The 122,197-nt window shown below is 42.8% G+C and overlaps 9 protein-coding genes and 1 non-coding gene across 16 annotated transcripts in view; 5 read left to right on the top strand and 5 right to left on the bottom strand.

The window, feature by feature from the left end:
• The first annotated feature begins 3,615 nt into the window (after positions 1-3,615).
• Positions 3,616-18,076, top strand: LOC128437927 (junction-mediating and -regulatory protein). Of its 2 annotated transcripts, XM_053420219.1 has the most exons (11): positions 3,616-4,936; positions 7,671-7,844; positions 11,200-11,350; positions 12,002-12,171; positions 12,261-12,426; positions 12,860-12,898; positions 13,301-13,470; positions 14,186-14,269; positions 14,351-14,446; positions 14,533-15,049; positions 15,139-18,076. In XM_053420219.1, the coding sequence occupies exons 1-11, from the start codon at positions 4,136-4,138 to the stop codon at positions 15,444-15,446; spliced, it is 2,676 nt and encodes an 891-aa protein (XP_053276194.1). In that variant the 5' UTR covers positions 3,616-4,135; the 3' UTR covers positions 15,447-18,076. The 2 variants fall into 2 exon arrangements, with proteins under 2 accessions (XP_053276194.1, XP_053276195.1); XM_053420220.1 differs by lacking the exon at positions 12,860-12,898.
• On the bottom strand, positions 9,768-9,839 carry trnaq-cug (transfer RNA glutamine (anticodon CUG)). Its single transcript has one exon. It is a non-coding gene; the product is annotated as a tRNA-Gln (tRNA).
• An 840-nt stretch (positions 18,077-18,916) lies between the features above and the next one.
• On the bottom strand, positions 18,917-40,067 carry homer1b (homer scaffold protein 1b). 2 transcript variants are annotated; one of them, XM_053420222.1, is made up of 9 exons: positions 39,914-40,067; positions 34,027-34,183; positions 31,894-32,025; positions 30,307-30,396; positions 27,617-27,765; positions 22,636-22,792; positions 22,301-22,411; positions 22,132-22,212; positions 18,917-21,448 (listed from the first exon to the last, which is right to left on the bottom strand). In XM_053420222.1, the coding sequence occupies exons 1-9, from the start codon at positions 39,931-39,933 to the stop codon at positions 21,257-21,259; spliced, it is 1,089 nt and encodes a 362-aa protein (XP_053276197.1). In that variant the 5' UTR covers positions 39,934-40,067; the 3' UTR covers positions 18,917-21,256. The 2 variants fall into 2 exon arrangements, with proteins under 2 accessions (XP_053276197.1, XP_053276196.1); XM_053420221.1 differs by lacking the exon at positions 39,914-40,067 and having other exon boundaries at positions 34,027-34,563.
• A 2,024-nt stretch (positions 40,068-42,091) lies between these two features.
• Positions 42,092-48,955, top strand: tent2 (terminal nucleotidyltransferase 2). Its single transcript, XM_053421035.1, has 15 exons — positions 42,092-42,163; positions 42,450-42,646; positions 43,636-43,743; positions 43,890-44,136; positions 44,253-44,367; positions 44,449-44,534; positions 44,638-44,695; positions 44,953-45,019; positions 45,113-45,189; positions 45,313-45,441; positions 45,541-45,584; positions 46,214-46,350; positions 47,317-47,408; positions 47,523-47,602; positions 47,718-48,955. Exons 2-15 carry the CDS (start codon positions 42,528-42,530, stop codon positions 47,805-47,807), a joined length of 1,449 nt encoding a protein of 482 aa, XP_053277010.1. The 5' UTR covers positions 42,092-42,163; positions 42,450-42,527; the 3' UTR covers positions 47,808-48,955.
• Positions 48,956-49,826: 871 nt separating this feature from the next.
• On the top strand, positions 49,827-63,817 carry cmya5 (cardiomyopathy associated 5). The gene is made up of 13 exons (XM_053421043.1): positions 49,827-49,942; positions 50,811-51,450; positions 51,617-54,718; positions 57,793-57,888; positions 58,064-58,286; positions 58,624-58,776; positions 58,866-59,000; positions 59,439-59,585; positions 59,710-59,851; positions 60,511-60,644; positions 60,728-60,845; positions 61,307-61,483; positions 61,560-63,817. The coding sequence occupies exons 1-13, from the start codon at positions 49,827-49,829 to the stop codon at positions 61,810-61,812; spliced, it is 5,436 nt and encodes a 1,811-aa protein (XP_053277018.1). The 3' UTR covers positions 61,813-63,817.
• Positions 63,818-64,941: 1,124 nt separating this feature from the next.
• Positions 64,942-70,362, bottom strand: mtx3 (metaxin 3). 2 transcript variants are annotated; one of them, XM_053420438.1, is made up of 9 exons: positions 70,260-70,362; positions 68,962-69,031; positions 68,677-68,753; positions 68,495-68,587; positions 68,222-68,404; positions 68,052-68,128; positions 67,532-67,689; positions 67,183-67,271; positions 64,942-67,014 (listed from the first exon to the last, which is right to left on the bottom strand). In XM_053420438.1, the coding sequence occupies exons 1-9, from the start codon at positions 70,338-70,340 to the stop codon at positions 66,919-66,921; spliced, it is 924 nt and encodes a 307-aa protein (XP_053276413.1). In that variant the 5' UTR covers positions 70,341-70,362; the 3' UTR covers positions 64,942-66,918. The 2 variants fall into 2 exon arrangements, with proteins under 2 accessions (XP_053276413.1, XP_053276414.1); XM_053420439.1 differs by lacking the exon at positions 67,183-67,271.
• A 2,553-nt stretch (positions 70,363-72,915) lies between these two features.
• On the top strand, positions 72,916-82,034 carry thbs4a (thrombospondin 4a). 2 transcript variants are annotated; one of them, XM_053420647.1, is made up of 23 exons: positions 72,916-73,179; positions 73,929-74,126; positions 74,237-74,484; positions 74,668-74,770; positions 74,935-75,026; positions 75,846-75,897; positions 75,989-76,191; positions 76,296-76,433; positions 76,537-76,617; positions 76,717-76,869; positions 76,988-77,092; positions 77,177-77,284; positions 77,370-77,529; positions 78,354-78,472; positions 78,822-78,874; positions 78,977-79,061; positions 79,173-79,269; positions 79,357-79,535; positions 79,735-79,783; positions 79,887-80,083; positions 80,174-80,346; positions 80,596-80,735; positions 80,826-82,034. In XM_053420647.1, exons 1-23 carry the CDS (start codon positions 73,098-73,100, stop codon positions 80,861-80,863), a joined length of 2,853 nt encoding a protein of 950 aa, XP_053276622.1. In that variant the 5' UTR covers positions 72,916-73,097; the 3' UTR covers positions 80,864-82,034. The 2 variants fall into 2 exon arrangements, with proteins under 2 accessions (XP_053276622.1, XP_053276619.1); XM_053420644.1 differs by having other exon boundaries at positions 76,988-77,284.
• Positions 82,030-105,564, bottom strand: serinc5 (serine incorporator 5). Its single transcript, XM_053420648.1, has 12 exons — positions 105,380-105,564; positions 94,072-94,236; positions 90,752-90,930; positions 89,240-89,322; positions 88,860-88,953; positions 88,069-88,280; positions 87,648-87,740; positions 86,729-86,855; positions 86,185-86,254; positions 85,935-85,971; positions 85,307-85,451; positions 82,030-83,813 (listed from the first exon to the last, which is right to left on the bottom strand). The coding sequence occupies exons 1-12, from the start codon at positions 105,404-105,406 to the stop codon at positions 83,669-83,671; spliced, it is 1,377 nt and encodes a 458-aa protein (XP_053276623.1). The 5' UTR covers positions 105,407-105,564; the 3' UTR covers positions 82,030-83,668.
• Positions 105,565-107,566: 2,002 nt separating this feature from the next.
• Positions 107,567-112,972, bottom strand: cdk7 (cyclin-dependent kinase 7). 2 transcript variants are annotated; one of them, XM_053420494.1, is made up of 12 exons: positions 112,838-112,972; positions 112,546-112,605; positions 112,421-112,454; positions 112,255-112,322; positions 112,036-112,104; positions 110,792-110,902; positions 110,163-110,281; positions 109,879-109,978; positions 109,696-109,782; positions 109,449-109,598; positions 108,818-108,956; positions 107,567-108,031 (listed from the first exon to the last, which is right to left on the bottom strand). In XM_053420494.1, exons 1-12 carry the CDS (start codon positions 112,901-112,903, stop codon positions 108,003-108,005), a joined length of 1,032 nt encoding a protein of 343 aa, XP_053276469.1. In that variant the 5' UTR covers positions 112,904-112,972; the 3' UTR covers positions 107,567-108,002. The 2 variants fall into 2 exon arrangements, 1 of the variants encoding a protein (XP_053276469.1); XR_008338286.1 differs by lacking the exon at positions 107,567-108,031 and having other exon boundaries at positions 109,692-109,782.
• Positions 112,973-121,448: 8,476 nt separating this feature from the next.
• The window catches only part of setbp1 (SET binding protein 1), a 35,377-nt gene continuing 34,628 nt past the window's right edge, over positions 121,449-122,197 (top strand). The window contains exon 1 of one of the 2 annotated variants that reach the window (XM_053420391.1): positions 121,449-121,936. The gene's annotated coding sequence lies outside the window, so the exon portion shown is untranslated. Of the gene's footprint in view, positions 121,937-121,981 lie in introns of those variants that run through there. The other variant, XM_053420390.1, reaches the window with a different exon arrangement.

The raw sequence follows: 122,197 nt of genomic DNA, 5'->3' as shown, positions 1-122,197 counted from the left end.
TTTATGAACATATATAACTGCAACAGTCAAATAATGCTTAATTAAAAATGGAACATTTAAACAAAATGTAAGTCTTCAATTTCAACGGAACCAATTTGATTTATAGAACTGTTAAACTGTTCATTTATGCTTCTTTATATATATATTTTTTAACTTTTTTTAATACTAAATATTCTTTGAATAAAATAATTAACTTTTGATAAATTGGGAGGTCATATTGTTTATATAGAATTTACAATACTGACATAGAAGTCTCAGTAAAACAAGCTGTGCAGCTGTTCATGGTCTTAGAGGAATCTGCTTTAGAGACCAAATGTAACTAAAGTTGGGAAAAACATCATACATTTTGTAGCAGTGAAAAAAAATGGGGATTTGCTGGCGTGTATAATAAGGATTGTTGGGTCTGGAGAAGGAAAGTACTGGTATGGATTTCAGCCACAGCCGAGGAGCTGAACGCAGAAAGGAAAAACTTGTGTAAAGCTTCCAAAATCTACTGTAAACAATTGAAACACCAGTTGTGTTGGCATATCACTACAGAATCATGCCACAAAACTACAAAACATTTTCCCTTCATTGGATAAATAAACACAGACTCTGTTGTTGTTTACTTGTTCCTCCTTGTTCTTATGACCCCCTCTCCTCTCCTGGAGAGCCAACAGGGCAGTGTTTATTTACACCAGGTATAATATTACAGATCAAGATGCTCCCTATAGATTTCTCTATAGAGGAAGATGGTCATATTTATGTATTTTTTATTCCCTCGTAATGTGATGGTAACACGGATTAACTGCATTTCCCCATGTTTTCATATGGGGAAATGAAGTTTATAACAGCAGCCAACACTAAATTCTCTTTAGGCTAGAATTCAGTAAGCTGGTCTAAATGTTTACACAGAATTTATTTGTCACAGATGAAGACAAAGAACATTCAAGTGAATGTTCGTTGAATGTAGAGTTTGGTTGTGCTATTTGCCTCTCGGCTCCTCACAATAACAACAGCCTCTCTCTCTCCTCTTCAGCATTCTTAGCCAGATCATCGTGAGTCAGTATTTCATGAGAAACTTTGATTGAATTTGTTTAAGAGTTTGAGAGGGGCACCGGGTGTCTACTCAGGAATGCAAACACAGTGTGCCAGGGGTCGGGGTCAGGGTCAAGGCTCATCGCAGCAGCTGCAATCTCTGTTGGAACCCATAAAGCCTTTCTCTTAGTGTCATCAGATGTGATGCACCCTCCTGTCCTCTTAACCTACGGTGGCCCTGAAAGCTCAACGAACGGCAACTTAAGAAAACACATGCAAGTTGACAAAACACCTGCAAAAAGAGAAAAGCGCTGCAAATACCGGAACGAGCTGCAAATAGAGAAACGCGCAGCAAATACCGTAACGCGTTGCAAAAACCCAAACGCGCAGCAAGAAGCCAAACGCGCAGCAAGAAGCCAAACGCGCAGCAAGAAGAGGCCACAACACAACGGAAGTGTTTCCAGGGGACAGCTAAAAGTGATGGACACTGCTGCCACAAAAACGTCCAATACACCATAGAAATTCGGTTCCACGCAGGGTTCGGCCAACCGCGGCTCTTCGGCCCCTCTGCAGTGGCTGTACAGTACAATGTTGTGCATATGTTTAGCGAACGCTGAACTTAACGAATCAGTTTTCATATTATTAACGTGAACGTAACGATGAACGTGAGTGAACGTCACGTACATTTTTTAAATCATCACCGTATCAGGCCATCATGAAATACCAGGAGCGGGCGAGTGTGTGTGTGTGTGTGTGTGTGTGTGTGTGTGTGTGTGTGTAGCGAGTGCTCCGGTCCCGGGCATAGACTGTATATAGGTCCCGGGTCCCGGGGCTCCGACCCCGCCCACTCGCTTTTTTGATAGTAAAGGTTTCGTACCCCTGCACACTATGGACAATATATTGCCTCACAAACAGGGGCTTGCTTGTTAGCGCTGTTTATTCAGTTTAACAGGAGAAGACGACATGTCTCTAGATCGGATCATCTTCCGTGATCAGAGCTCACTGTGGCTCTCTCCGAGTGAGTGGGCGGGGTCGGAGCGCCGGGGGACACACGTACACACACACACAAACACACACACACACACACACACACACACACACACACACTCGCCCGCTCCTGGTATTTCATGATGGCCTGATACGGTGATGATTTAAAAAATGTACGTGACGTTCACTCACGTTCATTGTTACGTTCACGTTAATAATATGAAAACTGATTTGTTAAGTTCAGCGTTCGCTAAACATATGCACAACATTGTACTGTACAGCCACTGCAGAGGGCTGAAGAGCCGCGGGTGGCCGAACCCTGTGTGGAACCGAATTTCTATGGTGTATTGGACGTTTTTGTGGCAGCAGTGTCCATCACTTTTAGCTGTCCCCTGGAAACACTTCCGTTGTGTTGTGGCCTCTTCTTGCTGCGCGTTTGGCTTCTTGCTGCGCGTTTGGCTTCTTGCTGCGCGTTTGGGTTTTTGCAACGCGTTACGGTATTTGCTGCGCGTTTCTCTATTTGCAGCTCGTTCCGGTATTTGCAGCGCTTTTCTCTTTTTGCAGGTGTTTTGTCAACTTGCATGTGTTTTCTTAAGTTGCCGTTCGTTGAGCTTTCAGGGCCACCGTACTTAACAGTGCAGCCAACGTCTTTAAACAAGGACAACTCAACTGCTCTCTCTCACACCTTCTGTGACAACTCAACCAGAAGACTAAATTAATCTTTATATTTAAATCAAAGATTTGTACAGCATTTTTCCAAAGTTTACCACATTACTTTAGTAATGAGTGGAAGCAGTTTAACTCATAACTGTTCATATCATTAATGTTCCACAAGCAGAAATTGTACGGATTGTGTTTCACTGACTGTTTAGTTTGTAATATTTCCTTTTATGTATTTTTATAGGGCTACTATTGTAATGATATCAGATTATGTATCTATTATAATCACAATTTTTTATTATACATTTATCTGATAGCGCTTGGATACAACAAGGCTGTTTCTTCTCTCCTTTATGTCTGTACCATAAAACTATACGAATAGATTATGTGATTAATGAGCGCTTTCAGTGGTCTGTGCTATGCTGTACTGTGCTGGGGAGGAGAGGGGGTCAAATCAACCTTTTTTATTAGATAAGTCCTACACAATTATACATGAATAAATAGAAGTGTATTTTAAAAAGGAGGGACATTGTTATGTATTTATTTATTCTTTGTAAACACTGCTCTTGACACTGCAGCTACAGGCCATCGATCCATGACGTCAGCACGTCCTCACGTGCCCTGCTGAAGTTGATGGTGCTTTCAAGTACCCTCAGGACAAAGTAGAGCTTCCCCGATCTGTCTTCTCTGCCATGTTGCGTATTAAGCGGCAGCAGAAAAGTAAGACGCTTGTCAAAAACACCACTACTTATTCTGCTGTAGTCACAAAGTGTGTGAGTATGAGCTATATGCAAGAATGTATGATAAAAGAACATCATATATATTATTTGTTTCGTTTTGATTGATAACCTACAGAATCGTTCCCTTGTTTGGCGAATTCCTACGTTTTGAAAACATGGGAATTCAGATATTTCTCACAGCACATGAAAGCGACATCTTAACTTATGGCGAACGATGAAGAAAACACGTTGTTGTGAGTTTGGAGACGATGTAAACATTAACACACTACTAACACGTTCCCATTGACCACAATACCGCTGGTGCGTGGACGGTGCTGCGTTCGAGACCCGTCGTCACTCTGTTATGATGATGATGATGATGATGATGATGAAGATGAGGAGGAGGAGGGTCTGGAGCTGACTGAGCGGGGACCGAGGATGAGCGCCACCGCCGCCAGCTGGTAAACAAATACATGTTGTGTGTGTCGGAGGAGACATGAGACATAGCAGCGACATTAGGGGGTGAAGACAGGCAGGGTAAGTGAGGGCAGGTGGGGCAGAGATGGGAGACGACGGCGCACTGCTCCAAATTCATCCGCTTGAGCGAAGGAGGAGGAGGGCAGCGCTCCGGGCACAATATCCTCCGAGAGGAACCGTGGTTCGGTAATTCAAGCAGCTGTAAACACCGCCTCACTGCGCCGCATCCCAAACAAGCGGCTCGTACCGTCTCCGGTTCATCGCTTTAAGCAGACATGTCCTTCACGATGGAGGATAACTTGGAGTCGGGCTGGGTAGCCGTCCGCCCCAACGCGTTTGAGGAGAAGGAGAAGCATAAATTCGTCTTCATCGTGGCCTGGAACGAAGTGGAGGGTAAATTTGCGGTTACGTGTCACAACAGAACGGTGCAGAGGAGAAGCTTCGGCAGGGACCCGCTGCTGCTGGTGGAGGCGACTGGTCAAGATGGAGACAAAACAAAATGGCCCGAAAGTCCTGTCAGGGATAAAGGGTCCAGCAGGAGCCCGGCGGGTAGAGGAGCCGGAGGGGCTGCGGTAAAAGCCAAGTCTTCGATCGCGACTAAAGCAAGTCCTGTCAAAATCCAGACTGTGGTCAAATGTGCAGCATCTCCCGTCGGCCCCGATCCTGGGTCCCCCTCTCTGGACAGCCTGGACCTGGAGGAGCTGGACGCTCTGAGCCGGGAGGACTGCAGCTGGGCCGGGCTCTTCTCCTTCCAGGACCTCCGGGCCGTTCACCAGCAGCTGTGCTCGGTCAACTCGGACCTGGAGCCCTGCCTGCCGGTGTTTCCCGAGGAGCCGGTCGGGATGTGGACAGTGCTCTTCGGCCCAGCGGAGGTATCCGAGGCCGAAATGGATGAGCTGTGCTACAGGCTGCAGGTGTACCTGGGCTACGCGCTCGACACGTGTGGGTGGAGGATCCTCTCGCAGGTTCTGTTCACGGAAAACGACGACCCAGACGAGTACTACGAGAGCCTGAGCGAGCTGCGTCAGTCCGGGTACGAGGAGGCGCTCAGCCGTGCAACAAAACATCTGCAGGAGGTGAGAGATTCCCTGATCCTCCCACAGCACCTCCCTGAATACACCACCTGCCTATTTCACATCTGCACAACGCATCCACATGTAGCGGTACACAGCAGCATCCGAGCATAAACACTGGCTTCCTGTTGTAGAGGCCAAACCAGCTGGTCTCCTGGAATCTGTGTCAGACCATAAAGATGATGAGGAAATGTGATGCACAAGGCATTAATCTGAGGAGGACGGCTGCATCCCATTAAGTGCAAAACAGTAGAGCACAGGTTAAGAGAAGGCATGTGATACTGTATTGAGGTTCTCCATAAGTCACACAACCACAAAACTTTAGTAAACTTGAGTACAAACTAAAGAAACACAAAGATTGTGTATTTGAATCATCACTTTTATTATGCTTCATCTTATCTGCGAAATGTATATAATCCAGCACACTCAGTCCTTGCATGGGACCTCTTTTCAGGCTTTGCACGATAACTTGGTTTGCATCACACATTAGATACATACAGCATGGAGATAATCGAGAGCTGTGAGAAGAGGAAGTTACACTGTGAAACTAGCTGTAAGACAATCTACCCTCTGTAGACTTCGGCAAGGCAAAAAATATACATGCGTCCTTTAACACTCCCACACTGACCAGATAGTTGACAGGGACAAGGTTGAGGTTTTTCTTGGATCTCTATGAAAGATTTCCTGAAAATCAGTGGAGGAACCAGCCCAACATGTCAATGCGAGAAAGAAAGAATGTTTTAAAACCCTCATGCACACAAACAAAAAGTCAAGTGCAACAACAACATTTGTGAGCAGCACTGCTCACAGGTTTCTTCCATGACTTTACTAACTATTAACATTTAGGTGCAGTGTTTCAGAATGTAGTCAGCATTTTTTAAAGGATTATTTCTTATTTTAAGAGGATTTAAAGTTACACACAGTATTCAAATGTTTATTGAATCACTTACGATATCATTCAATGTTATTAATCAGGTTTTGTCCTTATTACAATCCATTAATATGACTCATATGGTTATGAATGAGTTACATGTATTTGATTCAATTAAGTCTTCAATTTATAAAATTTCCTTTTTTTCACAATTATGTGAAACGTGTATGTAAATAATATAATCGAACATAGTTGTTCTCTGTATTTATCTCTGATTGGACACAGTGATTACAGACAGAGGCCTGCTCAACACCAGCAGCAGCAGCAGCTAGTGATTGATGAACTGCTCCTAGGATAAACAGACACTGTATTGATACGCTCTGGCCCTCACATTTTCCCACTTATCAATGAGGGTAGATTAATGCATCCCTGACTCACACAGCCAGACAGCGGAGGAGCCCCTTTGAGAGAGCAAGGGAGAGGGAGTGTTAATGGAGGTTTTCTATTATTAGCATCACACTCCTGGCAATGACGGTAAATGGTACATCAACATTTCCCATGTTTACCCGGGTTTAGAAAATACATCTAGGACTGCACATGTAGGAAAGTAAAAAAAAGATTTATTTTAGGCGTGCACTGTTCATGTCTCATGCTTTTATCTCCAGTAAAATTGACGATTGCAACAGACTTTTAACAGGACTTCCTTAAAAAGACATTCATGCACCTACAACTCATTCAAAATTTAGAGGTAAGAGTTCTGACCAAAACCAAAAGAACAGGCCACATCGCCCCTGTTCTGAAATCTCTACACTGGTAAGTAAGGAGAGAGAGACTTAATGTCTATTTACTCTGATTGTTTATATGATTTCCGGCCAATGAGTTTCCTCTCTGCTGTGTTTATGGCACTGAAAAGAAGCTGTGAGCAGTCATTCCACCCAGTCAGTCCCACACCCAGTGCCATTAGCACACACACACACACACACACACACACACACACACACACACACACACACACACTGACAGACATATCCACACACACAAACACACACACACACACACACACACACACACACACACACACACACACACACTAGAAAAAAGAAACAAAAACCAGACACAGGAGGTGTTGGCCTACTGTCATTACTGGAAAAAAACCAAAACTGAATGACGTTGTGTTTATCCTGAGGATGAAGGAGGAGCTCCTGAGCTCTACTGTCTGCAGTGGCAGCAGCAGTGCTCTGTAATTCATTTAACACAGTCACAGTTTGTTGTTTCTTAAGAAAACTATCTCTCTCCCCCTCTCCCCCTCTCTATCTATCTATCTATCTATCTATCTATCTATCTATCTATCTATCTATCTATCTATCTATCTCTATCTATCTCTATTTCTATCTCTCAAACACACACACTCACACACATCCTCCTACTCAATTTGCGGGCTGAGTTAATGGCTATTTCAGTGCTTCGACTGTAGCCCTACAGGATTGTTCAGTCTGGCAAAAATGTGTGTGCGTATCGATCGTATTCCCAGCAGCAGAAAGGACTCTGCTCATTGAGTGCACTCAGATACACTCCTATTATTCACTGTTACACAAAGCATCCCAATCGTCTGATAGAGATTTGCAGGCTTCCATTTAGTGCTGAGTTACACTAAAAGACGTATTTAAATTGGTTCACCTGACTTTTACTTAGTGATAGCTGTTACTCTGCAATACAGACACAAATCTGCTGAATACATGACAGCTACTTGAAGCATGTTTTTCAACTACACAGAATGAAAATATTTTAAAAGGGAATGTAGAAATGGGCTTGAACTTGGTTCTAAGGAAACAAACGTATTTGAATCTATTTATTTGCGTGTTGCAGCTGCTGGAGAAGCACAGGACCATGGACAGCATGGTGGAGCTGTTGGAGCTCTATGAGAAAGAAGACCTGGCCTATGGAGGTCTACTGGATGCCTCCACAGAGCTGTACCAGTATCTGCTGCAGCCTTTCAGAGACATGAGGGAACTGGCGATGCTACGCAGACAGCAGATCAAGGTAACCCTCCGCAGCTGTTTGAGTGAATATATGCACATTGAACATATGCAACAAATAATTTAAAAGTCTGCACCACAAGAGACAGACACACTCTCAGCATTTTTAATCCATTGATTCTTATGTCTGGGCCCAAATCCTGTAGCGACCCAGTAATTTGTTGGGATTTTACCAAGCCTCTTGATGCTCCACTGACAAGAACACTGTATACAAGACATTTAACTAGGAGAAAATGACAAAGACCAATATGAGCACGTTTTTTCCCTGTGCCTTCGGGTAGTTTGCTCTAGATCTCTGATTCAGATGCTATAATTAAATTGCATACGTGAGAAGCTGACCACTGTACAGATGGGCCTCAGTTCAGAGATTAATTTCAGTATGTCTCTGAAGACACAGACATAAAATAAAATATGAAATACAATGTGTGCTCACTGAAAATTCTCTTAAACTAGGTTCCGCTCTTTGCGTGTGCATCACTGTTCATGTATGTGCATGTCTGACTGTGATGTGTCATGAAAAATGTGCTAGTTTTATGCTCATTAAAGCAAAGGGAGGGGATGAGATGTATCTAATTGCAAAGAGAAGACAGAGGCTTGTGAGTGGATCAACAGCGGAAAGGCTTTGTTCAATCACTGCACTGCTGATGGCACATTTATATTTAGCTCCCTGACTCACACACAGAACATCAGTAATAAAAACACTTCAGTATCATATTACCACACGACATCCGTCAACAATGAGCACATATGGCCTTTTCCAACCTCAGCTGTGAACAGACTTCCTGTCAGTTCTTTTTCCTTTGCCACAATATCTGAAGCACTTCTTGCACGTGCCATGTGGATGTTGAGTTATGTGCTGTGAGCCGCATGGATCTCCTGTTCCCCGACGTTTCGCAGAGACATGAATAAATGATATTGTGTGCAGTCCTATAGGTTTACAGCAGGCACAGGCTGATGCTGACCCACTGGGATCAGCAGCCGTGTAGCAGACTTTGAAAGATGGAGAGTGAAATTAAAGACCTCTAGAGTTTAGGTGTGGCTGAATGAAGTCCGGAACCTTTTAGCGGAAGACTGAAATGTAAGCGTGCTGTGATGTATCTCAATGAGCTGAGTGACATCTTTTTACAGAGGGGGGGAATAAACCCACTTTATTCCTGTGCAATTTTACATCCTATCGGCTTAGTATGAACTATGGAAATAAAGAACAACAAGGAACATCACATCATAAAAAGCTGTATATAGTATAATTGATAAAAAAGTTAAAGAAAAGTTTGTGTTGTCAATCAAATGACACTGGAATCTGTAATCAGACGAATAAAAGCAGTATAATCCGGGTTGCCTTCGAATTAAACATAAAAAACATTTGAAGCAAATTAAACCATTTAACCTAATTGATCAAACATTGAAATATGCCTCAATCATTTAACACGAAGTCGGCAGAGCACCCTAATGCACACAGGTTATCTTACTGGTTTTAGATGATGTGCTGGGTTGGTCGTTGAGCTGTGAAGTATAAACTGCCGTTTGCCAAGTTTACAGTGGACTTTGTGGTGATTGCATTTCTAAAATGCCGTCACACTAAGGACTTCTGTCAAATTATGCTACTAGTTTGAATCAGACTCCATGAGGTGTTGAGTAAACATCAAAGTTCAAAGTAGCTTGATAGTGTAGGTGGTAATTATTTTGGTAGTGTGTCCCTCCTCTCACCAAAAATAATGGAGAATAATATTGATTTGCCAAACTTGATTCTTAGTTTTGGCTGCGCTTTCTTTAAAATCACTATCTCAGTAGTTCAAAGTTCTTGCCACAGTTGACTCCCTGCTTCCACACTTGTAAGGTATGAAATGAGTTCAGGTATTTTGTGTGTAAACATGTTTGAATAAATGATCCCTGGGAGGCTTTGTAAGAATAACATCCTGAAAAAGTCAGGTCCCACCGAGATTTGAACTCGGATCGCTGGATTCAGAGTCCAGAGTGCTAACCATTACACCATGGCACCATCTATCTGGGTGGTAGGGGGAGAGTGGATCGGCTCTTGTGGGTCTATTTATAGCGAGTAGTCAAATTTCCTTCCGTCACTTCTACAAGTTGTCATTTATGTTTCTAAACTCAATTTCTCATTTCATAATCAAGTTAACAAAAAGACAATAGTGCAAATGAGAGAATTCGAAGTTCTTAAAAAGTTTTTTTAAGTTGGTATTTGAAATTTGAAGCCAGGCTGAAATTTGAGCCTGGCTCACTGGCTCAAGCATACCGAGTACTAACTATAACACCGCAGAAACATGTTTTTTAATCCAATAGCCAAACACTTGTTCAAATATTTACAGTTAAAGTAAAGTTGTGGTGTCAAATGATGAATTAAAAAAAGAAGTTGAATCAACAGGAGAGTGAGAGTAAAGGTTAATATCCTTTAAATGTTCTTTTCACCTTTTGCGTAGATGAAATGTTGATAACACACAAAACACATTGAGTTTTTTGACGAGGTTTGTATGTTGCTGAGAGCAGCTTGAGCTACTAACTGAGTCGTAGCATCTTAATATCATAACCATCCTCTATTCTTATGCAGTAACTGTAGAGATTACCTATATGTTTTCAAGTTAGATTTTAAATAGTCGGTTGATGCAACACTAACTTGAGTTGCACCACTGAATATGAATACAACAGTTCTTAAATTAAACATTGATAATGGGGGGAAAAATCCGAGGAGTTCGCACAGGACGAAGTTGCAGTGGAAAATGATACTGGTGCACTGCTGGGTCGTGCAGCGTGAGCCCAGGTATAGAGAGGTAACTCAGGGTCACACAGAGATGCTGTGTAACTCAGTAACCCATAGTGCTTATTTTCCTTCTTGTGTTACACTGCTCTTGTTTTCCCCTCTGACATTTGGTCATTTAAATTCCAGATTTTTGTCTTTAAACTCAATATTTTTAATCGGCCTTGCTCCGTCTGTGATAGTTTTGTCTGTATGGGGATAAAGGAATGTCAGATGCTCTCAAAATGGTCCTAAAATTCAGTTAAATCAAAATATAAAATTTTAAAATAGGCTTTAAGTGGTTGTTTAAGTCTTTATATATATAATTTTGTCATATAAGGAAAAATTAACAATAGTTTTAAGCAATTCAATATTGATAAGGTGTTGATATTTTTGTAAGTTGGTTTAAAATGGATTTGTTGTTAACCTTATGACATCGATGCTGATATTTGAAAAAGTAGGAAAAAACTGTGTTTGTAAAAGTGTGTTCAAATTCGTTCCTTATTTAATTCAGACAACATTTCTCCGCAACATGTGAAGGTATAAGGATAAGTCTTTTATCTAATCATTCCCTTACTGAGGACCGTCATTGTCTCTCTCTCGACAGATCTCCATCGACAATGACTACTTGGGCCTAAGGCGGATAGAAGCGCTAAAGAAGGAGGACTGTGACTGGCAGAAGAAAGCTCAGGAGGCAGTGCTTAACATCCAGGAGTTTACAGTCAAGTACTTTGAGATCACTGCCAGAGCCAAGAAAGGTATGGCACACTTTCATTGTCACTGCCAATGTCGAGTCAATAAAGCAGCAGAGGAATGACTTTGAATGATCACACACACACACACACACACACATACATACACACACACATACACACACACACACACACACACACACACACACACACACAGAGACAACATACAGCGTTAGCATTGGGCTGCTATTGACCTGTGTTTGGATTTGAGCGCCAGGGCTAATGTGATTTGGAAGTAATGAGACAGCGCACACAGCCATGCTTTGACAGGGACCGGAGGAAACAAGGACATCCTATTGATCAAACAGCTCTGCCAGCACTTCCTCTCTGTGCGGGGTTTCTCCACAGTAGGCCCCTGCTTATCCCATTTTTTCTCCAATGCTGATTAGTCCATCGGTTATATGAATCTCTTTAGATCAAAAATCTATTAAGTGAGGGGCTTCAAAAGCAGGATGTTGTAGTGCTCAAATGTGGCCAATAGATGTCTCTCTCTGCATAACTGTAATAAACCTTTACTCTGTGAGACTCAAGTCGTCACATTAAAAGGAACTAAATCATAAGTGACATGTTGACTCCCTGACATGAGCATATGTGACATTTAATGGTGTGAAGTGTAACTCAGTTACCTCTACTTAGTTTTTGAGTTTGTGTGTGCAGGGGTGTTTGAGCGTATGAAAGTGGACCAGCGTAAGTTTGGCAAATCCTCGTGGACGGCAGCGGTGGAGCGCATGGAGAGAATGCGCTACTCTGCCGCCAAGGAAACCCTGCAGCTCCAGAGAGCCAGGGAGATCAGCCTGGAGCAGAGGAAACACACCCTGCGAGACGAGGTGTGGTAGTGACGCTGCACAGCATCCAAATCACATGCACAGACACAAACACACTCACAGACATTGTGTCCTTTGATCTGTCCTCTCAGATGCAGAGTCTGTGCAGCAGTGAGGATGCAATGGTCCTCTTGGACCACATGGAGACACAGTACTATGAGCTCCAGCTGCAACTGTATGACATCCAGGCAGATATACTACAGTGTGAAGAGCTGCTCCTCACCGCACAGCTCGACAGCATTCGCAGACAAATGTCAGGTACAAACTGATTCTGGCTGAATTTACGAGCTGCTTTTGGATAAAAGTTCTCAGGATAAGCTGCTTGTGATGCATAATAACATTTTCTAGACCATTGGTTCCATAACTAGAGGTCGGGACACCCTGGGGGGTCACAAGACAACAGAGGGATAGTCACGTAATAATTTTCAAAAATATTATTAAATTGGAAACAATTAGCCATATTTGTTAGAAAAGATCAACTTTTTTAGCCATGAAAATAAAAGAAATCTCGTCAGCTTCCTGATTTTATTAGCCCCCACATGACACCTGAGGTGATTGACAGATAAGTGATAGCAACACTTGCAGCAAGTTCATATACAACACAGCAAACATTGTGACATTTGCAAGTAGGTCGTTTTTTTATTTGCAAAATACCTGAAATCAAACTTTTGTCTGCTCCAACCACTTCCAGGGCTAACGGGGGTCATAAGTCTCAGGCAGGGGCAGAAAGGTTTGGAAATCTCTGTTCTTGAGAATGTTGAGAAGACACAAAATTGTACAAACTATTCTATATTGCTGGCTGTGCGTAAACCTGTTACAAGACTAATCCATTTATCCTTCTTTCTTTCGATATTTAATCTAGAATTCTAAAATCATAAAATGAAAACAAAATATTTGTTATTTGGCATTTGTTTATTTATCCGATACCAAAAAACAAATACCAATTTGTTGCTTGAATCAAAAATAGGAAATTAAAAAAGCTGTTTTTTTATACATAATTTGTCAGACGTGCGTGTCTTGAAACGAATGATACATGGATCAAGACTGTCTGGATTTTTACCGCGGTGTCACATGAAAGATCTGTAACTTTGTGTCTGGCTAAATCTTTATTCTTGTGTCCATGTGCTTTCAGAGCGTCAGGAAGAAGTGGTGTACTATGACACCTTTGAATGTGCTGATGAAATTACAGAGGATGATACTGCAGAGAAGGAAGAGCTGCACAGACTTCAGGTCAGCACTCGACAGCTGGAGGCCAGAAGGGGGCGCATCACTGCCAAGCGCTCCTATCTGAAGAACAAGAGGGTGAGTATCCTTCACTCACACTTGTGTTCAATCCTAAAATTGAAACCTGGGTTCTACATATGGTAAGTGCATAGTATTCAATACAGAGTATAGAACTAAAATATCACTCAGTAGAGCTCCTTCCTCCGCCGAGAATCAACAGTCTCCTTTAATTAAAACAAGCCACTTTAATCAGCGACACATTGTTTGCAATTAGAGGTTTCTAGCCCTATTTACTTTGCAATACACCGGCTAGAAAAGCTTATACCTCTATGAAACCATTTAAATCCACAAGATCTAGAACAAACAAATGCAGATGAAAACATAACCTCCTTGGCCGAGGTAATAAAGTGTGTTCATGCTGTAAAAGTGACACTTGAAACTTTGTCCTGTTGTATCAAGAAACAGCTAAAAATATGAACTTTCAATTTGAATATGGGCTGCCTCTCTTCCTTCTTTGCTGTTGGTTGTATTGTCCACAAATAATAAGATAGCGTTTACTTAATCAATTCAATTGTTGTTGTTATGCACTGTAACTATTCTTGACAATTTTGGATTGGGTTGTGAGATTACCCAAAAGGTGGACATGTAAAGTAAACTGCTGTTATCTTAAATGTCCACTATCTATCAAAACAGTCAATGTTGCATACAACAGAATTATAAAGGAAGCAGTTGTTCCATTGATGGACGTGTGTATGAAAATGTGTGTTTGTTTTTTCCACTCGTCTGTCTGCAGGAGATCTGTGTATCCAGCCACACTCAGAAACAGCAGAATCATCAAACTGTCCACAAAGACTCTAAAGCTCACAAGGTCTTACAGGTAGATGTGTTTCTTATGTCTGTATCTGTGCGGTGTTATCAGTAACTCCCTCCGTCTCAAAGTCATTGAATTCATTTCCAGCTGAAAAAGGAAGAAGAGGAAGATGAGGAGAGGAAGAATAGTAGAGTAAGTCAGGAGAGGCAGAGAACTCTGGACAGACTACGCACTTTCAAACAGGTTTGGTTCTCTTATTTTCTGTAAGTGTCACTGAACGTTTCCTCCTATTTTTTTTACTGATGCCCTTATCTCTGCGTCTTCTCCAGCGGTACCCAGGTCAGGTGATTCTGAAGTCCACTCGACTACGTGTGGCCCACACCAGAAGAAGAGAGCGAGGACGGACCGTGGAGCTGAGCAGCGTGAGGGAGGAGTGCGTCCAGCCGCAGGGCCAGCCGCTGTGTCTCAGCACCAGTGTGCAGACGGAACCCAGCTCCACGCTCACCACTCAGCCCGTCACAGCCCTCACGGCGTCCCTCCCTCCGCTGCCTGTGCCCGTTCCTGCAGAGTCCTCCTGCTCCCCCTGCTCGCTGTCCTCCCTGCTAGCCTCCCCTATCACCCCTCCACCTCCACCACCCCCTCCACCTCCCCCGCCAACAAGGGAGGGGCATTCGCCTTCGGAGAGCCCAGGCTGGCACGGGCCAAAGGCTGAGGGGAAGGGTGCAACAGAGGCGCTTTCTCTCTCCCCGCTCGGCCCGTTCCTCCCTCGCTTCTTTGACAGCAGCCAACTGATGAATGCCCGTAAAAAGCTGAGGAAAACTCCAGAGTTTGACGCCAACAGAAGAGGTAAAGGACCATGTAATAAAAGTCTCTCGGGAGCGTTTTAGATTATCTAGCTGCACTCACTGTATGTCTTCTCTTCCATCTGCTTGCAGTTAGCTCACCCATGGACGAGGTGCTGGCCTCCCTGAAGAGAGGAAGCTTCCACCTGAGGAAGGTTGACCAGCGATCTCTGCCCCCCTCCAAGGATGACGACGAGACAAACAGCATCCTGGCTCAGATTCGTAAGGGCGTCCAACTGAGACGTGTCCCCCATAAAGAGAGAAAGGACAAGGGAGAGCTCCCGGCCTCCACTGACCCCCTGACCAGGAGCATTCATGAGGCGCTGCGCCGCATCAAGGAGGCCTCACCGGATTCTGACTCGGATGATGATGGGCTCGCCTACCCTGACTGGGAAAGCTAAAGGGCTTGAGGCTCAGGCACAACAAATAACACTCACACACAAACACAAATGCCTGCACCCTCTGACATTGCATGAACTGTACTGTACTGCATTGTAGAGAGCTGCGCTGTACTGCAAACACACACACACATATACATCACTCACTCACTCACACAGCCCAGTCGCACATGTACAGTTCCCTGTGACTATGCCAGGACCCTTACTCAAACTGAATACCACTAAATGCTCCAAAGGAGGATGGTCGACCTGTTGGTTTTTCACACTGCATTCACCTCCATGAAAGACATGATCTGTCTGTTTTTTCCACTGTATGTCACTGTTTTCATTCCTGTAATCACACTCTAACAATGCCATGTTTTATTTTTTACTTTTGTCCTATGTTAGGTTGTTAAGCCCTGCACTGACCCTCTGTGGCCATTTTAACATTCAGAAATAGCACATTACACATTTTACATTGACACACTGTACTTACAGTTACTTGTAATACTGTAAACCTCATATCTTATCTTTACCAGTTGCCCCGAAGCATCAGAAATGAGAAACTGTAACAAAAAATGATATGTGGGTATGTTTGCTGATTTGAGGTCATGAGGGAAAACCTAAAAGAAGATTACACAGAAATTTAAACTGGTGTCGGGATTTACTGCCCAGATTGAAAACCATGGCACCATCAGGCATCACTTCTCCCCTGTTTTTGCTCATCCAGTGTATTATGACTGATCACACTGAGCTAAACAGCTGGTTTTTCCCTGTCACATGAGAGTGTGGTGGTGTCAGTCAGTGTAAAGACCCCTGCCTGTCTAATCTGACACTGTGCAAATACTGTAAATCCTTTAGTGTGTCACACCAGATTCGTGACCATCCCCCACCCTTGGCTTCTCTCTGGGTGAGGGAGGATGTATAGATCCATCTGTTCGACCCGCTCTGTATGGCCAGGCTGGTGAAACATGGACATATGCAGAGTCACCTATTTGTTTGTCACATCCGACAACATCTCTGACCTGCAGCGGGTCCCCTAGAGCAGGAGAGCTGAAAGAGAGTTTCTTCACCGAAGTGGAGGTCACGGTTACTGTCAGTAATGGTGTGGGCAGACTTGGTCGGTGGTTCCCAAACGTACGTGGGACAGTCATGGCTGAGCCGTGAGAGCGGTCACGCTGGTTTGAATGATGGATGGCATGTGGGAGGCTGGATTGTCTTGGAGCTGCAGGGAGCCACCGTGGGCTGTGGAGCAGGCGGTCTTGATTGATGTGGTCTCCTGCCATCTTATTTACTTTCTCTCCTCTTCTCTGTTGCATCTTCCCTAATTTCTTCCTCTGCACTCAGTGGGCAGAGCCGCACAGTGGGAGGTCTGTTACTCACAGTGCTTGAGGTGAAAACACGCTCACGCACACACGCATTGGATTCGTGCACTAAACTCACAGCCAACGTGAGCAAAAGTGAGTGTGCAGCCTTTACTGATATTTTTAAAATGGTTTGATGATATATGATACACATTCTGAATCACTTTATCTGTACAGAAACAACATTTTTTGTTGTTTGTTTTAAACACTGGTGAAACATTATCTCTGTTGTAGTTGAGGAGGCTTAAAAGTACTGAACATGCAGATATAGACCGAAAAAAGTTGCATTGAAGGGATAGTATGAGTGGACCAGTGAGATGCTTAGCGACAAAGGAAAGGGGCACACGCATATTTTAACATGAAGCAAAAACATGTGACATAAACTAAGCTCAGAGTCGGAGCAGCCTCAGCTTGGATGCAAAGATTTGCCTTTTTTCTTTCTCTCGTGCTTGTGTTGAGATGAATCATGAGGCCGATGATGTAAAACAGAAAAGTTATGAAGGTATATGTGACATTACACAGATGGAAAATATCTCAGTGCTAGAGGGGGGGTTATTATTTTCCCCGTCAGGGCAAGTCCGAGGCACTTTTAAATGTCTTATGTCACTGTCAGCACAAATGTTCTTCCATGGTAACCTCATCATGTACCGTAGCATGAGACAGAGATCTAACCCTGAACTTAAACCTAACCCAGAACACAGCTGGCTGGATGTCACCAGAACAGTTTCCCAAAAGATGTTGCTGCTCAAAACATTGGCCAACAATGTGCTGAAAACTTAAGGGAAACTGAGTTGAGAAAGTGACACCTCCGCCATGACCTGACTATCACCTGGGTCACCTTATAAACACACTGTCTTCTGTTTTAAACAGACCTTTAGCTATTAATAACCTTCACAAAGCTTGTTTGTCGGCTAACTGTAATTTTTCATCACTTTCTTTCTTTTTATTTTGCTTTATTCCAAAGTATTTCCAGCCAAATTTGTTTGCTTCTATACATTTCCTATGTGGTCCTGTTATCCTCTCTATATATACAATGTATGACCCTCTGTGTGTATAAGCAGTCACTTGACAAGTGCAATATCAGTATAAAGAAATGCACAAAAAGGGATGAAACAACTTAATGGGGGATAATGTGTTCAGATTACTTATTGCAGGTTTCGGTTGTTTTTACACAGATACTGTTCATTAAAGAAACCCTTCGGCCTTTAGTCCTATCACCTTCATTTATTCAGTTCTTTTTTTACAACATCACCCCTGCATTTGAATAAAACCTTGTGAAGATTGCCTCTATCACTGTCGACTGATTGAGTTAATAATGTGTTTTTAATTGAAAAGAAAAGAAACAACAAAAAGTGATTTGTACACCTTGAATTCTGCGGTCAACGTATTTGAATACAAAACATAGCATTACTTTGTCCACAGGGGTGTGTTGCTCAGCTCAGGCAAATTCAACACAACAAAAGGCTCGGCTGAAGCACCACCAGGCGTGTCTCCTGATCGGCCTCCATCAGCATTTGCTTTTTATTCCAGAGCGTGGTATTTCAGTTTGAGAGCAGCCCTTGACTTTGTTTCGTGATGCTTTTTCCCAAAACCCTGCGCTCACACTCAAATAGCCCCATAACACTCGCTCTGCTTGTGCTCAAATTGTGTCCTTACACTCAGATATTTTGCTATTTGGATTTCCTGTGCTCCAGCTGCAGCTCTTTTCCTCACACTTGCTGCGTCTCTGCTCCTTTGTTCTCGGCCTGTTTTGTGAAACAAATCTGTCAAAATTCAAAAAAAACTTTTATTTCGAGAGAGAACCGTACAGGCAGTTACCTAACCGGGTTCATGCACTCCCGTTCTATTGGTTGGGGAATTTTGACAGACTTGTTGTGCAGAATAAAGAATCCAAGACCTGAGCTACCAAAGATCTGAGTGCCAATGCAGTTTGAGCGCAAATGAAACCAAATGCAGGGGCTACTTGAGTTCGGGTCTTGAGCTAAAGCATCACAATATCTGAATAGGTAATCAATTATTCCTGCTTTCAAACTGAAAGACCATGCCATTGAATAAGATAAAAATAAATAAAAATAAACAGTAAAATCCTTTCACCTGCATACACACAAGTCTCACCAATCTACGAACATCTTCAGCCTGAGGTACCTCTTTAATATCATGAGTTCAAAATTACTTTAAATAGTCAAAAATATTGCCAGTCTTTTCATACCTCTAAATACAATAATCATAATAATCATAATCATAATCATAATACCTACATTTAAATACCATAAGTTACAAAACAGGAGAATGAAAAGCTTCTTATCCACTACTGTACAAAGGCATTCATTTAACAACAGCATTAATAGTAAGGTTTTCCATCTCTGACATTTGACTGTCAAAGTTCAACCAGGAAGAGAAAAAAAAACTAGGTAACATCTCCCTTTACATGGGTCTTATTCCAGTGTATTAACCTGCTGTGTCACTAACTACACTAATGCTTTACGTATAGAGTTCTGCTGTGCTATAGGACTTAATGATTCAATCTCTGGGTATATAGTGGAGTTATAATAGTGTAATAACACAGTGTAAACAGGGTGCTCAGTTGAAAGGCAGGATGAGCAGCATTTCACATGAGCATATAGCGTTATAGAATTTCTCGTGATTTTTTTTTTAAAGATGCAGTTTTGGATTTTACTCTTACTGGAGCCGCTTTATATGTGGATATTTTTTTTACAGAACATTTAACACTGCGTTTACATTGTGTTGCTATGCCATTTTAAACATATATTGAGGAGGGTTACTCTACTATACTATGCGATACTTTTCCATTGGTTAATACACAACAATAAGCCGCGGCAGGGTGTTACTGCATTTGTGTGATTCGTCCATTCATTTACAATGCCATCATGAGTAGAAAGTTGTCCTATATAGTTCTATAATTATATCATCAGTGTTATATTCTATGTATAAAACAAAACAAATAGAAACTGCGTACAGTTCTTAGTGTTCACCCGGTGAGGAGTGAATATCTGTAGCCTGCTTCAGGGTGGAGATTTACGAACATGTCGATGACGCTCTGTAAGCCCTTCACGACGCTCTACTTCGACAGGGCTGCCACACAGGTTCGCGGTCAACGGTTGTACACTTTCTGTCGGACTTGGGGGCGATCAACTGAGCTGCATTTGACCTTTATCTGCATGAGTCCACTGAGTAGAGTACCTGATAGAATGAGATAGAGGTGTCTTATAGAGCCTGTTTGGTATTGCTCAGTGTGTGTGTGTGTGTACGGCCTTGATGTCCAAAAACAAAACAAAAGAACAGGGTCTTCCTCTCACTACACAAAACACACACACACAAATTATATACAAACACGTGTCCACTTGCGTGCGCTTTGAAGGCACACGTTATGTTGTAAGGTCAGGCCTTGTTCAGAAACACACACCACACTGAGCTTGGCAGGAAGATAGGTCACTTGTCTGAGATGGTGGAAGCAGTCTGGATACAGGAATTCTCACATCAAATCTAGCAAAGGGCGCGTGCCCATTCAAATTTCTGTGTGGCACGAGCGATGCCTCTGGAAGATTGAACACTATCCATCATGTTGGGTTTTTCTTTTGAAATAGGCCGTGGATACATAGCAGTCTTTCATTTCCACTCAAGAAGCATAAAGCAAGCTCTGTTTCTGAGAGAGCCTTGTGTGTCCAGGCTGGTACACAGAGCCATCCTTTAATTCTGTTTCCAGTGAAACTCCGCTGGCAGCCCGAGCTCAAACGTGGGACTCTCTGTGTTCAGCACTTCTCTGTACAGTAAGTCACTTTGGATCAAAGCATCTGCTAGTTAGAGGACAATATTTTCGGGGGGATTTGGCAGCTTTGGCGCAGTTCTCGCAGAGTGTTAACGGCAATTATTTCCACATGACTTTCAACATTCCCCTTGTGGGGGGGCAGTTTAGCGATGGTGTGTGTCTGTTTGTGTGTGTGTGTGTGTGTGTGTGCGTGTGTGCATGTGTATAAGAGAGAGATGTTGTCATGCTGCAATCTGTGGTGCAGCTCTCCCAGACAAACAGCAGATGGCACTGAGGCACAGTTCTCAAGTTAACTCTTAGTGAGAGTGAGTTGGTGTGCATGTATATGTGTGTGATTGTGTGTGTGTTTGTGTGGGGGGGGGCTGGCATCTCACCGAAAGGATAAATTCAACCAAGGTTACGCCTACACCAGCCAATCAGAAGGCCAAGATGAGGTAGTCCCTGTATGGTCTTGAACGACAGGAGTGCCTGTGGTTGGTTGGAGCTCGGTGCCTGCAAGGTTAAAAACCGGGAGTTAGCTGCCCTTTTATGAGCAAAATCAGAATCAGGGCAGTGCAGGGTCTCAGTCTTAGTGTGTGTCGGGTGTAGGAGAATTGGGGCATGGTGCGGTGGGATTGATGCAGTTGAGTTTGGGGTGTCAATTATCATATGGCTCTGTCTGTGTAGATCGGGCAGCCCTGTCTCTAGCTGGCCTCCTCTATGAGCCGGGCCAAGGTGTCTCTGAGCTCCGTCAGCTCAAAGATCTTGCCGTCCAGCATCTCCAGCAGCGTCCGCAGGCTCTTTCTGAAATTCTCCTGCTCCTCCTGGTTCTCCTCCAGCCGCTGCTCTGCACCCGCCAGCTGCTCCTCCAGCACCCGACTGCGCAGATCGGTTTCCTGGAGAAACAGAGGCAGTGGCTATGAGATATTTATGTTATTAGGTGGGTAATGTGAGGCCTACCTACTGTGATGGAGGTTTTCTGGAGGCTGGTGAAAGGAGAACTCAGGCAGCAGCTGATGTCTTATGCAGAAGAGTTTAATGTAGACGTGATGCATCAAGGAAACCAGAAGGTGGAACAATATACCTATGCTAACAGAGTCACATGAGCAATTGTCCCCGCCAAGTCTAAAGAAGTCCCACATACAGGAAAAAGCTCAGCCACTATGGCAGGCCGTTATGTCAACTGACAGCAGCAGATCTCTATGCCATGATCTCCTCCTATGTTTTCAATTGGCACAGCTCATGTTATGCACTCTGCTTCTCTGCAAGCCACTTCTCAACCCACCTCCACTCCAGCACCTCCTTTGTATACTGAATCTGACCTAATCAATGTCATTTTTTGTTATTGATGCCTCCTCTGTTCTTTTAGCTGCCGCTCTCCCTGCTTCACTTTCCACGAAATGCTCATGTCAGGGTAGGGAGGTGTGCTCTCCCCACCTTAAGCTTTCCTCATGTGCAATGTGAAATGGCATTTAAGTCCTAGGGCAGATTCATACCACCAAATAAAGGTTATTGTAATTACTGAAATCAAATTATTTTTTGACAAATGTGGTCCCATCTTTAGTTTCATTTCACTCACCTCAAGTTTCTGGGTAAGGGTGTCTTTCTGCTCCATCAGGTCATTCATGTTTTCCAATTCTTCTTTTAACTTTTCCATTTCCTGTATGACAGTAAATAGATGATAAGGATGTGAAACATGCACATACACACACACACACACAAACAAACGAAAACCTACACACACACACCTCTTCTTTATCCCTTAGCGTATTCTCCAGTTCCTCTATGGTTTGGTTGAGTTCAGTCTTCTGGGATTTGATCGCTGGGCTTTGGCTGCTCTGGCACTCGAGCTCCGTCACCTAAAAGGAGGAAATGGACATTGTGAAGTGACGCATCTTTAATTTCCAGAGGAACTCTTTTTACTCCCCCTCTTGCTTACACCCATTTCTCCTCTTTCTTTCATGACTCCCATCCTCTCATCTAGACTTCACACAATCTTTTCCAAACGATCCCTCCTGTTTGCTTTGAAAAGAAAAGTATCACACATGAAAGCAAGCAGGCACTCCCGCGCCCCTTCCCTCACCCGTTTGTGTAGTCTCTCAGCCTCCTCCTGGTAGGCGGCCAGTTGTTGTTTCCACTGTTTGACGTTGGCTGTGGACTCCAGCAGCGCTGCCGTTAGTTTGGCATTATTCCCCTTTAGGGCATCCAGCTCAGCCTCCCAATGTTTAGTCATGGCGGGGCTGCAGAACACAGAGAGATGTCAGGTTACCACAACAGTAGCATAAAATAAGTATAATAGTTTCATGTCGAATGTAAACTGTGTAAATGTGTACATTTGTGATGTCTGATCTGAATTGACAACATCAAGTGGTGACTGTGAAGGTACATTTTTAACAAGACCTCACACAAATATTGTATTTGAACTACTCTCATTTGTAAGTATCCATCCATCCATCCATCCATCCAGACAAACGCTTTGTGTTAACAGTCTTGAACCATTCAGTAATATGTCCATCCTTCCGTCCATCCATCCTCCAACACTGAAAGTTGACGGAGGCTGCAGCGGGCACTCAGACAGGAGGGTGGCACTTCCCGGACGGAAGCTGTGAAAGCAGCCGTCTGCCACATGAGTTGTAATCTGAGATTATATCCTCAGACTGGCTGGAGCCTAATCTGGTCCAGCTACTCTCAGATGGGGAAATTAGATGAGAGATAAGGAAGAAGTGATTGAATTTCCAGATGGATGTGTGGCATGTGTGCGGGAAAAAAGGCTGGAGGGGGGAAAAAATCTGTGTTGAAGTGTAAAATTTGATATATGTATGTATGAAGGAGAAATGCTTCCACTGTGCATCTCCCCTGTTAGATCTGAGCATTGCAGGCATTGATTTAGCTTTATATAAAGCCCGCTCTGACTCTCACATAATGTCTGACCTGGGCAAGTGTATTACTCAGAGATCTACATGTTGTCGAGTACTGACATGGAGTCAAGTACCTTTGAAAAAGAGCTCCTACTCCCACATGCCTCACAGTAATCCCTCACAGTGGTGCAAACACGTCCACAGGAAAACACAAAAAACAAGCTGAGCTCGTTCAAGGAGTGATGAGTTTATGTGTTTGACCCAGAAGAGTGTTTTCACTTTTGTTCTGCCCCCTCATGGAACCTACACATGTATACGCTCAAACACTGCAGCCATTCTCCACTATGCCATAACACCCACTCTGTGGAGTGTAAAAGAGAGAAAGCCCAGATCTAATTCACTCAGGACTCCCACGGCGCCTTCAGCTCTTACACAACAGCCACCCCCTCTGTGAGTGCAAGTGTGTCTGCGTGTGTGACGCATGGGAGGGAAACGACACTTCATCCTACACATGCACACACACTCACACATGTACACACATGGAGGGATGCTGTCACCAAGGCATGCAACCCCGCCAATGTATAAACCCCACACAGCAGCTCAGAGAGCAGGAGAGCAGGAGAGACGTCAAGATGTGCAGATCGAGACGGACGGAGAAAACAAGTGAGAGCGACGGAGGGAGAATTAGAGGAGAGGAAAGAGTTCAAGAAGTTTTGACACTGGCGTTCGTCTCCATTAAATGAGGCTTGCTGAGAGGTTTCAGGACGGCACGAACACGATACTGGGTGAGCAGAGCAGAGGGTGTGTGAGACGTGGAGGGTAAGTTAGCTGCTGCTGTGTCGCTGAACTTCTCTTGTAAAGATGATGTGATAATTGAGACAACAATCATTTATCATGAGGATTTATTAGCTATGGATTATTTTCAGTTGCTGTTTATGATCTAATTTGTTCAATTTATAGCCATTTGGGAGCAAAGCATGCGATGTTGAACTTAGGGAGAAATAAGTTCTTGTTTGTACCGGGATGAAATTATTTAACACTTTTTGCACCATGCTTGAATAAAATGAATTCAAAACTTTAAAGTCTCAGACTGTAAAAACCAAAAGTTTCAAATAAAATGCAGAAGATTACAAAAGTTATGTGTTTTCAGCTGTTTGTATCTGATTAATGTAACTTCTGTCTTTTTTAAATTTGTTTTATTTTATTCTAATGCTGTATATACTGTACACCCTGCTAATTCACATTCAATGAATAAAACATCAACAGTTTTTTAAGTGTCTTTTACTTTTTCACAATGACAAAGATACTTCTCCTCCCAGGCTCAATAAAATTCAAACAAACACACAGAGCATCAACTTGTATGACACAAAAGATTTTCTACAGTTTTCCGTGTCTCTACCGTGTTGCTGACCACCGCGCGCTATCAGGGAGGTTCTTTCTCATCATGGAGCCCTTCAAGAGGCAGGGAGGCAGAGCAGTTGCCATGGCAGCACCGGAGGAATGGAGGATGCAGGCGGCATCCTGACGCATGACATCGGCATCATCCCCGTTCACACAAGCCCAGAGCGAATCCGCCAACAGATGCCTACATCCTCCACCACTAGAAGACCATTCACACGCAGCCAAGCCAGCCCCAACTAAAGGTCTTATCACATTCTGACAACGATTCAAAACGAGTGCACTGCAGACCTGCCAAACACGCCCACATCCTGCGATACACAATCCCCTCTCACAGCCCTGCATACAGCTCTCTCTCCTCCTCTGCCCTCTGCACCCACTCATACCTGCCCACACAGCAGCGTTTAGTACACGTTATGGGGATAAGTCCTCAGCTAATTCCAAACACATGACAGAGAGACAAACTGAGACCGTCATGTAGAGAAAAAACACCTGATTTCTGTTTTCAGGGGCATTTCTACATGTGTGTCTGAAGATGTGTACAAATAAACACAAAAAAAATATACTACAAAATGTTTTATTCTTTTCTTCTGGCCATCAACCAACATGCTTACATACTGTTAAACAAAAAGTCACCAAATACAGTTAGAAGATGATGAAACCATAGTAAAAGCAGAAATGATAAAATATCTGGATGGTCGTTGCATATGTCTCTCAAAAAATGTGAGACTGAGGTTTGCTTGTAACATCCATACTTGCCATTGCAAATGCCGAGAGTCGACCCTCTCCCACGCATGCAGCATTAATAGACATATCAGCAGCAAGGCTGCAGCAGGCAGTGGGTGTCCTCTCTACAGCCTGCTCTCTCTGCACAGATCTCTGTAGCCTCACAGAGTTTGTGATGTAGCGGTGGGGATTTCTAGGCATTTGCACTTCAGTCAATCTCTATGGGTCTCTAAAATGATCTTTAAATATTGAAGATGGGAAGGTTCTCCACTCAAACACCAAGAGTTAGCCAAATAAGAAAGATAATACATTAAGCGATTGATTGATATCTTTAATTATTAAGAACCGCAGTAAAGAGAAATGATCAAAGTGGCACAAGTTACAAAGATTTTACAAAAGAAGATTTGTAAAATTTGAAAATAGGTTTACAGTCAACTACAAGAGACAGGAGATAAAACATTCCCTTTCCTGAGAAAAAACATCACCTAATTTACTGAAACGACTCAAACTTAATGTCCAGGCCCTACAGTGTGTGTGTGTGTGTGTGTGTGTGTGTGTGTGTGTGTGTGATGTGTAATGTGTGGGTATGCTGTGAGCAATGTGAGTCAGAAACTGGAAAGGGGAAGAACAAGCGAAAGACAGGGGCTTTGTATAAAGTCTGTACATAAGATTCCTAAACATCTAGTGACACACACACATACACACCCACACACGCACACACACACGCACACTGTGTGTCTGGTGTCTGTCTGTCTTGGTCTTTCTCTGCCACCCACTATCCACAGTGTGTTATATAAGTATTACATAAACGCATCATTGACCTTTTTCAGTGATGAACCTCACAGCCACACCTCTTCAGAAATCCATTATGCACAGATAAAAAAATTTACATTGCACTTTGACCCCCTTATCTTACATAATTTAGTGTATGTAATGTTTCTGTTCTTCTGTTTGTGAAGCACCTTTAAAAAGTTCTATATAAATGAAAATAATCAAGTTTATTATTATTATTATTATTGTTATTTACTGTATGTGAAGTTCCAGTATTGACAGTCACAAGTTACAGGAATCATCCATTTCCAGATTCATTGTGCAAACAGGACACATAGACACAAGGAATGTATACAACAGTAGTGCCGCATGCATATAGAGGTCACATACTCTATAATGCATAAAACATCATAAAAGTCAAAAGTTTTGAATTCACAATTTTATAAGATATCGTTGCATTGCAGTTGGCAAACATGACAAATAAGTGAGTTTAAAAGCCGGCTCAGATTCAACAAATTATTCCTCCTTCCTGAGAAACACTTAGTTTCATGTCTTGCTGGTCCATGAGAAGTGACGCATTGTGAGTGTCACAAGAAATAGTCCTGTAATGTCATTGCGCCCATATCCCTCCTCAGCGGAGCTTCTATCATCTAGAAAAACCAGGCAGAGCTGCAGGTTTTGCATAACTCTCCCACTCACTGACCTGCGACCAGGCTTTTGTTTTTTTCGTGGAACGTTTGCGGCTGAACATATTTGTCTATGTTATGTCATATTATTATTGTCATATGCTTTGTGAAGTTGTGATGTGGAAGTTGTTAGGACTTGTAATGACATCCCTATCAGAAAGAGCAGACCCGACAAGTCTTAAACTGCCCCCTGGAGAGGAAAAACACGAGAGAGCAGCGGTGAATAGAGGGAGTCCACAACCATGCTGACATGCAACAAACACACACACACACGCACACACACACACACACACACACACACACACACACACACACACACACACACACACACACACACACACACACACACACACACACACACACACACACACACACACACCCACACACACACACACACACAGACACACACACACACACACACACACGTCCAGGCAACGTGAGAGGTGTGCCCCTCTGTACCTCACACATATGGAAAAACTGAGAGAAACTATTATATATCTATTATATCTTCTATTCTAAAAGTGTGTGGTGGGGGTGATATTTGACAGCAAATGCTGTAACATTTCTATTGTAATCACCATGACAACACGGAACTGGGACCACGGCACCATGCTGTGGGATGTACCTGTGTGTGAAGGCCAGTGCGTTCTGTGACGGCTCTGGGCGACTGTCTGAGTTGGGAGTCGAGTCGCAGATGTCATCCGTGCCGTTGATGGTTTCCATGGGCGGGGTCAGTGGGGTCAAAGGTGACGAGAGCTCACCAGCCGGAGACTCCTGCACGTGACACAGAGGTGTTTTTGAAATTTGAAAAATCCTAATCCTTGTATCACTATTCAGATTTACACAAGACAGGATTCAAATGTGAAATCCATTTACAAAATATATATCCAACTAATCTATGTACAAATTCTTCAACGTTAAACCAGAATCTATGATACACTTTTTACCATAGCATCCATTCAAGTATAATTTGGACTCGATTGAAATATTATACATTGTGTGAATTCAATCATAGTAGTACAATTTATTGCACATTTTAAAGATGAGAACCATAACTTTGATTTCATTTAAAACATAGGGATTCTTTTCCTCAAATTTCAAGGGATTTCCATGTCGTTTCAAAGAAAATATGAAGACTCTGAAACGTATAGAAAATAAAACTAGGGAAATCTGCAATGATTTTTTATTGAGCAATAAAAAACGGTTTTAGCTTTTGTAAATTTAGGTCATATTTTATTTTTTGACATGATATATGTATGTTCTACTGCTTTATTTAAGTATAATGTCATATTATCTTTTTTTTGTGTGGAGCACATATCTGCAATGTTTGTATTTATAAAACCTTCGAAAGAAAATTTTTAAAGATATAGATATTTTAAAAGCTCAACAATTTAGGAGTCACGTTGGCAACTTCAGTAAATAGATATATGTGTGAAAAAGTGATCATTAAACCTCCAGTCAGTTCACGAAAGCTTCTAAATCTGCTACATTAGATTCTTCTCAGTCGAGTCTGGTTTCTGATCCAGAGCAACAGCATCAGGCGAACAGGAAATGGAGCATTTACCAAATCAGGAACAGTCATTTGTTTTTACACAGAATAAGAACAGTGTTGTAGTTAGTATGAATAATGACCGGCGCTATTGTCTGGAGTGACACAGATTTTAACTAGTGATTCACTTGTGGATTGTTTTTCATAATTAATTGAGATTTTAGTTTATTTTAAAATGATTAAAACACAAAATGAAATAGAGAAACACTAAAATCCTCCGTTTGAGACATTAATCAAAGCTGTTCTTGCTCAGAATTATCACCGAGGGACTTTACCTACAATTACACAATAAATTATGATTAACTCACAGGTAATAATACAAAATGTATAATAATTATGGCGACAAGATAAAAATAAGAATCTCATACATAAATAATCTTCTGTGTGTGTGTCTCACACAGTGATAGAGCTCTTACAGCTGTGGTTCCACATGCCTATAGGCCGTTAAATAGCTTACTATGACAGTGGGAAATTGCAGATTAATGCTTATCTTTATATCCCATACAAGCACAGAATTATACGAGAGACAAATCATTTAGCTGCTGCGCGTACATAAAACAAAGCTGTTACAACTCTGGGCCCAGGCATAATGCAGCAGCACAATGACACTGCCTCTACGACTCTAATGGACAAGCAGGAAGTGCGAGATAAGAGAAAGATTATGGCGGGCGCTACATTTTGCACTCAACCTTCATTAATATACCATTTAATGTCTTTTCCGGACACATTTTCCTCTGGGGTCTGGCCCACTGGGACCAGCATATAGAATTAAGCTTCGTGTTTTCTCGTCTCGTTTCATCGGAACAATTCCTCTCTTTCGTCTCTTTTTTTAGAGAAGAGAAAGATAAGATGGGGAGATTAGAAAGAGCCAGCAGGCATGTGGGTGAAACATTGACTTTCAGTGGTGAAACAGAGCAGACAGCTTCAGTGCTCTGCTGCAGGCTTATAGCAGGGAGGCTGCACAATGCAACGCCAGTCCCTCCTCTTCCAGCCCCATGCGAGCTGCGCTGGCCAGCGTGCACACGTGCAGCCTTCGACCCCCGACGAGAGCAAAGCTGTCCACTTGGCTTCATTAAAAAACATCCTCCCATGGGGAAGCACAAAGGTACTGTAGCATTTCAGCCCACGTGGGCCGCCGCATTGATAGCACAAGTAATAGGCCGCAGCGCGGTGGGGGGTGGCTCCTGTTGCCTCGATAATGAACAGAGGAGGACACGAAGCCTGTTAGCAGCCTTTAAATTAAAGAAGAGATTTCTCTTGGGATTCTCCTCTGAAACAAGCTAATTTCCTCTCAGACACATCTACATGCCCTAAAACACTTCATTATTAGCTACCCTACAGAAACAAACAGCAAACATACAGCTAATTATGTTCTCCGAACTATGGTGAGCTCACAGACAGCTTTGTTACATCCACCAAGGAAGATATGTTTTCTCTACAGTTAATTTGTTCATTGGTTGGTTTGTATATCGGTTCGTTTGTAAGCAAGATTACACAAAAACAGATTTCCATGGGACAGGGGGGAAGGAAAAATTCATTTAATTTTGGAATGGAACCGGATAAACAGGCAGATCCGGGTAATTACTTCAGTTAACTTTGCATGATTGTCATATTAAGAAGGTGGGTATCAATGGCTGTGGAGTAGATTAAGATAATTTACATATATTTTCATAGGGAGATGGCTTATTCTCACAGTACGGTATGAAATAGGGGAAGTAACCCACAACTACAACCAACGGGGTTAGGGTATTGTGTAGTGAACGTACCTGAGAAGGAGACGTGGCCATGTCCTTCTCTTGACTCTTCTCTTTAGCGAGCCGCGCCGCTTCTTTATACTCCGCAAACTTCTCTGCAAACTGGTCACAGAGGACAGATATCAGTATGGACTTTAATTCAAATGAGGTTTAATCTGTTCAGTAAAGCCATATGTTCACACACACACACACACACACACACACACACACACACACACACACACACACACACACACACACACACATGCAGATCAGTGTGTAATAGGTCAACTGTGTGGCTAGGCAAAGGACGGAGAGAATCTGTTGCCAATAACGACCCACAGTTGAACTTCGAAAAGATGGCCCCTACCCATAATGCCCAAGCAGAAATGTGAGCTAACTAGGTCACCGTTAGTAACCTCTCTATCAGAGACATATACACCCACACACACACACACACACACACATGAACAAAGCAGACTGTGCCACTCTGCCGTTTCCTCGTATAGTTTCCTTTAATGAGTAAAGTGGCCGGTGGCTGAAGTTGATCTGTGGGGTTATTTTTGTCGGGTGCAAAGATACGTCCAGTGAGCTTGGAGAGGTAAGGTGAGCTCAGCTGAGGGGCTTTGGGCAAATATAAACATCCCTGATGTCCCTTCAGGGTGTGGTTCGTCGCCAACTATACACTCCCACAGTTTTAGAGAGTTATCCAGTACATACAGATGAAGAGAGTTGAGTGGTGAGGAGATTTGACAGCTCTAATGGAGCCAGTCCTGTGTCTGCCATGCTGTGAGCTGCAATCAGTAACTCAATATCATTTCACTTCAGTGCAATATAATAGGTCTGGTACAGGGAAATAAACCCAGTAGTTCTCAGTGTAAGTGTTTCAGGAGTGTGACGATGATGCAAGCTTCAATTTAAACTTTAAATATGATTACCAGGCACTTATACAGTTTGTTTATAAACACAAGATAATATATATATATAATGCACAAGATCACGAGACAATTCTCATTAAAGGACTGAACCAGTATGAACCAATATGTAAAATTGGTGGATTGTCCCTTTAAATCTGAAGCATCACTGGCTCCACCCTTCATGTCCAGTGTATAATATGAAATCTGTTTTTAAGTGTGTATGGGTGTGTGTTTGTGTGTGTGTGTGAAATGTGTGGGGATGCTGTGAGCCTCCTCAGTTCACGACAGAGCTTAATCATACTGCAGAGGAGAGAATCCAACACCTACTCAGAAAAAACACACAGACACACACACACACACACACACACACACACACACACACACACACACACACACACACACACACACACACACACACACACAAACACATATATTAATACTTTCATAAACACACACATGCACACATGGAAAAAAAACCATTACGGCAAACTGCCACGCAGATTCTATACTTTGACAGAAACTATAGCAACTACAGTAAAATAAAAGTTAACACGTCTTCCTCTCGGAGTCAGGGAGAAGCAGAAAAGAGAAGCAACCATGATTAATGCTTAGAGGTGTGTGTGTGTGTGTGTGTGTGTGTGTGTGTGTGTGTGTGTGTGTGTGTGTGTGTGTGTGTGTATGTGTGTGTGTGTGCATGTGGCACCTTGGCTAGATGATGCTCAGTGGAGAATCCCAGGCCGTAGACGGTGTTTGCCCGACTGTCCGCCCACTGGCCAAACTTCTGTGAGGTCTTTGTGAACGTCATGTTGGGACTGATGGTGCTGTTGATTATTGCCTGCAAGACAGAGACAAGCCACTTAACATGTATTCTGTTAACTGTATTATTGCAGTGCACACATGTATGTGTGTGTGTGCGACAATTAATCGATAACTAACTTCTTTATTTGAAAAAAGTTGATGATAACTCTCTGCTCGGTTATTTAAGAAGAAATATTGCTAACTGGATCATTTTGAATTTGCACTAAATCTTAGACAAAGCAAGGTCTCTGAATTCATCACCAGGGGCTTCTGGGTAATTGCGTTGAGAATTTTACAAAATTGTCTGTGGTTTTATAGACTGTAACAAATAGCACTGTGAGTGTTGTGCTTCTATGCATGTTTGGAGGGGGAGGCCTGAGAGAACAGTAATTATATAGCTTCTGGTCTACGTCAGGCTCACGCCCACCAACACAATAACATCCATGTTTGTGAAGGGAACAGAGGGCGGCTGAGTGTGACTTTGAAAGCCTTGAGTTGCAGAGTCGGTGATGCAGCATCATTACGACACAACAAACTTTAAAGAGATACACATAGAGGGTAGAGTGGCTGGTAACTCTACCAGCAACTCCGAAACTGGAAAAGGAAATGGCTGACATAGAAAAAGTAAAACTTCCGGCTCGGGCAAATACTAAATAGATCACCAATCTGTTATCGGCACATAAACAATTAAATCAAGTAATGATGGAAAGTATATATTCACGTCTGGTTCTCGATTTCCTCATTGCAAAAGATGAGGTTGTGGAAAAGTCGCCGGGTATTGAGATCCTTTAATTTCCATAAACAAAAACCCTTTCACATAAGTGAACTCCCTTTGTTAGGTAACACAAGTAGAGAACAAATGAATGGCTAATCAATTAGCAGTGTTGTGTAATGGCTGATATTCTGGCTGGCATCAATACGCGACAATGACTTTGAGCAGAGTAGCAGTCAGAGAGTATGTGTGGAATTCAGGGATCAAGTGTCTATTGAGCGCAACGGTTCTGGTTCCAGATGTAAATTTGTCATTCATTTTCTTCATTGGCGTTTCAGAAAATCCTTATATAAAACAGGTCGAACAGCTACTACATGCAGCGTGATCATAAATCATTTGATTCGGAGCAAAACTAAACATTGGAAAACAAAGAAGGAACTACGTGTCCCATGTACCATTGCAAATGATCCCTCTCCAAACACTTCCTCTTGAATTTAACCTTGTTAATGCTGTGTTGCAAAAGACTGAGCGATCCGGGCGTTGCGTAGCCAACACGATTTTAAATGATGCAATAAACATTACCATGGTAACAGCGAGCTCCCTCAATCAGAGGCGTCACTATTACACCCGAGGATTGTGGGTAGTGCACTACTTTTCCTTAACATCGTGAATAAGACATACAATAGATATCATATGTACTCCTGGCTTCTACAGGTTCATAGAACATTGTTTCCCGTAGCCTGGGGTAAGTCTACCTTGGATAGTTACAATATTATGGCTGTAAAGTGAAACTATTAAGATGAACTCTTATCTGGCTGCACACTTTGCAGCCTTCTTTAGTTTTTTTTTCATTCTACCACACATCCTTTTCACTCTGTCATCTGTTTCTCTCATTTACCCCCCCCCCCCCCGTCTCCAAAGCTGGCGGGCAGAGTGCATTTGTGTGACTGGTCCGTCCCAGTATAAAATCTTCCATCACACCATGCCCAGCAGAAATATCCTTCCTGGATCTCTAACAAGAATAACCTGAGACATTAGGACATACATGCACAAATACAGTATATGCACGCAGGCACAGGATGAAACACGAGTCGTCCTGTCTTGGGCTGCAACACTGACCTCTTTTGAGATGTGTTTGCAAATTATTAACACCATTAACACTCTCTAAAATCTCCTGGAATGATTTTTGATGTGTGATGAGGTGATTATATAGAAACATCTGGAACATCTTAATAAAACCATGCCAGCTGGTGGAAATTTGAAAATAACACAAAGTGTGTGTGTGTGTGAAAGGTGAACTGTAAAAAAATGGAATCAACTGCTCACCTTGGTGCCGTCCAGGCTAATGATGCGATAAACGTTGCGTGTGCTGTCGTAGAAGTAGGAGACCGTGACAGCATGCTTGCTGGTGGGCAGCCAGTTCTTCTTGGTGTTGGGGTCGATCTGGAAGACGTGGGCCCTCGTGCTGTAGATGGGCTGCTCCCTGAAGGGGGCGAAGAAAAAGTGGTGAACCTCTTTGTGCCTCAGCACCAACGTCTCACCAAACCCGCCGCCGTGACCGCCGCCGCCATCGGACCTCCTGTGGCCCAAAGGGGAGTCAGATCGCCCTGGCAACCGGATTTCCAACTCGCAATCCTCCATAGTTACACCACGGGAAGAGAGGCTGTCAAAGGACCACTGCTCCCACTCATAGTCTTGTATACAAGGACAACAAGCTGGATGAACCCTTGAACTACAGCAGAGTTCACACATACATGTTAAATCGACACGTCCGCTCACACATTATCTCTCAAATCTACACACTCAGTGCGCGCAGCTCTCCCGCAGAAAGTCCTTCGCCCTGTGTAAGGCAGCTTCGACTCTCACTGCTCTGATATGGGAATGCCTGCAGCTCTGAGCGAGGGTCACACTCGGTGGCACAGGGGGGAAACGAAAGGGTTCAAGGCTAAATATAAACAGTGGGCCATGGTTAACAACCACAGACACACCCCACAGAGCTGCACTTGCAGACACACACACACACACACACACACACACACACACACAATGCATAAACATCCTTGCGATGAACCTATGAATATGTATAAATGCAAATATGTGAGTATATGTGTGAAGAGAAGAAGATCAAATCTCCATGACGGGTTCAGACGAGTTGACTTGCTTCCAAATTGACCTTTGTGTGATACTTAAACCTGAGTTTAGACTCACCCCGATATGTGTTTGTTGGGGATTGTATAAGAGTCATCTTCGTTTTCTTGTTTTTTTATTGACTAACCAATCACCCGTCACTCACACGTAACCTTCACTCCCTCGCTCTTTTGTCCATTTATCCCTTCCTCTGTGGTTTTCTCCTCCTGTGCCCTCATATATTCCAGTATTGTAGGAGCTTCTTGGGTAATATCTACAGTCAGTACACACACACACAAACACACACACACACACACATACACACTCAAAGCACGGGGTGCAGAGGGAGATATTCTGGGCTGGCAGTGCTGGCAGAGCAGGAGATAGAGAAGTGCTTACACTGCACTGAGGGGGTGATGGGGGACATCAAAAGGCTTGCTGTATAAATTAATATTAAAATTCAGCAGCAGCACCCCTCCTGAGTGTGATTAACCAAGACTGGGAAAGAAAGAAAAACATGGAGACAGGGAGAGAGAGAGAGAGACAGAAAGAGGGAAGTTATAGGCAGGAAGAGACAGAATGATTTGGAATTTGAGGAGTATGGGAAGGCAGAGAGTGAATCTGGGATGATTAATGCCGTCCCACAAAGCCGCTTGTGGAGTGCTGTTTGTGAATTATCATAATCATCGACAGCAGCGTAAGTGGCAGAACTGTGAGTCATTTCAACTCTCTCCCGGCACACATCACACAACCACGGCCTGACTGTACGATCTGTGCAATAGCCGCTTGGCAACCGGCGTCGCTCTTCATTGCATAATTTGATGGAGTTGTGGTAAAATGTTGAGCTTCTCGTGTGTGTGTGCACCAAACACAACAGCGTTTTTGTGCTTTGATTTTTACACGAACACCTGAGCCAAACACTTTAGTTCTAAAATGAAAACCATCAATTGTCAAATAGGCAATATCTACTCCTACAAGTGAACAGTCAAAACACACTGCAATATAAAAGGAACTCCTTCCATAACGAAATGATGAATGCTGCTTTCTTACAAATTTTGAATAAAATGTGTATTGTGTGTATTTTTCTCATTAAAAGCAAGTTTTTATAATGTGAAACGTCAACAAGACTCTGCAAGTACAATGCAATCCAAAAGGGGTCAACTCAGACCATGTTGATCTTCTCACAATAAAACAATGATGTCTAGCCCTAGCATGTGGGAGAAGAGAGGAAGATATCAAAGCTATCTAACTTCTATCAGTGCATGAAGGAGGCGTGAAGAGTAGGAATTTGAAAACTATCGCTGCCCGCTGCATTAAGAGGAGGACACAGAGGAAATGGAAGCCGGAAACCAGTGTAAGAAAAGTGGTGGTTTTAGTTGGGAGCAAATGAGAGGTAATGGAGAAAGTGTGGAGGAGGAAGAGGAAAAAGAGGAGGAGGAGGAGGAGGAGGTGTTAAGTATGCAGAGTGTACTGCGTCACACAAGGGCAGGTGATGGAACGTGAATGTTAAAACAGAGAGAGAGAAAGAGAGAGAGGGCAGGCAGAATCAGAGAGAGTGATGAAGTGAGAGAAGGAGGGAGGGATGAGGAGGAGGAACGTGGAGGAGGTGATGAATGTAGGAGAAGATTGAGCGTTGATGAATCCACCCATCTTCTCACAGGAGAAGATGAAGGAAGTGGGAAGCTCTAAACTGAGAGGTGCACACAATTAGATGAACTGTGGCTGTGTGCTGCTCAGATCTATACGCTCAGAAAGGTACAATGTCAAACAGCTATTGGTCATATTAGAAAGTCTAATGTAAGGTAAGATTAGGAAAGGTAAGGTAAGGTAATGTAAGGTAACATAATGTTATGCTATGTAACTCTTACATTACATAATTTAACATTACGCTACCTTGCTTTACCTTATGTTATGTTATGCTTCTTATATTATGCTGAGATCTATACGCTCAGAAAGGTACAATGTCAAACAGCTAAGGGTCTTAGGGACTGCGCACCATCCGGCACACATAATAATATAATTGAATGTCTTATAATATAAAGTTACAAAACGTAATGTAACGTAACATATAGTAGCAAATCCCATTCCTGGGCCTCAACATCGGCTCATGGTCTGCTGCGACTTCACAGTATTAAGTGTAACGTAACACATAACGTAACATAACGCAATGTAAGGTTATATTATTTTACATTTCATTTTCTTTTCTTATCCTAACATCAAGCAATTTAAAACTATCCACTATTTTTATTTACTTATATAACATGAAATTATTTGTTTCTAAGAAAACTGAGATATTTTTTTTAATGCTCCTTTAATGTTTTATTATAATTGTGGTCGACAGCTTTTAGTTTGAGTTCATCAGCGAAGCAATAAGGAATTGATTCTAGCTTCTAAAATGACACTTGGGGTAATTTATGGAAAGGTCACTTCAGGTGGACTGATATAAAGACAGACTGGCTGATGTGTGATGTGAATTAAAGGGTCAGTACACAGAACATTCTCACATACTTCTTGTGGTATCCAGTGATTTGATATGCCCAGACTTTGAGATAGTTCTGCTCCCACATATCTTGTCAGAAACAATGTCCACATTTGTCTGGGTGTAGTAGCTCTAATTGTGAATAGTTTTTAACAAATAAAAAATGTCCGGGATGTTAATGGACTTTGTAAAATTGTATAGATAAAGAGGTCAAATCTACGAAAACTTGTACTATGTTGAGCTTTGGTGCTCACCTCAACTCTACTTATGTTAACACTGATATTGATCTGTGAACAAGTCTCTACAGCTGCCTACAGGGCATTCACACAAACAAACACACACAGACCTACACACCGGAGGTTCCAACAAGTGTTGTATATAGCACCTCCTGGGTTTCATGGGTTTGTTGCACAGATGTGAATACTTGGCTATGAGTCATCCAGCTAGACACGCACACACACACACACACACACACACACACACACACACACACACACACACACACACACATTTTACTTTCTACTTCAGTGTGTCCCCCTTGACTATGCCGCTGCCCCTCTTTCTACAGATGCTGCCGCTGAAACTGAGGCGTAATGAAACATCTCAGGAGATCTCACTTTCCCGCGCCACCTCCAAATCTACTCCTCCACTCTCTTGAAATTGTCCTTCCTGTCTTTTTCTTGAACTCAACGGCAACAGGTTTGACAACCAGTAGACCTTATTTAAGGTAGAGAGGAGTAATTAATGAGAAAGCTCCCTGTTGCCCCAATCTACAGGGATGACCTAAAATGTGCCTGTAAACCACACTCACACTCTCTTTCTCACACACCCACACACTCGAGCAAAGACAGGGAGAGAAACTGAATCCGTCTGAGCCCTGATTGTATTTGCCAGAGGAAGTGAGAGCGCACCAGAGAGAGTGTTGATAGGCATCTCCTGTTCTCATCCCATAACACTAATGTTCTCCTCCATGTCGCTACCATTAGACCTGTAAGCGGTTTGGTATTGAGCCACGAGGCCATGTGTGAAATATGACTCGATCTGTGTGTTAGTGCCATTCCTGCCAGACAGGCAGCAAGACAGCAGGCCTGCACATACCCACTTCATGTTCGCTCTAATCTCACCTGCACCTGCACATGTTCACACTTCAGCCTTGTGCTTTGAATCACAGTCTATATTTATTTATATATTATATATATATTATTTACTATTTACTTTTTGTTGCTCATTGTTGTTGTTTTTGTTTCTTACTATTTTATTTATTTTTTTTGCTCTTTCTTTTTTCTCTTGTTGCACTGTACCTGCGCTGCTGTTGTAAACCCTCAAATTTCCCCACTGTGGGACTATTAAAGGAATCTATCTATCTATTTCAGTCCGCTGTGGATCAATTGAGTCACTGAGTCAGTTGCATAACAGTAAGTTAGTCACCAGTGTGGCGGAGCTCAGTGGAGAGCTGGGGCTGAGTGGGAGATTGCTGAATGATGTGTGCTGCCCACATTGTAGGAGGGCAGAGTGGGCGCCTGAGAGGCCTCCAGTGTATTGTAAATAGTTAATGCAGGAGTTTCGGCTGATGCCTTGAAATCGCACCATGCCTGTGCCATATTGTTAACCTCCCGCTGTGCAATTAATCACAATGAACTGCAGGAGACAGCTGTTAATGAACGGCAGGCTTGGTGGGGGGAATGGGCCGCTGAGCTCAGGGTTAGGGGACATGCAAATGAGCAGCGCCGCGCACCGGGCTAGATACTTCACTGATGGGTGTCTGTTTGTTGAGGATGTGTACGGCAGCGGTCACCCTGCTGCCATAGAGACAGGAAGCCACTTTCTGTCGCTGGAGCCTTGTGCAGCACTGTAGCTATATTGCCATTTACCTGCTTTTGACAATATGGTTGGCAGACCTTCCCTATTGAGCAGGACAAGGATCCTACAGAAGATCCGACCACAGTTTCTCTACTTGAGAATATTTGAGGAGGAGAATGCTGGTGTTACAAATGCCTATTTTCAGAATTACATAACTGTCTATAATGTAGGTGGGGAGTAAACAGTGGGACAGAGAGGCCTAGAAAAAAAAGCATCTTTATCCATTCTCTTATTGTTTTACAAGGCAGCAAAATAAATATGGAGCAGTGATGAATTCAGATTGTAAATTCAAATTTGAACTTTCCTATACAGGTGACCTGGAGTGTCTCACTGCAGATCTGGACGGTAAAAGTTTGATGATGGAACTTCTCCACCTGCATTTGTCTTCATCCTGAGGTGGGCTTCTATTTTACCCATCAGATTTCATCTTATTGTGAGGGTAGAGAAACAAGTTCCTTCATGATACACATCAGAATCGGCTGTTTCCCTGTGCCGCACATGAAGGCCATGACAAGATCATTACTAAGCCACACGCCCGGCAAATATGTGAAACCGCCACAAGCCCTCGTGTTAAGGCGGCCTGTTTTTTTACGCATATGCACCCGCGTTATTATATTGTTATGCATGTTGTGGTTTCCAAGTTCATATGGTGTTAGGCGGCCGCATGCAGCTGATGTGAATACAGAGAGGATGAGGTGGCGAATGGATCTCACAGTCAAGCGTTTGTGGGATAACAATCACACTTACCCCATTGTTATGGTTGACATGGAGAGCGACACTTGACCACTGATCCTTCTCACTGGCAATAATAAGAAAAGACAAAATGAATGTCTCGGATTGGCTGCTGCTGCGTATGAAGGTCTTCTCTCTCTCTGTTCTACACGACAGCCTCCCCTCTATCGGTGCGTCTTCAGGAATTTGATGACAGCCGCTCCATTCGCCGCTGTCCGCCGGTCACCGCGTGAATTCACACATACATGTCGTTGTGCACATGGCACGGAAATCTCAGCTTCTTCTTCTGCCTCTTCTTCGCCGGTGCTGGGGGTCGTTTGGTGATGATGGAGCAGCAGCAGGAGCAGCAGCAGCAGCAGCAGAGAGGCTGTGGGAGACCCAGCGCAAGGATCCGATGGAGACTCGACGTGCGCCCTGCTGTAGCCGCGTGAATGCCAGATCCCGGTCGCTGGAAGGGTGGAAGAGCCCTGCTGCCTGAGCTGGGAAAAGACAACCCTCATTTAGGCAGCAGATAACGCACAGACAGCATCCCACTGTCCACCTCTCTTTCCGTCTCCCGCCCTCCCTCCCTCCCTCATTACCGTAGGTTCACAGGCTACACCCCCACTCTCGCCCAGACTACAGCTATTTCAAAGCTCTCCCCCACATTCAGCATCACCAGTGCGCTCCTATAATAAAAATTGATGCAGCTCTTTGGATATAAAGCGATCGGTTGTGCCTCTGCAAAAGCCAATCGATTCATGTATTAATGAGCCCCTTATCAATGCTGTTTTAATGTTCGCATGACTTACATTCTACTGCAGCTTCTATGTGCTGTGTTTCCCTCTCTCAGTGCTGTATTGATCTAATAGGCCCCTATGTGCAGCACCCCCTCCCCCCCCCCCCCCCCCAAAAAAAGCCGCTCCACATCTGGCCGCTTCCCTCCCACTCAGATCAGTGTCAGTATCGAACTGCCTACGTCACGACACCGTCCTCCGCAGTGACGTCACTCGGCGCTCAAGGGACCGATGCCATTTGATGTTTGAGGTTGTTTCATGAGAAGTTTAATGGGGAGTTGTGCGCCCACTCACCCACGGGCTTGAAGACAATGTTATTCTATAAAGCTGCAAAATGAGATTTCATACTTTGCTCTGCAGCTCAAAGTAAGGCGTCTGTTATTACGTGCAGTGAATGTGTAACCGGTGTGTCTTTAAAGGAATAGTTCATCCAGAAATGAAAATTCCCTCATAATCTAAGTTGTGTGGACTCAAACACTTCATCCGCCCCTCCATCGCCATAGTGGTGAGTGGATAATGATTATCCCTTTAAGTATGACACAGCTCAATAATAAAGGGACAAACTAATTATCCATTTCATGCTCCAAGAGTTATTTGGGCTATTATCTGTCAATAATTGTTTTTGACAGCCTTTGAATTGACACAGTATATTTTACAGTTCTCTCAAAAGTCACTAATTTATGCACCATTTATAAGCATGTATCATATGTGCATATATGATTTCTGATCATCATCTGGGAATGTAGTTTGAAATTATTAGTCTGAGGTTGACCTTTTGTTAGTTTATTCTTTTTACTTGTCTATGCTTCTATTCAATGGTTTGCCAAATTTCTGGGAAATATCAGTCCATTTAGGAATTGATCAGTTGATCATGTTGATCACACAAAGAACTCCAAGAACTCACAACAGCATAAAGTAACATTAAACACAATACAAACGTAACTGATGACATGAAAATCTCTCTAATTTACTGTACAGGTGTATATTTGTGTGTCTGTGTACAATAACGATCGTCTGCCACAGCATTCTTATCTTGTCACTGAAACACAGTGGTTAATAAGTGAACCGCCGTCCTGAATAAATTTAAAAAAAGAAACAGGTCTGTATTGTTTATAACATTAAAAAGCTTAGTTGAATTTGAACCACTCAGCTCGAGAGAGAGAGAGAGAGAGAGAGAGTGAATTGATGAAGCCTGAAGCAGCCATAGTGATGTTACTGGTGATCTGACTTATCTGATTCACCTCATTCAGAGGAAAGTCATTTGGGTATCAAACAGGGAACAACGAGAACACAGAAACAATCTGTAGCTGCGGCGCAGAGGAGCCAAACCCTTTTGTTCGCTTTGTTGTGTTTTGGGTTGATGTTCCCTTTAACGGGCGCAGTTCTGCGTTCCCTTTAAGCAGGGATTGATGACGTCACGGCATCAATGCGGAAGTATGGACGCTCGAAAGTAGCTGCTGGAGTTTGTTGACGTTTGACATGAAATTTGGTGAGTGACAGAACGTGGGTTCTGTTATGAGGGAACACTTTGAGACATTTCATCACAGGTGTACTCTTCATGTAAACCTACAGAGAAATAGTATTAATATCAAGCTAACATGGTTGAAGATGTTTGAATTAGCTAGCGAGACGCTACTTTACACGAGCTAACTTTGCTAACTTGCTACACAGCCTGGAGGAAGGTTTGGTTTCCTCTTAACTTTTAATGGGTTTTTCGTCGCTTTAATGTGAAGTAATTCCGTATGTGTGTGTGTGTGTCACCTTCCATCGTTTAGTGCTGCTCGACTGTTGACGAGGTGCCATTGTTTCCCTCTCAGCGGAGTTGATGCTGGATCTCCGCGAAGAGCCGCAGCATGTTCCCCCGCGGCGCTGCTCCGAGGGGCCGCTCAGCCCACAGCCACGGCCCGTACCCCCCAGCTCCAGTGACCAGATACTATGATTACAACATCCAGAGGCCGGCAGCAGCCAACAGGTGAGTCCGTGTGTGCTGGAGATCAGCAGCATCGGTAACCAGCAGTAAAGACATGGTAAAGACTCTCTGGCATTTAATCTGAGACACAGACATTGGGTTTTGCTATTTTTAAATCCCTTTAGTTTACAGTTGTTGAGGAAGCCTTTGGATATGCTTGATATTGGCTTTTATTTATGACCAGTCAAACTTTATTGGATTTTATCCATTCTATTGTTAATTGTTTTATTCCTGCTCATGGTTCTTTGCCCAAGCATCCTATACTATTATTAAGAAAAGGGTCTTATAATTAAATTAATATTATTTTAAAATTATTATTATTTTCTGAAATGTATTGGTAGCTGATCTATTATTAAATCATCTTTTTGAAAAGATTATTCTTTAATTATGTCCCCTTAATGTGAAATTGTCATTTAGAAGGCCCTATAATCAACAGTTCATTGTCTGTAGCCCGGCTGATGCTGGCCAATTCCCAAGAGGCAGTTGCCATAGAAACCAAGGTCTTGGCACAGACCCTACATATCAAGTAGAGGATGTGATAGACTCCGGGGGAGGAGGTTACTGCCTTAACAGCCAGTGTCTTAAGGTAAAATAGTTACACAAATCGTTTGGAGAAGGACAGATATACAACTTAATTTAGGTAAAACAGTCGTCACACGTTTATATGGATGTAGCATGGTTCCATGGTACCTAGTAAGTATGAGATAGGATACTGATAAATACATGAAGGAATACTACAGAATGAACGAATAGCACAGTATCTACTGTCATCTCTATTCTCCCGACCAAGCTTCAAAATTTCCATCATAGTTGAAAGCCTTTGATGCCAGAATGTCCAGTCGTGTGTCTCAGTGTCAGAGATAAGCTTGTTGTAAACTGGAGTTTGTTATTCTGGGAGATGATTTAACTATGTCTTCATCGCAGTTTGATGTGCCAAGAGGCTCGTGCAGACAGATTCTTGTACAGTAAAACATGCTTTTATCTTTTTGTAGCTTTAATGTTCCTGGTCTAGAGAGATTACCCACATATGAATGGAAACCCCCACCACCTACCTCTCAGGTCGCCCCTCTGTACACAGCACCCCAGAGCAACAGGCGCAAGTAAGTCATTTTCTTATTCATTCTCTCTCATGCTGAATAACCCTCCCTCTCATTCTTTTAATTCTTTAAACTTTCATCCATCATATCAAAGTTTACCTTTTAATAAGTCTTGTCACGTGCTTTCCTCATATGTGTCTTTCTTCCAGGAGGCAGTTCGAGGAATACAGCCCCCATGTCGTGAAACGCCAACGCCTGGACTCCTCTACCCACCCAAAGACAGGGTCCACGTCAGTTCGGGTCCCTCCCCGTCCTTGTCGTCCAGACCAAGTGTTTGCTGGGTCCTCGCAATCGTCCTTCTCTGGTTTTCATCCCAGCCCACACCCCAATCCCTGGCCTCAGGTGCCTCCTGTCCCAGAAAACCCCATCCGCCTGCAGAACTATACCAAGGACAAGGTACTGCCCTTGGCTACTATTCAGATGGTCTCAATCTGCAGCTAACATATATCAAGTTTGACTGTGTTTGTACGTGCAGGTGTGCTTTGGTTTAGTTGATGTGTTTGTGCCCTCAGCTGAGCACTCAGATGATGGAGCTGTTTGAGGCATGTCAGCAGCAACTTTCAGATCTGACCTGGAAGGAGATGTGCAGAGCTCGGCTGCAGCAAGACATACAGCGAGTCTATGCAGGTGTGTTAAACTATAATACGTCACTCTCTGCTCAGGTTTGCTGTTGTGATCTTTTGTAATTTAACGTGTTTCTGCCTGTAGCACGACTTTACTTGACTGGATCTTCCATGAGTGGATTTGGCTGCCGCAGCAGTGATGCTGATCTGTGTCTGGTCCTTCAGGTTCAAGTAAGTATCTCTGACTCTCTGAAGCAAATGTCATAGTATATGTCTAAAATGTACAGTCATATCTACTTTCACTTGGACACCTACACATTGTTTCTTGTTTCAGAAAAGACCTGATGCTATTAATATGCTCTCTGTACTGCAAAGGCTGTTTAAAACACTCCGTGAGTAATAAGTAATAATGCAAATATCCAATAAGTTTGAATAAGATGTATAATATAAGCTTTGAACATGGAAACAATGTAATGCTATCTTACTACCATCTTACTTCTTATTCAGCTTTGCCTCTTTTCTCCTCTGTCTCTGTATTCTCTGCAGCCTCCACTAGGTGGAGCCTTTAATACAGTTTTAAAAGGAGGTTCACGTTTGAATTGGAAACTGAAACTAAAATGAATCTAATGACGCTTGTTTTGATTTTCAGCTTATGTAGAAAGGACCCAGCTAATCCGAGCCAAAGTGCCAATCCTCAGGTTCAAAGAAAAAGACAGGTAGAAGCAAAAGAGTTAAACATTTGAAGCTTTACTACATCAAATCAGAAAGTAGTCTTAATGTGAATCTGTCACTATGCCTCCCTTTTTTAGTAATCTGGAGTTTGATCTAAATATCAACAACCTAACGGGCATCAGAAACACATTCCTTCTGAGGAGTTACGCTTATGGTGGGTACGAGTAAAATTTCAGTTTCTGTGACAGTAACTATTCATCGTCTTTTTCCATGTCAGCTGTAGGAGAGAAGGTTTGTTGTTTTGACCTGCTGTGTTTGTTTGTGTTGTCTCTCACAGCTGATCTCAGGATAAAGCCCTTGATTCTCGTCATCAAGAAGTGGGCACGGCATCACCAAATCAATGATGCCAGCAAAGGAACATTAAGCAGCTACACACTGGTGCTAATGATCCTGCACTACCTGCAAAGTCAGTACAATCACACACGCAGAAAAATCTGTTGTTGTTTCCTCTGTACCTTTGATTGGAGTGAATCTCATCATGTATGTGATGTTGCTTTCGTTACAGCTCTTAATGAACCTGTCCTTCCTTCTCTGCAGAGGGACCACCCAGTGAGTGTGTTCATTGCTTATGTAATGTAAATCTTTCTCGCAGAATCATAACTGTATTTTTTTTTTAAACCCTCCCGAGCTGGAAACTTAAATATGAAAAGTCAACAGTATATACTCAATTATATGTAAACTTCTGGCTATTGTCTGCAATGGGAATGGTTACAATAGGCCTTGACTCTGATCGGCCACGATGAAAATGTGACAGCCAGGTGAACGTGCTGATCTGGAGAGGCCTTGAGAAAAAAACTGAACGGCAAACTCCTCTACTGGCAGTGGGAAAAGAGTCCATCACCCTTTTATGTGTTTGTTCTCACCTAAAAATAAAACTGCTTATACCTGCTTATTTCGTGAGAAGATGCACAATGTCAGGAACTTCACGAAATAAAATCTTTGCAGACAATTCTTTTTATGATTTAAAATAGACCAAATATCACAAAGAAAACAATTATTTAATGACGAAAAGCAGCTGTGGACAAAACTCAAGTCCTTTATAACTGTTATATTTTATGTTATTAACTCCACTTTGACAGGTTATCATCCACATTTAAAATGGTTGTAAATGATTTCACACCTCCCTAATGTGCAGTGTCACCCAGTTATGAGCATTTGTCCTGTGCCTTGATTTTCAGGAGTGTTTCAATCCCTGCATGGACATCGACATGGTTCCAGAGGCACCCAAACACATCCCCCCCTTCATCTCTAGAAACCAGTCTTCTCTAGGAGACCTGCTTCTGGGCTTCCTTAAATACTATGCCACAAACTTCAGGTATCTCCCTTGAACATCACATTAATGAGTCTCATGTTTCAGATGCACCCACGGTTCCCTTTGCCTGCTCATTGTCTCGCTCCCATTTCTTGTCTCCTGTCGCCAACATGTTCTCCCTCTTCAGTCCCCCTATCTTTCCTCTCCTTCCTCTATCCTGCATCCTCTACTCTGGTGTCATGTTTCTTGGTGAGAGGCAGGAGCAGGTGGGACCTTTGGCCTTACACAGCACTTACACGACATACCACGGTCACTGTGTTTGCAGTATGTGTGTTACCACGTCATGCCGCAGTCAAGACGTTGAACTAGAACTCACCACAAAAACATGCACTTATTTTTCCATTTTACAGAATCAAACACTCAAACAGCTCAAACCGCAGTGCGGTGATTCTAGTTTTCCCTTGCTGTTACTCCTGGGAAAGAAAGAATCGTAACAAAACCATTTGTAACAACAACTCAAATCCATAAACTAAACAATTATACCCGAGAAGACTGAACTACGTGACAGTGAATGTTTAATTGGATCCTATTTTATTCACAATACAAAATGTCTCTGAATGCATCAAATTCAAGGTACAATGAAGATCCATCATTTAAAACTCAAAAATAGAAAGACAGACAATAGACAGGCATAAACTGTTGAAGAGAAAAAACTTTTTCATCAACTTTCTTTCATTAACTTTATGGCAAAGTAAGAATGAAAAGCCTTTGTTCAATGTTTGTAAAATGATGATCATGTAACAAAAAGTAAAAAGAGCTACAGGATATTATAATTGTCTCTCAGGAAGTCTCTGTTTTCATCCTGAACTGAGTATAACAGGTGCCTAGAATCTAAATAACTTTTGCCTGTTGGCATTGAAATGTGCATGTTTTGTAGCTGATTAACTACAACCTGCAAAGTCACTTTTGAGGACCTTGTTCATTGTGTTAAATTCCAGTGCTAAATTTCTTCCCTTTTCCGTCTTGCAGGTGGGACAGGCATGTGATCTCTGTTAGAGAGGCCAGAGCTTTTCCCAAGAACAACTCCAAAGAGTGGAGAAACAAATACATATGTGTGGAAGGTAAACATTTCAGTGGATGTAAAACGCTGCTGCCACATCAACTTAATAATAACTGTAGCCTCAGTGTAAGAAACTCATATTTAATCTGATCGATGGTGTTTTGTTGTGTTTCAGAGCCATTTGAAAGAAATAACGTTGCCAGAGCTGTCCATGAGAAGATCAAGTTTGACACCATCAAAGATCAGTTTGCAGAGGTACATGCTAGTCCAGATAAATGTGCTCTTTATTTTGTTTCCTTCCCATTAGCCGCTGTGGTCTAACTATAAGTTCTTCATAATCCTCCTGTTTCTCATCTCTCTGTCTGCTCAGTCATTTCGGATCCTCCGTGAGAGGAAGGACCTGGACTCGATCCTCCCAGTCAGCTTTGTCATTAATAGAGAGTCTGCAGGCAGGAGATGAGGGATTCCTCTAATTAGACGAGCTGAGCGGAGTCCTCTACCTCAACCCGACCCTTTGCCCAGAAACGATGAAAGACCTTCGGGATGTGCTGAGCGAGGAGCCGTGCTGCCTCCGCACCTCACAGCCCAAAACGTTTCTGGGACGCTGAAAGTTCTGGCTGCTTTCATATCGGACACGTACAGTCTGTCCTGTGGTATCACCTTTTGAATATACTACACTGTCAAATGTTTTGCCGTCTTTCTTAAATTTGTGTTTCATAATAATCCAGAAAACAAGAGTGTAAATAATTTACAATATTTGTGGAGTGACACCAGAGAGCTCTGGAGTCGAAACCTAAACTGGTGACAGAGATGCACTGAAGCAGGAGGATAATTGTTCATGTTACATGAGATGGTTATTGCTGCTACACCACTAGTCCCAATGCACATGGAATTCCTGGGATGAAGCTAAGTTTGTTAACAAAGATGAGAAGATGCAAAAACCAATTGCAAACAGCTCATGTCTGAAGTGAGCTTTAATGGAATCAACTGCGTTCAGGTTTATAAAAAACTTATTTTAGTGGTCACAGCCGTACTGCATCGTGTCATCAGAAATCTTGTTTCTGACGTATATATGTAAAATATACAGTATGAATTATCCTCTTGGGATCAACTTGTAACATCACAGCCTTATTCTTGGTCAGTTTCTAAGTGATTTTGGGCTTAAACACAAAATTCGCTTTTTCTACCGCTACATTAAGGATCCTCTCTTTTTTAAATCATCACCTACTTTCTGTTTCTGAGCTTTTTAAAAGTGTTGTTTAGGTTTGAATGATTTTGAGGAGATCATCGAGGGCTGCAATGATGCCTCACTCTGGATTTTTCCACTCCTTTATCACTGAACCGGATGTTTTTGGATTTTTTTTTAATTAGTGGTAACAAACATACTGTGACCTTATAGATCTAAGATCTGCTTGATTTATTCGGACAAGTTCAGATTTGTTATTCGTTAATTTTCAGTTCACTCAATACTCACGTTATTTACCGAATTCACTCTTGAGTGACTCAGTTTTTTTTTGTTGTCCATAGCTTATATTGTTCCTCAGCTCTTTTTGTACATTACTGACTTCCAAATGTTTGTTTAAAAAAAATAAAAATTCTGAACATTTATGATTATGTCACTTCACATGTTTGACCTCTATGAGGCATCCGGTTTTCCAGTTGTCCATCCACCCATTCTTGTGAACACGATAACTTAAGAATGCTTTGAGGGAACTTCTTCAACTTTGATGCTAACCTTTCCGTGGACTCAAAGATGAACCGATTTGAAGTTAAAGGTTAAGCTCACTGTGACTTATAAAAACTTATTTGCCTTTTGATCACTTGATCTTAAGAACGTCTCAAGAGAATTCTTTTAAATTTGGCATAAATCTTCACTTAAACTCTTCGGTCATCACTCATCGGTTTTTGTGACTTCTGCATCATGCAAGCAGAGCAAGGGGGGTAGATGTTTGCATATGGGGGGGGGGGGGGGGGGGGGGGGGGGCGTGAGCGTGGACCTCTTTAGCGTTGCCACCAGCAGCAGGGGGGACCATGCAGGGGGGGTTACTGTTTCAGCACATATCCTATATTTAACTTGGGGGATTTTGATCTTAAAGGCACATACCCTCAGTCAGCTGTTGGACATTGGCAAACCCCTAGAGCTACATGATGGCAATTCTCTCAGATCTATAACAATATTGCATAACAGGTTTAAAATCTGACTACTTGGATTTGGTGTGTTATTGCGCTTAACTCAACAGCAAGTGAAATGGACCCACTCTCTATCTCCACTCCCCTCTGTTCATTCCCCCACTCACGTCTATTTCTGTCCCTCGCTGAGTCAGATGGACAGCTCCCAACTTAGAATGACACAAACAGGCAGAGCAACTCTCCCCAATTCAGAGAAGCTGAAAACATCAAGACGGCAGTGAAAAAGGAAACATCCAGAAAAACAGCTTTGGGAACTGCAGAGTGGAAGAGCCGGGAGGACGTTAACAAGATGGAGGAGTGTGAGAGTCTGGATCCGGAGATGACAGAGCTGCAGGAGCTTCAGTCTGAAACCTCCGAGGCCGTCAGTCAGGACGATGAGGACGAGTTAGAGGAGCTGCAGAACAGGTGCTTCACTCACTTATCTTGACTTTACACGCAGAATAATCTCAATTGTGGATCCGTTTGGGTGAAATTGTATAATTTCTGCTGGGAGATGCATGAATGGAGTCTGTGAGTGGAAGAACCACTTGTTTGTAGCCTTGTCTTATCTCCTTATAGAGAATGAGACCCATGCTAGACAAAGAGTGCATTACTTACTTAATATGACCATCTGTGATTCAGTTCAGAGCAGGAAATGTGAATGTGGCATGGCAGGTAGCTCTATTTGACTATTTGATATATTCACCATCCCATATCACACATCTCATTTATCGTGTTTCATTCTCAGTGCTGGAGCTATCCGTGACATGTCTTAAATAGTAGAAGACACCGATATGTTGGATGTATCTGTGAAGTCCAGGCATCTCTTCTCTTATATTACATGAGTGACGCTTTGGGATGTCACCTTGCTGTAGCCCCCCTCCATGAACCAAACTGTATTCATAGCGGGAGGAACAGCTCGCGACACATTTCATCCTTATTTTTCAGCTCATCCCTCACATTGGCAGCCTGGGCCTGAACACCTCGTCTAATGCTGGAGATTGACACGTCAAGTTATCGTCTTTAGAAAAGATTAGCGGGCATTCTGGTGTTGTCAGATTGGATTTTTCTGAATCGCCTCAGTGCTGCAAAACATTAATTAGGGCAGATGCTGCTCAGATATGTTTTGATTTGATTCATTGGTTTGTTCTCTGCTTGCATTTCCAAGAGGCTTGCCAGGAGGATCTCCTCTTGCACTCAGAGTGTTAAGTCATCCCCCTTCCTCCTCCAGTGAATGGCACAAACAGCCTGATCTCTCTTTCCTCTGACTCTGTTCCATTTCTCCCTCCTTCAGTCTGCGAGAGGTTGTCCAGGACCAGTCGGTGAAGCCCAAACTGCAGTGCCTGATGGTGGATCCATCGTTCTCCATGGTGACAGTGCAGAGTGAGGACAGTGGTATCGTTTGGGAGACAGCCTCCAGCCGCTGCTCTACTCCCTGGGCCTCCGAGACAAGCTCCAATTCTGAAGCCTACAGCATGGATGGCTCTGGAGCCGCGGGGAAGATCACCATCGTCTTCGATGAGGAGCGAATAGTCCGCAGGAGGATTAGGTCTGGAGGAAGGAGCAGCAGACTGGGGGACAGGCTTAGCCGACCTGGCAGCTCGAGATCCGCCTCAGTGTTGGGAGTGGAGCGACCGGAGATGATGGAGGTCTCTCTCCCCAACGTCAAAGAGGAGAAAACGGAAACAGAGCCAGACCTGGAAGAAATCAAAAACAAAGACCAGCAACTGTTTAGTTTGATTTCTGAGGGTTATGAGATCCTCAACATCAGGGTCCCCTCCAAACTTCCTACTGTGGATGAGGAGGAGAGCACGGAGCTGCACGACAATTTGTCTTATCTGGACCAGACTCCACAGATCAGGTCCCGAAATCCCCATGACTGGACACCAAGTCATGTCCTGCCAGAGGAGAGGGAAGTACTGGATCACCAAGAGGTACGTATCTGATTGATTTGAACAATTATTATGATGGGATATTTAATTTCTAACGCTAGTCCTTTCATTTACGTAAATTAATTTTTCCTATAAGATGCCTGTTTATTTGGAGATTTAAACATCACTATGTCCTGATTTGCTTATTTCTCCTCATCCCTCGGAACAGGACTCGTCTCAGCCATCTGCAGACACAGAAGCCGGACACACACCCACTCAGAAAGAGAGCACCAGTGACTTTGACTACTTTGAGAATTTTACCCTCTTGGATCATGCAGTTCCTGGAGAACAAGTTCCAGAGCTGCAGCAGAAGGAACAACAGCCTCCAGTGACACCCCAGGATGAGGAGCAAACACCTGCTAAGGAGATGGTCACAGACAGCCCCTCTGCATCAGAAGACTCTTTTGTCTTTGTAACAGATGTGGATATGGTTGAAGAACACCTGGATGAGGTCTTCTACGGAGAAGGATCTCCTGCTGATGCACCGCAGCGGAAGGACGATGACGAGGCAGACGGAGGAATTAGGATGAGGATGAGGCGAGAGAGCCAGAGAACAATGAAGGAGGGCGGTTCAGTGTTGTTTGGGAGCGAAGAGACAACGCTCACACCCATCTATATTTCCCCTGGACCCCCGAAGATCATCGACCTCATCCTTCTGGAGGAGCCCACCGCCATGTCCTTCATGTACTCTGACCTCTACGAGGACGCTGTAGGCCAGCGGCAGAGGAGTGACGAGGAATACTCAGAGGCGGAGAGCGTCACGTCTGAGAAGTCTTACAAGAGACGTTTCTCGGATTCAGACGAGGCAGACGGCTACCTGGAGAAGTTTATTTTGAAGGATGAAACTTCCACAGTGGAGGCCCAACCTGAGTCTGTGAAGGATATGAAGGAGGGGAGGATGATGTTTTCACATACTAAGTTTGAGATGACAGGGTGTCTAACAAGGATGGTTGAAGAAGCAGAAATAGACAAGACAGAGGAACCGAAGATACAGGAGGTCAGAGCTGGAGACAGCAGAGGTGATGTGCAATCAGCAACTTTTGAGGAGGAAATAGAAGGAGAGAAACTCTCAATGCTGACTGGAGAGCTGGATGGGGAAGAGGCCCCTGAAGAATCAGTTCAGGGGTTTAAACTGACAGAGGATAAGGAAATGAAACATGAGGTAAAAAAAGACCAGGCCGAGCCCCAGACTAGCAGCACTAATGAACCACTCCCTGATATTCAAGAGGTGGAGAAGGAAGTAGAGCAAAAAGAAAGAGAGAGTGAGGAGCATCAGAGAGAAGAGCACAAACAAAGTGAGCAGAGATTGACTGAAACCAAGCAACCATATCAGACACAAGAAGTGGTGGGGGAAATGCCTGAAGGGCTTGTGAAGGCCAAAGATGAGACAGCACCAGAAGAATCAGTTCAGGGGTTTAAACTGAGTGAGGTTAAGGAAATGAAACATGAGGTAAAAAGAGACCAGGCCGAGCCCCAGACTAGCAGCAGTAATGAACCACTTCCTGATATTCAAGAGGTGGAGAAGGTAGTAGAGCAAAAAGAAAGCGAGAGTCAGGAGCATCAGAGAGAAGAGCACAAACAAAGTGAACAAATCTTGACTGAAACCAAGCAACCATATCAGACACAAGAGGAGGTGGAAAAAATGCCTGAAGGGCTTGTGAAGGCCAAAGATGACACAGCACCTGAGAGCAACGAAGTGCCACAGACGGACGATCAATCAGAAATCCAAACAGAAGCCAGTGAAAATAACTTATCTGAAGAGGCAGCTGCTGACACCAAGATGGAGGATGCTGATGAGAAAACAACGACTGAGGCCAAACCAGAGGTCGTGGTCGAAGAGGAAGTTATCACCTCGACCACCTCAGGTGAAATGAGGACATCAGTTGAAACGTCACCGTGTGAGCAAACAAAAGACATTCCTGAGGATGTTGGACCTGTCGAAGTCATCACCGACTGCAATAGTGCAGTGCAAGCAGTTGTGGAGGTAACTGAAAAAGCAGTGAATGAAAAAGAGATCCAAACCAAGGTTCAGATTGATCTTCAGGAGGCAACACATGATAATACAGCAGATGTTCCAATGGCAACGCTGGAGGCTGCAGCTAAGAGTCAGTCACCGGAATTTGTCACTGAAGCTCATCAGGAATCAGATGTTAAAGCCGAGATTTCAAGCGAAGTCGCCGAACCCGTGATGCCAGACGAAATCGAGACGGATTCAAACGAAAAACATCGTGAAATGGTTGAAGCCCTGCAGCAGCAACCAGAGGAATCAATGACTGAAGTCAAAGCTAAAACACCCACAGACGACACTGGGACTGTAGTTCAAGACATGGTGAGTGTAGGTGACGAGTTGATCCTCCTCGTCCCCAAAGGACAAGCTGTAGAGATGGACATTGACATCAGTCAGTGGTCAGACAAGACCCCAAGTGATGAAAAAGCTGTCCCTGAACCTGATAGTGTATATGAGCATCTTGTAGCATCTGAAGATATACCAATGCTAATCAAAGAAACAAAGACAGAGACTCAGTTGGAATTAGAACCAGAAGTTCATGAAAAGGTAGAAGAACCTCTTGAAAATGACTTAGACAGAGCGTACTCACCACCTGCTCCTGAGGAGGAGGTCCACACAGAGGAGAAGAAGACGGAGGAGGACGTAGATGAAGACGAGGGTGTCTTTTCTCCTCTTAGGACATTTACTCCCCTGGAGGATTTATCTGGGCTTCAGGGAGAGGATATACCACCAGAAGAACCAGATGTTGAACTGAAGGCCGAGGTGAACGAAGCGGCAGATGCCCCAGAAGCAATCATTATAATCCAGGATGTAGCTCCAGATGTTGATCTGCAAAGAGAGGATACAGAGCAAAGGATGGAGCAAGATGAAGTGGATGAAGAGGCTCCAGAAGCTCCTGTGGAGGAGTTGGAATATGAGATGATTTCTAAACAGGATGCAGAGGAGATGCCTGAATCGGAAACACAAAGAGATGCAGAGGAATCCAGGCCTGAGTCTGGCCAGAGCAAAGAGGAGAGGAGAGGTGTAGAGATGGAGATGGAGGAGGCAGAGGAGAAAGTGTCCCCAGAAGAAGAGCTGATCGAGGCTGACTATGACATCATCGATGCTGAGGAGGAGAATCAGGCCCGACTGGCTGCTGAGCTGCAGGAGATGGACTGGTTCTGTCTCACCTGTGGATGTCTGCTGCCAGAGGACGAATGTGAGTCAGGGAAACATCAGAGCCATGAGGGGATGTCGGTCGACAAAGCATATGAGGAAGTCAAGGTAGTGTACAAAGCACATATTGCCTATGTTGTGATCTGTATGTTTTAAATGTACAGCTTTACATGTTTGCAAAGGGCAACTTCACTGAAATTACACATGGAAATCAGATCACTTGTAATGGCAAGTCCTTACTTTGGGTTCATAATAAGTTTCTAACAAAAGATTATGTTCAGTTACACTATGGGAAATCAAGCAGCAGTTTCCATAACTTACGGCAGTTATCACATAGCAGGTCATCATCATACACTTTACCAGAATTATTACACACGGTTATGATAGTCATGCTCTTTACTGGAATTGGTTGGATCATCATATAATAAACTGGTCCTAAATTAGTTGTCTATAACTTTTCCACTCATGCTGGCAAGGTTGTGTTTCCCTCAGGCTGTGGCCAAGCACATTGAATTGTTGTGATGTAATGCTCCACTTTGATCTGTGGAAAGGTCCAGTGTGTCATCATCAGGGGGAGACTGAGATTTGATCTGTTCCCTCACCCACACCAACAAACAAACACATACACACACTGTTCTTGTTGTGGAGTTCCTCAGGATCAGCACAGGGTCAGCCACATTTGTATTTAAAATATTTTAATACACCTTCTAGCAATCTAAAAATGTTTTATTACCCACAGTTTTCAAAAAGCTTTAATTAGAGAAAGCTCATCAGTTTGATGCTACATTCATCAGGAGAGAAAATATTCAGTTTTGAAATATTTTTCTTCATATGAAGATGTATTAGAAAACATATCATAAACAATCACAGTAAAATATTTGGCATCTAAATGATGGGAAAGCTGGACCAAACTGAGAAATTAGGGATGCACCGAATATTCGGCCGAATATTGCAAAAAAGGCCACATTCGGCCACATTCGGTATCCGGTAAAATGAGTGAAAAACAAGGCCGAATATTAGCGGCGCGTTTTAATGACGCAAGCAAACAGCGTCTAGTGACGCGATAAACGTAAACAAAGATGTCCGCGAAGAACTATAAATCAAAAAGGGTCCGTCCGATCCGTCCGTCCGTCATTCCGAAACGGACTCGGAGAAGCATACTGAGGCCATGATTTATAGTTTTACGAGCCTTTTTGTTGTGAAAACAATTCACCGCCAGAACAGTAGATGGCGAAACGAAAGTCGAGCTTAGACAAGCCTACCTCATGAGGTATATAGAATAAGTCCACGCTGGTTTATTTACGTCCTCCCGGCTCCTCACACACAGTGAACGATGGCAACTAACAGAAAAAGGATGTTGATGACGCGACAGTTTTTGCTGAATAAAGTGACACCCAGCGGGTCAAAATGCTTTTGTTATTGTGTCTTAACGCAGCGGTTCCCCGGTCTTGTTTCCAAACTGCGTTGCTAATTCAACAGCTGCAACAGCTTGAAGCTACACGGAGGCAGCTAGCTCCCCCCAGCTTCCACACACAGTCAGCAGGGACACCCGATACTAACTACTACCAAGTGTTTGCTTCTAACCTGACGGTGTTTGAGAAACAGTGTCATGACAGCCGTGGGATTAAAGTCAGCGGGTTTTTGCGCTGTTCCCACCGCAGTTAGCATGGTGGCTAGCCCGCTAGCCCCGTTATCAAAGTTCGTTATAACCGTATGTGACCGTACACACATGCTGTAAGTGCTCTAACCAGCCACCGTCAGCCGGACAACGCCGCTTGCTTAACACACTTGTCACATTAATCATAGAGTCGTAGTTGTGATTTTGGTTTATTGTGATGTAGGGAATGGAACAGGAAGTTTCCATTCCGAAATGCTGGCGTTAGCGGACCAATCACAGCCAAGTGCTATCCGTGGGCTGTCCGTCATTTCGACGTGTAAAATGAGAGCTGCACGAAAAGCTCTCCGAGGAGCCTCGGAGAGGCACGGAGAGGGCGTTCCACGTTGGAGAGGGCGGTCCTATCTGTCCGTGTCCGTCAAAACGGAGAAGCATACATTGGCCTTAAGTAGACCTATGGCTTGATACAGGCACAGTTGTTTTGTTTTAATGTTTTTGTCTGTAAAGCAATTTGGGTTGTCTTGTCTCAGATGTCAGTTTCTTTCTGATGACAAATCTGTTCTGGTCAGGGATATGTTATGTACCTGTAAGTGTTTGATGTTACAAGCACACTTGCTATTTACCTCAGCCTTTACATTATTGTTTACATTATAGCCTACTGTTACTTAGTAGACTTGTGCCAACTTTTGCACTTTTTTGCACAACATGTCAGAAATGTTAAATAAACATTTACTTTCTTTGAAAATCATGTCTATGTATTTTATTTTTGCAAATTAAAAAAAATAAATAATGAAAAACTTAACAACCACATTCGGTATTCGGTATTCGGTATTCGGCCAAGCGTTTGATTATTATTCGGCACAAATTCTCTATTCGGTGCATCCCTACTGAGAATGATCAGATGTCAGCTTCAGATGAAATCTGAACCTGGTCTAGTGCCTGTGTGATGTTGTATTTATAAGAAACACTGACAGCCTGTAAACTGTAAATAAGAAGCAGATCAAGGCTGTGATACAAGTCCCACCTCACTCAGACACTACACCGAGTGGAACATCCATGGTGACAAGTTTACCAAGACAACTTAGCAAACCTGTCTCCAGTCCAGTTCTCTGAGCTGTACACCCCGACACGTCCTCAGCTCCTGTACACACACACACACACACACACACACAACTGTTCCTCACAGTCTTAGTAGTGAGCAGTCGGCTTTACGAGGATCAGAGAGCGATCTGCTGAATCCTCCATGATGATTCCCCTTAAAGCTGCTGGAGGCAACTTTTTGACCTAAAGATTAACCTGTGTCATCAGTCGAAATAACAACAGTAAGAAGGAGACTCCATCTCCCAGACATCAGTCAGATTGCCTTTGTAAAATACATGTTTCAGAAGCAAATGATGGGATGAATTTAATCACTAGTAGTACTACAGAGGCAGTTTAAGTTTGGTGCAGCTTTCAAAACTAAAGCTCTCTCTCTCTATCTTTATATATATATATATATATATATATATATACACATGTACATATATATATATGCCTGGTGATTTACGTATAAATGTTTGTATAACAGGAGAAGCTGAGTGACTGGATCTCAGAGCTGCAGGGTCGGTCAGAGAACATTGAGGACTTGGTGTCTGAACTGGAGCTGGCCTACAACTCTGTAGAGGTGAGGCATGTTCACTTAATGTCACACACATTTAATTTTCCCTTGCTCTAAAATGTTTGCATGATCAGATTCATATTTATTGTTCAGCATGACTTCTCAGCAGTACATCATTTTACCAGAGAACGATTGTTAAATCACAGTGTCTCTGTGTCTTGGTCACTCTCCTCGCCACCAGGACCAGTGTGTGGATGGCGAGGTGGCGATGCAGGCACAGAACGAGGAGATGATGGCTCTGGTGATGGAGCAGTACAACAACATGTCCGTCAGCATGGAGGAGGAGAAGAAGGCCAAGCTGGAGCAGTTGTACGACCAGATAGTCTCCTTCCAGGAGAGCATTGACACCACCAAGGCCACGCTGGAGACCACTGCCAGAGAGGCCGAGACCGATGCACGGGTGAGTCCTGAAGATTGATTAGATCATTGGTGTTGTGATTGGACAAAGATTGGTGATCAGTGTTTGAGTCACACTTCTGATGAACCCCTCTTCGATCTGTTCTCCTATTAGTCTCCTGAGGACATTCGTGCAAGGTACTGTCCTTGAATGGAGTGTGAGCTAGTGTGGTTTTCATAACAACTAAATAATGTCGCTGGATACTGATAACCAGTGCAGCATGCTGCTTGACCAGCAGGGATATAACATTACTGATTGAATTCTGGGTGTAGATTTTGATTCCACAAACCAAGCTCGACCTATAGCAAAGACGGCTTTTGACATTTGTTTGTTGTTGTAGCCAGAAGTTAAACGTTGTGGTCGTGTGTTTAGGCTCGAGGCAGCTCTAGACTCAGCCATGTCACTGGAGCTGGGTCCCAAGGGACTACTGGTGTTCGAGGACTACGCCAAGGGCAACACCTCCAGCTCACACGTCGAACATCGCAAGGGAATCCCAGGTCTGTCTTAAACAGACATCTCTTTACAGATACATGTGAATCCACATGAAGTCTAGTGTCATGCATGTGTGTTTTGTTCTGCGCCTCAGTGCCTCAGAGGCCCACGCTGCAGCCCCAGGAGCCAGGCTCAGCCACCAGCACCAGTGTCACCGTTTACTGGAAGGTCAACCCTGGAGATATCATAGACTGCTTCCAGGTCTACTGCATGGAGGATCCACATGGAGGTAAACACTGTTATTTGACTGACATTTGTATAGTTTTCATTTTGTGTGTGTGTTTAAAAAATATGTATTTTACTGTCTTAATGTTGTTCTTTTATCTGGCGTATGGTCTGGCTTCTGGGACTGGCTAACTTTGTACTTACAATTATTTTGTGAAGCACGTTGTTACTCAGGTGTTATAGAAATATAATTGTTTTTATTTTTATTATTATTATTTAACCTGGTAATTAGTGGGAAAACTTATTTAGACTTATTTAGACTTACTGCTCTGAGCTTGATAACATGGTATGATCTCAAATGATGACCTATCTTGAGACAAAAATAAATGATTGGTCTTTATAAATGTTATATTGTATTATAGGTTTTTTTTTTTTTCAGTATTTGTAGTGGGTATAGTTCTGTTGACATAATGCTTCATACTTATATTGCTGTTGTCCACAGCTGTGTCCGAGGAGTACCGTGTGACAGTGAAGGAGAGTTACTGTGTCTTGGAGGAGCTGGAGCCTGATAAGACATACAAGGTGTGGGTGATGGCTGTCAACTACACAGGCTGCTCTCTGCCCAGCGACAGACTCGCCTTCACAACCGGTCAGTGCACAACGACTTTAACTTTTTGATCTAGTGTTTAGATTTCTGTTGCATGACATATCAAGGTTTATCCAGGCAGCAGCACTTTGTCTATTGTCTTAGATCCTTGTTCTCCCTCTGGCAGCTCCATCAGTGCCAGTGATTGACACAGAGCGCTGTACTATCATGTGGGACTCGGCCACGCTGAGGTGGCAGAAGCAGAACCCCGGACAGAGTTACACTCTGGAGTACTGCCGTCAGTATGACCTGGAGGGAGAGGGGCTCAGGTGCGTCTCTGAGATGATGCATGATCTGACCTGGATCATTTGTTTGTAGCAAGTCAAGATGACTGTTTTAATCTGACAGGTAGTAGAATCAGGAAAATTATGTAGGTGAGATAAGATAAGATCAGATCAGATGATCCTTAATTAGTCCTACTGTGTGGGAATTTGCTGTGTGAGCAGTAAAGAGGAAAAAAACATCAGTGAAATTCATGAATAAGTGAATATACAAAATAATATATTTTTTACATAGAAATAGAAAGAAATATATTCACTATGTAAACAGAATATATTAAGTATGCAGAAAAATGCAATGATTAATTTGAAAATATTTTGTTATTATAACTTTGAAAATTACTATCTGATAATGACTTGTAAATTAAAACGTCAAGCCATGACCCAGAGGTGGAGGAAGTACTTATACTTATTACTAAAGTAAAAGTACAAATAAATAGACAAAAATGCACTCAAGTAAAAGTACTGCTTCTTGTCTAATAGTAAGTAAGTACCTGGTTTTTTAATTTACAAAATTGTTCCCAATGCAACAGCATTATATCTGACTCTTATTGCTGGCCTCTGAATCCAGTGATGCTGCTGCTCTCATACATTAAACCTTTATGCTGTACAATGGTTTAAAGTGTGTGTGTTTGTGTGTGTGTTCCCAGAACTATCTCAGGTATCAGGATCTGTGAACAGAGGGTTCTTCTGCAGCCCAATGAGAATTATCTGTTTTACATCAAAGCTGTGAATGAGGCTGGAGCCAGCGAACAGAGCGAGGCTGCACTCATCTCCACAAAAGGTTAAAAGAAACACACACTTTGACTGTTTTTGTTGTTGTATTTGTTTTTAAAGTTATCTCCTGCTACCTGTTCTTTCTTCCAGGTACGAGGTTCCACCTGCTGAAGGCCTCGGCTCACCCTGCGTTGGAGCTTTCAGAGGACCAGACCGCTCTGCACTTTTCCCAGGACACGCGTGAAAACATGCCACTCGCAGACAAACAGTGAGTTTAAAGGTCCAGTGTTCACGATTTAGGTGAACGGAATCTATTGGCAGAATATAAGTATACAACAATGCGAGTGATGTTTTCACTAGTGTGTTTCTTCTTAATTGTACAAATTGTTGTTTCCTTTATCCTATAATGGACCCTTTATATTTAAATTCTTTACATTTACATCAGGAGCGGGTCCACTCTACTGAGGCCGCCATTTTTTTTAAAGTAGCCCAAACTGGACAAACTAAAATTTTTTTGACTTTTTATGACGACTGAATGCTACCACATGTTCTTTTTCATATTTGGAAGGGGAGGGTGAGTTGAGGTATTCAGCTGCAACATACAACATCACCACTAGATGTCACTACATTTCACATACTGAACCTTTAACAAAGTTTCCACAACTTCCTACTTGAGGGAATGTTTCATGAACATGTGTAAACCTTTAGTATGTGTGTTTTTTTGTCGAGGTGTCCATCCGTCCTGGGTGAGTTGCTGTCAGCACGTGGGCGTTACTACTGGGAGACGATTGTCTCAGGAAGCACAGCGTACAGACTTGGAGTGGCGTACAGCGCAGCCAATAGAGGCAGCTCACTGGGGGAAAACAGCCAGTCATGGTGTTTGCAGTGTGTCCCTACACCCTCAGGGTATGCATACCTCTCCCCTCTTATTAAAGATACCTCACATCGTCACTCTAAATATTCCAACTGTTTGTCTTTGCAGTTGCAGATATCAGCTGCTCTACAACCACGTTCAGTCCAGCGTGTTTGTGATTGAGGTGCCGGAGCGAGTAGGTACCCTCCTGGATTACCAGCTCGGTCGTCTGTCTTTCTACAACCCCCTCAGTGGTCAGCTGCTGGGGACGTTCAGCCAGCGCTTCACCCAGCCGTGCCACCCTGCTCTGGCCCTGGAGATGCCGGGCAGTCTGGAAGTCAGGATGGTGCTGGAGGTGCCAGAGTTTACCAAGGACAGTTAGCTCAACTACCCACATGAAGAGTTTACACTAAATGATGGACAATATCACTTTCTTTATGTTTTTTTTAATGACCACTATTCTACTGAGAAGAGCACCGATCTGACAGGACATCAAATATATTTAAATCCACAGACAAGCAGGAAGACACAAATGGATCCTATTCATTTAGAGCGCCATTGATTGGTTGTTTTGTTGTTTAAAGGGCCCATATTGTATAAAATACATTTTCTGGGCTTTAACTATCCGTTATTACTTGAAGGAGTCAGTAAGGACCCTCAAAGTATGAAAACAGTCACTGCGCAGACTTTTGCACTCAGTCCATTCTAAGAAATATGTTGTCGAAACGTCTCGTTTTCTTACTTCCTCCCCCGAATGATGTCATTCAGGATCCCACTCGTCTCTCTAAGCCACACCCAGCCGGTACCAGTACAGCCTACAAACCCACCAACACCGCTCAAAGTCACCTCCACCACCACCTCCCCTCCACACCGAATGCGACACCCAGCAGACATGTTGCTGAGCTAGCAGCTTGTTAGCTTCCACAGGCTGACCACAACAAACAACACTGAAGAAACACTGCAGCATGGAGGGATGCAAGGTAGAGAATGTGTCCCTGCACATTCCTCCTGAGAGCGTTACTGTTCGAGACCAGCGGCTACACTTTGTTTCTTCTGACGTGCCGTGTCGCTGTGCTCAGTACGAAGTAACGTAGACATTACACCGTAATGAAACTCTGTGCTGTAACTCAGGATTTACTCCTACATGGCGACTGTCCTGCTGAAACTTGAACAGACATGAGGACGGTGCTACTTACCGTTCAGAAACATCCTGTTGTAACCGAAGCTGTGTTTACCTGGGTGAATGCGCAAGAAGGAGACCGCGGATAGGCCTGGTCGCGTGTCACTCATAGTGCAGTCTGCCAATCAGAGGAGGGGCTCAAGAGGCAGGCAAAAACCGTCTGTTCTGTCTGCAGCTCCAGAGAGAGGCAGAGGAGAGGACATGGAAACACACATAGCAGCAGTTATTTTGGCTTTAAACCACTGATATATCATCTTAGGTGTACCAGGACCTCTAATTAAATCCCAGAATGGTGTAAAATATGGGCCCTTTAAAGGAACCTGATCGGCCTAGAGCTCAATGTCCTGTGATCGAGCTAAGGCAGAACGATATGGTCAAAAATTATATAAAGATAAAAAATGCTAATATTAGTTGATATCGATAATCATCACGATAAATGTTACATTATTATGTCTTAGGTTTAAAGACGGATTTTGCTCCTGAGTGAAGGTTGTGGTTTTAAACTCGTCTTTATGGACAGAGGATAACAAACACAATGAGGTAAATTATGAGTTATGCCTCTTCACTGTGCCTGCACAACAGATAGTCATTATAGAGCTATATATGTGACTTTTGCCATTTTGCTATTAAAATGACATTAGGATTATTATTGATATTGTTTCATTGCCAAGCCTTAGATCAAACACAAATGAAAACCTGGAGAAATTAAAAATGTTATTTTGCAAATATCAAAGAGAGAAGCAAGTGTGGAACATAACTGGAATTCAATCAGAGTTGACATTTTTTCACCGGTGAGCATCTTGTACTTTGTTTTGTGGAGGGAGAAGTGAATTGTGTTGTGGATTATTCTGTAATTATGGCCATAATGTATGTTTTGTAAATGTTTGTTGATTTAATATACTCTCAGTTGCCTTACTGACCTGACACTGTGAGTAAAGGCTCCGACACATTGAAGTCATAGCTGTGATAGATCAAGTCTTTTGTCAGTTTATATCTCCAAAAAGATACTGTAGCACTTTTTAAATTGTGTTTCATATTGTGAATAGGTCTATTTGTGTAAATAACCTTTGTAAACAGATCAGTTCTTTAATTTGTGTTTATGTGCATTTGATTGTCAACAAAGATCAACTGTTTTACTTCCTCTGTCCTGTAAAACCTATTTTTAACCCTGAGCTGAATGAAAACGATTTTTGTTTTCTAATTGCACAACTGGACTGATCATTGACTCAGCTCAACACTTGTCCTACTCACGCTCACCACCAGAGGGCCGCAGGACTCCATTACATGCTCCATTAGCTGTAATATTGAGTCAAGAGCAAAAATAAGTGATTGATAATATAGTTTAACATTATCAACCAACAGTTGTATGTAAACTTTGATGCACAAATTTAATGTAAAAAAAGTGTTCAAGATTCTTTTATCTTGAAATATACCTCAGACAAATATACTGTACTTTTACAAACGTTCTTTACTGAATCTATCATGTATTTCAACTTTCAAATACTTCTCATGACCTACAGCTACTGAGGATTTGAGTTTTAAACACCTCACATGACAAGCTTGTCTTTCCCAGCAGACATGTCATTATTCAAGTATTATGTTTCTATTTTTCCAGACCCCATTTTTTTTTGTCTGACACCTTTCCTCATTTCTGGGGAAACGGAGAGGGGAGGGAGAGAGGGGAGAAGAGGAAGAGGAGGGCAAACACATGCAGGCCTTCAGGGAACAGCTGCTGGCCTCCAGAACAGCTCTGTGCTCAGTTGGAGCTGGGAGGGGAGCTCTTTGAAAAGTAACCCTAACCCTCATTTTACTGGAAATCGACTCTTCTCAGCAGTCCTGCAGCGGATCACACTGCACAGAGAAGTTGGAACACTTTACTTTGTACAGCTGAATTCAGGTAGACTCGGTTTCGCTGCTTAACACTAGTTCTGTGACACTGTTTGATATATATATATTTTCTAACACAGGGAAAAGAGAACAGGGCCAGAATAGTCACTGGAAATCACTGCAACAGGTCCAAATGCACCGAATACATAACAAACCAAAAGGCGTTTCAGCAGGAGTCCACCCACACGTGACCTATGACGAGAAAATTATCCAATTCCTTTTTTTCCATGTCTAAGGCCAAAAGCAGACAAAGAGCACTCTATCCTCCCCAACATGTAAACACATGATCACACAATCACAGCGGCACGGTGGATAACAGGGAAATCATCTGTTATGGTCACTGGAAAGACAGGTCAGCCAATAACACGGCTTGATGATGACCTGGCTTATTGAGAAGATGGAGACGTTTACTGTTTTAAAAATAAAATACAGAGACAAAAGTACAGTTTATATATTATTTTTAATGAGATAATAATATATGGTTTCCAACCATGAACAGGTTATGGACAACGGCAGCAGAAATGACAAAGATATATTTAATGACCATGTATCAAAACAGTGAAGGTCAGCAATGTTGACACCAGCAGTCATGAAGGCACACTGCCCCCAAATGATCCTCACAAGCCTCTGCACCGCACACACACAAACCAGTGAACTCTTTATTCTCAGAGTATGGAGCTTTAAAGGTGTCCATGAAGTATTTTCTAGAAGCTGCAAAAGCAAAAAAATCTTTTTGAGTATCAACATTTTTAACCGGGACACGGATCATGACAGAAACACGCACACAGAGTGGACTCAGTAATGATATGAGCTGCGAGGACACTTGGGAACATGACATGTGAAGAAAAACAGGCAACTCATTTTACAGTCCAATCTAGATAATCAGACGGTAATAATGAGGGAAAACAGAAGGCAGCAAATGAGTCTTTCCCAAACAGGACAGACACTTCAGTTTGAGCAGAATGTTTGTTAAACAGGAATAACAAATAATAACACATAAAAGGTGGTCCTAAAAAAGTTATGGCAACAACAGAAGTGAGTGGATTGTTAATGACCCAGAATATCTCACACAATAAAGACGGAAATGATAGAAAGAAACAGTGGTTAGTCCCAAATGTTTTGCATGAACACATTTATAAAGTATGTAGAGCCCTTCCATTACCTCAGTGTATCTAAAGCTGCGTTCAGACCTGCACTTAACTCCACATATTCTCCTAAAATTATCCAGAGGGGCTGTATGTGAAAACACAAATGTCACAGACAGTTGCTCCGGACATTCTCTGGAGCTTTTCCAGCCATCCCCTCGAGTTAAATATCTAGAGAATGTCCGAGTGAGCCCGTGTGAGACTACAGCAGGAAAAGGTCAGGAGAATATAGCACCTGCAAGTAAGCATGTTGATGTTGTTTCTAACAGGCGGCAGTTGCATCACTGAACAAAACAAAAAAAACACAAATATCTCAGGGTGAAAAACACAACAAACACAAAGATGTCAACTTGGAAAGACAACGAGATTCAAGAGCTTTTGATGATAAGGGCAGATTCCTGCATGAAAGTGCTATAAACAAAAACATGCAGCAGAATTTATATATAACGTCCCCACATGATATACACAGAAGCCAACACTCGCCAAAAATCTCCGGCTGCGTTCTTCATATGTGAAAAGAAAAGTACAGATAACGTCTGGAAATGATGTGGAGTTCAAGGCCGAAGCAATGATTGTGAAAGAGCTGGTCGACTCCATTAGAGGACACTCATGAAAGTATTTACAACTATACAAGCAATTGGTTATTCCTATAGTCTGACTGCATACATACTGTACATAATCATCTACTTCAAATTCTATTAGAATTTACTGTGCAGAAGATTTTAGAGTAGATACTAGGATCCATGTCTGCTCCATGATAAAAACACAGATCTATAAACTAGAGTAACTTGAGGTTTCTTCAATGGTGAAATAAGGTGCTCTAGTCCCACACCGTTCTACTTTAGCCACCAATGTCTCTTTAACTTAGTATTTACCTTAGGAATTTCAATTTTTGTGTTTTTTCATATTCAACTCTAAGTTTCCGTCAGCTGTCTGTGTCTTTCTCACTGGGCACCACTTCATAGCATTCCATCTTTACCACATACATGCACTAAACCTTTTTAAAGACCTCACACAAGCACTTTTCTTCGCTTTCATATGAACATCTGTGAAATCTTTCATCATTATCTTGCCTTAAAAAGGTCTTTTTTATAGTTATATAGTCAGACTTCCATTAATTATTAAGCTATTTTCCCTTTCATGCTGCAGAAGCTGCAGTTCAGTTCTGTCAGTATGGTTTTTTTTCATATTTAAGAACGTTGAGTCAGAGCACATTTCATCTATGGGCGGTTCCACGTGGATTCATAAGGCTGGATCAGGGCTGCAGGGTGAAGGGTCAGGCAGGGGAGGAGTTCTTCTCGCTGAGCAGACTGGGTTTGGGGTCTGGTCTGTGCGGTTTGTGCTGAGGGCTGCTGCGAAGATTATCATCCATCTACAGAACAGGATGTACAGTTTAGTGAGAGCACACATGCATGAGCAGAAATATAATATGACAATGGTTCAAGAGATATGCAATGTTTATGTAGTTACAGTTGAGACTGAGACCAGTTCAATGCAACCATGAACCCATTAAGAGAAACGAAAGGGAAAGCAGAAGCACCTTTTCTATTAAGTTGGACTCTTTGTTTACAAGCTGAGTTAGTTTCTGCAGGTTTGCATCCATTGTTTCCTGAACTGGCGGGGGAGGACCTGGAGAGAGAAGAACCAAGGGAACGCCCACAGAAGGAAAAGGAGAATGCAGAGAATAAGTGGAACGGGAAGAGTACTAAATGTTTCCACACCCAAAAATGAAGAAGACAAAAGAGAGCAAGCATGCAGGGAAACACAGATGAAAGGAGTAGGAACATTCTGGAGAGGTTAGTAAGTAGTTTGTGTGCAAATGTAAAAATCCCCTGTCTTTATCAAACTGTCATCAAAATGTGAATCGCTCCAGAGTGTGCAGATCTTACAAGGGTGGTCCGAGCTGAAGTACACCGCGAGGATGGTGTCACAGAAGCTCATGAGGTTATCCAGCTGTTTGAGGTGGCTCTGCAAAGGGCTGCTGGGAAGATTGGCTTTGATGAGGGGGGCCACGAAACCAAATACGTAGGCATCCAGACTGGTCGGCCTACAATCACAAACACACATGTAACCACAAATTCATGTGACTGATACTGTCAGGGAGCTTCATAAAGCAATAAATTACAACTGATCATATCGTCTAAATGAACAATTTTATTCCGTATTTATGAAGAAAGAGGACTTGTTCTATTAATCTAAATCTGGCCTATTTTTCCTATACCAGTAAAAAATAATCAAAAACCAAAATCAATACTTAAAAAGAAAAACTAATGACTCCTGATTAAAAATATAATTCAACAGGCAACATTTGCATTTAAATTTTTCCAGCTTTTTGATTCGTTCTGTTTTTCACTTTGCACATATTCGGGATGTGATGACGTGGTCTTACAGACGCATCAAACAACTCACGAGTTGCCGAAGAAGTAGTTCGCTGTCCCCAGTCTGTACGAGAGGAGATTCAGGCACTCTTTAGCATCACTGTAGATCTGAGGCACAGACAGGGAGAAAGAGTCAGAGTTGTATAAAAAGACACAGTTGACACAACGTGAGGCTGATGAGTCACACACATCATTATTTACCTTCCCCTCCACCTCAGTGATTCTGTGTAGAGGCGCCTCTCCTTTGGTTAGAAGGATGCGGGAGAGAGCGGTGTTGGCATGGCGACAGGGGACCAGAAAGTTAAGTGGGAACGGCGAATGTGAAGCAAACCATGGCCGTGTCAGATTGGCGTAGTTTTCTGCATCCACCCAGAACGTGTGCAGCTGTTGGACACAGAACAGAAACCTTATCATGACTCACCAATTATATGTTTCACTGGAAAACAAGTAGAAGTACAGGAGCGATGGATTTACCAGAGCTGGTCGCAGTTTCTCTTCGAGCAGGGCGATGTAAGCCATGGTGTCTGCTCCCTGTCTGGCTGTCAGCTCATAGTCTGCGTTATACCTCTGGAAAAAGAACAATCATAACAATAACTGTCGAGCCATAAATTCTGTTAAATGGGGACATGATGACCAGGTGATGGATGGCCTCTCACCTGTTTCCTCAGGAAGTTGAGTATCTGTGATGGTTCTTGAACTGCAGCGTCTCCACACAGCAGCTCTGGGACTGTTGCTGAAGGTTGAATAAAAATTATTATTCAAGACAAAGCTCAAGTTATTCAACATTGTATTTGTGTTTTATTTATTTGTGTGTTATTTATTTGTGAGTTATTATTGCATCATAGTAAAATTAAAGAACTCTCCACCCACCACATGTCATTACCACGTGACATTCTGTCCATGTTTTTAAATATCTTGTTTTATGAGAAGTTGCTGCCCACCTGTTAGAGTCTTCCATGTCCAGTCTATAGGAGAAACTGTGACTTTTGCCCCAGCAAACTTTGAGTATGCCTGAAAGAAAACACACACTTGAATTAGAAAAGATACAAATAGAGACAACAGTCAGTGAATTTATGATATCAAAGGTCAATTAGAATGGAACTACTGGTTACTGGGAAATGATGCTGGTTTTATATTGTATCAATGTTGTAATGCAGCTGAATGTTTGCAGAGGTCATAGTACCACCAGGAGCAATTTGACACAGTTTATAGCAAGAAACACAAGGAAAGACATCAAATAATGACACGTGTATATTTCACTGAATCAGTTTGAGGACTAACTAACAAATAATTATAACAGATATAATAAATACATCTTTTTAGTATTAGTTGTAAAATTGTAAATCACAATGTTCAAAAGACCAAGGAGACGCCTTGAAAGGTCTCATTTAGTCAAAACCCGAAGATGTTCAGTTTACAATACTATAAACCAGAGAAAAGCTATAAATCACATAGGTGAAGCTTGAGCCAGAGGATTCTCACAGGTTTATTTGCCAGTAAATGTCAAACAGACGCCTTGTCAGCGTTCGGAAAAAAATACTGACCGTTGACATGATTTACATTTTCAGTTATTAAGTTTAACATCCTGTTTTCTGAGATTCCTTATTGTCACACATATTGAACACGTCCAGACCTGTCGCTGACCAAGTTTGATGTGTTGCATTTTAAAATTAATATCAGCTTGTTGTCAATAAACCAAAGCAAACAAAACATCATGAGTGTCACTAAATGGCAAGTCCTTTAAATGAGCGGCGTCACCTGGTGGCAAGAGTTGTCACTGCATGTATTCACTGAGGAGCACTATGATAAATAGACAGGAAATAACTGTTTGTTCATGTTCTAACCAGGTCACAGCACCGATCCCAGTCGATAGATGTCCAGCGAGAGAGTGAGCTCGGATATATAAAGACTGGAAATGAAACTGTGTGTAAACTGACCTTGAGGCGACTAAAGCTTTGTTATCAGACACAGCGATATGACAGACACACAGAGGACAGAGCAAACCGCTGTCACGTGCAACTGGGACATTATTTACACGATCATCCTGCACGTCAACGCACCAGAGACAAACTGCACAGGTTAGCGTGGAAGCTAGCCAGAGATGCACAGAAACACATTGCACAAGTTAGCATGGAAGCTAGCCAGAGATACACAGAGCAGAGAGCGGAGAAGCGCTCGTTTTAAAAGCACGAGCGGGCGTAATGGATATATTATGATTAATGTTGGATGAGAACGTTACCAGAACTATGAGGGACTCGGAGTGGACAGAAGGTAAACCCCAGTCTCCTCCCCAGCATCTCAGCTCCATGGCAGCCGCCATGTTGGATTCATAGAGGGGGGCGTGTGACGTCAGAGCCTGCAGAAGTGAACGTAAAGCAGGTGAAGAAAATAAAATTAAGAAATATTGTTTTAAAATCTGCGTCAACTAATAAAGAAGAACAATTTAGGATAAGGTTAATGAAAACTCAATAAAATTTAAAAATCTGACGCTTGGAAACAGTTTTTGGTTGAGAAAGATTTGAACTGAATATAATTACAATGTCTACATATAAATGGCAGATTACATTTAAGTTTTAGATGGATTGAAAGTGTGTTAAAAGACAGGTATTCAGACGCTTCAAAATAGCTAAAATCCAAGATTTGGCCTAGGGGGTAGAGTGGTCTTTCTCCAACAAGAAGGTTGGCGGTTCAATCCCCACTCTTCCCCATCTGCAAGCCGAAGTGTCCTTATCAAGATACTGAACCCCTAAAATTAGCAGGACTTCAACCACCTATTCATTGCACAATATCTTACACTATGTAAATTTAAAAACAAAAATGTGTGAGTTAATTAAAAAAAAACAAATTTAATTAAAAAAATTACTTAAATTAAATGAATCCTGCGCATTCCACTTCTGCTCAGGAGGATAAAAATAATATTTCAAATAAATTAAAAACAATTTTTTTTATAAATAATAAAAAATAAATAAATAACAGAAAATAAGTGAAAAGTAAATTTTCACCACTTTCAAATTTTCTGCAAATTTTGTTAAGAATTTCAGTGTGTTAAATTCCCTCAAAAATCCAATTTATTTGCTTGAAAAATAATAATGCTTACAATTTCAATAGGGCTTCACTGTCTGTAAGTGCCTGTCAGTGCTTGGGCCCTAAATAAAAGGGAAATATGTTAATTAAGAGATATAAACCAGAGATAAAGAATCACTTCATAACTTTATATGAAGAATATAAAGTTAAGAAATATTATCATAGTAAGAAAACAACACCTGATCATATCAGGTGAACACATTTGATTAGTTTAAGTGAATAAATATTGTTTGAAAAATCACTTGCTCAAAATAGGTGAAAAAACAAATATGTTAATATGTTTCCTGTCAAGAGGAACTGTTATATTTATAGTGTCCTTAAGGAATCATAAAATCACCCGCGTTTGACTACTGTCATTCGATAACGGCCCTTTACTTGACCTTAGGGCTCATTAAATGTTAAGTCATAGTGAGGTAATCACACAGGAATGAGGCACAACAGGTTTATTAGAGAGAGAACCAAAAATAGTACATGTAATGAGAAAGAACAGCATCAATGAGAAGGTATAGTCCAGTGCTTATAAAACTCCAGAGCAGCCAGTAAAACACCATGTGGTTGGACTGTTTCACCAGCTACTGGATCCCAGATCAAATCAATGATGAACTCAAATTTGGATTCACCGGATCAGGAATTGTGTGCCTTGCTCTAAAGCTGATATTAAATGAACAAGTCAGTTTATATTTATGTGGCCCAAAAAATTAAAAAAATTGCCTTAAAGAGCTTCAAGATGTGTGTGTCAGACAAAGCCCTCAAATAACTCTAATTCATATATCTATATATATATTTGAATTCAAGGTTAGTTTCGTATTTGCCTCTTGTTTTATTCCTCCTTCCTTGTATACTTCCTGGGAAGTTATAAAATGTCGTAGAAAAACAAAAGCTTGGTGACTCATATTTTAATTATAAGAATTCATTGTTGTTTGATTTTATACATTTTGATAGAACATGCCTCCATTTTGTATTTGGATCTCAGTCGTAAATAGTATTTTTTCGTTTATTTGTGTGTGTTTTATGTCTTTTCAGCAGCTATAACATGGAGCCGACAGTCAGACTGCTGAAGGCTGCCAGGTGTTTGGCCAGACACAGACCAACGTAAGGTGATAATGCACTGAGGGATGGTAAACCTCTCTGTTGAGATGTGGAAATCGTTTGAAGAAAACTTTAAGATGAGTAGCAGACATCAGGAAATCTTCCCAGGCTTAAAGTCTGTAGCCCTCTCTGTTTCTCCTTCCCCACATTCTTCAACAGATGGAATTTAGAGAAGGGTTGCTGGGGCATTTAGAGCAAATTCAATCAGATTGAATTATAACTAAAACCATTGCCTGTAGTTATACAGTTCAACTAACTTACTGAAAGTGAGCTATAGGAGATGATGCACATCTTTGACACAGGTTAATGCCGTTTGTGAGGAGTGGTTGCAAACTGGAATACGTTTTTCCTCCCCTGAGATCCAGGAAAGATCCATTTCAGGCATTTTTAGAACTGGCTCAGTTACAGACTGATTTAGAGCATTTTTATGATATGATATCACATTACATTTTCAACAGACTGTAGACACAAAGGACTTACAGAATAAGAGGAGGGAAAAAAACTCATATTACAAGGATAATCAATGTAGCAGTCTAACAGACCTTTTTTAAATAATGAATTACAACATGTTTTATGTTAAAATTAACTGTCTTGCTATTTGTAGAATACGTTAGATTATTCAGCTTTTATTAACCGGTATAATGGACAACTTATCATTTAATTGGCCGGTGGCGGCAGGGAGACACTCCCCCAGACTATTAAAAAGGTCCCTGTGCCACTGCCACAACAGTAGCATTTGAGAACCCTCCCCTTAACTTTGCCTCTGGCCCCCCCAGAAAAAACCCTCATGCTGATATTTTGCTTCAAGTTCTGGACTCGTCCATCCTTCTGCGCCTGTGATTTTCTTTATTGATCCACTTGAGGAAATCAACATCTTTCTTCAGAAACCCGCTCTGCAGCACTGATGATGTGTGTGTGGGCCCGAGCAGCAGCTCTGTCTCTGGTGCTGCTACAGCTGGTGCTCACTGTCTCAGCTGAAGGCACCGGTAAGTACTGGCTCCTCAGCTCACCCTGCTTCTGGAATACATTAGACACAGTGTGTTTCTTTGTGCTGTGCATGTTGAAGCTTTATGAATCTTAATTTCCCGAAAATGTTCCCCCCATTTATATAAGACAACCTGTCGTCTGCTTTTTGTAAAAAAATTCTGGAACGAAATATACTTTTGGGGATTTTTAAATTGGAGTTAAAGTTTTCAATCCAGGGTCTAGGCAGTGTGACCTAAATGAGATGGAGAAGCAACAACTGACAAAGTCCATGTGCTAAACCCTTGATTTGCCTGGAATCTGCACACACTTTTTTCCACACAATTTCCCGTCACTGCGTATTTATCTTGAATTCAGCTAATGGCCGTGTGCAAGTGTTTTGAGTGTGCATGTGTCTGAGTGTGAGGCGGTGGGGACTGTTCCAGTGGAAAGAGTTTCCTGCTGCTCCTCTCTGGAACTCCCATCTACCACTCTATAAAACACAGCAGGATACAAACATGAACACACACACACGGGTGCACACACAAAGATATGCTGTCACACTTAAAGTACTAAAGTACCACACAACTCAGCAGTAGCAATGGAGAGTAGACTCCAAGGCACAGCTATCAAGACACAAACTCAGAAATGTCTCTTTTCATTCTGACAAGAAAAAGTCAGCACCTCTTATAAACCAGTGTTTTCAGTTGCTGTGCTGAATGTTCCTCACTGCTGACTGACCGTTATTTTTAACAATCCTCTCCTGTGGCAGTCTATGACCTGCTGGCGTCTCCGGACTGCCTGCCCGACCTGCTCCAAGGGAAGCTGAAGAGCAAAGGGCAGGACGAGGCTTTCCTCCTCTCCTCCTTCAGGCTCCACAACAAGGCCCCAACCTCTCTTTACAGTGTCATCAACCCCAAAGACAACACCAAGTACCTGGACTTCAGTGTGCAGGCCAAACAAAGCAAGGGTGACTTATCAAACTGACACACACACGGCACTATCAGCTATTGTAACTTGTTCGCTCTTGATTTTCTGTCCCCTGTCCTTCAGTCCATTTTTATTTCTTGCCATCTGCAGTTACCATTCGTTACCTGAGGACCGACGGCAGATTTGGCACAACCAGTTTCAACCACGCCTCCCTGGCAGACGGCAGAATTCATCATGTGATGCTACATGCCAGGGGTCTGCAGCGTGGTCCAGCTCGCCTCAACATCTACATCGACTGCACACTGGCGCACTCTCTGGATGACCTTCCAGCTGCGTTCGGGTCACTCCCATCGGGTCCTAACAAGGTGGCACTGAGGACGCTGCAGTCAAGTGGACAGGTGAAAAACCAATTTGTAGTGTTTCTATATTATGCTGCAGTAACTTTATATACTGCTTGGGAACACATATATAGTGAATCCTATAAATAACAGCATTGGGAAATGTGAATGAATGAACCATATCTTAATAGACTTCAGGTAAATTAATTTCATCCTTACTACTGTTTTCTTCTTGGTTTTCAGAATGAGCTGACTGACTTTAAGCTGGTGACAGAGGACACCATAGACAACGTGGCCACTTTGCAGGACTGTAGTGTGGAGCACAGTGAATCTGTGCATCTGTTGGGTGAGGACATCTTTACTTAAACCTGATAGATGTCGGATATTTAAAGATTTTTTTTCTCAGACAGCGGGAAATATTTACCACTCTCACATGAAATATCTCTTAATGTTGAATGTTTTATTAGTGATGTAAAGAATCTGTAATTCTGATTTGTGACATCCCCTCAGGTTTCGAGGGACGCAGGGAGGAACATAACCAGGCCACCATGGAGGAGCTGAAGAGCATGTTGTCTGAGCTGAGGGAGATGCTGCTCAAACAGGTAGAGCCCACACTCAGTTCACCTCCCGATGGAGAACACGAAAGAAACAAACACTGACATTGATCACAAGGTTTGGAAAATCAATCAAAAAAGACATTGAACTTGCTATGTCACCCTCTTTGCTCAAATTGATGGTGATAAAAAAATGGTTTGATTTAATGGAAATGGACCCAAATTATTCAGATGTACATAAGGATATACAGTTTATGATATTATTGGTGATTCTTGAGAGCTCTGGGTCGAAAATATTGATAAATTCCAACCCTGGTTGTTTTAAAGAGTTGAATTACATTTTTATTTGTGGTGGTAAAATCTAAAGTTTGTTTGTCAGGGGCCAGATCTAGGAATTTTCACCTTCTTTAACATTGGGAGGGAGGCGTTTTTCAATGTTTTCCTAGATTTCTCAGAGAATGATTCATGGATTTTGAAGGGAAAAAATCTGGCACATTCAGGGGCCTGATATGTATGAAATTTGGTGCTGCCTTGTTTGAAGGTTTTATTCAGCAACAGACACCTGAATAAATCACAATCAGACATCCACCTCCGCAGCAGACAGAAGTGGATGAATAAAAAGAGGATTCCTTAGGAGATTATGTATCAAACAGAATCCCAAGGCTGTAAAACACGTTTAAAACTCATCACCTCAGCAGACACACATTTTATAGCTTTTCATAACCTCATAATCTCATTCAGATGTCACTACTCATTGAAAAAGTATTATTTGCTTCTCTGAATAAACTGTATGCTGTGGGTACATCATATATTTACCCAGGTGACAGTTATTATGACAGTTCTACAACCTGTTTCTCTCCGGTTCAGATTAAAGAGACAACTTTTCTGAGGAACACCATCGCTGAGTGTCTTGCCTGCGGTAAGCAGTATATAAAACGCTATAAATGTACCATAGTCTGACAAAGGGACATTTCGTGAAGGAGCTTATGTTTCTCTATTTGTGCCAACAGGTCTTGGCGGTTCTCCAACCAACACAGGTCCACCTCCAGGTCCAGGGCAGGAAGTCATGCAGCCTCGTCCTCTGACTCAGTGTCCACCTGGAACCTGCTTCAGACAGAACATGTGCATCCACTCAGAGTCGGGGGATTTCCGCTGTGCCCCCTGTCCGGATGGATACACAGGGGACGGGGTTCACTGTGATGACGTAGACGAGGTACAGTTTACATCCATTTTTATCTTCCATGGGTCTCTGCAACCAGTACATGGAAGTTCCACTCGTTAACGTTTGACCAGCTTGTGTTTTGTTGTGTGTTTTAGTGTCAGTTTAAGCCGTGTTTCCCTGGTGTCCGGTGTGTGAACACTGCTCCTGGTTTTCTCTGTGAGAGATGCCCTCAGGGTTACACCGGACCACAGATAAACGGAGTAGGAGTATCCTATGCTAAGTCACACAAACAGGTAAAGCAGAACAAAATAATCATTATTATTAATATTATAAATATAATTATGTGATACAAATATATGATCCTTTTCTTCAAACTTGAATTACTCTTCGTCCCAGGTATGTGAGGATATAGACGAGTGTCTGGGCCCACCTGAGAATGGAGGTTGCACTGCCAACTCCCACTGTCACAACACTGTGGTAAGACCTCGGACACTGGTGCATGGTTATATCACACTCTCCTACAGCGGACGTGTGGAGGCTATATCCCGTCATCTGACCCTGTCCTCTCCTCATCAGGGCTCCTTCCGCTGCGGCCAGTGTAAAACCGACTTCACGGGCGACCAGGTGAATGGTTGCCAGGGCACCAGGCTTTGCCCCAACGGTAAACCCAACCCCTGTGACGCCAACGCTGAATGTGTGGTGCAGCGGGATGGAAGCATCAGCTGTGTGGTAAAAAATCCTGAGGGCTTTACACGGAGGCCTCTGCATCACAAATTGTGCTGATCCCCATTAGATCATGTACACAGGATGTGATGCTGTCCCTCCTGTTTGTGCCTGTGTTGTTTAGTGTGGCATCGGCTGGGCGGGTAATGGCTACGTGTGTGGAAAGGACACAGATATTGATGCATATCCGGACATAAAGCTCCAGTGCAGAGACAACAAGTGTAAGCAGGTACTCATTCCTGCACCCGCTCTCCTCTCATGCACTTTATTCATTGTTATATTAAAACGTAACAACGCACATGTGTTCCCCCAGGACAACTGCGTGTTTGTGCCAAACTCTGGCCAAGACGACGCAGACAGGGATGGGGCGGGTGACGCCTGCGATGATGATGCAGACAGCGATGGCATCATTAACATAGATGTAGGTGACTTCTCAGGCTTTATGAATACTAGTCTGACGTATGCATTATTGAGTGAACCTCTTCTTCTTTCTTTTTTTGTCCCAGGACAACTGCTGGCTCGTTCCTAATGTGGACCAGAGGAACAGCGACAAGGATGTCCATGGGGACGCGTGTGACAACTGCAGAACTGTAGACAATCCCAAACAAACAGACACAGACCAGGACGGGCTGGGAGATGACTGTGACGATGACATGGACGGAGACAGTAAGTGCATTAGTTAGTATTTAACGGCCAAATGTTTATTATGTCCTCATAGTTCTGTGGTGGTTTAATTACAGGGACACGCTGCAGCAACTCTCACTTTTATAAATGGCCACAGTGGCTGAATAGAGTAGGATGGTGATCTCTGTTGGAGGATTAGTAACAGGACCATTACTGCTTTTATAACGTTAATCAGAGCTACCGTGTCCAGGAGGGTCGTCCAAACGTCAGCCTGTCTGGACCACACTGTCCAGACCTGGAAAACGTGCTCCTCGTCATTTTCTGTTTCCAATTCCCATCCTCTGCCAGTTAGACCCTTGGCTTACAGAGAAATAACTCAAGCTGAAAAAAAATCACAAGCCCCAGTAGAAAACTGTTTTAAATGTTAAAATGTTCCAACTGGAATCCTGAGTGTTGTTTCTCACATACTTCACTTGATGTCTCATTTCTTCCACTGGAAACAGTTTGCCTGCATGTTTACCTTCACAGGCTGACGTCCACTGCCTGTTTAAACTTGGTTCTGCTGCTGCTTATCACTCCAGGCTCTCGTTTGGTTATGTCTTTAACTCTCAGGGCTGGATTGCTCAGAGCTTGGTCACGTCTGTCTCCTCTCTAATAGCATTTTTTCCACGGTGAGCCTTTGCCAGGCATTGAAGGCCAATGGAAACTATTCCACCTTCCTCCCTTACAAACACTGCCATCTGCTGAAGCATTTGAAAGACTGTGTCTCCAGCCTGTGCTCTGTCATGCTTCTTTTTAAAATGTTACTGTCAATGCTTTTGCACATTAAGTTGAAATTAAAGCCGCTCGGGTGTTTTTACTGTCAGACTTGAAGAATATTCTCGACAATTGCCCACGGGTCCCCAACCCAGACCAGAGGGACAGAGACCATGACGGGGTGGGGGATGCCTGTGACAGCTGTCCTGATATGGCCAATCCGAACCAGGTAACAAACCGAACAACAACCTGAAAGTATACCTCGCTTTACCTTCGCTTAGGCCAAGCAGCCCCCTTGTGGAAGCACTTTTAAAATGACTAGATTCAGATTTTTATTTTCATGTCTCTCAATGTTAAAGAAAAAATCAAACAAAACCTTGGTGCGTGCCCTGATCCGGATCCAAACCAAAGTTGCATGGGTTCCTCCTTGGGTCATGTCCCACCCCTTCACAAAATGTTATTGAAGTACTTTTTGCCATAATCCTGCAAACTAACAAATACACACAAAAATAACCTCCTCTGTGGAAGTAATAATCTGCTGTCATACCTCTGATCATATCTGTTTTGTTGACTTGCAGTGGGACACAGACGATGACCTGATTGGAGATAGCTGTGACGACAACGTAGACAGGTAGCGCCAGGTCACTCTCATGACCTGTGGCATTGTTGTGTATATTTAAGATGTTCCGATGTTAGGTCATTGGTCTCACCTGCACAAACTCTGGCTTGTCAGTGACGGGGACGGACACCAGAACACAAATGACAACTGTCCCACGGTTATCAACTCCTCTCAGCTGGACACTGACAAGGACGGAAAGGTTTGAAACTGTCTCTTTATTCATCCTTACATTTTCAAGTAGTCATCTCCTGTATGCTGACATATACTGTAAATGGCTGCGTTTACAAAGTGTCTCACTTTATTTTGGTAGGGAGATGAATGTGACGATGACGATGATAATGACGGCGTACTGGACATTGATGACAACTGCAGACTAGTTCCCAACCCAGATCAACAGGACTCTGACAGTGAGCATTGGTCGCTGTGTGTGTGTGTGTGTGTATGCAGTATTTGCCGCTGAGAGATTTTTTCAATCATGACCTTGTCACTTTCAGACAACAAAGTTGGAGACGCATGCGAGGGCGACTTTGACCAAGACAACGTCATCGACATCATCGACTCCTGCCCAGAGAACGCTGAGGTCACACTCACCGACTTCAGAGCCTATCAGACGGTCGTGCTGGACCCAGAGGGCGACTCCCAGATCGACCCCAACTGGCTGGTTCTCAACCAGGTGAACTACAGCTTCCACTTGTGAGCCACCTGCTTGTTTGAGAATCAGCTGAACTGCAGAGGCTTGTCTAATAAAGCAATTTATTCCTGAGGTGCTCTGTAGAAAGATTGGATGGCAATGGATAGTAAGATTTGATTATCATTATCTTTAAATGAAGCAACAACGTATGACATGACAGCACAAATAAACTCTCTCTCAGGGCATGGAGATAGTGCAGACCATGAACTCTGACCCTGGCCTGGCTGTAGGTAAGTACAGACACCGTCATACTTATCATTTCCTATTTTCTTCAGTGTGCTCTTCCCTAACCAGCACTGCTGTGTCTTCCTTCTCCGCTGTCCACATCTACAGGCTACCAAGCGTTCAGTGGGGTCGACTTCGAGGGAACATTCCACGTGAACACGGTGACAGACGACGACTACACAGGCTTCATCTTCGGCTACCAGGACTCCTCCTCGTTCTACGTGGTGATGTGGAAGCAGACAGAACAAACCTACTGGCAGGCTGCGCCCTTCAGGGCTGTTGCAGAGCCGGGAATACAGCTCAAGGTGAGGGGTGAGGGCCACGTGTGTCTGTAGATCATCACCTGTCGTCAGTAGCTATAAGTTATTCCCCTCTCATCTTTTGTGGCTCTTCAGATGGTGAAGTCGGAGACAGGCCCAGGTGAGCATCTGAGGAACTCCCTCTGGCACACAGGGGACACCGACGGGCAGGTCCGTCTCCTGTGGAAAGACCCAAGGAACGTCGGCTGGAAAGACAAGGTTTCCTACCGCTGGTTCCTCCAGCACCGACCACAGGTTGGATACATCAGGTACAGACACACACACCATCACTCAGACACATAGACCCCATTCAGACCTGTTATTAACATCTGTCCTGAGTGATCTGATCACGAGCAGACAGCAGATGACTATTGATTGGGAAGCGATTGAAGTGATAGATGAGTACAAATATTGAGGCTTAAATAATAGACCATCATGGACCATCTATCTATCTATCTATCTATCTATCCTGTGTGAACAGACTGTTCACAACTGCTTTCCCCTCATGTGTGCACCAGGGCTCGCTTTTTCGAGGGTTCAGACCTGGTGGCGGACACAGGCGTGATAATTGACACCAGTATGAGAGGGGGACGACTGGGAGTGTTCTGCTTCTCTCAGGAAAACATCATCTGGTCCAATTTGAAGTATCGTTGCAACGGTGAGTGACTGCAGGTTGAGGGAGTCCCACAAATGCTTCATAAGCGTCAGCTACGCCTAATGACTTTTTCCCCATTTCTCATCTCTAAAGACACAATTCCTGCCGACTACAAGGATGTCAGTGCTTAGAGCACAGAGTGCAGCCAGAGAGGGAAGTGATCCTACAGGGAGACGACTGGAGAGCTGCTGAAAACATGGATTAAAGAAGCAGAGCTGCACGGCCGAGAGCGAGGAGGTAGAGACCATGAGCTGAAACTGAATGATGAATTTGGGAACATCTTGTAGTCATGATCTTTTAACTTTGTGTCATTAGAGTGAGGCATTATATACTTATCTTTAAGTTAGTGTGATGTAACTGAAGCCAGTATATTCTTGTATAGATGATGAACAGGTTTTATATATCTATGCAACATCACCTTCAGTTTTATCAGCATTTTATGACAACTGTATGAAAAGAGGCAGGAGGTACTTTGTTTGGATGTAGATATAATAAAATGCAGCAATTCTCAAAAATATAAGCAAGCTCAATCATTTCTGTGCCACAGAGCCAGTGACGGCCAGTGGCCAGAGGCATTATATTGTCAGGTTGTCCATCTGTTGTTCATCATTGAGTTGGACTCAAGGATGAACTGATTTTTGATGGTCAAAGTTTAAGGACGCTGTGTCATAACAAAGCACATTTTGCCATTTTGCTGCAACATTTCAGGAACACCCTCAGGGATTTTCTTTAAATTTGGAAAAATGTTAAGTTGAATTCAGTGATGATCTGATTCGATTTTGGTGGTCGATGGTTAAGATCGAGGTCATTGTGATCTCATCTTCTTTTTAACATAATATATCAGGAACACATTTGATCACAAACATTTAATTGGACTTAAGTGACAGGATTCAAATTTGTAGGTCAGGCTTTAGCCCTGTGAGCGCTCCATCTTAAGAACACCTTGAGAGAATCCTTTCAAATCAGGCACAAATGTTCACATAGACCCTCGGATAAAGAGATTTGATTTTGGAGGTATAAGGTCTGTAACCTCTTAAGCCCCTTGAACATCATGTCTCAAGTCTGCCTTTGGGACATTTCTTCAAATTTTGACTACAAGTTGTCTCTTGATGACCTTTAAGTTTTCAGTGGTCAAAGGACATATTGACTTATTGGGAGTCTGGAAAAAGATATGTTGTTTGAGGCATACAACTGCAGGGTGCTCTTTCTACATACATTTATATACATTTTTACATGAGGTCATTCTAAATGTTAATCTGTATAGGAAAACGTGATCTGCAAATAAAGACACATGACATGCAATGGATGGTTTAATTTCAAGTGAGAACTTTTTGAACTGCATGACAAGCACATCTCCTTCTTTTAAACACAGCTTGGTCAGAAAGTATTATTACATGGTATGGATTTCCACAGCCTTCACTGTTGGTACTGTTGTCTGATTTTAACTGTTAGATATCAAAGCTGCTGTGAGCACCATTTAATCTCTACATTCATACCAGTAACTTTAATGCTGAAATTCTTTCAAAAAGATAAGTCACATGACAGCATGATTCGAATCAATTATTTCCACAGATCACAGAACTTTAGCCAAAATGTACATATAAGTTATTATAAAACATGTTAGGTAAACAATAAGACAAAACAACTTACTGGTTTAGTTTTGACGACTAGGAAACAGAAGAACTTCCAGATAACAATATATTGTATTTTCATACAAAACCTGTCACACAGGTAATAAACAGGTGAATGTCTTTGTCTGAATTTGGCAGTAAACTCAACATCCAGTGTTGAATAAAGCACCAGTAAAACCACTCATCTGACCTTATTCAGCCCACCATTATGAGCTGTGTGTAACATAACAAGGTTAAAAGCCTTCATGACTGTACAGAAAATGTCTCAACAGGAAGAGTGTCTGCATGTACATGCAAATACATAATGCTTTCAGGTTCTCTGTAACAGACTAACCAATGAGACAGAGTAGTTTGTATTTTTCTGACATCTACCTTTGGTAAATGTTCACACACTGTGTCACTGCAGCTCTTCTATAGAGGCGGCGCCTCACTGACTTCACTCTTACAAAAGGCAGGTTGATTTAAAGAGCACTGCCCCGTACAACACTGTCGAGGACTGGAAACGTTGCACATATGACATGGATTTTCCTAAGAAAACATTTGGCTCAAAGGGAGCACCAAAAAAGGTTTAAACAATTATCCTTGTGATCTAAGTGGAAACCTCACAACACAGCGTATCTAAGATTGAAAAAAGAGCTTGTTCGGTTGCATAGAAAACTTACAAAAGGGGACCGATATAACAAAGCATACAAATAATACAGCCGACATGTGAGCCTGAGAGATTAAACAGAGTTAGGGGCAAATCGAATTCACTCTCTCCACATTTCTTCTGATTACTAAGGACACACTTGAATAAATACAGTTTGTCATGTAACATCTCTAATCCAGAAATCAATTTGTCCCAAAACCCTTGCTACAACTGTTCAGAACTGAAATACTCGGCTGAAAGTAAAAGAAAGAATCCAAGAAAAACAGACACACAGATAAAACACTTTCAAGACTGAAATGATCACTGAATCAATAGGAACTGGATTCTTCTTGTGTTTAATGGAATTCACCTTCTATGACTCTTGTATTTCAAACCTATAAGTAATACAAAAATCCAGGAGTTATGGTAGTAAAGACTTTTTTTAAATTACCGTCAAGGTATAAACAACTTAAAAATTTCGAACAATGTAAAAATAAACTAGCATATATAAAACAAGGCAACAGATAATCATCCATTTCAAAGATGAGGATAGTGTGGGGTTGTGTTTCAAAGAAAAGGGGGAAAAGGGGGTGGTCCCTTGGCTCAGCGTGGGAGCTTCATGTCTGCCTGTATCCAGAGAATCAGAGTAGCACGATACTCATGTAGTGATCTGCGTCCTACGCCTCAAATCGCTTTGGGCAGACCATAGGAGCAACGAGGGTCCACATGTAGAGGATGAGACAGACCCAGCAGGAGGCCATCTTGATCCAGAACACCGACCAGCTGCCATCCAATATATTCTCAATCTGATATTTGTCATAACTGCAAGAGACACACACAGTCAGAGAAATGAGCCAAGATAAACAGTGGAGAAAGATAAATTGCTGTTGTTATTTGATCCCCAATAGACAATAGTGCATTTGTAACCCATGAAATTAATGAAAACTTGCATTAATAGAGCTGCTTTCACACATGCACTCAACTCTGCAGATCCTCCGTATCTTCTCCAGAGGAGGTGCATGTGTGAACGCAAATGTGGGAGTGAGAGGCTCTGCATTGTTTGCAGAATTTCTCCACCTGGCCCCCTAGTATAAAGTCAGTAGAAACTCAGGAGGATTCAAAGTGTGAACACAGCAGGGGATCCCCTGTTGGATTCATCCCTAGCGAGTTGGGGGGTTGATGATAAAAAAACAAAGAAATATCTCCCGGTGACAAAGTGGTGTCATACACGTCAGGCACCAACGAAGATGTCGAACAGGTTTGTGCTGATAAGAGCTGAGGCGGAAGTGTCTATGTGTTGTAAGGAAAATCACATGATCTCTGAACCGGGGTAAATACATTGCTTCCTGTCTCTGTCTGCTGCTTCCGGAGGCTCCACCTCTCGCCTGAATAATGCAGAGGCTTTGTTACTGTTGTGTGCTGAAAATCTCCCACTGCATTGTGCGCATAAAGTTTATAGTTGTGCATGTGTGAAAGGCAAACTCTGTAGCCTATTCTCCGGATATTTCCCGCAGGTTAATCTTTGAAAATTGCTTAGGCGATGTAAAGTACCTAATTATTGATTAATAAACCTAATTATAATAATACAGATAATGTCATCAGCATGAACGTGATTAAAACTTACAATGCTCGGGAACATTGAAGTGACCTTGTCAACAAAGCAAGTGGAAAAAGAGTATCTTGTAAACCTGAGCTTGCAAACTTACCCAATTACTTGAATATGTAATTATTACATGCCCCAAGGAGGTTATAAATCATTATCTGCCAGTCAGTCATTCAGCAGGATAAACCAAAAACCACTCAACTGATTTCCAGGAGTTGTTCTCCCACCTTTTTAACATGGCGAGAAGAGGCGTAAGCCTTAGCAGAATAACTAATATAAATAATAAATCTAACCCTCTTAGCTCTCATGCATCTCTACTCAAAACATATTTAGTCATATTAATGCCTCGATCTGCAGAAGAAAGAGTCATACGATAAAATGTATTTGCATAAAACTGAGCATATACAATAAGAGACTACATCAAATTAAATTCGGAACATAAAGTTAGTTACTGAAAATGAGCAAAGAATGGGTTTGTGGGAAAGTATAATAATGAATAGACACAGTCTTCGCTCTGCAGTGAGCTTCACTGGTCTTCAGACTACACTGAGTCACAGAGACCTCTGACACCTCAATCTGACTTAGTTGGAGTTAAAATGTCCACATGCAGCTGCTTAATTGTTTATTGCTTATCAACAATCGCCTTCTTTTCATTGTCCATAACTGGAGTACTGAGTGCACATAAATACAGCAGGTGAAGTGGGGCACTTACTGGAACCAGTTGGTGACGGTCATCATGACATAAAGGGAACCCAGGAAGAAGACAGAGTGGAAGTAGGTGTAGCCGTAGATGGTTGCCTCTCTCTCGTCGTACAACACGTTCTGTCCTCCACCAGTATTCTCCTCATCGTAGTCCTCTGAAACAAACACATTAACACAAGGAGTTCAGTCAGCTAATTGCAGACTGTGTGAAATGCTTGAAACAGTAGAGAAAAGACATTGTTATAAATCTGGACCGATTCATTGAGATTAATCACTACATTATGATGTAATATATAAAACTACATTTAATTGTTATGTTTTCCAATATATAACGCAGAAGTGTTTTGTTTCCAGCAGGTGGCGGTGCAGGCTTGGCCACAATTGCACCTCCTGTCTGGGCCTGCTTTCCTATGTCATACTAACCTCCTAGTAACAGTGACATCATCTGTGTTTGCTGACCAATACTTTCTCACCATCCTCAATCGGGCTGAGGAATATCAATGAGCGTAGCCCCTGACAGTGAAACACCACTCCGGGGGACATATGCATACACACTGAATGGACTAAAGAGACAGAAAGGGGGGAGCAGAGGGAGGGATAGATACAGTAAAGATGTGTTGTTGAAGGAGCCTCCTCACCTGTGTCATTTCCAAAACAGAAACAACAGCGAGCCCTCTGCAAGGAGGAGGAAACAGAGGTTACCACCGAGCTGGAATTGAATATTTGTAAGACACAAACAAACATGGGCATGCTTCATTTATTGGGGGAATCATCTGTTTAATTTCATAAAGGCGTCTGGGCAGAGGGATTTTAAGTTAGCCTGTAAGACCGGTGTTAATATTTCATTAGCCATCACACTTAGTGAGTTCTGAATACTGGTGTGTTTACCTCAGTCTCTGGTTCACTGTTCCTACACACCCTGAGTGCCACAGAGCTTCGCCTGGTGGTGGACGTCAAGCTGGAGGGAGGGTGGGGGAAAAAAATAGAGAGAAAGAAATAAAAAGATAGATGAGTGGGAGAGAGAGGGGTTGCGATTCCGTCACTCTGCATTTTTCCATCGCCTGCAGTTCCCTCTTCCTCAAGGACCAACCACAAGAGACATAATACCTCCACTTGATGGGAAACACATGTGAACAAAGGCAGAAATCCACCGTTCTCGCCTCTCAAGCGCTTAGGTCAGCCACAGCCAATCATACGCCGCCTCTCCAAAGTCACAGCCAATCAAAACTAGCCCTGTCGCTGTCGCTAGAGTTTGCCATGAAATACATAATTTGATTCTTCATTGACCAAACAGAGCAGCTGTTAAATGGTTTGGATTTCGGCTTTTTGCGTAATCTCCACCTCTACACATATACAACACTAAAAATATATACTGCAGGGAAATACACTAAGGTTACAAAAAAGATGTGTGTGTTTGTATGTGTTGTCTTACCAAGAGTAAAGGACACAACCAAACAGGATAACTGTTCCGAACGCTGTAACAATCTTCTTGTCGCTCTCCTTTCCCGAATCGAAGGGAAACGCACACACGGTTTGGTTCATGCCATTTATCTCCAGGACTGGACAAAAACAAAGTGCAGACAGAGATAAATGAGCTGAAAGAAGTTTTTAAAGAAATAGAGAGATTGCCAAAGACGTAGCACATATATTTTGGCAAAGTGTCATTAATGGGGAAAGAAGGATAAAGATAGTTTAACATACAGTGGGTGCAAGAGCATTCAAAGCCTCGACAGCAGTATGTAGTTAACTTGAGTGCTGACATAACAGCTGGTCAAATCTACCTAACTGTAACTCCTCATTCTCTCATAACTCGCAGCCTTGTTTGATGTGCTTATCTCAGTTTTACCCACGGTATTCTAATAAGTGTTTTATTTTTCATATACAGACCTGTACATGAAATTCGTACTCTACCTTCTGCTACAAGTACCGTGCTTTAAGAGTTTTAAAATTAAATTAAATTAAATTAAAATACAGGCCACTCTGTGTAACATTCCGTTTACCTTGTGGTCCGTTTGCAAAGCTTACAAAAAAACTATAATAGACATTTTGGCTAGTCGATCCTAATTAGTTTTTTGTTTTGGATTTCCACCACGAGGGCCGACGCCTGTGTCGATGTGCTGTATCAAAATCATACAGAAGCCACGCAATTGGGATATAGTAACACTTATTCTGATCAGTTATGCCTGGGACAAACGTCATCACTATAAGTGGTTGCCGGTGTTTTTATATTGATCCAATTTCTATGCACAACAATGTGTCACAGTTATATAAGACAGCAGATGCAAGCTGATCAAGGCAATAATGTCTGTGACTACCACAGTAGGTATAGATGGAGGTCAGTTCATACTCACTTTCTTTTGGTTTGCTGGAGAAGGCTGAGAAGGTGAGGTACATGACGTACACACTGATCACCCCGGGCTGCAACAGGCCTGATGTGGGCTGCACTGCAGGGACACAAAAGTGAATTCAATACTATTAATATACTTACTGACAGAAAGTTCTAGTCAAATGTCTCACTACTTTATATTATACTGCGTGGACTATTGTGTCATATGTACAGACTGTATATAAAGATGGTTCCCTAAATCCCGCCTCTTTTATATTAATGTATGGGATACTAGCCAAATTAAAAAGTCAAAATACCTGTAAAATAATTAAATTGTCTCCAAGATGGTTACATTTTAGGTAGTTCTTATCTTAGCAAATGCTTGTATTCTTATTTGCATTACAGAGCCAGTTGAGATAATGTGCATACGAGTGCAGGTTTCTCACGTTTCTGTATGCATGGAGAGATGGCCAGCAGGGAGATGATGAGACAGAGGCTACCGTTGATGCCCAGGAAGACTTTGTTGAGTAAACAGGCCTCAGAGTGGGTGTAGAACCAACCCATGAAGACCACGGCTCCCACTGCAACACTGAACAGCACCAGCGTCACCAAGGCCAGAGCAGCATACCACAGCTTGTTATATACTACTCCCGCACTCCTGCAGATGGAACGAAAGAGGTATGGAGACAGAGAGAGAGAGAAAAGAAAGCGAAAAGGAAAAAAAAATATGAACAAGGATAAAGAAAATTACAGAAGTAAAAAGATCAAGTGAACAAGGACAAAATAAACAGAGACAACTAACACAACAGGGGTCGGCCTAAAGGGAAAAAATCAAGGAAAGACAAAGAGTTGGGGTTTACTAAAATGGGCAAGGGCGCATATCAATACATTAAGAGGTCTGAGTTTAATTGGTTATCAAACTAAATAGTTTTTTTAAACAATTGACTGTTGTAGGGAGGGTGTGTCTCTGCCTTTGTGAGAGAGAAAGGGAAACTGAGTGAACACGGAGACCATGTGAATCTGCAGCGAGGATGGCCTGCTGCCAAGACTCCCCTCCACTCACAAACACACAAAGCTACATGACGCCCTCTTTCCAAACTATTTACATCCAAAAACACCCTGCGGAAGAATACATCTGACCCTCAGAGTATCTCATGAACAAATAGAAATCACAGCAAGTTTGAGAAGTTCATGGGACAAAAGAGACAAGAGCAAAGAGAAGACGTGTTGCTTTCACCAGTTTGTGTTCCATCTGTGTGCAAACTCCACCAACAGCTTGAGCTGGATCAGGAGGAAAAGGGACCCGCCAGCGGCTCCCACGTAGCGCCACACTGTAACATTGAATAAGAGAGAGAGAAAGACAAGGATATCGTTTGAGTGATGACAAGCCAGGCATCTTCAATCTTCTGCAACACAAGAGACTATCAAACTGTTAGACTACTGAAATCCTCAGGGTTCTTAAGGAAGTTTCAGCCAAATGATGCAAATAACTAACTGTGTTACTAACTGTTACCATATCACTTGCTGTCTCCTACCTTTTGCTTTGCAACTACAGAGATGTGGTTATGTTAGTGATACGTTAATTAACAGCTCCAGAGCTAAGTGTCCCATTTTTACCTTCCAGAAAGGTTTCCTCTTCTGGGAGGAAGAATCCTCCAGCGCAGCATGCCACCAGCACAATAAACTTCAGCAACCAGAACCTGACATGCAAAGAAAAAACTATATTGTTAAATGTTATACAGGAAAACATTACAAAGTTTACTTTTAAAAACATTAAATAAAGTGAAAAAATTATATGAAAAGAATTGAAAATCAAATGCCAACAATCAACATGCATAAGGTTCCTGACATGACAGCCTAAGAGTTCTGAAAGTTTTAGAAATTTTATATTTTAATCATTGCCTGATTACTAATTCCCTATTGCTTATTAAACATTTGATGTAATTGGTTCACTGTCCTTCACCTATGAGTCATGCAGCACACCTGCTTTAGCTAGCCTGGGAAACAGTAGAAAACATAAGAGAAACTGTTCACTACCTGTGACATAGGAACAAAGTGTCTTTGTAAGCATCAGAACACTGAGTGTTATGTATTATCTTATTCTGCTCAGGGTCAGACCTCCTGATACACTCAAGGTGTAACCTTCGAGGTGGAAAAATACTCATATTTATCTTAAATAAAATACAAAAGAAACGTGGTTTCATCAGCATATTTCACTTCTCAGCAAATTTCCACAACACATAAGAGAGCCAACACAGATGGTGTGAAATCTTAATTCTAATATATCTAATATACTAATTCAAGAAATGCCTGTGACCTAACCCTATGTGGGATGCATATCTCGAGAATTGTTTAGCTTCACACGCAGGTGTATTGTTCATGGCCCAATCAAGTGCAGTTTTCAAGTATTGTGTGATTTAGATACCTGACACATTCAATATTAATAAACTTAAAATAAACAGACAACCAGTGCCCCGAATCAGTCAGTAGCTGGGACTCATCGACAAAATTTACAACAGCGCTCTCACAACAACAAGGTACAACAACAGCAACAACTAAATCTCCAGATCGCGGTTCTGCGTACTGAGTTAAGCTTCACTGAACTTTGAATAAACAGGGTAGCAGCTCTCTGTGCAGCAGCTGTGGAGCAGCTTAAGGGTTGAGGACTGAGGCCGGCAGCGGGTCTGAACTAGCTGTGACTAAATTACTACAGGTCACTTCTTCAGAAAGAAAACGGCCGTCAGCATTACCACAGGCCAAGCAAACAGCACATTCCAAACAGGCAGGTTTAGAATGAGCGCTGCATTGGTATAACCAATCCACAATTATTCAGAAAGAATATGATCTGATGGTCAACATTGGGGAAGTTCATTTGACATCTAACTCATGTTCAATGAACTATTACGACACTACCTGTTGCGTTGAGGCCCAGCAAAGACAAGAACACAATGTTTTTCAATATTTTACTGCTCAATACATCCTCGGAGTTGCTGCATATTTTCAACTCAAGTGTTTGAGTATAGTTTGTCTTTTTGCTTTCACAGCACTTCTAAGAAGTTCAGCGTTCCTGCTGGATATTAATGTGAACTGTTTAATGACAGATAAGACAAGATGGGGCCTTCTTCTTACCCGTTGTGCACGGCCGCCCGGCAGCCTGTGCTGTTGTTGACTCTTATGGTGAAGATGGCGAAGAATAAGAAGAAGCAGGCCATACCGAAGCACATCTTGTAGACAGCGGAGTAGCCCACCAGGGTTTCGCAGTTTTCTCCTGCGTTCAACTTCTCACACATTTCGCTGTAGTATGGGATCTGATTGACAGGGATAATACACATAAAACAGTCATTATGATGTTGATGAGGATACCCCACCTCTGCTCGTGTTTGTCTAGTGCTAGGCCACGGAGAAAGGGCGCAATAGTGTCTATTCGGAGCGTCATGCCTCTAAAGGAGCAAAAAGAGCGAACAGGCAGCGACAACAACCCCTCTTTCTCTCCATGGAGCCCTCTTTCATCCCTCGTTCTCTACAGGCTGTTAGAGGGGCCTTACAACTAACTGTCAGTGTACACACACAAAAGACACAGATGAATAAATTACTGCCTTTTGTCAGCGAGTCAGAGAAACTGGGAGCAGGGTAAAGCAGAGGGGGCATGAGTAAGACAGAGAGACTGGGAAATCTGTTTAATTATAAAGTTTGGAAAATTACTTTGAACTCAGGTGACCTGCCTTGAAAAGAAGAGAGCAGAACTGGAGGGAGTTAAGTAGATAAGGACGTTGCTGTGGCCTTCAACAGAAAAATGAAAGTGCTTCAGTGGCTCTGAGCCAGTGGAAGAGACAGCTTTTGAATTTAATAACCACAGAGTCAAATTCCGCTTCCCTTCACTGACAATGAAGTGATTTTACTTGACTTGTAACCATCTCTAACCAAGGGAGAGATAAGAGGCACAAGCAAATACATAAACAAAAGATTTTCCAACATTTCAGATGATACATGGTTGGACTTTGCTTTATTAGTCTTTTGTCCTTAAAGTGAAGTAAAGCCAGCGGATTGAGTTGTCATCTCCTTAGTTTGTAGCTCAGTCCACACCCAGATCACAACATAGAGTAAAAAGCCTGGTTTGGATCTTTTGTCTCATGGTGAGGACCATATTAGCATGTCCATGGTGTTGAGATTAAGAGGGAAGGGGCCTGCTGGTTCAGAGTGCTGTAAATCTCTCGAGAAAAGACGGGCGCTCTCATACGCACAATGGCTGCTCTCTTAGCTGGGACTTCCCTCTGTGCTCAGTGTGTGACTGACAGTGAGTGTGTGTATGTGTATGACTGTGTGTGTAACTCAGCAGGCTATGCGTGGGGCTATCAGAGGCCATTTTGTGCCTGGGTAGGCCTTTTACAGGGTTCTGCTCTCATGAGGAGGTGCCCAGCAGGGAGTCGTTTTAATATTGTACTGTAGACACTGGCAGAGATGGAAAGAAGAAAAAAAAAAGACAGCAGAGGAAGATTGGTGGAAAAATATCCGTCATCAGATACGCTCTCAGAGGAGGAAGCTTGCAGTCATTGCTATGGTAACACAGTCAGTTGAGCGTATTCTTCCCAGATGAAGTATTGTCATTATCTTTCGTTTGCACAGTGTGTGCGCGGATTCACACAGTGTACTTACTAAGGTATGGTACCAAAAACAGCACCATCATTTGTCGAGCATCTATATTGAGCTATCCGCATAAAAAATGGATGAGCAGTTAGTGAATCAGGACATCATCTCTGACACCATCTACCAGACTGTGACTACAGTCTGACTCACAAGGTTGAGGATAACTAACCACTGCATATTAAAGCAGTTAACTGAGGAGGCCTTCCAGTTTAGTTTATTTCTCAGACAGGCTACGTCATTACTTCTAAGTTTTTATTTCAAAGTGCATCGCCTCTGCCAGATATGCCAGGCGTCCACACAACTCCTGAGTTGCTAAAGAGCGCTGCTAAAATAAAAAAGTTTGGGAATGCTGCAAGGCCCGTTTTGTTGATTCATTACATTTGTGATTTTCATGCATGCATTAACTCTGCATTTTCCAATGATACAACTGTTTACATGCGTAGGAGATGAGCTATTATTTGATCAGATTCTAAGTACAACGGCAGACACATGCCCAGTACACCTGAGGGGTCATATGATGAGTTTTCGGGCATGTTAGTATGGACGGGGAATACAACTGACAGGGAGTCAAAATGCTTGTGTGGATAGAGATTCTTTAAACCTTTAGAACATAAAAATGTGCTGGTACACGCAGGTTTTTTAAAACATGGGTAAACTAATAACAATTTTAATCAAAAGCCATGCGAGTGTGTTAGTGGTTTTTTTGACCAGTGGAAAAGTGGCTATAAGTAATATCGATGTAGCCTCAGTCCAATAATAATCCTGCATTGAAATGATTCAACGAGGCAAAGTAGGAGAGGAAATAACAACATGAAAGTTGTAGAGTTCAAAAGAGAGAACTACAGTCCTCCTGTGCAACTTTTCCCAGCTTCAAAAGCTCGGTGGTTGGTTGAAGACAAAACAGCTTCCAGCCTGACCTTCTGCCTACTCGATCGTGGCCCTATTTCTTTGTGGAGAAACATGGGATCCATAGGTTAAATCAGTATGAGGATGAATGTTTCCTGTAGCAATTCAATAAATCCTTTACCGTTCCAGATAGCGAAATAATGTCGGCACATTTTATTATATTTATAGAAGAGAGTAAAACTCCGAAGTTGGCGGAACCTTTGTTTCATAATGTGTAAAGACAGTGTGTGAGCTACAAATATTCTCTTTATCGTTACTTTCACCTTCGCTGCATGTCAGTATGTGTGTCTACCCCACAACTCTTCTGTCAACACACCGAACAAGCCAAACAGTAAAGGTTATGGTACTGAGGCAACTGTTGACTGGGTTACTACAGCCCCCGAGCCAAATCCACTCTTCTATTCAGTGAATAAGAAAAACAACATTCATCACTTTTTACACCTTTCTGGGATATAATTTGAGATATTATAAGATGATAAATCAGTGGTTTAAAGTAAAAACAAAGACTGCTGCTATGTGAATTTCCATGTCCTCTCTTCTGCCTCTCTCTGGAGCTGCAGACAGGACAGTGTGTGAGTGACACGCGACCAGGCCTATCACTCTTATTCTGGGGCATTTGACGATCTCTGGCTGTAAACACAGCTGACTGTCACATTATGTTTGGTAACTGGTATTTTCTCTCTGTGCTTTAATTTCCTCCCGATCCTCTTACAAGTGACACTTTCAACCAAAAACAAACTCCTCAATCATATGAATGTTAAAATATGAATCAAACAGATAAAAACCACAAATACATTTCTGAGTAGACTTATCAGGTGTATATTGTGCAGTCTACTCTATTCAGAATGTGTGCATGTATACATGTGTCATGAGTATTCCATCAAAACGTATGTACTCACATCTTCCAGCGCCTTCGCCACAGTGGGGGACATCATGATGACACAGACGACGGTGACCAACAGGAAGTAAAGGGCGTACATAAACCGGGTCCCTGTGGACTGCTTTATCTTGGGGCAGCAGTTGCAGCAGCATGAGCAGGCCGCCGAGCCGCAGCAGCAGGCCAGCTGCACACAGAGAAAAACATAATCAGATTAGCTTTCACAATTGTTTACACCATCCTGAACCATCGGATACACACGTAATGTATTTACAGGGCACTTTTAAGAGAGGACCAGGGTTTAAGTGCTCTTTTAACATCAGTCGCTGTCGGCTGCAGCTTCTGCTGTTTGACCTTCCTGTGAGGAAGTGAATGAGGCACAAAGAAATGTACCATGTATCATGAGACCAAAATGCATTGGTTGTTGTAACATACTCACTAATTCCAACAAAACTGCTTTGAAATGCTGAAGAAATATAGAGAAAAAAAACCATCTGGTACTTTTAGTGATAAAAAAAAAACTAATAATTGGTATATATATAATTTCAACAGCTTGGAACAACAGAATATTCCTGGTTGGCATCGGTGAGTACACAAATCTATGACCTGATACTATGTCTCTAAAGTATGTTAGTTTGACAACGATAAAACAATTTTCTATAAAGCTATCACATCGTCTTCGCTGCTTCAAATCAGCAGTTGTGCTGTGCTGACATTGGCAAGTACTGTCTTTAGAGCAGTCATAAGGATTTCCCAAACTGTTGCCTTAACCAGAGCTAGCCAAAATATCAGCAATTTGGCTGCTAATTTCCTGGAAAGTCCCACAAGTAAAACTGTGTCATGTACAGGATGCGAATAAGAGGCTATAAAACCAGGATGACAACTATCACTTCCATACATTGGTCCAGCGTTGTGTGTTCATAGACATGCATACAACTGCAAAATTCAATATTAATAAGCACTATAACGGCAACAATTACTAAACACAACACAGCAGGTCCTAGGTATCTTCAACTCACACCTCCGGCGGAGTTTTTCTGGCATTCCTGTGGAGGTTGGGGACATTGAGCCGGAGTGGGCGGTGTTCAAAGCCTCCATTGCTGAAGCTGCGGCGGCTAGCTGTGGCCTCAGGGTCTTAGGTTCCTCAAGGGGCGGTAACCCTCGGACACCGTGGTGGACACCGGTGGTCAGGGAAGCCGTCCGATTGAAGAAGGAGGCCTGCCGGGATATGATATCCTGGAGGACTCCTGACTCGGTTGCAGGGTACCGACAGGCCCGAAGGGCTGCAGCTGCTGCCGTGTCGGAGGCTAAGCAGCGGGTGTGGGAGAAGTTCGGAGAGGTCATGGAGAAGGACTTTCGGTCGGCACCAAAGTGTTTCTGGAAGACTATCCGGCACCTCAGGAGGGGGAAACGGGGAACCATCCAAGCTGTGTACAGCAAGGATGGGACTCTGTTGACCTCAACTGAGGAGGTCGTCGGACGTTGGAAGGAGCACTTTGAGGAACTCCTGAATCCGAATAACACGCCCTCTATGTTGGAGGCAGAGCTCGAGGTTGATGGTGTTTCGTCGTCAATTTTCCTGGTGGAGGTCACTGAGGTAGTCAAACATCTCCGCAGTGGCAAAGCCCCAGGGATTGATGAGATCCAGCCAGAAATGCTAAAGGCTCTGGGTGTTGAGGGGCTGTCATGGTTGACACGCCTATTCAACATCGCGTGGGAGTCGGGTACAGTGCCAAAGGAGTGGCAAACCGGGGTGGTGGTTCCCCTGTTCAAAAAGGGGGACCAGAGAGTGTGTACCAATTATCGGGGTATCACACTTCTCAGCCTCCCTGGTAAAGTCTACTCCAAGGTGCTGGAAAGGAGGGTTCGGCCGATCGTCGAACCTCAGATTGAAGAGGAACAATGCGGTTTTCGCCCCGGACGTGGAACTACGGACCAGCTCTTCACTCTCGCAAGGATCCTGGAGGGGGCCTGGGAGTATGCCCATCCGGTCCACTTGTGTTTTGTGGATCTGGAGAAGGCGTATGACCGGGTCCCCCGGGAGAAACTGTGGGAGGTGCTGCGGGAGTATGGGGTAAGGGGGTCTTTCCTCAGGGCCATCCAATCCCTGTACTCCCAAAGCGAGAGCTGTGTTCGGGTCCTCGGCAGCCAGTCAGTTTCGTTCTCAGTGGGTGCTGGTCTCCGCCAGGGCTGCGCCTTGTCACCAATCCTGTTTGTGATATACATGGACAGGATATCGAGGCGTAGTCGTGGTGGGGAGGGGTTGCAGTTCGGTGGTCTGAGGATCTCGTCACTGCTTTTTGCGGATGATGTGGTCCTCATTGGATCATCGGCTTGTGACCTTCAGCACTCACTGGATCGGCTGGCGGCCGAGTGTGAAGCGGCTGGGATGAGGATCAGCACCGCTAAATCTGAGGCCATGACTCTTAGCAGGAAACCGATGGATTGCTTACTCCGGGTAGGAAATGAGTCCTTAGCCCAAGTGAAGGAGTTCAAGTACCTCGGGGTCTTGTTCGCGAGTGAGGGTACTATGGAGCGTGAGATTGGCCGGAGAATCGGAGCAGCGGGGGGCGGTATTGCGTTCGCTTTACCGCACCGTTGTAACGAAAAGAGAGCTGAGCCGCAAGGCAAAGCTCTCGATCTACCGGTCGATCTTCGTTCCTATCCTCACCTATGGTCATGAGGGCTGGGTGATGACCGAAAGGACGAGATCGCGGGTACAAGCGGCCGAGATGAGTTTTCTCAGAAGGGTGGCTGGCGTCTCCCTTAGAGATAGGGTGAGAAGCTCAGTCATCCGTGAGGGACTCGGATTAGAGCCGCTGCTCCTTTACTTAGAAAGGAGTCAGCTGAGGTGGTTCGGGCATCTGGTAAGGATGCCCACTGGGCGCCTCCCTTGGGAGGTGTTTCAGGCACGTCCAGTGGGGAGGAGACCTCGGGGAAGACCCAGGACTAGGTGGAGAGATTATATCTCAACACTGGCCTGGGAACGCCTCGGGATCCCCCCGTCAGAGCTGGTCAATGTGGCCCGGGAAAGGGAAGTCTGGGGCCCCCTGCTTGAGCTGCTCCCCCCGCGACCCGACCCCGGATAAGCGGATGACGATGAGATGAGAGATGAACACAGCAAAAGGCATTCAAGGTTAATCACACAGAATCTAAGATCTGAGAGTGGAGTCATTTTGGGACAGTTGTGTGTGGGAGTGTACTTTATCTTTCCGGAGCTTCAGCCTTCACGATCCCACACTTATAATTTACCACAGGTTTGAACAGGAAGACAAAATTATTGCAACGAACTGAACAGATGAAAACTTTGCGATGGAAGACACTCGTCTGGCTGTCTCTTTTGCTCATTCATGGTTTCTATTACGATCACAGAGGACAAATCCCTCCCATTGCTTCATAGAGGCAACTCTTGGTCAGTACAGAGTCAGACAGCGAAGGCTCTTGTCTTCTGAAGACACACACACACAGGCCTACTCGGTTTCCTCTGACAGGCCTTCTCATAAAGACAGGCCCGTTGTTCTATTTAGGAAAGAGGAGGCTCTATAATTATACAGTATAACATCTTTCTGTAGCCACTCCACCCTGCCTGTAGAAGCCTCCTACCTCTCAGATGGCAGAACACACACTGCTGTGGTGAAAGGTGTGGTCGACTGTGGGGCTAAACTGGTGCTCCACTGGAGGGCTCATATGCACTATTTTTCTATGCATTTTCTCCCGTTATGGGATGTGACACCAACTGTGCACGTGTGAAGCAAATGGTGCCACTGTGGGTAACATGGCAATTCTAGTCTGACCATAGCTGAGTCTTTTTGAGCTACAGGGAAACTTATAAACTACCATTACAGCATTAAGAGACGTAAGAGCTTTTAATTAGAGGGTGTCATGGCTGTGAACTGAAGCATCTCAGGTAAGCTGTGTAGCATCTAGTGACATCTGCATCTGACTAATCACCACAGTTACCTCAAAGGAGACATGTGAGGTGACTGGTATCTGCCAAAAGTGATTCATATTGAAACATCTATAACACCTAGCATGTCAACAAACTAGGTATTATATTAAATGTATTAAATAAGTTACAGTTGCAACAACTGGGCGTAGGGATACAGAAGGAATGATGTGCAGGGGATGTTGCATGTGGACTGTCAGAGTCTTAAACCCCAAGACAGGATACACAAATGTATCCCATCAATCCAGGATTTCTATTGGATGTGGATCCTCTGGTGAATAATAAATGTATTCTTCAAAACCGGCAAATTGCCAAGCAACATCTGGTCAATTTGCCGCTCAGTCATAACAGTAATCTTAGCCCTTGTCAGAGTGTGCGTCCTAATCCACGATCGGGATTTTCTAATGTAGTAAAGCCAGTGTGCTAACGCTGTCTGATGTGTTGCGTTCCACTCCAGATGCCAGTAATGTGTGGTATGCTGCAGACAACGGATTCCTCGCAGGAACGGGCACATGGTCCAGGATCAAGCTCCTTCTCTGGCCACATCCCTCTCGCTCCCTGCTGTCCAAATCTGTCCACAGATTTCCCTGCCTTTTCTAGATGGCCCAGTTGATTGTTTTTTTGCTAAATTATATCAATAATCATCTGCTCCGGCATCAGGTCGGGCTCAGTTCTCTCGAACTCAAACTGTACATTCTCATAAAATAAATCCTGGATCTGCCCCATTTGAAAATATTGCATCCTCCATTCAAGTTCTGTGGCAGTAAGTCCAGCATTTTTTGCTTAATCTTTCTTACAAAAAACAAACAAACAAACAAACAAATAAACAAACAAAAAAACAAACAGGGCTCAAAATATAACCTCCTTGGGACGAAGAGTGAACTCATTAAGAACAGCAGAAAATAGGTCAATTATGAATTTAACCTCCTCACGCTATCTGGGTAACGGCTGTGGGCAGCAAACACAAAGACATCTTTGATGCCTGAATGAGATCAGTGTATTTCCAATCTGGAACCGACAGGGGTGTTTCTTATCAATTCAAGGATAACTGTGGGAGCAGGGATCAAGCTCATACACGTGCACATAATTCACCAATGCTTGAGATACCGTGGAAGAGAGAGTATGACAATGGGCCTCTCTACATGTGCATATTTCTGCTTTTGAGCGCACACAGACCTCTAGCCTTGAATTCAAACCGTTTTATTTATGTGGCCCTGTTGCTCTATTTCACTACACACAGCTTAACAGGATAAGCCGTTTCCTTTGTCTCTGCTGCACCCACATGTCTCTCTCAATGGGCGATTAATTAACCACAACCGACTGAGAGTAGGCAGGAAGAAACAGGACGATTTAGGCTGTGAGGGTGTTTAGATTTCATTAGTTAGGGGGTGTTTCACCAGCGGTCTGCACACAGTGAGGGGGCCCAACAGCAAAGTCTGCACAGCTGACAGAGGGAGGGAGGAGGGGACACAGGAGAAGAAAATGTCCCAGGGAATTCCGCCACACACAGATACATGAAAGGATATCCATGGTAACAAACCCTGACCCTACCCACTTCACGGGCCATCCACCTCCTCCTCCTCCTCCTCCTCCTCCTCCTCCGCCCAGCCCACCAGCGAGCCAGCAGGTGGTTGCAGAGTCTGCAGAGTACACCCCTACTTCAATATCAACAGCAACCCCCCACTAGCCTCTCATACTGCTGTTCCAATGATTATGGTCATGTGCTTGCAGCCAATAGGGAAATGTGGAAAAAGCCAATTGTGAGATAAATTAAACAAAGACTCTAACAACTGATGGTTGATTGTGAGACCTGCACTAACTACACATTGATTGTGGGAATCTCTGGAGACAGAAAAAGACTCAGCTCTTGCTCACTCAGCCTGGAGCTCTCTATCACACTCCTATCTCCATTCTCCAATCCTCCCCCACCCTGTTACTTGGGGACTCAATGTCATCATCTCTTGTATTTTCTACTCTTACGGTCTCCTCTTTACCCTTCTTTGTTATTTGCAGCTGCCCTTTAGCCTATATCATCCGCACCCCTGCGCTCCACCACCTTCCAGCTGTTCCAGGGGTCAGGAGAAAGACGATATTGCTCACACACAGGAATCAGGTTTACATAGAGTACAGGAACCAGCAGCAGAGGAAACCCTTAGGAGATGAACGGAAATAACATTCAAATTGAAGCAAGTGCTTTCAGAGACAGAATTAAGTCTGTATGGCTTGTTCAGTGAGGCCTCTTCTGACCTCCAGCTGGATGCTAATGTGATAGACTCCTTTATGTGGACAATCCCGAAACCCACATCTGTGATCAGACCGCGAGCGCTGATGATAATTACTATGTCTTCCCCTCCTCTATCCTTCACTGCCTTATTCTCTTCAAAGCAGCAGTGATGAGGGAAACAGGAAACAAACTAAAACAAATGCACAGGGGTTAACTCAGGTGCAAGGAGCCACACTGATGCAGCTGCTTATATAACAGACTGTTCACAAAAATGGGTCACTCACTACATCACTGTAAGCACAGCAAATGGAAATATGGGGGCAGACTGATACAGAGCCAGTTAAAGGAGTGAGGCGATCCTCATCTAACTAATTCTGAATGGGACCTGTAATGCAACATTTCTACTGTATTTATAATTCTTATGTAAATGCCAAAACTGACCTTTAATAACCTGCCTCACATCAGTTTCACATGACACCATGTCTAAGTATCAGAGCTCCAGCTCTCGTACTCGTCTCCTCCAGCTCGACCTTGTCACACCCCTCCTCATCCTTTTTGTTATCTCCTGGGATTTCACTTTTCCCCCACTTCACACGCTAGGATAACTCAGCTGCATTAAAGAGGACGCCTGCAAATGTTCCTTGTCTTTTCACTCTGCAGAATGCGTGCATTTGCATTCTATATGACTGTCTGACCTTCTTTTCAAAGAATAAAGTACATCTGTCCAGTAGTTTTTGCAGAATCTTGCTTCAAATCAAACATCCAAACCAACCTACCACCAAACGGACAGGGGTGAAAATATAACATCCCTGGTGGAGGCACCAACGTTAATGAAAGAAGGGGGCATTAAATATTCAGCGACTGCATCAGTGGGACGATAAACCTCAGGTTGTTTCAAGCCACAGTGTCCTTGTTTGTTCATCCATGCCATCTGATCCATTCATATTTAATCCCTGTCCTACTTTACTTTGGTCTAGTCTGCAGCCGGCTGCTTTAAAACTAAGGGAACTCCCTGTTAGTTTCATCTAAACCATTGTGGCCCATGGATAACGTTGACCACAATGACTCATGGCAAAGCTCAGATGTAACTACACCAGTGTATCTCAATTAGGACAATGCTGTGAGGAGAAACCAGCAGAGAGGGGGAAATGGAAAAAAACAGAGGGAGAGGGCAAACAAAAAAAACTTTGAACAATAAAATATAAGGCGGGATCTTTCTCACACACATGTATGGTATGGTAACAAAAGGTCTACTCCAATTTCCACTTAGATTGTGACTGACAGCTCCTCTATTGTGTGTTCAGCTAGGCAGCTGTATACACACAGCAAAAATGTATCACTGCTCTGGTTCCTATACACAAAGGGAGGTCTTTACTTCTCTCTTGGCAAATATATCCTCAACTACAACCAACCGAGAAAAACTAAAGTCTGCTGAACGGATAAAGGAAAACAGAAACAAAGAAGGGAAAAATAAGAGGAACAGCGAAAAACAGAGAGCTGCCATAGACAGTCCCCTGCAGACAATGTGAGTCACATAAACTGCTAAAGGAAACAGACCAAACGAGAACAGGAAGGCAGTCGGAGATCACCAGGCTAATCCAGCGTCAGGTTGTGTTTACCTAGAGGCCTGTTTCACTTCTCAAAGTGCACTGTTTGCGAATGTGAGCGTTCAGTTGCACAAAGTTAAACACAATAACATGTCATTCCCAGCCACGTATTCCCGGTTGACCGATGCAAAAGGTAGAATTCTCAGAGCTGGCTGGCATTTCACAAGGTTACATCAGCCTTCAACCCCATGCACAAACAAATAAGAGACTAGACTTGGGAGGATGAGGTTGAGGAAACATTATCCCTGCGAACTGTATGACAGTTCAGAGGGACACAGAGATGGGGGATTCACAATTATTTCCCAGTGGGGAAACTTGCTTTGCTGACCAGAGCAAAATTCCTGCGAGGAAGCTGAAAATAGCAGAAATTTTTTCGCAGTTGGTCAGTAATCCTAATCATATGACTCAGGGGACCACTACAGATGTTGAGGGGGCTGTTTTAACATTAAGCTAGGGTTTTACAACTCTAGCGATTTTTACAGGCCATCAACACTTGTTTTTAGGATCACCTGCCCAGCCGAGCTGTGACCTTGGCCACAAGCAGTCGCTCTGCCAACTGATAGTGATATCTGTGTGTGAGTGAATGTCGCTGGGCTGAACCATTAAGAGATAGTTCAGGATTTCACAATATTTACTTATCTACGTTAAAAAGCTCGTATTCCAGTCAGCTGGAAGTCCTAAGAGCAGCAGAAAACATCTTACAAGAAATGCAATATTATGATTAACATGAATCAATTGTAGACTGCCCACCAACACTTAATCATCAGCAAATTATTTACTTCGTTTTCAGACATTATGTTCAGAAAAGTGGGTCCGGACATTTTCCGGAGTTTGTCTTTCACATAGGAAGAATGCTGCAGGAGCTTGTCCGGGTCAGACGTGGTCACAACAACAGGAAAATATATGTAGTATTCAGGTGAGAGGTGGCGCCCTGGTAGAGCATGCAGGACATGAAGGGCAAATTCTGCTGCAGAAAGCAGTGTTTTTGTCTAAATCAGATCTACAATGGCAGCAGCCTTCATTACCAAAAGTTCTTAAATCCAGTCATCTTTCCATGTTGACATCTTCGTCAACGTCTTCCACGCGTATGACACCTTATTTAGATACCTTTTGACTTTTTCAGTTTTGTGTCCAGCAAGTGTTACATTTCCAGACATTTTCCTGCTGTATTCTCACATTGGCTCACTCAGAAATTTTCCAGACATTTGACTGGGGTGCAGGCAGGAATAGTTCCAAAATAATTCTGAAGCATCTGACTCGGACATGTGCGTTCTCACATACAGCCTTTTGGAAAATTTCGGTGGGTGTTTGAAAGCAGCAGCTGTTATCTTGTAGAACCCTGGTTAAAGATAAGACCTTCCAGAATTGTCTAGTAAATAAAAATGGTGTACTGGAGTGGAGTTGAGCAACATTTAAATACTCGACTTAATTTCTTACGCAGTAATACTCCAGAAAGATTCTTCCTGAATGGCAGCCTCTTCTCCTCTAGGTTGTCCTGACATATGTACCCTGCCAGCATTGCCTGTGCCATTGCTGTTCTGCCTACACATAGCCTCAGTCCTGTCCCACAATCACAGCCAACACTCGCAGTGCTTTGGACAACACTCAATGTTGAGCTAAAGCCATACCCTCTGTCCCATCACAACATGGCAAACATCCCTGCTCCCACTGAGAAATTACAAGTGAGCGCCCACACCATCCCTGCTTCTCTCTCTAAATCTAACCCAAACAACGCCCACCCTCCTTTAACATCCACCTCCAAGCCAAGGAGGATATAATAACAGACCACACATCAACCTGGGCCCCTATAAACCTCAAGAGGGGCACGCATATGCAAAGGCAAGAAAAAGTTAATTACAAGTAGACACATAAATTGAGAGGGCGAAAAAGCTAAATGAGGCGCCTGTGGTTGGGATTAGCACACTACCACGAAACTGATGCTACATTTTGCCCTTCATTTTCTCCTAATCCTTCCCTGTTTCCTTCATTCTCAGTCCCTGAAAAGAACAGGAAATAGAAGCAAGCTCTCCTTATATGAGGGATGTGTCTAAGTAATTAAATTCCTACGAGACCAGCTCAGCACTGTTGACCCTGTGGTCAACAACAATCTGTCCGCTGAAAGACACTGAGAAAAACCCTTTCCATCTTTACAAACATCACTTGAGCACTCACCGCTCGCTGCTGTCTTTTCAAAGTATTTCAATAGTTTTATACAAACTAAAGCCCGCAAATATATGAACACAATCAATGTAACCACCAATCGGTTTAACCTCTGTTTTTTGTAGCTGTTTGCTCCTCTCTGTTGGTTGGTCAGTTTGTTTTTTTAGCAAGATTATGCAAAAGATACTAACAGATTTCTACAAAATGTGGCTGAAGGATGGGACACAGGCCAAGAAAAAACAGCACAGTTTGGGATAATGGAATTTTTTACATTCCCACCAATCTCCCTAGGAATAATTAATGGATCTTGGTAAAATAAAAAAGCGGCTATTTAGAAGACTGATATTTATATATTTCTAGTTTTCGGTATTGATACATTTTCTGGTTATTTTCCGGTAAACACATTTAATCTATAAAACGTAATCACAAGCCAAAACCATATGTTTAAAGTTCTGCACCAACAGAAGTTCCCAACAAAAATAAGCAGCAAAACTGCAGATAAGCATCAAGAACTGGTGACTGTTTTAGCATTTTTAAACGACTTAAATAATAAAAACCCTAATCTCAATTATTGGGAGGGGATCTTCAATAAAAAACACAGTTGCCCATGCAACAGCTGTAATAGAAGCCACACACAGGAGTATATGAATAATGTGATCTTCTGTGAATAAAGAATCAGAAGCAAAAAGTCACTACATACATTTTCTTCATACGGTATTATATTGCATACTTCTATAATTGATTATTTGAAGCCATTCTGCAACTTCAAAACTTACCTCAAACATAGAAATAACAACAGTCACACTGTTTTCATAGTTGACATGGAAAGTAGTTGGCTGTCTGCATCTTTAGACTTTCGTTCTCGATAATAACCACTTCAGAAACACAACGTTTCTACAGAGATATATGTTGAATGGAGGTGGGACCGATGTGTGATTTGTGTTTTTGGGAAGCAGGATGTTTGGAGGGTAACTGCACTACAGTTCGGAAAAAACAGAAAACCAACTTGAGCATCCGGTTGAACAGACAATGTTAGTGAGTTTTTTCCAGATAACAACATGTCCCCATATGACGGCTCTTCTCTTTCAGGTTGGTGGGTCGTCGGTGACGGACGTTGCTTCGCGTCTCTTTGTCTTCCAGCTGCTTTGACGTCGCTACAGAGAAGTTCTCCACTCGCTTCCATGGAGGAAACCGAGTCATTTCGTACTGCTAATGAATGAACGTGACAGACAAACATGTCGGGAAGCTACAACAGAGACAGATGTCCCACAGAGAATTGGTATTGTTTCGGGGGGACACGTGACGAGGCAGCGACGACCGTCGACGTTTCGTGTACAACCGTCAATCGTTCAACAACAAAAACAACACCGAGGTTTGTGGAAATGTTCCTCACCTGAGAGACACAACATGGCGTACACATTCTGCCCGAGCCAGTGAATACAATCCGTCTGAGAGGAGGAGGAAGACGAGCTGTTTTTCTTCTCCGTCGCCTTCTTCCACCTAAACAAGAAATCACCGCCACACGCGTGTGTTCTCTCTCTCTCTCTCTCTCTCCCTCTCCCTGCCTACCAGCCTGGTCGCTGCTGTCTCTCCTCCTCCTCCTCCCCCCCTCCTCTCTGTCTCTCCTCCTCCCCCCCTCCTCCCACGTCACATCACCATCGTTATCATGGACTCAAAGTAAAAGAAGAGCACAAAGCTGATCGCTGCTTCCGCCCCTGACCGCGTCAACAAGGTGGGATGGAGGAGAGGATGACCACAGAGGTGAAGAGAGAAATTAAGTTTACTGATCCACGCCTGTCACAAAGCCACACATTAAGATATGGTCTGAATGTTGCAACTGTCAATTAAATAAATCACTACACTAGACAACACTTAACTAAACAATCAAGAGGGTGAGAACCATTTGTTCATGCAACATCTAACTGTCATCTGGTTTTTAATAAGCAATCCATCAGGAAGGCTAGTGGGTCAAGGAAAGAAAAAAAGAAAATCATGATTTAAATATATATTTAATATTTATCACCTATGATATTGATATTCTTAAGGACTTGAAATGTAAGATTGAAATGCCCTACAAATCTCTTTTAATACTTTTAGTCCTATGTATATGTTGTTAATATTGTGTTTGTTATATACATGTTCTGTTTGTGAATTTATGTTGTGCTGTTTTGTTTATGTTAATGTTATGTAATGCTATGCTTCTGTTATATAATGCTGTGTTTATGGTATGCTATATTGATTATGTTAATGTGATATTTATGTTATCATCTTAATAAAGCACCACCTACTTTAGCTGTTATCATTCACCCAGAAGGACCATTAAGAACGTTTTACTTTTACAAAAATGCAGCATCTAAATCATATAAAAAGCAATAAAACATGAAAGGCTTACTCACTAATCTTATCTAAATCATTAATTTTCTCTTCAGCGAGACCAGGAAACCTTCTGTAGATAATGTTAACACATCTATACACGTAGACATATTTTGACTTTAAACTCTGCTTCACATAAGGCTGTCCCCTCCCTGTCTTATTCATGCTAAGCCTGTAATCATCCCGCTGCAGTTCTTCGCACAGTCATATCTTCCTTATTCAGACACATGAGAATCACTTTCTCCAAAAAACCCTGTGCACCAGTTATGCAACCGCATGTGGGCAACTGTGTGCCGAGTCCCACCATTACAGGCCAGTGAGGTGGCCTTTGTACGAGGTTGAGCTGATAAAGCTGCTACTGTGGCTCTCTGACTGTGCTGCCGTTTGCCAAACCTGTCACCTGACCCAGTCACCAACCACAACCACAGAAAGTCATTGTGCTGCCGCTCAGTGCTGTATTGTGGACATTTACTAATAGGCTCCAACGAAACACTGTGGCCTTTGTCCAAACTTTGGGTTCATGACTTCAAATCCATGAGCCTCTCTGCTCAGAACCTAAAGAAATCAGACTGACCAAGTGTGGTTTTTCAGTAGAATTGATCTGACGTAGTTTTAGGTGTAATTAAACATTATCTCATTGAGAACACTGAAGAAAAACTCATTTAACATTAAACAGAGGATACAAATGACCAATGGCTCCCATTAAAACATAAGAAATAGATTTGATTAAATCTGAGGATTGAGTTTGATCTGACCCAGTTGGACAGAAAACCAAAAGTGCAGCAGACTGCCTCTGAGATCGCCAGGCCTCTGACATATCAGATTGTGTGGGATCACAATGATGTTGAAGAGAAAGGACAGGGAGGGAGAGAGGCACATTGTTGAACGACACTTTCAAGCCTCGAGACATCCTGAGGGCAGGGTTACGTCTCATTAACACAGAGACAGACAGACTCACCGACTATCTCTACCATGCTGAGTAAACAAACCACTGGCACAAAAGGTCGGTAACAGTATGAACAGGAAACCTTTCGGCCATCCCTGAACTACACGAGTGTTATAGTATGAACTCCAGAGAACATGTCAATCCTCACTATCATGCCTAAATAACAGTGAGGGCAAATCATTATAAGACATTCATAAAGTCAGTTATTTAAATAAGCAGCTTAAAGTGTCAAACATAATCATTAGCAAGAAACACACCATATATGCATACGCACCATTTATTGGTCTTACATACAAAAAAATAAAGATACATCTACATGAAATCATTCAGACTTGCTTGTTTTTTTTCAGTCCCATAAATCCACGATCCAACAGGCTCCCGCAGTTTAGAAGTTGGTGGAGAATGACCTGATGCTTAAACTTCTGACCACAGACAGTCTCTGTTGTTCATCCATTGCTGGACACAGCAGCAGCTTGATTCATAGAGCTAAGTTCAGGCCCAAACACCCGACTCGTTTAACAGCTACAACCTCTAAAATGTCCTAAAGTCAACCACACCTGACCCTGTGTTTTTTTGTCTTGTGCTGGATTTGGTCTTTCTTTTGGGAGGGACTTTTTCCAGTGGACAATCCCGAGTAATGTTGAGCCACAGAATGGTGTGAAGATGGCAACCATCTGATTCACCAGGTCCCATCTGGTCAGAAAACGAGCTTCTTCTTCATCACAGCTGAAATTAATACAAATACTGTCATCACATACATTATAGAAAAAAAAAACACTTTAAAAGTGTAACATTCAGTTTAACATTTAGTCTGTGTTCTTAACAATAAAGCCAGTTACAGTATCTACACTGCACGTGCAAGTGAAACATGCATATAATGAGCAGTCTGCTAACCACTTAGGTTTCCATCTACTGTAAGTGTTTGGATGTTCTCCCTGTAATAGAAGTTAGCAGAGCATTGCTTATAGTCAGCTCAGATATTTTCCAAACCATACGATTAAGTTGGAGAAGCTTTGAACCTCCCAGTAAAAGCAAGGTCCGTCCAAAGTAAAACCTACCCTCTCACAAACCACTAAACGGTATGTGTGTGAGTTCTGCTTCACTTTATTCTGAATATTTACTGTAGTTAAATATGCAGCCAACACCCTCTGAATTGGTAGGTTCAGGAGAGTGGTGTTCTAGATTTATGATTACAGTGAACCATGCAGAGAGAAGTTTCTTTGGCACAAGTCCACAACATTGTCCAAATTTAACTTTGAACATTTCTAGCTTTTCCAATTTCTAGCTTTTCAAACATTAGTAGCAGACACTTTTCACTTTCCTGTTCAAACCATAATTGAGCCGTTTCACGGTAATATTGACCCGTTTTATTTGACTTTGGGCAAACCGAGGTCAGGGGAGTACTTTTAGAATTTGATATATGTAGCAAATACATTATGTGAAGTATGACCATGTCTTTATGTATATAGATACTGATTATGAGCTTAGACTGTGTTTTTTTTTTTTTTTTACTTGTCTCCAATCCTTCTATTTTCCTCTTGAGTCCGACTGTTTCCTTCTCCCTCAGTGCCTCAGCTGAACAGTTGGGTTGAGGTAGCTGGGGGCCAGGAGTGGGACCAGGCCGATTACTGAAGTACTTCATCTTCAGAGCCTGGAGAAGAACGGACAAAAGTGTAAATTTGTTATCACCTGCATATGGCCAATCATGCCCTAGCAATGTCTACAGCTGTACTGAAGGTATGTAGGTACACACGTGTGTATCATCTTGTAGAGCTCGGTTACATGGTAACAATTATATTAAGATAAATTTGTAAATATTGATTTATAATAGAGAAATATATGTCACATTATAAAAACAGATATTTCCTCTTGAGTTTTTTTTTAAACTCTATTAGCAGAGAACAAAGGTAAATCAATTCACTGTGCTAACACAATGCATAATTAAATTATAATATTTTGCCATGTTGCCATCGATGAAAATTATATTTCCAATAATTATAGATATATATTTGTATTGCCCAGCCCTTACACAACATGTTGCGTTATGTTCATCTTTACCACCTTAGCATATTGATATAATATAAAGTCAAATTTCAACTATAACTTTCAGATCAACCACTGTGCCTTAGTGTGAGCTTATTACCTGAGTAGCTGTGCTCCTTGTTGAGGGGTTAAAGGTGAATAAGCTCTGTAGAAGCTCTAGTAAGTCGTCCCCTGCTGCACTAAATATATGTTCCAGAGGTGTGCCGGGGAAGATTTTGAAGGACACATAGTCTGGTAGACTGCTCACTCCCTGCAGAGACATTCGTCAAGACACACGTATGCAAGGATTCTCACCATATGGCGACGCAAATAAAATCACAGACAAAACTGGGAAAAAAAATACCAACAGGCCATGTCTCTTCTGTGGCCGTCCCAAGAGCCTCAAAGATCTTAGTCAGCTGGTCGAGATCAGAGTCTCCGGCGAGGAATGGTATCTACAATAATAGGACACATAAAGAAACATGAGCATGATATAAGAAACAAAACCTGGCATATTGTATGAATATGTCTTTAAAGTGAGGTTTATGTACCCGAAGGAGTAACTCTGCCAGGATGCATCCCACTGCCCACATGTCAACACCCACACCGTACATCCTGGCACCAAACAGGAGCTCAGGGGAGCGATACCACCTGGGAAAAGGGTCCCAGAGACAGAGTTCAGTTTTTATAGCTCTCAGTTGGCCAGTTAAACCGTAATGGCTTAAGATAACAGATAATCTATGATATTTCCAATGAGTGTAATAGAAACAGGCGGAAAACGGAAGAGTGTTAGCTCTATGTCATTGATACTGTGAGATAAAAAAACAACACAGACCTGGTAACGACTTGGTGAGTGTACAATCTGTTGGGACTGCCAAACGATTTGGCCAAACCAAAATCAGCCAACTTCAACACGCCGCTACCGTCCAACAGGAGATTATTAGGCTTCAGATCCTGGACATACAAAGCAGCAAAATATGCATTACTGACTGTAAATGGTCTTAACAACCACTCAAAGTGTTTTAACTTGTCACAACACAAGTGACATTCACCTTTTCAGATGCACACACACACACAATTTCAATATGCTGAGATTATTATATATAATCGCAGGGCAATCAGGGTTCAGTGTCTTGCCCAAGGACACTTTGGCAAACTGGAGAAGCTGCGGATTGGACCACTGTCCTCTGGGTTAGTTGATGACTCCACTCCTGAGCCAAAGCTTCCTGGAAAGTGTGGGCACTTTGGCCGGTCCTCACTTTTTCGATGTGTTGTTTGATGATTAAACTTGGTTTTAGGGTTAGAATTAGGATTATACTATGAAAAGGGTTGGGTAAGGCATTTAGTTTTGAATGGATTAAGTAAGGGTTAGGGTCTATGGAATGCATAATGCCAATGAGTGTCCTCACTAAGATAGAAGTACAAGTATGAAGTCATGAGCGTGGGAAGTATAAGTACTCTTACCCTGTGTAGGACCCAGTGCTGGTGCATGTACTCTAATCCCTGTAGAGTCATGAGGATGTAAGCTTTGATGTTGGCTGGAGTCAGGACAAGGCTGGTGTCCTTGATGATCACCTTACAAACCCAAAACAAAGCCACTCAAGTAAAGGCAGACATATGATGGCTAATAATCTCCATCCATTATTTCATGTTTTTACATCGCTGTAGGCCAAAATTTTAAACCAAACTACGCTTATCAGAGCAGATAAGGGAATTAAGTGAACTGGGATACATCGCAGGGAAGAAATGGACATGGCTTCAGCCAAGTTAGACAGCAGAGTTCAGATTCAACCTTTCACCCAGATAATCCTTCCACCACCTCCACTATCATCCTGCATCTAAATTGCAATAAAAGCAATAAGCTCTTGCATCCCCATCTCAAACATGTAGCCTAAAAATAGGCTTTCAGCACCAGTAACAAGATGAGCATCATATTTCAGCCTCAAGCCTGTCCTGTGCATCTGCTGCCTGTGAGTGGCTAATGGCTTCATTTCATTGTGGGGGCCGATAGCTGAGTGATATTGATTATTTTTAAAGTGTGTTTATCTTGTTTTGCATTGTTCTATTTGGATCTGATGCATCGGTGGCAGGCGCCCATCTGGAGCCTTGTATGCTAAAACAATCCAGAGGAGGAGTTGGGGGAAAACATAAAAGCCTTAGCGATCCTGTGGAATAACTAAATGGTCATATGAAAGCACCCACACTGCCATCTTAATTATGCAGCTCATATTTCCGTTGCTTACATACTAATCTGACCATCACAGCTTTTAAATCATTAAGAGTGGAAGTAAATCATGACAGCAAATAAACATAAGATGAAATCAAACTTCTACATGCCACCTGCCTGTAACCTCTAGTAATGGGGAAGAAATAAGGGCTAACATATCTTCTGAACCCTGGTCAAATGCATATTCTTTTATAATTTGAAATTTAATGTATAAGATAGGAGACAGGAGGTTCATTTTCCAAAGAGGCCATGTTCAATTTTTAGATTTCAGGTCACACAATTGAGGATGATTGGTGATTTCCAGGATATTTAATGTTCCAGGAACACCACATTAATTCCTGTCATAAATAGTTTTAATTGGATTGAATCATAATGACAAGCACAAGACTCTCAGTGGGCTGATATGTGGAAAGCATTATACAATATTATATTGGTGTCCATGTTATAATATAACTAACAGACAGAGTAGGCACTGTCTCACCTCCAGATCTGTTTCCATGAAGTCAAACACAAGACTGATGTTAGATTTGTGTCCAAAGGCATCCAGCAGCTGCAATACACCACATTACAGATTAAAGCCACGTTCAAATTAGTGCACTCACTTACAGGAGAGAAGGATAACCCCTCTTCCCTCAAAATATTCATAAATGAATGAACAAGAAGATAAAAGCATATGCCGACATCCTGACTGATAACTCACCCCAATGATGTTTGGATGGTGCAGCTCCTGCAGCAGTTTGATCTCTCTAAGTGCAGTCCTGTTGATGCCTGTTTATACAGTAAGACATTGACAAGTGGGTATAAAGCATGAGCTGCAATGTGTAGTACAATCACTGCATGTTTACTATAAGTCAGTCAGTACTCACCATCTTTAGCCTCAGTCCTGTGGCCAACCTTAATCTGCAGGAAACCATAGGAACAATCAGCTATCAAACACTAGCCTAGCACAACAAAGCTAACAGATGTCCAGACTTTAAGCCAAATTTTTTACCTTTTTAATGGCAACTATTGTGTCGTTGGTTTTGTCCCTGGCTTTGTACACGGTGGCGAACTGCAGAGGAGAAAGAAGGCAGTGAGAACAGAAACACTGAGACCAACATTACGTTGTTCCTCCATCGTCAGTGCTGCTGTGAACAGCATGCAGCAGAGCTTTGTTGACACTGACAAGCGGCTAACGCTTGTTAGCATGCTATCATGGTTTGCACACAACTCGCTGCGACCCACTGCGGAGGGACGTGCACCGGAGGTAGCGACAGAAATGTGGGGTTCATTCCTCTGCCTACCTGACCCTCGCCCAGGAAATCCAGTTTCTCATATCGTTTGGCTCTGGACTTCACATCATGCGCCATGGCAGCTAACTGTCACTTCATGAGGACACAACTTCCTGCTAAGTTAAAGGTCCGCCACAACCATTTCCGGGTTAAAGGAGTTTGATTTGACCAACACCGCCACCTACCGTTCAATCGAGACCACGTCCGGAAGAAGAGGTAGAGTTAAAGAGAACAAGCTGATGTGATTTATTACAAGAACAACAGATTTCTTTTAGCATAAGTTATTTGATTGTGTTGGCTGCATATGTAATTTAATGTAATATATTATATAAAAGTTATTTATAGAACTATGAATACCACAACTAACTTACTATTACCGCTACTACTACAATTAATATTATTATTACTATTAATAATAATAATAATAATAATAATAATAATAGTAATAATAGAGTTTCATAATATTTTATCTGTTTGTATGATTTTAATCAATCATAGCATCAATTTCTGTAACATTCTTAGTTATGGTGCAAAGTACAATACTGTTGAGTTTTCCTTTTTTATCCATTTTATTTTAATATTTTTTGGAGCAGTTAGCAGTCTGACATTGGTCTCCTGAGAGTCTCTTCTGTCAGTTAGGAAGGTTTTGTGATCCATGCACCACTGAACACATCTCTACATCCCATCTCCATACACAGTAGATACCCTCACATCCCACAGGATTAGGCATGGCTCCTCTCCTTTGACCCTCTCTCTCTCTCTCTTTCCCCCAAACACACACACACAAACACACACACACAAACACACACACACACACACACACACACACACACACACACACACACACACACACACACACAGACACACAAACACACGAACACACACAGACACACACACACACATATTCACACAGTTTCATTTTCATGTTAAGTTTGACAAGAGGAGTGTGAAGGATCAGCAGGCTTAAATCTACCCCCCCCCCCTCCTCCTTCCATCAGATGCGTGTACATTCATATCCTGACAGCCCACATATCTGACTGACAGGATTGTATGTGTCAATGCAACCATGCAGAGAAGCGAAGAGAAGAGAAGAGAGGCGAAGAGAAGAGAAGAGAAGAGAAGAGAAGAGAAGAGAAGAGAAGAGAAGAGAAGAGAAGAGAAGAGAAGAGAAGAGAAGAGAAGAAAAGAGAAAAGCAGAGGAGAGGAGAGGAGAGGAGAGGAGAAGAGAAGAGGAGACTATAATTGCTATGTCATCAACCTTTTGGTGCACACAGACTTTAATATGGAACATAAATGTCCACTGGTGAACATGACTCAGACCCAATTGCATAATTTGCTCTAAAACAAATGAGACATATTACATCCTGCCTTGATTCTGATATAACTTGAGCGTATTTGCGCTCATCCCCTTCAGTCTCTCTGTGAGGCCACACCGCTGCAGTTGAGCTATGAGCGATTCTGTTAATGGTCTTTACACAGTTTTTTGCAGTAAATCTCGTGGTATAGCATGAGCACCATTATGCACAATAACTCACTTTGCTTATATGCCACATTAGCAGATGGTGATGCTGTCGAGCTGTTGTGTGTACCTCTGTGTGACAGGCAGGAGGAGATTGAAACCACAAGGCTGTTTATCAAACTGGTAGGAAGTGGGTGTTGTTGAGCGAGGACGTGTCGCATCACCACATCCTGCTGCTGGGATGGAGCTTGAGTCGGGACAGTGATCGCTTGATGTACAGTAAACAAATGCAGGGCCAGGTGTCTTTTCATGTGTGTGTGTGAGTTATGTGTCTTGTGGTTGCTGTACACTGATTGTACAGCTATAGGACAATCTGGAGGGATTAACATATATTGAAAGAAAGAACATCTGGGTGACCATCCAGGTGTTTTTTTATTTAATGTATGCATAACCTGCAAAGCACACATTCTGTTACATAAACTAATATAACTCCTTTGTTCTAGGCCACCACTACCTCCTGTAAACCATGTCAAAATGCAGGAACAAAGATCTAAAGTGAAACTAGAAATGCACTCAGTAGAGCATATACCTCCCCCAAGACCCAACAGTCTCCTTAAATCAAAACAAGCCTTAAAACTAAGCCCACATTATATTTCTCATATACACACTGGTGGTAGTTATAGGTATCTATCCCTATTTGTGACCATACAGCGGCTAAAAATCATACACCCCAATGAAACCACATTTAAATCCACTAGGCTCAGATTTTTTGTTCAATACGCACAAAATTGCACGTATCAATACCAACCCCTTCAATACGTCTCAATATTTTATTACAGATTCACACCTAGTTCTCTCAGAAATCGATGAAAAATACCTCACAATGTTAAAAAATGAGAAAACAAAATTCCTGATTTGGATCTGTACCAAAAATGTATTGGGTTCTTTCCTCACCCACACCACATCCTTCCACCAAGGTTCGTGGTAATCCATCGAGGTAGTTTTTGGATAATGTCGCTAACTCACAAACAAACGGCTGGGAAAACATGAACAAAAAGTTAAAACAAAAGGGAACTGAAGTCTTCATTCTAAGTGTATTCCAGAATGTGTTTACATAGCACTTTTCCAGTCTAATTGATCACTTAAAGTGCAGGACTAGTAGCATTCACCCATTCATGCACAGCCGTCCGAGCCCATTTAGGGTTCAAGGTAACTTTGGACTGCAGAGGTGCTATTGATGGAACCTACAACCTTCTGGTTAGTGGACAGCTCTCTCTACCTCCTGGCCCACAGCCGCCCACAACACACTGTAAAGGCCTTCTGTTCATGTGGTAGCTACATGTTTAAGTCATTTACATGTCCCCTGTTAGATCCCTAACACAGGTTTAAAGGGAACTTTGATGCAATGACTGAATGTGCCAGTGATGAGGGAATCAGCTCGATCGCAGTCAGTGCTGCATCCTACACCCACTGAGCGACTCGGTCTTCATTTTACTCACAGAGTCTCAGGGGAAGTGGCAGCGTGGTGTCATGAGGGGGAGCTTTCCCTCATTGTTTCTGTTTCTGACTTAGGCCCCCACAAACACGCATGCGCACACACACACACACACACACCCATACACAGCTGTATCTGACCACATGCACAGTATCACTCAACAGGATGTCGGAGGGTGGATGTTTGAGGTGTGAAGGTTCGCACAGGCCGTGACAAACAATATCTGTTTCTGAGAACTAATTATTATTCATGTGTTTAATTGACACGGCCTCTGTTAACCTCTTTGCTTGTGTTTCGTCTCCGACCTCAGCGCAGGATAGAAGCAAGGATTTGAACCAGACTCTATCAAACTGCTGGATTATTGCAAGACATCAACCATGCACTGTCCACAATATGGTTCTTTTCTTTTTATTCTTTGCAGCTGTCTGTAGTGACAGGACAAGGCAGAAAGCAGAAGGACAAACAGAAGGGCTATCATTATCTTTCTTGCTGTTGTTTGTTTACAACCCATGCGGAGATTCATCAGATTGGTGCTGTCAGTCCTAGGCTGTGCTGTTGGATGCCAGAACTGTCAGTTTGCATAAATATTAGGGCAGAATTTCCTCTGTTCACCACTGTCTTCCTCCAGCATACACCGGGCCTCGTGGCGGACTTCAAGATGAGCCCGCTTGATACAGAGACAACATTATGATAATGTCCCCATAAGTAGCAGGGGGATGGGCGCGGTGTCATCTCCTCACATAGACGGAGCCAGCGGGGAGTCTACAGTCAACTGCATTTAGGGTAGTCTTTGTTGTTGTCTTGGCTCCCATCCTGGTTGATGTTTTGTTCCGCTCTGCATTTCCTCTCAGACATCATTATCGCTCTCATTAGGAGAAGCTCTATCTCAGCCCCAAATGGAGAACAAAGTCTTGTGATAACTCTTTCTCTTCCTTTGTTTGTTTGTGTGTGTGTGGCGTGTGTGTCAACTGCAGGTGGGAAACAGAGAGCAGCTCTGTTTTAATTCATTGCTGTGTGTAGCCTGTACACCAGGGAAGTATGACAGATTACAAGCTGTGGACGTGTGAAAAGTAAACCAGGACGGATTCAAACCCATGTCGCCACGAGTGCGCTCATTGTGACTTATGCAACTAAAGGGAGCAGGATGTTGAAGGCAGATGTGTTTGGAGGGTGAATGACAGAGATGAGAAGGTCATTGTGGTTCATCAGGAGCTGCAGATAACCTCCCAACCCTAACACAACCCTAACCCTTACAACAACAAAAAACTATGTCTGTAGGAATTGTCACATCCTGCTATAGGATATTATCTAATTTGATTAACACTCTTTTCCATCTTTTTAAAATTAAACACCCTTCTGTTTATTTATCAACTATTATGTATTTTTAAGATTATATTTAAGGTCATATAAACGTTCACTGAGTTCACTGGGGAGAGACCATGAATGCCCTGAAAAGATTGAATAATGGGCAGCTGCTCCACCTGTGTCGGTGATGTTTTTATACCTTTTTTTATTATACAAAAACAAAAAAAAAATGTTATTTGCCTGTGCCTTTTGAAGCACTCGTTAAAAGTGCAGCGTTTTAACTCTAATCTAACTCTAACCCTTAAACCCTAAAAGAGTCTTATCCCTTTAACAGGCCTTTGAAAAGGTGAGGAAAGGCCAAAATGTCCTCACTTTCCCAAAATGTCCTAACTGAGGTCGATGGTCAAATTTCTCCTCGCAAAGACATAAGTAGATGTACACACACGCACACACACACACACACACACACACACCACACACACACACTCCCTCAGCTAACCCAATTACCTCAGTCAGTCCCTGGGGTCTCTCAGCTCTGATGAACCCTCTGCTGCCCTGTGAGATTAGTGGACTCCCTGAGAAAAGCCCTTCATTGATTGAACGTAAGGCTCTCGCGCTCACAATGTCAACTCAAGGTTAGCGCACTGACTCCGGTTCCTTGACACAGACAAGGGCTGTAGCTTTGTTATGAATATCAGTGTGTTATTGTTAGTTTAGCCCCACTGACTCCCCTGCTTATATTATTCATAAAGACATTCACCTTTCTCTTCTCTCTATCTTTCTGTCATTCATCTTTATCGGCCCCATTTAAAAACATTTGCCAAAGCATTTATTAATTGATATCTCTTTTTCCCCCCTCTTTCTTCACCCTCTCTTCTCAATCTGCTCTCTCCCCATTGACGACACTGTAGATGCACCGTTGCCACATAAAAGCCTTTGCGTTCGGTGAAGTGGTTTGAATGAGATTCACTTTTATGTATTGCAAATCTGCCAGGGGGAAGCATTTACTTTGTGTCCCACTTGAGGGAATGAAGATCTTCCAGACAAAAAAAGGAAGGCGGCGATGAAGGAATGGGGGCAGCCTCTCAGCCTGTAACAGGGAGTTAGATAAATGGCTGGATGGGGAAGACAGATTGATCTTTTCATGTTGAACTTGATGAACACGAGTGATGCTCCAGATTTCCTGTAGCGGTGAATAGAGATGAAAAGATTATCTAGATATTTAGATCATTCAGGCAGCCCTGCACTGCCATCTCTTTCCTCCCCATCATAATTCAATATTTACAGTTTAAGCTGGAAAACTGCTCCCTCTTGGCTGCCTGTATCTGGTATCCATGGCAACAGATTCGGCAGAGTGAACAGAGTGCCTTCTGTATGTGTACGTGTGTGTGTCTGTGTGTGTCTGTGTAATGTTTACTGATACACTGCAATTGATTGGTTGTTGGGGAGCAGCTGTTGACCCTTCGCTCTCAGGGGTCTCTTTGTATTCTTGCACACCTCCCGAATCAATAGACACACATTAATGTGAACATGCACACACACACACACACACACATATGCACACACGTAGACATGCACGCATATACACACAAACACACATTGTTATAATATATATTTGTGAGGTCTTAGAGTGCATTTTAGATCAGAATTATCTTCCCCAAAACCCAAAAATCAATCTCCAAATCAATTTTATTTTATGTTAAATGTAGCCTTAATTCATAAACATATTGTAAACCGGATCTTAATTTTAATGCTCATACTAAAGTGCAACATAATCTCAAATCAATTTGCAAATAAAAACAGCATTAAATCAAAGTGAGAAAAATCTTGTATTGATTAGTTAAGGTTATTTGTCTTTTGTCCCCATGATGTATACTGGTCCTGACAAGTCCAGTATTTATACTGTAAAAGGTCCTAAAGAGGCAACAAAAATGTGTACACACACACACACACACACACACACACACACACACACACACACACAAACAGCAGGGGAAGTAATACACAGCAACACCCAAACCACTGATGGCATTGCAGCTTTTTAACTGCATGATTGAAAGTGCTGTTTGTTTACATGCTACTGAGCTCACAATCAGAAATACTGCGCTGGCTAATGAAATACCTCCCGGTGGGTGCTTTACACAGGGGCACACACACACTCATGCCGGGGATGAGTAACAGCTAGTAACTGTGGGGCACATCAGAGAGAAAGGTCATTTGAAATCATTTGCATTGGTTGTTAATGGTAAAGGATGTTTTCCATACAAGGAAGGTCAAGTTTTGCATGGAGACATGAGATAAACACAACGTGTGACAAAGATAAATTAATGGAACAACTGTGGCTTGTTCATGTCATGTTGAGGAGGTTTTTCCATTATGCTGTAATTTGACATATTAAGGGGAAAGCACCAGTACACACTCAGACACACACACACACACAGTTATACTTTAATCTTCCTTGCTCATCTTCTCAACACCAATTACACACCTACCATGTCCTGCTCTGTCGTCAGAGTGTGTTATGGTAGCTTTGGTCTCACATTAAATTGGACTTAATTATTCTCTGCCTTTTAAATAACATAGCCTCAAGTCAATGCAGCCGTTGCGGTTTATGAGTTTCCTATTAAGACAAAGGTGATAAACTTTATTTATAGGCGTGCCCACGGCTTTGCAAAATGTTTCATGCTATGTTTCATAAACACCCCTGAGGATGTGCGACAGAACATCTGATATGATTGATGTGTTATGACTCAGCAGAAGTTCACATGGCTGTCTGTTGTAGAGGAGGAGAGTGGAGCCACAGATCATATTTGTATTTGAAGTGGAAGAAAGCCAATCTTGCTGTTAAGTGCTGAGTTCATTGATTTAAAATATTTCTTATATTATGGACTCATATGCGATTATCAGTATAAATCACTGTTGGGATTTTTTCATCCATTTAATAATATGATTTTTTCGGTTATATTAATGCTACTATTTGTAGTCTTACTTACTCCGATCAACTGATCAGAAGAATTCAACCCGAACGAAACCCCTGTCTCCTCTACAAACCTGATCATAGAATTTAAGAGGGTTCTGGGGACTAATGTATTCAGTTGTAATCAGGGGGCCCCTCTCAGCTTGGGGCCCCAGGAAATTGGTTGCTTTCACAACACCCCTGCACCTGCTCTTATGTCTATTCATGTATATCTTGTCAATTCTCTTAATTTTACCTAGTCAATTGACCCTAGTCAGTTACAGTTTGTGCTTTATGTTTTGTGAGCTCTATTTTTCCTGTTTGTTGTGCAATGTGATTATTCCATCTTTGCCAGAACGCTACTGTAACTGTATCTACAGTCAAGTGTGGCTGGTTAATAAAACTTGAGTCATGCCTTAGTTTGGATGGTCTCAGGGATTTTAAAAGTATTTCTCAGACAAGGACCCCAATATTTCAGGGACTCTCTCATGTCTCGTGGAATGATTTGACATTTCATACTTCTACTTATTTATGTCAGAGAAGAACATTTATAAATGTCTTATAAAGATATTAGACATGTATACAATTATTTTCACTTTGTCAATACAGAGTATCCACATTTCATGATAAGACGAATCGCTGAATCTGAAAACCTTTCATGCCCCCCTAGCAGTGTGCCCCGTGGACCCCCAGGGATGTGGGCCCCTGTTTGAGAACCACTGCCCAATAGGGATCTGGAGACTTTCTGGTATAGTTGCCAATTCAACAAATTATCTTGTTACTAGGACAGAAGAGAAGTCTAGAAACTTACCAAACAAATCAATCTCCAAGCGTATAAATTGTTAAATTAGAGATCTTATTGAACTGCTCCTTAAAAGATTTTGGTAAGTTCCTTTTTTGTCTTATTCGTACATTTAAAAAACAAACAAATTCAAGTTTCTTAAAAAGTTTAATTAACTTGGATCTGGACCTGTTGAAGAAAGCAATCGTTGAACATAATCCTACTGCAACAAGAGCATTGTGGGAGCAACTTTTAGTTCAATTCAAACTTCAACATGCTCAACTTAAAGTTATTAAGACAGTTGACAGCTTTAATTTGAAAATAATGAAATCTATTTCTGTGTTACCAATTGAAGTAGATTTATTTTTAAGTTGCTCCGACATTTCCTTTGTCAGTGCAGAGGAGACTTCTGTTGTGGAAATAACAAAGACCCATGACCAGATGTTTCTCTACCTCTTTGCATTGCGTTCATACAACAGCCTCTCACTGCCTTCCCGGGAATGAGTGGGGAGGTTACAGAGGGAGACGCGCTGTTTGCTGCCAGGTGGAGGCGATGTCGCTCCTCCTGTCTCCTCCTCCTCTCCTCTCTGCTCTGCTCGGCCACAGAGCTCTCAGTGAGTCTGCTGGGTGAGATCATTACCAGACACCAGGCTCCGGGACCTGACATACACCGATCAGAGAAGCAGAGCGAGAGAGAGGGAGAGAAAAACTCCCCGATTCCGATGCGACCGGCACCGTCCCGTGCCTCCGCGCCTCGGCTCCTCTGACGGCTCAACGCGTCGCTGACATTTCCCCGCTGGATCTCTTTTTAGGAGGGTGGGCTTGTAGTCGGATGCGGGCTTGTTTTGACTGCAGTAATAGTGCTACTCACCCCCTCCTCCTCCTCTTTCTCCTCCTCCTCCTACCGACCGAGTAGCGGATTTGCGAAGGGATCTCGGCGCCGAGTGACCAGCGATCCTGCAAGACGCACGGGAGAGGGACGCACGGTGCGCGGCTCTCCACCACACCACCACCTCCACTCCGGGACGCAGGAGCCTCCACCGCATCTCCTTTTTTTTTGCCAGGAATCGGACATAAGCGCCAAGTTTCCGATTGGATTTTCCTCTCTGCCTCCGGTGCGACTACCTTGCTTCTGTCATCAGATCGGCTGCAAATCCTATTTTCGCTTTCCCCCCCACCCCCCTCCCTCCCTTCGCCTCTCTTTTTCCCAACCACGATTGACGCCATTTTCCTCGGGGGTTTCTGTCAAATATAAGTATCTATATTTATACATATATAGTGTTTTGGCACCGATTGACAGCTCCACGGGAGGCTGTCATCCCATCCGTCGCCTGCGTGAAATGCGTCCAAATGGATTGTAAATGATCTTGATAAAA

This window comes from Pleuronectes platessa, chromosome 4 (genome assembly GCF_947347685.1).
Source record: "Pleuronectes platessa chromosome 4, fPlePla1.1, whole genome shotgun sequence".
Lineage (NCBI taxonomy): Eukaryota > Metazoa > Chordata > Actinopteri > Pleuronectiformes > Pleuronectidae > Pleuronectes > Pleuronectes platessa.
Note: the sequence above shows the minus strand (reverse complement) of the source record. Positions and strands in the feature narration are given on the sequence as shown.

What these genes read in the sequence shown, in the direction of transcription:
- LOC128437927 (XM_053420219.1), top strand. Translation starts at nt 4,136, where the DNA reads ATGTCCTTCACGATGGAGGATAACTTGGAGTCGGGCTGGGTAGCCGTC. An exon ending in CACTGCCAGAGCCAAGAAAG is followed by an intron (nt 11,351 to 12,001) that starts GTATGGCACACT and finishes TTGTGTGTGCAG; the next exon opens with GGGTGTTTGAGCGTATGAAA. An exon ending in CCTATCTGAAGAACAAGAGG is followed by an intron (nt 13,471 to 14,185) that starts GTGAGTATCCTT and finishes GTCTGTCTGCAG; the next exon opens with GAGATCTGTGTATCCAGCCA.
- serinc5 (XM_053420648.1), bottom strand. Translation starts at nt 105,406, where the DNA reads ATGTGTACGCCATGTTGTGTCTCTCAG. An exon ending in TGGCGAAGGCGCTGGAAGAT is followed by an intron (nt 90,931 to 94,071) that starts GTGAGTACATAC and finishes CCTGTCAATCAG; the next exon opens with ATCCCATACTACAGCGAAAT. An exon ending in CTCCAGCAAACCAAAAGAAA is followed by an intron (nt 86,856 to 87,647) that starts GTGAGTATGAAC and finishes GTTTTTGTCCAG; the next exon opens with TCCTGGAGATAAATGGCATG.
- thbs4a (XM_053420644.1), top strand. Translation starts at nt 73,098, where the DNA reads ATGATGTGTGTGTGGGCCCGAGCAGCAGCTCTGTCTCTGGTGCTGCTA. An exon ending in TGACCCTGGCCTGGCTGTAG is followed by an intron (nt 79,784 to 79,886) that starts GTAAGTACAGAC and finishes CCACATCTACAG; the next exon opens with GCTACCAAGCGTTCAGTGGG. An exon ending in AGCCGGGAATACAGCTCAAG is followed by an intron (nt 80,084 to 80,173) that starts GTGAGGGGTGAG and finishes GTGGCTCTTCAG; the next exon opens with ATGGTGAAGTCGGAGACAGG.
- cdk7 (XM_053420494.1), bottom strand. Translation starts at nt 112,903, where the DNA reads ATGGCGCATGATGTGAAGTCCAGAGCCAAACGATATGAGAAACTGGAT. An exon ending in TCATGGAAACAGATCTGGAG is followed by an intron (nt 110,903 to 112,035) that starts GTGAGACAGTGC and finishes TGGGTTTGTAAG; the next exon opens with GTGATCATCAAGGACACCAG. An exon ending in CCACAGAAGAGACATGGCCT is followed by an intron (nt 109,599 to 109,695) that starts GTTGGTATTTTT and finishes ATGTCTCTGCAG; the next exon opens with GGAGTGAGCAGTCTACCAGA.
- cmya5 (XM_053421043.1), top strand. Translation starts at nt 49,827, where the DNA reads ATGGAGGAGTGTGAGAGTCTGGATCCGGAGATGACAGAGCTGCAGGAG. An exon ending in TGGCCTACAACTCTGTAGAG is followed by an intron (nt 57,889 to 58,063) that starts GTGAGGCATGTT and finishes CCTCGCCACCAG; the next exon opens with GACCAGTGTGTGGATGGCGA. An exon ending in TGCACTCATCTCCACAAAAG is followed by an intron (nt 60,645 to 60,727) that starts GTTAAAAGAAAC and finishes TCTTTCTTCCAG; the next exon opens with GTACGAGGTTCCACCTGCTG.
- homer1b (XM_053420221.1), bottom strand. Translation starts at nt 34,452, where the DNA reads ATGTGTGAACTCTGCTGTAGTTCAAGGGTTCATCCAGCTTGTTGTCCT. An exon ending in TGGCCACGTCTCCTTCTCAG is followed by an intron (nt 27,766 to 30,306) that starts GTACGTTCACTA and finishes TGTCACGTGCAG; the next exon opens with GAGTCTCCGGCTGGTGAGCT. An exon ending in CGCTAAGGGATAAAGAAGAG is followed by an intron (nt 22,213 to 22,300) that starts GTGTGTGTGTGT and finishes ACTGTCATACAG; the next exon opens with GAAATGGAAAAGTTAAAAGA.
- tent2 (XM_053421035.1), top strand. Translation starts at nt 42,528, where the DNA reads ATGTTCCCCCGCGGCGCTGCTCCGAGGGGCCGCTCAGCCCACAGCCAC. An exon ending in GATCCTGCACTACCTGCAAA is followed by an intron (nt 45,442 to 45,540) that starts GTCAGTACAATC and finishes CTTTCGTTACAG; the next exon opens with CTCTTAATGAACCTGTCCTT. An exon ending in TCAAAGATCAGTTTGCAGAG is followed by an intron (nt 47,603 to 47,717) that starts GTACATGCTAGT and finishes CTGTCTGCTCAG; the next exon opens with TCATTTCGGATCCTCCGTGA.
- mtx3 (XM_053420438.1), bottom strand. Translation starts at nt 70,340, where the DNA reads ATGGCGGCTGCCATGGAGCTGAGATGCTGGGGAGGAGACTGGGGTTTA. An exon ending in GACATGGAAGACTCTAACAG is followed by an intron (nt 68,754 to 68,961) that starts GTGGGCAGCAAC and finishes TTCAACCTTCAG; the next exon opens with CAACAGTCCCAGAGCTGCTG. An exon ending in TCACTGAGGTGGAGGGGAAG is followed by an intron (nt 68,129 to 68,221) that starts GTAAATAATGAT and finishes TCTGTGCCTCAG; the next exon opens with ATCTACAGTGATGCTAAAGA.